At 42.1% G+C, this 144,179-nt stretch overlaps 5 protein-coding genes and 2 long non-coding RNA genes across 12 annotated transcripts in view; 1 reads left to right on the top strand and 6 right to left on the bottom strand.

The window, feature by feature from the left end:
* LOC115143871 (zinc finger protein 646-like) overlaps window positions 1–4,109 on the top strand; it is a 19,672-nt gene extending 15,563 nt beyond the window's left edge. Inside the window, exon 4 of the mRNA XM_029684296.2 lies at window positions 1–4,109. This exon is cut by the window's left edge and continues 4,839 nt beyond it. The gene's annotated coding sequence lies outside the window, so the exon portion shown is untranslated.
* Window positions 4,110–5,473: 1,364 nt separating this feature from the next.
* Window positions 5,474–9,840, bottom strand: LOC115143872 (uncharacterized). Of its 2 annotated transcripts, none has more exons than XR_010459277.1 (3): window positions 9,752–9,840; window positions 9,580–9,632; window positions 5,474–9,402 (listed from the first exon to the last, which is right to left on the bottom strand). It is a non-coding gene; the product is annotated as an uncharacterized LOC115143872 (long non-coding RNA). The 2 variants fall into 2 exon arrangements; XR_010459278.1 differs by having other exon boundaries at window positions 9,584–9,632.
* Window positions 9,841–10,063: 223 nt separating this feature from the next.
* Window positions 10,064–19,972, bottom strand: LOC135561196 (uncharacterized). The gene is made up of 3 exons (XR_010459279.1): window positions 19,886–19,972; window positions 12,063–12,134; window positions 10,064–10,149 (listed from the first exon to the last, which is right to left on the bottom strand). It is a non-coding gene; the product is annotated as an uncharacterized LOC135561196 (long non-coding RNA).
* A 2,537-nt stretch (window positions 19,973–22,509) lies between these two features.
* Window positions 22,510–42,032, bottom strand: LOC115143873 (E3 ubiquitin-protein ligase BRE1B-like). Of its 2 annotated transcripts, none has more exons than XM_029684299.2 (20): window positions 41,951–42,032; window positions 41,174–41,329; window positions 40,903–41,070; window positions 39,116–39,329; window positions 38,689–38,886; window positions 38,409–38,530; window positions 38,066–38,212; window positions 37,684–37,758; window positions 37,414–37,533; window positions 36,925–37,104; window positions 36,193–36,328; window positions 35,735–35,856; window positions 35,201–35,460; window positions 34,935–35,052; window positions 34,619–34,768; window positions 26,258–26,470; window positions 25,862–25,987; window positions 25,512–25,652; window positions 24,612–24,713; window positions 22,510–24,455 (listed from the first exon to the last, which is right to left on the bottom strand). In XM_029684299.2, exons 2-20 carry the CDS (start codon window positions 41,312–41,314, stop codon window positions 24,279–24,281), a joined length of 2,910 nt encoding a protein of 969 aa, XP_029540159.2. In that variant the 5' UTR covers window positions 41,315–41,329; window positions 41,951–42,032; the 3' UTR covers window positions 22,510–24,278. The 2 variants fall into 2 exon arrangements, with proteins under 2 accessions (XP_029540159.2, XP_029540160.2); XM_029684300.2 differs by having other exon boundaries at window positions 41,174–41,360; window positions 41,951–42,000.
* Window positions 42,033–65,033: 23,001 nt separating this feature from the next.
* LOC115143874 (SUMO-conjugating enzyme UBC9-B-like) lies at window positions 65,034–82,997 on the bottom strand. Of its 4 annotated transcripts, none has more exons than XM_029684301.2 (8): window positions 82,862–82,997; window positions 76,711–76,764; window positions 70,437–70,515; window positions 66,955–67,038; window positions 66,578–66,650; window positions 66,319–66,428; window positions 66,147–66,226; window positions 65,034–65,854 (listed from the first exon to the last, which is right to left on the bottom strand). In XM_029684301.2, the coding sequence occupies exons 3-8, from the start codon at window positions 70,500–70,502 to the stop codon at window positions 65,791–65,793; spliced, it is 477 nt and encodes a 158-aa protein (XP_029540161.1). In that variant the 5' UTR covers window positions 70,503–70,515; window positions 76,711–76,764; window positions 82,862–82,997; the 3' UTR covers window positions 65,034–65,790. The 4 variants fall into 4 exon arrangements, with proteins under 4 accessions (XP_029540161.1, XP_029540162.1, XP_029540163.1 ...); XM_029684302.2 differs by having other exon boundaries at window positions 76,711–76,761; XM_029684303.2 differs by lacking the exon at window positions 76,711–76,764.
* Window positions 82,998–83,683: 686 nt separating this feature from the next.
* LOC115143875 (BTB/POZ domain-containing protein KCTD5-like) lies at window positions 83,684–122,078 on the bottom strand. Its single transcript, XM_029684305.2, has 6 exons — window positions 121,805–122,078; window positions 99,046–99,154; window positions 98,803–98,894; window positions 93,687–93,782; window positions 90,828–90,953; window positions 83,684–85,959 (listed from the first exon to the last, which is right to left on the bottom strand). Exons 1-6 carry the CDS (start codon window positions 122,024–122,026, stop codon window positions 85,930–85,932), a joined length of 675 nt encoding a protein of 224 aa, XP_029540165.1. The 5' UTR covers window positions 122,027–122,078; the 3' UTR covers window positions 83,684–85,929.
* A 393-nt stretch (window positions 122,079–122,471) lies between these two features.
* LOC115143876 (3-phosphoinositide-dependent protein kinase 1-like) lies at window positions 122,472–134,275 on the bottom strand. The gene is made up of 14 exons (XM_029684307.2): window positions 133,871–134,275; window positions 131,346–131,624; window positions 127,777–127,819; window positions 127,491–127,628; window positions 127,215–127,359; window positions 126,924–127,021; window positions 126,695–126,770; window positions 126,497–126,565; window positions 126,227–126,323; window positions 125,890–126,063; window positions 125,484–125,707; window positions 125,252–125,309; window positions 124,855–125,007; window positions 122,472–124,693 (listed from the first exon to the last, which is right to left on the bottom strand). The coding sequence occupies exons 1-14, from the start codon at window positions 133,892–133,894 to the stop codon at window positions 124,580–124,582; spliced, it is 1,692 nt and encodes a 563-aa protein (XP_029540167.1). The 5' UTR covers window positions 133,895–134,275; the 3' UTR covers window positions 122,472–124,579.
* Window positions 134,276–144,179: the final 9,904 nt, after the last annotated feature.

The following is a 144,179-nucleotide window of genomic DNA, read 5'->3' as shown; positions in this document are numbered from 1 at the left end:
AGGAAGAGTCTTGGTGGATTCAAACTTCTTCCATTTAAGAATTATGGAGGCCACTGTGTTCTTGGGGACCTTTAATGCTGTTTTGGTACCCTTCCCCAGATCTGTGCCTTGACACAATCCTGTCTCGGAACTCTAGCCTTTCCAAATCATGTCCAATACATTGACTCCAATCAAGTTGTAGAAACATCTCAAGGATGATCAATGGAAACAGCATGCACCTGAGCTAAATTTCAAGTCTCATAGCAAAGGGTTTGAATACTTATGTAAATAAGGTATTTCTGTTTGTAGCTTTATCATTATGGAGTATTGTGTGTAGATTGCTAAGGATTTGTATTTTTCGTTTAATCCATTTTAGAATAAGGCTGTAACGTAACAAAGTGAAAAAAGTCAAGGGATCTGAATACTTCCCGAATGCACTGTATATACAAAAGTATGTGGACAGCTTTACAAATTAGTTCATTAGGCTATTTCACCACACCCGTTATTGACCGGTGTGTAAAATCGAGCACACAGCCATGCAATCTCCATAGACAATCATTGGCTGTAGAATGGCCTTTACTGAAGAGCTCGGTGACATTCAACGTGGCACCGTCATAGGATGCCACCTTTCCAACAAGTAAATTAGTCAAATGTCTACCCTGTTAGAGCTGCCCCGGGCAACTTTAAGTGCTGTTATTCTGAAGTGAAAATATCTAGGAGCAACAACCGCTCAGCTGCGAAGTGGTAGGCCACACAAGCTCACAGAACGGGAATGCCGAGTGCTGTAGCGCATAAAAATCTCCTGTCCTCGGTTGCAACACACTACCGAGTTCCAAACTGCCTTTAGAAGCAACGTCAGCACAATAACTGTTCATCGGGAACTTCATGAAATGGGTTACCATTGCCGGGCAGTTGCACACAAGCGTAAGATTACGATACACAATGCCAAGCGTCAGCTGGAGTGGTGTAAAGCTTGCTGCCTTTGGACTCTGGAGCCAATGAATCTGGGTATAGAGGATGCCAGGAGAACGCTACCTGCTCGAGTGCATAGTGCGAACTGTACATTTTGGTGGAGGAATAATGGTCTGGGGCTGTTATTCATGGTTCTGGATAGGCCCCTTAGTTCCATTGAAGGGAAATCTTAATGCTACAGCAGACAATGATATTCTGGATGATTATGTGCTTCAAACTTTGTGGCAACAGTTTGGGGAAGGCCCTTTCCTGTTTCAATGCCCCCATGCACAAAACGAGGTCCATACAGAAATGTTTGTCGAAATTGGTGTGGAAGAACTTGACTGGCCTGCGCAGAGCCCTGACCACAACTCCATCAAACACCTTTGGGATGAATTGGAACGCCGACTGCGAGCCAGGCCTAATCGCCCAACATCAGTGCTCGTGGCTGAATGGAAGCAAGTCTCTGCAGCAATGTTTCAGCATCTAGTGGAAAGCATTCCCAGAAGAGTGGCGGCTGTTATAGCAGCAAAGAGGGGGACCAACTCCATTTGAATACTCATGACTTTGGAATGAGATGTTCAAGGAGCAGGCGTCTACATACATACATACTTTTTGGTCATGTAGTGTATTATGAACTGTAAATATTTCTGCGACCGGTAAGAGTATGCAATACCTCAGAGCCATGCCAATCCAACAACCGATATTTAAAGCTATAACAGTTTATTTAGGAAAGATCATATCAATTCAGTACTGTAATCAAACTTTTAAAGTCAGGTGCCTGTATCATAAGCATATTGTTAATAAGGCATCAGCTCCCAACACCTCAAATTCTAATTGCATGTGGGCAGTTGAGATACATGTAAGTTGTTCTGCCCAGTCTACCAATATTATAAGCAATATGTTGACATTTTAAGAAATGTTTCATGCTAATTTTGTCAGTACATGGTAGCATATTAGTAAGTGCACATCTTGATTTGAATTAGTCATTTCTGTCAGACCATTCAAACATGCTTTCCCACTGGGTCAAATTTATATTACTTCATTCAGAAGATGAAACACATTGCCATCCTGGCACAGGGAAAGTACAACTCACACAAAATAGCTCTGAATTTTAAAGGTTTACGACAGTAGCAACTACTGTACATTTAGTCTGCCATCACCATAGTAAGCTATTCTACCTAAAAAGGCTGTTTTTGACATGCATCAAATCCAATTTTATTGGATTCGCATTTAGCAGATGTTATTGCAGGTGTAGCGAAATGCTTGTGTTCCTAGCTCTAACAGTGCAGTAATACCTAATCATTTCCCAACAGTACACACATCTAAGTAAAGGAATGGAATAAATACATATATGGACGAGCAATGTCAGAGCAGCATAGACTAAAATACAGTGGAATAGAAAACAGTATATACAAATGAGATGAGTAATGCAAATTATGTAAACATTAAAGTGACTAGTGTCTTAAAAAAAATGGAAGTGGCCAGTGATTTCAAGTCTGCACATAGGCAGCGGCCTCTAATGTGCTAGTGATGGCTGTTCAACAGTCTGATGGCCTTGAGGTAGAAGCTGTTGTTCAGTCTCTTGGTCACAGCTTTGATGCATCTGTACTGACCTCGCCTTCTAGATGATAGCGAGGTGAACAGACAGTGGCTCGGGTGGTTGTTGTCCTTGATGATCTTTTTGGCCTTCCTATGACATTGGATGATGTAGGTGTACTAGAGGGCAGGTAGTTTGCCCCCAGTGATGCTTTGGGCAGACCGCACCACCCTCTGGAGAGCCCTGCGGTTGCGGGCGGTGCAGTTGCCGTACCAGGCGGTGATGCAGCCCGACCGGATGCTCTCAATTGTGCATCTGTAAAAGTTTGAGGGTTTTAAGTGACAAGTCAAATTTCTTCAGCCTCCTGAGGATGAAGAGGTGCTGTTGCACCTTCACCACACTGTCTGTGTGGGTGGACCATTTCAGTTTGTCGGTGTTGTGTATGCCGAGGAACTGGAAGCTTTCCAACTACTCCACTGTGGTCCCATCGATGTGGATTGCTGTTTCCTGAAGCCCACGATCATCTCCTTTGTTTTGTTGACGATGAATGAGGGGTTATTTTCCTGACACCACACTCCCAGAGCCCTCACCATCTCCCTGTAGGCTGTCTCGTCATCTGCAGACTTGATGATTGAGTTGGAGGCGTGCGTGGGTACGCAGTCATGGGTGAACAGGGAGTACATGAGAGGGCTGAGCATGCACCCTTGTGGGGCCCCAGTGTTGAGGATCAGCGAAGTGGTGTTTCCTACCTTCACAACCTGGGGGCGGCCCGTCAGGACGTCCAGGACCCTGTTGCACAAGGCGGGGTTCAGACCCAGAGCCTCAAGCTTAATGAGGAGTTTGGAGGGTACTATGCTGTTGAAGGCTGAGCTGTAGTCCATAAACAGCATTCTTATATAGGTATTCCTCTTGTCCAGATAGTATAGGCAGTGCGATGGCGATTGCATTGTTTGGGGAGCTATTAGGGCGGTAAGCAAATTGAAGTGGGTCTAGGGTGTCAGGTAAGGTAGAGGTGATATGATCCTTGACTAGCCTCTCAAAGTGAGTGCTACGGGACGATAGTAATTTAGTTCAGTGTGCGCGCCTCCTGAGTTGGACTAGAAGTCCACTCCGAGTACCTCTTCACAGCCGGCGATGCTTTGGGTCAGCCTCTGGAATCAGTTCAATTGCCCTGGGGGGTGTGAACAAAGGATCCAAATCGGGAAACTTGTATTGTTAGTCGTAAATGCTGATGAGTTACCGCCGCTCTGATATCCAAATGTTATTCCCGGCTGTATGTAATAACACACATTTCAGGCCTAATAATGTACGAAAATAACACGTAAAAAACAATACTGCAAAGTTGCCTGGGGGCTAGAAGCACGGCTGCCCTCTCGGCGCCATTACAGTTAAGTTCTGTAATACGGCTGGCATATCCAAATTGCAACATGTATTTTTAGAAACCATTAACATTAGCATGTAGTGTTAATGTCAGATCTCAGTTTAAACCTTGCAAGTGGCATTGTCTGATTACTATGGTTCCATCTCTTCTGGCACTTGTTAATGTACACTTAACTTTTTTTTGCCAGGATGACAACCCCTGTGTACTGTATGTGTCATGTGCATCTCCCACAGTTGTAAATAAAGGAATGAAACACTGGGTTCTCTGTACATTCATAGTAGGATTTTCCTTTACACAAGGAACTCACCGCTAAATTAGCTATAGTGTAATAAAAAGCATATACCACAAAGATGTGAATTTAGTGTTCAAAAAGTCATCTGAAATATTTTATTAATATAACCCTGTATATATTTTGTCACTTTGAAATATATATTTTTACTTCCAGGTTAGGACTATGAACTTAGCTAATTAGAACCTTAGCCAATCAGTTTGTTGAAATTAAATGACTTTAAAAAAACATTGTTGGTAATTGAGTTGTTTTCAAGGATTCCAACCTTTTATTTTGTTTAAAGTTTTATAACAAAGCATGCAGAACATGGTTCCAAACCAATCCCTTTCTCCTCCACACAGTAGTAACTGCTTCCAAACTACCATTTCCTATACCTGGTTCCAAACCACACCCTGTCTCCTCCACACAGTAGTAACTGCTTCCAAACTGTACCATTTCCTATACCTGGTTCCAAACCAATCCCTTTCTCCTCCACACAGTAGTAACTGCTTCCAAACTGTACCATTTCCTATACCTGGTTCCAAACCACACCCTGTCTCCTACACACAGCCTTTGGTTGTGTACCTGGTTGTTGCACAGTTGTTTAACAACTTAACCAAAGGCTAAGCTGTGTTTCGCTATATTTCACTTGTGATTTCATGAATATTAATATTTTCTAGTAATATTTTTTGACTGTTGCGCTATGCTATTCAGCGGTTGCTTATGACAATTCTCCCGGAGCCGGGAGGGGTAGTTCTACAAGGTTGACATCCAGAAGGCGAGGTCAGTACAGGTGCATCAAAGCTGGGACCGAGAGACAGAAGCTGTTTTTCAATCTCAAGGCCATCAGACTGTTAAACAGCCACCACTAACATTGAGTGGCTACTGCCAACACACTGACTCAACTCCAGCCACTTTAATAATGGGAATTGATGGGAGATTATGTAAAATATATCACTAGCCACTTTAAACAATGCTACCTAATATGTTTACATACCCTACATTATTCATCTCATATGTATATACTGTACTCTATATAATCTACTGCATCTTTATGTAATACATGTATAACTAGCCACTTTAACTATGCCACTTTGTTTAAATACTCATCTCATTTGTATATACTGCACTCAATACCATCTACTGTATCTTGCCTATGCCGCTCTGTACCATCACTCACTCATATCTTTATGTACATATTCTTATCCCCTTACACTTGTCTATAAGGTAGTAGTTTTGGAATTGTTAGCTAGATTACTTGTTGGTTATTACTGCATTGTCAGAACTATAAGCACAAGCATTTCGCTACATTCACATTAACATCTGCTAACCATGTGACAAATAAAATTTGATATCAAGAAATCAGCTCATTTTATTCATAACATAATACACAAAAGTCAGCCAGAGTTCACATGTAACATTGCTTATTACTACACTAACCCATGTACATACACCAAACAGACAAGAGAAGTAAATTAACTAACAACTTGTCAGTTATTGCTCAGTAACAAAAAGTTGGTCAGCTGGTGTCACTGGTTTTACAAACAACCTTGCAGGGATCCCTTTGACAGTATTTATCCAGACATTTAGCTGTTAACAAACTATAAACATTCAAAAATATAATTTGAAATAAATAATTATGTATATAAATTGCCCTTTTCTTGCTGCTGTTATCCATATCCACTTAACATTGATAAAGGTAATTTTGTCAGTAAACATGAGAGGTAATTATTCAGCCATCCACGTTCTCCTGAACGTCCACAACCCTTAAAATTGTGTTCTGACTAAGAGTGAAGCTGAGTACACAGTTATACTACGGTTATACTTGTCAATTGGGTTCAGTTTTTTCGCTAAACCGCAATGTTCCTTCCTGGGTTGAGATTCGGTGACTAATAGTGTTACAAACATTGTCACACAAGCATTGACTCATCTCCATTGTTTCAACTGAGGAAAGGGAATACTGAGTAAGTTGCACAACAATGCATTCAACCAAAATACACGACCGGTCAGAAGTTTTAGAACACCTACTCATTCAAGGGTTTTCCTTTATTTTTACTACTATAATACATTGTAGAATAATAGTGAAGACAAAACTATGAAATAACACATGGAATCATGTAATAACCAAAAAAAGTTCAATCAAAATATATTTGAGATTCTTCAAAGTAGCCACCCTTTGCCTTGACATCTTTGCACACTCTTGGCATTCTCTCAACCAGCTTCACCTGGAATGCTTTTCCAACAGTCTTGAAGGAGTTCCCACATATGCTGAGCCCTTGTTGGCTGCTCTTCCTTCACTCTGCCGTCCGACTCATCCCAAACCATCACAATTTGGTTGAGGTCGGGGGATTGTGGAGGCCATGTCATCTGATGCAGCACTCCATCACTCTCCTTCTTGGTAAAATAGCCCGTACACAGCCTGGAGGTGTGTTGTGGGTCACTGTCCTGTTGAATAACAAATGACAGGCCCACTAAGCCCAAACTAGATGGGATGGCGTATCGCTGCAGAATGCTGTGGTAGTCATGCTGGTTAAGTGTGCCTTGAATTTTAAATAAATCACAGACAGTGTCACTAGCAATGCACCCGCACACCATAACCTCCTCCATGCTTTACGATGGAAAATACACATGCTGCGATCATCTGTTCACCCACACTGCGTCTCACAAAGACACGGCGGTTTGAACCAAAAATCTCCAATTTGGACTCCAGACCAAAGGACACATTTCCACCGGTCTAATGTCCATTGCTCGTGTTTTTGGCCCAAGCAAGTCTCTTATTATTGGTGTCTTTGCAGCAAATCGACCATAAAAGCCTGATTCACACAGTCACATCTGAATAGTTGATGTTGGGCATGTGTTTTTGAAGCATTTATTTAGGCTGCAATTTCTGAGGCTGGTAACTAATGAACTTATCCTCTGCAGCAGAGGTAATTCTGGGTCTTCCTTTCCCGTGGCGGTCCTAATGAGAGCCAGTTTCATCATAGCGCTTGCGAGTGCACTTGAAGACATTTTCAGTTCTTAATTTTCCCGTATTGACTGACCATGTCTTAAAGTAATGATGGACTGTCATTTCTCTTCGCTTATTTGAGCGGTTCTTACCATAATATGGACTTGGTCTTTCACCAAATAGGGCTATCTTCTGTATACCTTGTCACAACACAACTGATTGGCTCAAACACATTAAAAAGGAAAGAAATTCCACAAATTTAGAAGGCACACCTGTTAATTGAAATGCATTCCAGGTGACAAACTCATGAAGCTGGTTGAGAGAATGCCAAGTGTGTGCAAAGCTGTCAAGGCAAAGGGTGGCTATTTGAAGAATCTCAAAAATATGTTTTATTTGTTTAACACTTTTTTGCTTACTACATGATTCCATGTGTTATTTCATCGTTTTTTTGTCTTCACTATTATTCTACAAAGTAGAAAATAGTTAAAAATAAAGAAAAACCCTTGAATGAGTAGGTGTTCTAAAATGTTGGACCAGTAGTATGTGTTCCGCATTTAACCCAACCCCTCTGAATCAAAGCACAGTGGTAAGGATTCCCTATTTGTGTCCACCTGGGAATGATTTAAATGCTTAGATATAAACTACACAAACATATTCTCACAGAATTCTGGACCACCTAGAACTTATCCATCATAACAGTTTGGGAACCTCTGTGTTATGCTACTTTATCCTGCATAGGGCACACAATACACAGTGTCTACATTTGACAGCATAATGGTAAAATGACCTGTTAAAAAATGTCCAGTATGTTTGAGCAGTTTCATAGTCACAACTTATTTTCCCATTGCCTCGTGATTGGAAGACTACAGTTCACAAATGTTAACATTCTACTCCTTTAAAAATGACTTGTTGAAACTAGTAACAGGACCCTGAAATAGTTTGGTCTGAATAGATATTTGGTTAACTATGTGCATTGACCCCTTTTTGCACTAGCTTTGACTCATCACATATACTGCTGCTACTGTCACTTTATTCCTAGTTAGATGTCCATATCTACCTCGTACCCCTGAACATCGACTCGGTACTATTACCCCTTGTATATAGCCAAGTTAGTCACTAATTGTGTATCTATTGTTACTTGTATTGTGTTTTTTAAAAATATTATTTATCTACTTTCTCTGCATTGCTGGGGGTGGGGTGGGTTCTAAGCTGACATATGATCATCTTAAAATGATTCCATGAGGTGGCTCATTTAGATATTTGATTTTGAATTTTAGGACCCCTTTAGGTATAAAAATAAATAAAAACATTTGATATAATATTGAATTTGGCCTTTACTACTATAGCCCAGAGAGATACTGAATAACAATTTCATAAATGGAAAAAAGACATTCAAAAAAATAAATAAGAAGAAACAAGGTTACGTGTTTGGCTTATATCTAGAAGATATAAGAAAGCTCAGGAAATGATATACAGTACCAGTCAAACTTTTGGGCACCGACTCATTCCAGGGTTTCTTTATTTGGACTATTTTCTACATTGTAGAATAATAGTGAAGACAAACTAGGAAATAACACTTGGAATCATGTGGTAACCCCAAAAAAGTTTCAAACAAATCAAAATATATTTTATATAATCGATCGACTGGTTGGTGACCACTCACCTAACATATCACTTGTATACTTCACCAAGAGGTTGTTATATATGACCAGCAAATATAAACCTTTTAGTCTTAGAAGTACAGCAGGTCAAACCTGGCACAGAAAGCTTGATTGTGCTGTATTCACATTCATCCTGCTTGTGGCAAGTCGAGGCAGTGTGTTTGCTGGTATTCTACCTAATAAAGCTAAATGTACAATATGTCTGACGCCAATAGGTGTTCAAGCATTGACAGTTATGGTAATAAATACAAATCATTCAAGATGTGTCTCATGTTCACTACTGTTTTTAAACCTACTTATTGTTGAACAAATGACTTATCGATAGATTGGAATATCTACACTGGCTAAAACTAGCATCACTAGTCAAAGGACATCAATACAAAAAGAGCTGTGAGAGCTACTCTTTACTAACCACACGGTCTTCCTCAGAGGACAGTCCGACTTCAGACAAGACGGGATTGACAGCGTGAGTCAACACAGTTCTATGTGAGAGCTCCGTTCTGTGACAGTCTAATGAGTGTGAGCACATCTTTACTAACTAGCAGTATAAATTCAAGATGGTCAAACTCTACTCAAATAATACCCACAGTCCATTGTACAGAAATTCTTCTGACAATTGGTCCTCAAAAGGTGTTCCCTTGGTTCTGTCACATCGATGTCAGAAGGAAGATGAAGCTGAGAAAGTAATGAGAGATTTGTTGGTTAATTCACTCAACATCCCCCATTATTTCAAAAACAATTAGTACAAAACTATTTGCATACTTAGAGGCTACTTACATACACTTAATTATGCATAATAATTGATAGCAGTTGTCAACTGTTCACACATCAACACATTTGTGGAATGCATACCTACTGAAATGTTTACGCTTGGTAAAGAGGTCCCGTTGTCTCTTCAATAGGTTCTGCAGAACAACAACAAAATGCAGAACATTTTTACTGTATTTTCACCAGAACCCAAAGAGGTCAAAATGCTACAAAAAAAAATGTGCCTCATCATGCTACAATAAGTTTCATGACTGACAATGTTAGTTTATCAGGAGATGGTAGCCGTGAGCCCTACCACGAAGGGGCCTATTGTTTGCCGTGCGTCGATGCACCATGACCCCAATGATCAATACTGCAATGAGCAGAACGACTGCCAGCACAGAGAAGCTGGAAATGGCTGCTAGTCTCCAGACATCAGATCTCTCCTCTGTAAATGTGCCTGAAAAGGGGACATATTGGTCGAAGAGGACAGCTTTAGGCATACAATAAAGGATTGGTTATGTGCAAGATTTAGGTGTTAAGTTAAATTATTAGCTAAGGAACATTCAAACTTACAAGTGTTACATGAAGGGGTCTTTGGATACTGCTTGCATGTTGAGCAGGATACACATTGGTCTATGTCTGAACTCCAGAACTCTTTACTGGTGCATAGGCCTGTGGGAAAAAAACAAACGGAGAGACTTAACGCTTAATCCTCAGACAGCATTTACCCTTTGAATGACCACAATGTGAATCATACTGTACATTTGCTCATTGGGAAAAGTTCCTCTACCTCACCAAAGCAAATTAACTACTAGAATAGAGTGCGTATATATTATTTTCCTTCAACATTGGTCAGTGTCCTGCACAGTGAGAACCATAGATCTGCTTGAAGTCTTTAGACAGCAACCTAAGTATGTAGATGTTTTTAAAACGTGCCAATAAAAAAAAAAAAGGTATGCACTCAGTCTGTGTGGTCTCTGAAAGGAATTGTTTTGGCCCAATAATAAAGAAATCGTATGACATCAAGTCTGAAGAAATTGAGAAGATCCGAGAAACTGTGAGTTTCCTCTTCTTATAAAATGAGTTGGGGAATTCCTTTGGTTTTGCACTTACACGTACATTAACATTACTCACTTGCTTTGTGTGTACAAGCATGGTGAGACAGGCAGGATGTGTGTCATCAAGACCCGCTTTGCCACATTGTTTTGGGTGTTTGACTTCTAGAGAAGTTAGTGAGACTGAAAGCATAACGGCATTGAACGTTGGTTCCTCCCTGACTGACACACGTCATAAACTAGATAAAAATGTCTACATCCCTTGAGACACTACAACCTGAAACCTTATATATCCTTTTAGAGAAGTCACAGGCAGCAGTACCAGACTTCTATACACTACATGACCATAAGTATATGGACACCAAAGGTGTTCGATGGGGTTGAGGTCAAGGCATTGTGCAGGCCAGTCGAGTTCTTCCACACCGATTGACAAACCACTTCTGTATGGACCTTGCTTTGTGAACAGGGTCAATGTCATGCTGAAACAGAGCCTTCCCCAATGTTGGAAGCACAGAACCGAACACTGAATGCTGTAGCAGTAAGATTTCCCTTCACTGGAACTAAGTGGCCTAGGCCAAACCATGAAAAACAGCCCCAGACCATAATTCCTCCTCCACCAAACTTCACAATTGGCACTAGAGGTCGACCGATTAAATTAGGGCCGATTTCAAGTTTTCATTACAATCAGAAATCGGTATTTTTGGGCGCCGATTTGCCTATTTTTTTTTAACCTTTATTTAACTAGGCAAGTCAGTTAAGAACATATTCTTATTTTCAATGACGGCCTAGGAACGGTGGGTTAACTGCCTCGTTCAGGGGCAGAACGACAGATGTTCACCGTGTCAGCTCGGGGGATCCAATCTTGCAACCTTACAGTTAACTAATCCAACGCAATAACGACCTGCCCCTCTCTCGTTGCACTCCACAAGGAGACTGCCTGTTACGCGAATGCAGTAAGCCAAGGTAAGTTGCTAGCTAGCATTAAACTTATTTTATAAAAAACAATCAATCATAATCACAAGTTAACTACACATGGTTGATATTACTAGATATTATCTTGCGTTGCATATAATCTGACTGAGCTGTGGTAGGCAGAAGCAGGCATGTAAACATGAATTCAAACAGCACTTTCTTTGCGTTTTGCCAGCAGCTCTTCATTGTGCATCAAGCATTGCGCTGTTTATGACTTCAAGCCTATCAACTCTCGAGATGAGGCTGGTGTAACCGAAGTGAAATGGCTAGCTAGTTAGCGCGGGCTAATAGCGTTTCAAACATCACTCGCTTTGAGCTTTCTAGTAGTTGTTCCCCTTGCTCTGCATGGGTAACGCTGCTTCAATGGTGGCTGTTGTCGTTGTGTTGCTGGTTCGAGCCCAGGGAGGAGCGAGGAGAGGGACGGAAGCTATACTGTTACACTGGCAATACTAAAGTGCCTATAAGAACATCCAATAGGCAAAGGTATATGAAATACAAATGGTAGAGAGGGAAATAGTCCTATAAATCCTATAATAACTACAACCTAAAACTTCTTACCTGGGAATATTGATGACTCATGTTAAAAGGAACCACCAGCTTTCATATGTTCTCATGTTCTGAGCAAGGAACCTGAAATGTTATTAAGTTAAAATAAGTGTTCATTCAGTATTGTTGTAATTGTCATTATTACAAATAAATAAAAAAAATTGTCCGATTAATCGGCATTGGCTTTTTTTTGGTACTCCAATAATCGGTATCGGTGTTGAAAAATCCTAATCGGTCGACCTCTAGTTGGCACTGTGCATTGGGACAGGTAGCGTTCTCCTGGCATCCGCCAAACCCAGATTCGTCCGTCGGACTGACGGATTTTGTTCCTTCCAGAGGCAATTTGGAACTCGTAGTGAGTGTTGCAACCGAGGACAGACCATTTTTATGTGCTTAAACACTCGGCGCTCCCGTTATGTGAGCTTGTGTTGCCTACCACTTTGCAGCTGAGCCAATATGGCTCCTAGATATTTAATTTCATTACAATAGCACTTACAGTTGACCGGGGCAGCTCTAGCAGGGCAGAAATTTGACGAACTGACTTATTGGAAAGATGGATTCCTATGACGGTGCCACATTGAAAAAGTCACTGAGCTCTACAGTAAGGCCATTCTCCTGTCAATGTTTGTCTATGGAGATTGCATGGCTGTGTGCTCGATTTTATACACCTGTCAGCAACGGGTGTGGCTGAAATTGCTGAAACCGCTAATTTGAAGGGATGTCCACATACTTTTGTATACAGTGCATTCATAAAGTATTCAGACCCCTTGACTTTTTCCAAATTGTTACATTACAGCATTATTCTAAAATTGATAAAATAAAGGTTTCCTCATTAATCTACACACAATATCCCATAATGACAAAGCAAAAACAGGTTTATAAATGTATAAAAAAACAGAAATACCATAAGTATTCAGACCCTTTGCTATGAGACTTGATATTGAGCTCAGGTGCATCCTGTTTCCATTGATCATCCTTGAGATGTTTCTACAACTTGGAGTCCACCTGTGGTAAATTCAATTGATTGGACAGGATTTGAAAAGGCACACACACCTGTCTATATAACGTCCCACAGTTGACAGTGCATGTCAGAGTAAAAACCAAGCCATGAGGTCGCAGAAATTTTCCGTAGAGCTCCAAAACAGGATTGTATCGAGGCACAGATCTGGGGAAGGGTACCAAAAAATGTCTGCAGCATTGAAGGTCCCCAAGAACACAGTGGCCTCCATTCTTAAATGGAATAAGTTTGGAACCACCAAGATTCTTCTTAGAACGGCCAAACTGAGCAGTCGGGGGAGAATGGCCTTGGTCAGGGAGGTGACCAAGAACCTGACAGAGCTCCAGAGTTCCTCTGTGGAGCTGGTAGAAAATTCCAGAAGGACAACCATCTCTTCAGAACTAGTTGAGAACAAGTTCTCATTTACAACTGCGACCTAGCCAAGATAAAGCAAAGCAGTGCGACAAACAACACAGAGTTACACATGGAATAAACAAGCGTACAGTCAACAAGACAATAGAAAAAACAGTCTATATACAGTGTGTGAAAATGGCGTGAGGAGGTAGGCAATAAATAGGCCATAGTAGCAAATTAATTACAATTTAGCAGATTAACACCGGAGTGATAAATGAGCAGACGATGATGTGCAAGTTGAGATACTGGTGTGCAAAAGAGCAGAAAAGTAAATAAAAACAATATGGGGATGAGGTAGGTAGATTGGGTGGGCTATTTACAGATGGACTATGTACAGCTGCAGCGATCGGTTAGCTGCTCAGATAGCTGATGTTTAAAGTTCGTGAGGGAAATATAAGTCTCCAGCTTCAGCGATTTTTGCAATTAGTTCCAGTCATTGGCAGCAGAGAACTGGAAGGAAAGGTGGCCAAAGGAGGTGTTGGCTTTGGGGATGACTAGTGAGATATACCTGCTGGAGCTCATGCTATGGGTGGGTGTTGTTATCGTGACCAGTGAACTGAGATAAGTCTATGCTAGGTAAAGCTCCGCCTTATAGATGACCTGGAGCCAGTGGGTCCAGCCGACTAGAGCACACAGGTCGCAGTGGTGGGTGGTATAAGGGGCTTTAGTAACTAAATGGATGGCACTGTGATAGACTGCATCGAGTTTGCTGAGTAGAGTGTTGGAAGCTATTTTGTAAATGACATCGCCGAAGTCGAGGATCGGTAGGATAGTCAGTTTTACTAGGGTAAGTTTGGCGGTGTGAGTAAAGGAGGCTGTGTTGCGAAATAGAAAGCCAATTCTAGATTTGATTTTGGATTGGAGATGTTTAATAGGAGTCTGGAAGAAGAGTTTACAGTCTAACCAGACACCTAGGTATTTGTAGTTGTCCACATATTTTAGGACAGAACCGTCCAGGGTAGGGATGCTAGTCGGGCGGGCGGGTGCGGGCAGCGAAAGGTTGAAAAGCATGCATTTGGTTTTACTAGCGTTTAAGAGCAGTTGGAGGCCACGGAAGGAGTGTTGTATGGCATTGAAGCTCGTTTGGAGGTTAGTTAACAGTGTCCAAAGAAGGGCCAGATGTATATAGAATGGTGACATCTGTGTAGAGGTAGATCAGGGAATCAGCCGCAGCAAGAGCAACATCATTGATGTATACAGAGAAGAGAGTCGTCCCGAGAATTGAACCCTGTGGCACCCCCATAGAGACTGCCAGAGGCCCTCCGATTTGACACACTGAACTCTGTCTGCGAAGTAGTTGGGGAACCAGGCTATGGAGTCTGTCGACAGAGTCGAGAGCCTTGGCCAGGTCGATGAAGACGGCTGCACAGTACTGTCTTTTATCGATGGTGGTTATGATATCGTTTAGTACCTTGAGCGGGGCTGAGGTGCACCCGTGACCAGCTCGGAAACCGGATTGCACAGCAAAGGTACGGTGGGATTCGAAATGGTCAGTGATCTGTTTATTAACTTGGCTTTCGAAGACTTTATAGAGAGGCAGAGCAGGATGGATATAGGTCTATAACAGTTTGGGTCTAGAGTGTCACCCCCTTTGAAGAGGGGGATGACCGCGGCATCTTTCCAATCTTTAACGATACGAAAGAGGTTAAACAGACTGGTAATAGGGGTTGCAACAATGGTGGCGGGTCGTTTTAGAAAGAGAGGGTCCAGATTGTCTAGCCCAGCTGATTTGTACTGGTCCAGGTTTTGCAGCTCTTTCAGAACATCTGCAATCTGGATTTAGGTGAAGGAGAAGCTGGGGAGGCTCGGGCAAGTAGCTGCGTGAGGGGCAGAGCTGTTGGCCGTGGCAGCCAGCCGTAGAGAAATGCTTATTGAAATGTTCGATTATCATGGATTTATTGGTGGTGACCGTGTTACCTAGCCTCAGTGCAGTGCGCAGCTGGGAGGAGGTGCTCTTGTTCTCCATGGACTTTACAGTGTCCGAAAACATTTGAGTTAGAGCTATAGGATGCAAATTTCTGTTTGAAGAAGCTAGCCTTTGCTTTCCTGACTGACTGCGTGTATTGGTTCCTGACTTCCCTGAACAGTTGCATATCGCAGGGACTATTCGATGCTATTGCAGTCCGCCACAGGATGTTTTTATGCTGGTCAAGGGCAGTCAGGTCTGGAGTGAACCAAGGGCTATATATGTTCTTAGTTCTACATTTTTTGAAAGGGGCATGCTTATTTAAGATGGTGAGGAAAGCACTTTTGAAGAACGACCAGGCATCCGACTGACGGGATGAGGTCAATATCTTTCCAGGATACCCGGGCCAGGTCGATTAGAAAGGTGTGCTCGCAGAAGTGTTTTAGGGAGCAATTGACAGTGATGAGGGGTGGTCGTTTGACCACGGGCCCATAGCGGATGCAGGCAATGAGGCTGATCGCTGAGATCCTGATTGAAAACAGCAGAGGTGTATTTGGAGGGCAAGTTGGTCAGGATTATATCTATGAAGGTGCCCATGTTTACAGATTTAGGGTTGTACCTGGTGGGTTCCTTGATGATTTGTGAGATTGAGGGCATCTATCCCATTTTAGGTCACCTAACAGAACAAACTCTGAAGATAGATGAGGGGCGATCAATTCACATATGGTGTCCAGGGCACAGCTGGGTGCTGAGGGGGGGTCTATAACAGGTGGCAACAGTGAGAGACTTATTTCTGGAGAGATTAATTTTTTAAATTAGAAGCTTGAACTGTTTGGGCATAGACCTGGAAAGTATGACAGAACTTTGCAAGCTAACTCCTCCCCCTTTGGCAGTTCTATCTTGACGGAAAATGTTGTAGTTGGATATGGAGATCTCAGAATTTTTGGTGGCCTTCCTAAGCCAGGATTCAGGGAGGAGGCTTCTGATGTTAACATGCATGAGACAAAGGCTTTTTCGATTACAGATGTCAACAAATGAAAGTGCTTGGGGACACGCAGGGCCTGGGTTAACCTCCACATCACCCGAGGAACAGAGGAGGAGTAGGATGAGGGAACGGCTAAAGGCTAGCAAAACTGGTCGTCTAGTGCGTTGGGGACAGAGAATAAAAGGAACAGATTTCTGGGTGTGGTAGAATAGATTCAGGGCATAATGTGCAGACAGGGGTATGGTGGGGTGCGGGTACAGTGGAGGTAAGCCCAGGCACTGAGTGATGATAAGAGAGGATGCATCTCTGGATGTGCTGGTTATACTGGGTGAGGTCACCGCATGTGTGTGTGTGGGGGGGGGGGGGTCTGAGGCATGTAGAGTGGGACTAGGGGCTCCACTGTAAACTAAAACAATGATAACTATACAAGGCATATTGACATTTGAGAGAGACATAAAGCGAGGCATAAAGCAATCGTTGATTGGGAGAGATAGCTAAGACAACAACAGCTAATTAGCTAAGAAGACAACAGGTAAAATGGAGATGAATGGGTAGAGAGGGTCCGTTAACTACACACAGGGCCTGAATTCGGGGCTAGGGCCGACAGATAATTTTATTTTTTAAAGATCAATGCCAAGCTTCTCGTCTTGAGGAAACCTGGCACCATCCCTACGGTGAAGCATGGTGGTGACAGCATCAGGCTGTGGGGATGTTTTTCAGCGGCAGGGAGTGGGAGAATAGTCAGGATCGAGGGAAAGATGAATGGAGCAAAGTACAGGGAGATCCTTGATGAAAGGTCCTGAGAGCTCTGGAGCAGGTTAAGACTGGGGCAAAGGTTCCCATTCCAACAGGATAATGAGCCTATGCACACAGCAAAGACAATGCAGGAGTGGCTTCGGGACAAGTCTCTGAATGTCCTTGAGTGGCCCAGCCAGAGCCCAGACTTGAACCACATCAAACATCTCTGTTGAGAGACCTGAAAATAGCTGTGCAGCAACACTCCCCATCCAACCAGACAGAGCTTGAGGGGATCTGCAGAGAAGAATGGGAGAAACTCCCCAAATACAGGTGTGCCAAGCTTGTAACATCATACCCAAGAAGACTCGAGGCTGTAATCATTGCCAAAGTTGCTTCAACAAAGTACTGAGTAAATGGTCTGAATACTTATGTAAATGTAATATTTCCGCTTTTTCTTTTGTTATACATTTGCAAAAATGTCTAAAACCCAGTTTTTGCTTTGTCATTGGGAAGTGTGTGTGTAGATTGACGAGGGGAATTATTACTTATTTTAAAAATCAATTTTAGAATACGGCTGTAACGTAACAAGGTAGAAAAAGTCAAGGGGTCTAAATACTTTCTGAATTAACTGTATATAGTGTAGACAAGGCACATTTAAATAAATATATGTAAGGTGATGAAGTATTGAAGGAACATGTGTGCAATGTTTAGTTAAACTCAGTAAAGAATAAAGCATGATGGTAAATTAAATGTGATCACAGCACTAAACAAACTTGTAAATGATGTAATGAAAAACCTGTTACTTCAGAGTTAATAGATCACTTTGACGTCTTCACATCAATAGATTCACTCATTGACGTGATGTAAAGATAGTTAAATAAGATGAAGACTATAGTTTGCTCTTTCTTGAGCTCAAAGGTCACACAATGGTTAAAGGTCTAGCTATCCAGTGTAATCAGGTGTTGACAATGTAATTTGTTACTTTGTAATTCAGCATGTTACCACATGGGCAATGTACTTAATTGAGAAAATGTTGACCATTTTCAACATTCACGGCAAACAGTTGGAAGGATGCATACTTTATCATGACCTACACCATTATCTCACCATTCCACATGACTATAATCATGGGTGTAATGTAGGCTATGATTGGTGTGGTGTTGATCAGTCATTCTTACAGGATTCTTCTTTTAGTTGCATTTAGCATCAGCTGCTTTGTATCTCAGTGAAATGATACCAAAAGGTCAGTACTGAGTGACACAATGATGTAAGACAAAAGGTGTGAGATAAGAGTGCAGGAAATTGGAGACAAGTCAGCGCTTGCATTAAATCTACAGTATCAAACAGTCAGCCTGGGTTTCCATGGTAAGATACTATTTGTGAAGATAGCAGAAGATGCATGTTATAAGGAAGTGTTTTATTTTTCAAGGGATTCTCGTCTTCGTCTGTCTTCCATGACTGCTAATGTTAGAATTGACGTGTGCTAGCTGTTCGGCCTTCATATTCTGCATGATAAAGTGTCACTTGAAAAGAGGGGGAGAGCAACTAGATTTATATTTGATAAATAATCATATGAAATCAACACTGGTTGCCTAGTGTCAGCCCCACCACCTGCACAATTCACCCGTGGGTCGAGGGTGCAAGCTACATCTCAGAATACTCTACACGGCATTCTGCCTTCTCCCTACAGTTCTCAACCAGTAATTTATGCCTAAACTGTGTTTTATAGTTTCGAAACGTCAATAATCATCGCTTGCGACACGGCTTTCGAAACATATGGCCCTTATTTCATCAGCGAGAAAGAATCCTTCAAATAACACACTTACTGTAGCAGTTTGGTACAGCTCAATACGGGCCCTCCATCTGACGCAACTACACTTCCCATGTTACGCCTACGTTCAGGTGCTTGATACTTAGTGCAGGTGGTCGCCTCATGTCTTCCGTAAACAATCGCTGTAATATGGAGATATGGCCTTGGGGAACACTAACAAGGTGTGTATAAATGTAACATTTATTTTTTAATTTATCACTGATATGAAAGATCAGGTCCTTATGCTTCCAAACCCGAGCGACACTTGTTTATGTTCAGATTGATCTTCGGGAAATCATAACAAAACTCCCCCCTTACAGAAGACGCCTTCATCCAATGACTCGTGTAATATAATGGAACAGAGTCACGCTCAAGGGCAAGCCTATTTCAGCATTTTCTACATTGTTGACCTGGTCTGGTCAACTAAACAGGTTAAACAGTCTCACATGCATGTAATAAATAATACAAGTTGTCATAAGTCCCACTCATAACTGAGAGCCACCCTAGGAAAATAAAGGCATTTTTAATGTGCTGGGAATGGGAAAACATTTTTTCTCAAGTTCAATGTCACCAATTATGCTAATCATTTATACATCCTCAAGAAAGTAAAGAAGTTATATTTTTTCTGTTGTCAACTACAAGTAGGCTACACCATTCAATTAGGTATGTCCTCACCCATTGGCATGGATGGAGTGAAATAAAGTGATTAGAATGCGGAACCGGTGAGAAGGCAGCTGGTAGAAACTCGATAAGCAACCCTTTTATCAGACTCAATTTGAGAGGCCATGCGATGATTCCATGCTCTTAAATAAAACACGAATTCCCATGCGATTAAAAGTGAGAGAAAATAAAGTTTTTGCATTTCAAATAAAACATTGCTTACAAGTGTTTTTTTTTTACTTGCCCTTACATAAACATGTTAACTTACTTCGTACAATTACATTTTTAGCACATCCATAAAAGTTTAAGAAAAATTATGACTTACTTTGCCCATTCACTCCGTTTAGTTTCACTATAGTCGCAATGATCAGTCCACAAAGCGCACAGAGAATGTATGAAGCCATCGTTCTTGTATAAACGCAATTCCCGAAAGTTCATCTGATGAACAGCCCGTGTTGGTTTTCACCATTGAAAGCTAGCCTCGCACTGAGTCATCCCGAGTAGTCTGAGCCTTGTTTAAATAGAGTACACACCCACGCTAACAGTTCAACTCCTATGAGTCATTTCCTATGTACTGTACTCAAATTCTCAGTGTATTGCGCATGAAGCAAAGCGGTCCGGACAGGCAGGAAACTTAATGATACTACAATAAACGAAACTGAAATGGCGTAAAGAGAGAAATGTCAATGGATCATCCACAATGTGTATTTTGAACCAGCAGCGCTAAATACCATTACCGCACCCGTTCTGATTTGCTCTGTAGACAATTTGGAGTGAAAACTGTGTATAGTCTGGAATTAGTGTTCTCATTGTCATTACCACGCCTGTTGTATACGTCATTCACTGAGCACTGCCAAAAGTATATTGCATACGTCTGGATCAAGCAGCGGGGAAAATAACTTAAAACGGGGTTTGAATACGTTTAGGGTTGTGTAAAACCTCAGAGGAACTTTTGTGATGCAAAGTTGTACTTTTCTAAGAAACACTACAGAGATGACATATTAGAGAAAATAATCATTATCTTGATTTACATTATTAGATTGTGCAACTGTTGCAGTGTTCGATATCACGTTTTTTTTGTCAAAGGGGCTTGTCTCCATTCTCATTAAGTAGCAACATCAGTAAAAAAATAAATATATATATATATATATTTTTTAAACTCTTCCTTTCAGGGTTTCCTTAATGAAAATGTGGCACTGGACACTTGACCTGCAGCATCTTAATTGACCCTACCAGGGGGTGGTAAATCATACACATCACCTGAAATAAATTGACAAACGGAAGATAACAATTGTGTAACCTTTTCTGATGCTACAGAGAGACAGTTACCCCAAATGCTGAACCAGGATCTGCTTGTAGGATAGAGGTCTGGGCTATATCAGATAGGCCTACTTTCCTTTCTTTGCATGGGAAAAACACATTTCATGCAATTCTATTACATGACTGGAGACATATGCAGATTTCTTTTTAAATAATACAAATTACAGGGTTGTCCAATCAAATGTCCACTCAATTGAAGCAACATCTCAAGACATCAGTCAGGAAGTTAGAGCTTAGTCGCAAATAGTTCTTCCAAATGGACAATGACCCCAAGCATACTTCCAAAGTTGTCGCAAAATGGCTTAAGGACAACAAAGTCAAGGATTGGAGTGGCCATCACAAAGCCCTGACCTCACCCCTATAGAAAATATGTGGGCAGAACTGAAAAAGTGTGTGCGAGCAAAGAGGCCTACACACCTGACTCAGTTACACCAGCTCGGTCAGGAGGAATGGGCCAAAATTCACCCAACTTATTGTGGGAAGCTTGTGGAAGGCTACCTGAAACGTTTGACCCAAGTTAAGCAATTTAAAGGCAAAGCCACCAAATACTAATTGATTGTATGTAAACTTCTGACCCACTGGAAATCACAATTATTCTGACATTCCACATTCTTAAAATAAAGTGCTGCTCCTAACTGACCTAAAACAGGGAATTTTTACTAGGATTACATGTCAGACAGTGTGAAAAACTGAGTTTAAATGTATTTGGCTAAGGTGTTTGTGAACTTCCGACTTCAACTGTAAATGTAATATCAGTTTGGTATATTTATGAAATGTGCAAAAAAATCTAAAAAAATAATCCTGATTTTGCTTTGTCATTATGGGGTATTGTGTAGATTGATGAGGAAAATAAACAATTGAATCAATTTTAGAGGCTGTAACGTAACAAAACGTGTAAAAAGTCAAGGGGTCTGAATACTTTCCGAATGCACTGTATGTCAATTTACTATCCCCCATGGTAGAAACGTTGATCTATTCCATTGGTCAGCTTGTCCAAACAGACTCTTGGACAGTTGTGGGACGATAGATCCCAAATTCATACAACCAGTAGGCCTAAAAACATGAATCTGATGCAACAGATCAGAACATTTAGCTTAAAATGTCCTGAAACTATTATTTCTCAACATTATTAGCGCAGCAATGTGCACACGGCAGTAGGCTAAGGGCAAAAGTGTGTTTGGATACCAGACAATTGAAGAAAGTTCAAAACAAAAAAAACATGAGAGAAATACTTAACAATTGAACAATGGCATATGGAATCTTTATAAAATAATTGCCTCCACGGATATGGTAAGATTTTGCCAAGGCTACTTTGAAGCTCAAGCCTGCCTTCCATTGCCAATGCATTTGAATGGCGAGTGGGAAGTGCGCTTCAATTACCAGTTCAGAAAAAAACTAAATTGGCTAATTTTAATCATGGCCACAACTATTAACACACAATTACATTTAGAATTGTTGCGCAATTATTGGGATTATAAAGCACAGACTGGCAGATTTTCCACCAAAAGGCCTTGTATCTGTATGCATGTTATAAATAAGATGCATTACCCTAAATTATGCAAATCAACCCATATACCGATAAGCATGACCAGTCGAATGTATTTCCATCAATGAATAGGCTAAAAAGCATTATTTTGCAATTGGATTTTAATTCCCTTCTGGACAATTTGCCGGTGCAAATTTGATTTAAAAATCGGCTTTACTGTTTATTTTTTATTAGTAAAAGCCTGCTATTACCACTCACATCACTTTGTTTTAGCAAGATCAAATGTTTTCCCATTGTTCAACTCCCAGGTCAGAAAACCCCATAATGAGTATTCAACAGTCAACTCAAGTCTTTGTTTTTACTAGGAAAACTCACAAAATCTACTCTGTGAAATACAAAATGATCACTATGTTCTGAATGAGAACTGCTTCTTTGTCTATAGCATGTATGTTCATAACACAGAGCCCACACTATCCACTTATTAATACCAATCCAAATATCCCGAGTCACAAAACTCAAACATTTCATCAAAACATTCTAGAAGTCTTATTTTGAACAGATGCATGATGTTTTTTTTGCCATTGACTTTAGATCACAAGAGTCTCACGGTGGTATTTTGAGGCCAGTTATGATTTTGTTTCTCACAGGTGCTATAACGTCAAACACATCACCAAGCTCTCATTAAATGGCTGGCATCATCAGAACTGAGGAAAAGGGGGTTCAGAGATTCCATTAAGGCAGAATATGGTTGTAAGATATATGGAGAGACTGTATATGTGACAATTCAACAACAGACCGTCTCTAGTTGTCAAATTGACTGGGGCCAGCAAATCTCATTGTCCAATTGACTGGAGCCAGCAAATCTTATTGTCCAATTGACTGGAGCTGAGTGATTTCTACATGTTTGACGCTTGCCCTTTGATGGCCCGGTCAAGAAGTCTGTACCATTAGAATGGAATTTTGTGTGGGGCCAAAAATTGTTTTAGTGAAAAAATATAGTGAAACTATCATTCCATTATTACTGTAGATATATTAAGGACATTTTCTGAAATTACAATGCAAATTATTACATATAGCTCCTTTAATGTTCCAGTAATCTTTAAGTTGTCTTGAAAGAGCTGGATGGGATGGCCCACTTAATGACACTCGTGAGCTGACTCTTCCACTGAAATGTCATCAGTAACGAGGCACTAAAACCTGCAGATGTTGTGTGTGACTGAGGCGCTCGATCTGCTAGCCACAGGCAAAGTCAAACTAAACTGCCAACTAAGTTGAATGATTCCTAGGTATCGACAATAGTATTATCCGGTGAAATCTCTGCACAGGTGCATAACGTGATTGTTACGACAATGAAAGGAACTCATTTTCAACTGAATGGAGTCGTAATGTACACAACTCAACATAGCAACTGAACTACATACGTGTCCAGTAATGGAATCTCAGTTCTTGAGAATGGTCGTCTTTTCTTTGAATATCCAAAACAAGCACATACAGGTATTCTAAAGGATGATTCTGGGTAAGTCCGTCTCCAAATCATACAGCACCACGACAACTTCCCAGTTCACTTTTACAAGGTGATTAACAGTTTAAAAATGGGCTCAGTTAAATGTTAAGAATTCCACATGGGCAAGATCTGACAGACTAAGATTGGCCAGAAAAACAGAAGTAGTAATACCTTTGCACATCTGTTCTTATTACCACCTACCGTACATCGCAATCACTGACAATGCTCTGTTTGGTCACTAGCACCAACCGGCAATGATGCAATTTAAGAAAGTCTTTCCAAAAGGAGCGATTAAAACCGAGAAAAAAACAAAACTCCCCAGACACCTCTCCAACCACACCATTTCCCCCCTTCCTCTCCTTTAGGCTCTGTTCACCGCTGTCTTCTCCTCCTCTCCGTGTAACGGAGTTAGGTGATGTAGATGCGGTGGAAGTCGTTGGCCCCGAAGGCACAGTTACATTTGGGGCACTTCCTCTGTCGGGTGTCGTAGCGCGTCTTCAGACACTCGTAGCAGAACACGTGGAAGCACTTGGTGAGCACGGTCTCCTTGTCGCGGGTGTTGCAGCACGGACAACGCAGCTTCGCCTGAAAGGAGTGGATGAGAGAAAATATAGGGTCCATTTGGATAGAAAGTGTACCACAATAGACAATATGTGAACCTTCTCACATGTACCATCACATGCAATTGATAAAACCAAAGCAAGGCTAGTCCATCAAGATACGCAAAGTTCATTTTTTCACCTTGTACTGGTTAATCTCCTCCTGCAGGATCTCATCAGCATCAGTGTACACCTCCACTTTCTTCTGCTTCTCCAGCTTTCGTCGTAGCCTGGACAGGTCCTCCTAGAAGTTAGACAGTCAAATCAAAATGTTATGACACATTCGCCAAATTGCTTACTACAAGCCCTTAACCAATAATGGAGTTGTAAGAAAAATAAGAGTTGAGAAAATATTTACTAAATAAACGAAAGGAAAAAAATTAAGGAGTAACAATAAAATAACGAGGCTATATACAGGGAGTGCCAAGACAATGTGCGGGGGTACAGTTTAGTCAAGGTAATTTAGGTAATATGTACATAGGAGTAGCAGCAAATAGTCCAGGTAGCCATATTATTAGTTGTTCAGCAGTCTTATGGTTTGGGGGTAGAAGCTGTTATAAAAACGTTTGGACCTAGACTTAGTGCCGCTAGTAGAGAAAACAGTCTGACTGGGGTGGCTGGAGTTTGTCAATTGTCAGGGCCTTCCTCTGACACCGCCTGGTATAGAGGTCTCGGATGGCAGGAAGCTTGGCCCCAGTAATGTACTGGGGCGTACGCACTACCCTCTGTAGTGCCATACCAGGCGGGGATGCTCTCGATGGTGCAACTGCATAACTTTTTGAGGATCTGAGGACCCATGCCAAATCTTCTGTCTTCTGAGGGGGAATAGTCGTCGTCGTGCCCTCTTCACGACCATATTAAACCTACTGTTAACATTCACACGCTCTAATTTTCTCTCCCACTGTATTCGCTGAAGACTTTTAGGGGTTTGACAAATTAACATATCAGGGCTCCCTCGAAAAATATATGCTCATCTCAATGGGACTGGTTAAATAAAGGATACATATCTAGAAAGGACAGACTTGTCAATAGTTGTGTGTACCTGTGCTCTTTTGAGGTTGCCCAACTCCCTCTCTCTGGCGGTGCGGTTCTCGGACACAGAAACCTGGATCTCTCTCAGCTTGGACTGGGTGTGTTCCAGCTGCACCTTCAGGTCTTCAGCCAGCTGGGCTGCCTCCACCGCCTGGGGACATGGCGGGGCAAGAAACACTCAGAGATACTCCCAACAGAACGTTACAAGAAGAGTGACCAGCAATACAGTTGCTCGTATTGTCGTATTAGTAACCATGGTATTACAGCATAAATAGTCAAAGCAGTAGTATTGGTAAGGTAACTGTGGAAGGAGAGTTTAAAAGTATCTTAGTAGTAGTAGTAGAGGTATTGTTTTCCTACCTTCCTCTTGTTTAGTTCAAGTGCTTGTGTGCGGACTCCTAACTCTTTCTCCAGAGTGGCCAGTGAGCTCTGGAGGATGCCCTCCTTCTCCTCCAGCTTCTGTACAACCAATAGCTGAGCTTCCACCTGTGACAGACAGCAAAGGGAACCAATCAGACCTCTTCCTCATTGGCTCAGAAACACAAGTATTATCCGGACTACTATCAAATGTGTATTTTTATTTCATTTAATTTCAATAGCCAATATGGCCCGAGATATTTTTTGGGCCAAGGTTTTGTAAAAAAAAAAAAAAAGTTTCCCTTGCCAAATAAGTTGAGCACCTGTTATAAATCTGCTTTGCAAGTTGCACTGGAAATAAACACACGAAGCGAGTTCATCCTCCACAGTCCCGCTCACCTGGGTCTTGAAGGTTAGCACCTGGTCAGCCAGCTCCTCCTTCTCCTCCCTCAGCAGCTTGTAGATCTGGTTGGACTTGATGCGTTCCGACATCAGCTTGAAGTTGGCGTCATCCTTCTCCCTCAGCTGCTGCATCAGCCGGCTGTTCTGCTCCTGCATGTCCTCAAAGGCCTGGCCCGTCACGTCCATCTCACTCAGTAGGGCCTCCTCCTCCTGGACACAATGGAGAGGCACGGGGGGTGGGAGGTTGGAATAGAGTTGGCATTTGTTTTTTAATTTAACTGTTAGATATGTAGTTTCATGTCATTGAGGTTAAATCTCCTTAATAGAGAGAGACAGACACCTGTTACCATATGCCAGATGAAAACACATTAGATCAGTGTTATTTACAGTGCATTCGGGAACATATTCAGACCCCTTGACTTGTTCCACATTTTGTTACGTCACAGCCTTATTCTATAATGGATTAAATCATTTCTACCCTCAATCTACATACAATAACCCATAATGACAAAGCAAAAACTGTCTTTTAGAATTTGTTGCAAAGTCTCCTGAGACGGAATAGGCATTGTTGTGCCCTCTTCACGACTGTCTTGGTGTGTTTGGGCCATGATAGTTTGTTGGTGGACACCAAGGAAATTGAAGCTCTGAACCTGCTCCATTACAGCCCTGTCGATGAGAATGGGGGCATGCTCGGCCCTACTTCACGTTGAGGGAGCGGATCTGTCTCTGACCTCCTCCCTATAGGCTGTCTCATCGTTGTCGGTGATCAGGCCTACCACTGTTGTGTTGTTTGCAAACTTAATGATGGTGTTACAGGAGGGGTGAGCACGCACCCCTGAGGGGCCCCCATGTTGAGGATCAACGTGGCAGATGTTTTGTTACCTACCCTTACCAGCTGGGGGTCGGCCCATCAGGAAGTCCAGGATCCAGTTGCAGAGGAAGGTGTTTAGTTCTAGGGTCCTTAACTTAGTGATGAGCTTTGAGGGCACTATAGTGTTGAACACTATTCTCACGATGTGTTGATTTTGTCCAGGTGGGAAAGGGCAGTGTGGAGTGCAATAGCGATTGCATCATCTGTGGATCTGTTGGGGCGTTATGCGAATTGGAGTGGGTCTAGGGTTTTCAGGATGATGGTGTTGATGTGCGCCATGACAAGCCATTCAAAGCACTTCATGGCTACCGACGTGAGTGCTACGGGGCAGTAGTCATTTAGGCAGGTTACCTTTGCTTTCTTGGGCACAGGGATTATGGTGGTCTGCTTGAAATATGTAGGTATTACAGACTCGGTCAGGGAGAGGTTGAAAATGTCAGTGAAGACACCTGCCAGTTGGTCAGCGCATGCTCTGAGTACACGTCCTGGTTATCCGTCTGGGCCTGCGACCTTGTGAATGTTGACCTGTTTAAAGGTCTTACTCACATCGGCTGCAGAGAGCGTGATCACACAGTAGTACGGAACAGCTGGTGCTCTCATGCATTCAGTGTTGCTTGCCTCGAAGAGCGCATAGAGGTAAATGAGCTTGTCTGGTAGGCTCGTGCCACGTGGTTGTGCTTCCCTTTGTAATCCGTAATAGTTTGCAAGCCCTGCAACATCCGATGAGTGTCGTAGCCGGTGTAGTAGGATTCTATCTTAGTCCTGTATTGACGCTTTGCCTGTTTGATGGTTCGTCGGAGAGCAAAGCGGGATTTCTTATAAGCGTCCGGGTTAGTCTCTTGCTCCTTGAAAGCGGCAGCCAAACCCTTTAGCTCAGTACGGATGAAGCCAGTGACTGATGTGGTGTACTCCTCAATGCCATTGGAAGAATCGCAGAACATATTCCAGTTTGTGCTAGCAAAAAGTCCTGTAGCTTCATCATCTGACCACTTCCCTATTGAGTGAGTCACTGGTACTTCCTGCTTTAGTTCTTGCTTGTAAGCAGGAATCAGGAGGATAGAGTTATGTTCAGATTTGCCAAATGGAGGGCGAGGGAAAGCTTTGCACGCTTCTGTGTGTGGCGTAAAGCTGGTCTAGAGTTTTTTTCCCCTCTAGTTGCACATATAACATGCTGGTAGAAATGAGGTAAAACAGATTTAAGTTTCCCTGAATTATTTTTATTTGATTTAACTAGGCAAATCAGTTAAGAACAAACGCTCTAACCACTAGGCTACCTGCCGCCCCATTAAAGTCCCCGGCCACTAGCAGCACCGCCTCTGGCTGAGCATTTTCTCGTTTACTTATGGCCTTATACAGCTCGTTGAGTGCGGTCTTAGTTTCAGCATTGGTTTGTGGTGGAAAATTGACAGCTACGAAAAATATAGATGAAACCTATGTTGACAAATAGACAGACAGCCACCCCTCGTCTTACCGGAGGCAGCTGTTCTCTTGCCGATGCATGGAAAACACAGCCAGCTGTATGTTACCCATGTTCAGCCACGACTCGGTAAAACATAAGATATTAGAGTTAACGTCCCGTTGCTAGGAGAGTCTTCATCGTAGCTCATCGAGTTTATCGTCCAATGATTGCACGTTGGTTAATAGTACTGAAGGTGGAGGCGGGTTACCCACTCGCCGTCGGATTCTTACAAGGCACACCGACCCACGTCCCCTATATCTCTGTCTCTTATTCATGTGAATGCCAGGGATTTGGTCCTTGTCAGGTGTCTGAAGAAAATCCTTCGCGTCCGACTCGTTAAAGGAAATAATCTTTGTCCAGTAAGAGGCGAGTGATTGCTGTTCTGATATTCAGAAGCTCTTTTTTGGTCATAAGAGATGGTGGTATAAACATTATGTACATAATAAGTTACAAATAACGCAAACACACAATCCGTTAGGAGCCCGTAAAACGGCTGCCAGCTCCTCTGGCACCATTAGTCTTACTAATATCACAATTACATAGTTGTTCAGACCCTTTAATCAGTACTTTATTGAAGCACCTTTAGCAGAGATTAGAGCCTCAAGTGTTCTTGGATATGACCCTACAAGCTTGGCACACCTGTATTTGGGGAGTTTCTTCCATTCTTCTCTGCAGATCCTCTCAAGCTCTGTCAGGTTGGATGGGGAGAGTCCGCTGCACAGATATTTTCAGGTCTCTCCAGAGATGTTCGATCGGGTTCAAATCCAGGCTCTGGCTGGACCACTCGAGGACATTCAGAGATTTGTCCCGAAGCCACTGCTGCATTGTCTTGGCCGTTTGCTTTAGGGTCGTTGTCTTTTTGGAAGGTGAACTGGTGGAGTGCTGCAGAGATGGTTGTACTTCTGAAAGGTTCTTCCATCTCCACAGAGGAACTCTGGAGCTCTGTCAGTGACCATCGGGTTCTTAGGTCACCTCCCTGACCAAGGCCCTTCTCCCCGAATTGCTCAGTTTGGCCGGGCGGCCAAAGAGTCTTGGTGGTTCCAAACTTCTTCCATTTAAGAATGATGGAAACCACTGTGTTCTTGGGGACCTTCAATGCTGCAGAATTGTTTTGGTACCCTTTCCCAGATCTGTGCCTCGACATGATCATGTCTCGGAGCTCTATGTAAAATTCCTTCGACCTCGTGGCTTGGTTTTTGCTCTGACATGCACTGTCAACTGTTGGACATTATATAGACAGGTGTGCGTCTTTACAAATCATGTCCAATCAATTGCATTTACCACTGGTGGACTCCAATAAAGTTGTAGAAACATCAAGGATGATCAATGGAAACAGGATGCACCGGAGCTCAATTTCGAGTCTCATAGCAAAGGGTCTGAATACTTATGTAAATATGGTATTTAAAACTTTTAATACATTTGCAAACATTTCTAAAAACCTGTTTTTGCTTTGTCATTATGGGGTATTGTGTGTAGATTGATGAAAATAAATAACATTTTATTACAATTTTAGAATAAGGTTGTAAAATGTAGCAACATTTGGAAAAAGTCAAGGGGCCTGAATACTTTCCGAATGCACTGTATCTTGCAATGTACCCGAACGTATCTCACACAATGTCATTTTAACTACACTGAACAAAAATATAAAAACGCAACATGCAACCAGTTAAAGTTAAAGTTAATATAAGGAAATCAGTCAATTGAAATACATTCATTATGCCCTCGTCTATGGATTTCACATGACTGGGAATACAGATATGCATCTGTAGGTCACAGATGCCTTAAAAAAAAGGTAGGGGCGTGGATCAGAAAACCAGTCAGTATCTGGTGTGACCACCATTCGCCTCATGCAGCGCAACACATGTCCTTCGCATATAGTTGATCAGGCTATTGATTGTGGCCTGTGGAACGTTGTGCGAAGTTGCTGAACATTGGCGGGAACTGGAACACGCTGTCGTACACGTCAATCCAGAGCATCCCAAACATGCTCAATGGGTGACATGTCTGGTGAGTATGCAGGCCATGGAAGAGATATGACATTTTCAGGTTCCATGAATTGTGTACAACTCCTTGCAACATGGAGCCATGCATTATCATGCCGAAACATGAGGTGATGGCGGCAGATCACTCACATGACAATGGGCCTCAGGATCTTGTTTATTCAAATTGCCATAGATAAAATGCAATTGTGTTCATTGTCTGTAGCTTATGCCCGCCCATATAATAACCCCACTGCCACCATGGGGCACTCTTAACAACATTGACATCAGAAAACCACTCGCCCTCACGTCTGCCCGGTGAAATCCGTGAAGAACATACTTCTTCAGCGTGCCAGTGGCCATCGAAGGTGAGCCCACTGAAGTCGGTTACGTCTCCGAACTGCAGTCAGCTCAAAACCCTGGACCAGGACCTCCACATCCGGCTTCCTCACCTGCGGGATCGTCTGAGACCAGCCACCCGGACAGCTGATGAATCTGTGGGTTTGCAAAACCCACAGATTCGAATGAAGATTGTGGAGAAAGGGGAAATCAAGATTTTAAAACAATAATCCAGACAACTTTTGCGCTGCTTTGGTGCTATCCGCTCTTTCGCATTATGTTAATAGTCTAACTACTATATATATATATTCAGCTATGTCGTCCGACAAGCTTCCCCGAGATGGTTTCTGACAATTTGTGCAGAAATTATTTGGTTGTGCAAACCCACAGATTTATCAGCTGTCCGGGTAGCTGGTCTCAGACGATCCCGCAGGTGAAGAAGCCGGATGTGGAGGTCCTGGGCTGGTGTGGTTACACATGGTCTGCAGTTGTGAGGACGTTTGGACGTAATGCCAAATTCTCTAAAACGACGTTGGAGCTGGCTTATGTTAGAGAAATTAACATTCAATTCTCTGGCAACTGCTCTGAAAGGCATGTGAAATACAGAAATACTTATGATCTCAGTGGTCCGATGAGACAAATGTAACTATCTGCCCTGAACACAAAGCACTATCTCTGGAGAAAACCAGGCACTGCTCATCACACATCCCTACCATGAAGCATGGTGGTGGCAGCATCATCATCATGCTATGAGGATGCTCTTCAGCAGCAGGGACTGGTAAGGGAACCATGACTGGAGCAAAATACAGGCAAGTCCTTGATGAGAACCTACTTCAGAGTGCAAATGACCTAAAGGTTTCTGGCAAGGAACACCAGCATGTAAACCTTTTCTGCCCCAGAGTATAGAACTCAGCAGAATGATGGACTTGCAGAATATTCGGTCAGCATTTACAAGTGACTTCGGTCAGGTCTGCTGGCTCACCTTTATCATTCGGCCTAAAACCGAAGAACTGCCAAAAAGGAGAAGATGTGCTTTTCTTTCCCACCAAATCAGCCATAACTTTTTACTGATTCAGCTTAAGGCAGGCTATACTATAGTGAAATGTCACTTTCTTTTTTTTTTTTTTACAGTCAAACTGTCAGAGTCACAAATGTGCTTACCTACATGATCAACAATAGCCTACAATTGAAACGGCTATAATATATATATTTTTTTAAAGATATACTAATCCCACTGGGCACATATGTCAGTTCAACGTCTAGTTTTGATTTGACTGAGTTGTCAATTAACATTAAAACAACAAAAATCACATTGGATTTAGGTTCAAAGTTGAATTTTTGTAAATCAAATCAGTTTTCCATGTTGATTCAACGACATTGCGTAGGCTTTTGGGGTTGAAATTGTGAAAACAACATTGATTCAACCAGTTTTTACCCAGTGGGATATACACTGAGTCTACAAAACATTAAGAACATCTGCTCTTTCCATGACAGACTGACCAGGTGGTGAAAGCTATGATCCATTATTGATGTCACTTGCTAAATCCACTTCGAATCAGTGTAGATGAAGGGGAGGAGACAGGTTAAAGGATTTTTAAGCATTGAGACATGGGTTGTGTCTGTGCTATTCAGAGGGTGAAAGGGCAAGACAAAATATTTATATGCCTTTGAACGGGGTATGGTAGTAGGTGCCAGGCGCACCGGTTTGTGTGAAGAACTGCAACACTGCTGTGTTTTTCACACTCAACAATTTCCCGTGTGTAACAAGAATGATCCAAAACCCAAATGACATCCATCCAACCAACTTGACACAACAGTGGGAAGCATTGGAGTCAACATGGGCCAGCATCCCTGTGGAACGCTTTCGAGTCCATACCCTGACGATTTGAGACTGTTCTGAGGGCAAAAAGGGGTGCAACTGAATATTAGGAATGTATTCTTAAATGTTTGGTATACTCACTAACTGATGAGTATATAAACACAGCAAAAAAAAGAAACAGCCCTTTTTCAGGGCCCTGTCTTTCAAAGATTATTTGGATTTTTACGAATTCCTTCACAGATTTTCATTGTAAATGGTTTCCCATGCTTGTTCAATGATCATGCCCCTGTGGAACGGTCGTTAAGACACTAACAGCTTACAGATGGTGGTCAATAAAGGTCACAGTTATGAAAACGTAGGACACTAAAGAGGCCTTTCTACTGACTCTGAAAAACACCAAAAGAAAGATGCTCAGGGTCCCTGCTCATCTGCGTGAATGTGCCTTAGGCAAGCTGCAAGGAGGCAAGAGGACTGCAGATGTGGCCAGGGCCGTACTGGGAGACGCCTAAGACAGAGCTACAGAGAGACAGGACGGACAGCTGATCATCCTCGCAGTGGCAGACCACGTGTAACAACACCTGAACAGGATCGGTACATCCGAACATAACACCTGCGGGACAGGTACAGGATGGCAACAACTGCCCGAGTTACACCAGGAATGCACAATCCCTCCATCCGTACTCAGACTGTTCGCAATAGGCTGAGAGAGGCTGGACTGAGGGCTTGTAGGCCTGTTGTAAGGCAGGTCCTCACCAGCAACAACGTCGCCCATGGGCACAAACCCACCGTCACTGGACCAGACAAGACTGGCAAAAAGTGCTCTTTACTGACGAGTTACGGTTTAGTCTTGGTCGGATGGTCGGATTCGCGTTTATCGTCGAAGGAATGAGCGTTACACCGAGGCCTGTACTCTGGAGCGGGATCGATTTGGAGGTGGAGAATCCGTCATGGTCTGGGGCGGTGTGTCACAGCATCATCGGACTGAGCTTGTTGTCTTTGCAGGCAATCTCAACGCTGTACGTTACAGGGAAGACATCCTCCTCCCTCATGTGGTACCCTTCCTGCGGGCTCATCCTGACATGACCCTCCAGCATGACACTGCCACCAGCCATACTGCTCGTTCTGTGTGTGATTTCCTGCAAGACAGGAATGTCAGTGTTCTGCCATGGCCAGTGAAGAGCCCGGATCTCAATCCCATTGAGCAGGTCTGGGACCTGTTGCATCGGCGGGTGAAGGCTAGGGCCATTCCCCTCAGAAATGTCCAGGAACTTGCAGGTGCCTTGGTGGAAGAGTGGGACAACATCTCACAGCAAGAACGGGCAAATCTGGTGCAGTCCATGAGGAGGAGATGCACTGCAGTGCTTAATGTAGCTGATGGCCACACCAGATACTGACTGTTATTTTTTGATTTTGACCCCCCCCTTTGTTCAGGGATACATTATTCAATTTCTGTTAGTCACATGTCTGTGGAACTTGTTCAGTGTATGTCTCAGTTGTTGAAACATGTTATGTTCATACAAATATTTACACATGTTAAGTTTGCTGAAAATAAATGCATTTTACAGTGAGAGGACATTTCTTTTTTTTTGCTGAGTTTATTTGTTTTATTACTTTTTACCCATTTTTCATGATATCCAAATTGGTAGTTACAGTCTTGTCCCATCGCCGCAACTCTCGTCGAGAGGTCGAGAGCACAACCCCGCCAAGCACACTGCTTGCATAACCCTACCAATTTTAAACCCCGTCCTCCCCTATTGCGATACCTCACTTATTCCATTGAAATCCCCGGTCAAAAGAAACAAAGAAATGACAAAGCAAACCCACCGCAATTGTGATAGAGCATATTCAGCACCTCTGCAGAAGGTTTGAATGTGTAGTAGAAATACAGTACCTGTTTGGTGGCCGTGAGCTTCTTCTGTAGGTGATCGATCGTCTCCTCTGCCACGCGTATCTTCCTGAGAGCGTCCTCATCAGCCAGCTTCTTGCTCTCCTTCCTCTCCCTCTCCTCCAGCTCTCGAACCCGCACCCGCAACTCATCCACCTGGGACAGAGGGTGGATTTAGGTATAACACACGGACTGAGACACTACTTCAGCTTGTAGTGGGGGAAGATTCAGATAACACTAACCATCTCATGAATTGACTTTCAATGATAACCTACAGTTCAGGTTGGAATTTGAAGAAGTCAAAGAGCATAGTTGGACAAACCTCGGCTTTAGACTTGCGCTCTGCTGCCATAAGCTGCACTTTGTCTCGCTGCTCTTTGGGAGCCGATTTATACATGTCCAAAAGTAGCTTCATCTCCTTCTGAGACTCCTGGGCTTTCCTGAGGGGAAAGAAGAATGAACCGTAGAAGGGTTAGCACTACCTAACTCCAGAATATGACAATGAGTTAAGTCCTCTACTATATGACAGTACCCTTAATTCTATATAAAATATGAGTTGTGTGTTCTGTGACCAAAAACTAAACATACTTAAGTTCAGCCCTCAGCATCTTCAGTGTGTCCGAATCTTTTCTCTTCAACTCTTCGCTGCGCTGTCTTTCCCTTTCTCGCTCCCTCTCTCGCTCCCTCTCGGCCTCCCTCTCTCTCTCCCGGGACCGCTGTCTCTCCAGCTCCCTCCTCCTCTCCTCTTCCTCTTCTTGGTCTTCATCCTCTTCTTTCTTCACCTCCAGGCTGTCGCTCACCGGCTCCTCCAACGACAGAAGCCCAGCGTCACCACTCTGGCACCGCAACTGACAAAGGGACAGGAAATGGTCTTGGGACATCGATCGCATTTATCACATTGCCGTACCAAATATCATGATTCAAGTGTCATGTTTATCCTGAATCTCAAGTTTTGTTGAACCATGACCTAACCACCTCACCAGGGCAAACTCCAGGCTGTAGTTAACCTATAATAAGGGTCCAGAGTTTGACCCGGTCAGGTCCTATGGCTCTATCTATGAACTACGCATATTGATGAAATATTCTCAGAGAGCAGAAGAAAGTGCAGGATCAGTTGCCTACCTTATTAATCTCCATCTGTGTTTCTCGGAGCTTCCGCTTGTAACGCTGCATGTCACCTTTCAGCTGGTGGTTGTGGTTCTGGAGGCTGCTGATGAGGTGTCGCATCTCTCTGTTGATTGGGCCTGAGGGAAAGATCAAAAGGGACAGAGGTGTCGATGAGATAATGACCATGGGTTTTCAGTCAGCGCCGTCGCACTGTTTTGTCCAACTATTGTCTGGTGCGCTAAACTTGTGAGCAATATGGATAGGATACATTCCTCCCAAACACACAGTCAACATCCTTGGTTACAGAAAATGATTGAATAATCAAGACACGCATATATTACTAAGTACATAAGATCACTGAAAATAGTTCATTCAAAACATCTCACAGAAAAACATTGGCTTTTTTATGAGAAACCTTCAGTGATAGAAACAAGTCTAGGGAGTGGGAGGTGTTGTGGACATGAGACGTTTACCTGCTTGCTCGTTGGCCGCCAGGTTCTGCTCAAATTCGATACGCAGCATTTCATACTCCTTGCGCACCTGCGCCAGCGTGTCTTCCAGCTGGATGACCTCGGTGCGGAGCTTCTTCTGTAGTGACAGCTCGTCACTCTGAAAAGATGACGAAGGACACCAACTTTTGTTGACGGCTGTCGAACAGCGACATCACACCAATCTCTGACATCATGACTACTAGTGTTGGCCATGTTTTTATCATTTGTGATGTAATCCACTTTCACGGTTGCCACGGCATTACCTTTCCAACCACATATATTCCTTTTTGTATTCATGATATACGTGCCAGACCTGGGTTCAAGTAGTATTAGTTCTCTATCAAATACTTTAGATGTGCCAGGCAAGCTCAATCAAGCACAATGTAACCAATGGAATAGTCCCAAAAGGTCAAAACCCATCCATCTGGTACCCCAGACAGGCTCAATCAAGCACAATGTAACCAATGGAATAGTCCCAAAAGGTCAAAACCCATCCATCTGGTACCCCAGACAGGCTCAATCAAAGCATATATATAAAAAATCAGGTCTTATATGCTGAAATGTTGATTTTAAATCAGTGGCTCCCTCCTACACTTAAGTCATTTGTCAGTTTATCTTATCCAAAGCGACAACCAGTGCATTGAACTAAGGGAGGTACAACCAAGTTCACCATGACTGCAAGTAAAACCTATCTGCTAAATTAGTGCTTCTGACCTCCATATGCTCTATCTGTCTGAGGTGGGCATTCTTGGCGGTGAGGAGCAGGGCCCGGGCCTCGTCCAGCTGGGTCTTCACCCCGAGAGACTCGTTGTAGAGCAGTGAGAACTGGGACTGCAGGCACTTGTAGTCAGCGGTCTCCTTCACCACATCCTCTGGAATATTTTTCAGGTCCAACTGAAAAGGAGTTAAGTGAGTGAGTTACCCCCCTCATACACTGTAAGATGACTTGGGACCTGCTGAAAAACTATATAAAATGCAATCAATTTGGGATAGAGCAAACAGAAAAGTAAATGCATTCAATGATATTACATACAGAGTATAGATTCAATGATCATAATGACAAACACAAGTTATTGTGTTTATACATTCTACAATGATTGTCTTCCTTGACTTGACACCTGACTCATCATATCCTTTGCTAAGCAGACAGAGTATTGCGGTGAGTTTAGTCTTGTATTCCCTCAGAGGAGACGATTTCTGTACCTTGAGCTTCTCACTCTCCCTCACAGCCTCTTGGAGCTCCTGCTGTAGTTTCTCCAGTTCCGCCATGCGGTTGTTGGCCAGCTCCTGGTTTTGCTCCAACTCTGCATTCAGGCTCTCAAACTAACAGACATAATAATGATAATTATTATCACTTTTGGCACCAATTCAACTCCATACGACTGGGTTGGAATACAACAATGTATCAAAACAAGACTGAAGGGAAGCTCAAGAACATGGCTGGACAAAAAAAAGTGACAAGCCTGCACTCACCTTCTGTATATTGAGAGTGATCTGGCCTCCGGGTAGCCCCCCTGAGCTGCCAGTGGTGTAGTAGCCCGAGTTCAACTGGACAGAATAATCATAAGAGGTGTTTAGCGAACTTGGCCCATACATTAGTTCAGACAATAATATTACAATAGTAATATCAATGTGGTTACAGTCTTCATTTAGACTATACAATATCAAAACATGATTTTACCCATACAGCAGGACATAGATAAACACACACAGCTGTGATTCAATGGCTGGCATGCTCTGGTGCCTTATCGCTGGCCATAGATGCATAATGGAGAGTGCCATCAGCAATGATGAGATACAGGGCTATACACACACAAAGTATACACACCCACCCACGCACACAAATTAAACAAACCTGCTCAAGTGCTTCAGCGAGATGCTTGTTGAGCTTCTGTTCCCTTTTACGGAGCTTCTCGATGTCCCACTGCAGATCCTCCACAGCAGTCTCCATCTCAGACACCTTGGTCTCCGAGCTCGTCACCTTATCCACAAGCTCATTGTACTGAACAAGCGAAGTACAGATGAGAGAACATTTGAGTAAGAAATTGACTGGATGAATTTACACAATTGCCATTTATTACCACCGATGAGAAATGGCAGACATTCAATTTGAGGATACAAAAGCGTGAGAGGACACACCATGGAGATGTGGGCATTCCCAATCCACCAACACTACATTATAAGGTGAGGCAAAGTACCTCCATAGACATCTTGTGGTGTCTGCCCTGCAGGGAGGAAGCCAGGTCTTGCAGTCTGCTATTCTCCTCCAGCAGAGTGCGATTCAGACGGAGCAGCTCTTCCTGGCTGTCGTCCTCACACACTGACAAAGACAACACAGTTACTAGGGTTACTCAACTGTGAATGTCACAGTAGGGAAATCCTCAAAATGTTTATGCCACATTTAGAACCCAAATGATTCTACAACAACAAAGTGAAAAAAAATATTGTCCCTAGTCATGAGTGAGTCTGAATAGTTACCTGCGGACTGGATCTGGGTGCATAGGCTGTCGATGCGGCTGTGCAACCTGTCGAAGACGCAGACCATGCAAGCAGCGGCCTCTTTGCTAAACTGCATCCTGTCCTGCAGCTGCAGGCTGAGCTCCTCCTCACTGCTGTTGTCCAGAATGGAGAGGAAGGCTTTGGCACTCTCACTGAGGGAAGTAGTGGGCGGAGGTGCTACAGATCATGGTGATAAGTAAAAATGGACAGGAGGACTTAGGATGTGGTTGAAAATATAAATGTGGCATAAGTGCTAGAAAGGTGTACTGCTTTGTTACGTTTCCATACCTCACATCAGTTATTACAGGTGGCAAAGCAATGGACTTGGAGGTATCATTACTGCAGATCAGAGCTAGATATGCATAGAGAAAGGTTGAGCGAGCGAGAGAGCAGGGATCATCTTTACCCGTTGTAGAGTCCTGCTGTGGTTCAGGAGCTTTCTCCATAACATCAGGTGGGGGAGGCTGTGTCTCCTCGTGTTCTGTTGCTGGAGGAGGGGGTGGTGGAATCATCATACCATCCTCTTCTAGTGGGGTAGGGGCAGAGACCGGCATAGCATGCGGTGCTGGGACCACCGTGGGGTCAATGCGGAGGCGCAGGACGTGAACATTTTCTTCCAACTGGAAGTCAAAGAAAGGGTCATTCAGTATGGGTGGGGGTTACATTTTAGGTTAAGCATACAGCACAAGTCAAAAGTTTGGACACACCTACTCATTCAAGGGTTTTTTAAATTTATTTTTTTAAATAATAGTGAAGACATCAAAACTGAAGTAACACACATGGAATCATGTAGCAACCAAAAAAGTGTTAAACAAATCAAAATATATTTTAGATTCTTCAAAGTAGCCACCCTTTGCACACTCTTGGCATTCTGTCAACCAGCTTCATGAGTTAGTCACCTGGAATACATTTCAACTAACAGGTGTGCCTTGTTAAAAGTACATTTGTGGAATTTCCTTCCTTCTTAATGTGTTTGAGCCAATCAGTTGTGTTGTGACAAGGTAGGGGTGGTATACAGAAGATAGCCCTACTTGGTAAAATACCAAGTCCATATTATGGCAAGAACAGCTCAAATAAGCAAAGCAAAATGACAGTCCATCATTACTTTAAGACATGGTCAGTCAATCCAGAAGATTTCAAGAACTGAATGTTTCTTCAAATGCCATCGCAAAAACCATCAAGCGCTAGGAAAGGAAGACCCAGAATTACTTCTGCTGCAAAGGATAAGTTCATTAGAGTTGGCCTCAGAAATTGCAGCCAAAATAAATGTTTCACAGAGTTCAAGTAACAGACATCTCAACATCAAGTGTTCAGAGGAGACTGCATTAATCAGGCCTCCATGGTCGATTTGCTGCAAAGAAACCACTACTAAAGTTCACCAATAAGAAGAAGAGACTTGCTGGGGCCAAGAAACAAGAGCAATGGACATTAGACCAGTGGAAATCTGTCCTTTGGTCTGAATGAGTCCAAATTTGAGATTTTTGGTTCCAACCGCCGTGTCTTTGTGAGACGCAGAGTAGGTGAATGGATGATCTCCGTATGATGTGGTTCCCACTGTGAAGCATGGAGGAGGTGGTGTGATGGTGCTTTGCCGGTGACACTGTTGGTGATTTATTTAGAATTCAAGGCACACTTAACCAGCATGGCTACCACATCATTCTGCAGCGATACGCCATCCCATCTGGTTTGGGCTTAGTGGTTACTATCATTTGTTTTTCAACAGGACAATGACCCAATACATCTCCAGGCTGTGTAAAATGATTTTTGACCAAGAAGGAGAGTGATGAAATGCTGCATCACATAACATGGCCTCCAATCACTCGACCTAAACCCAATTGAGATGGTTTGGGATGAGTTGGACCACAGAGTGAAGGAAAAGCAGCCAACAACTGCTCAGCATATGCGGGAACTCCATCAAAACGGTTGGAAAAGCATTCCAGGTGAATCTGGTTGAGAGACTGCCAAGAGTGTGCAAAGATGTCAAGGCAAAGGGTTGTTACTTTGAAGAATTTGTTTTAACACTTTTTTTGGTTACTGTGTTATTTCATAGTTTATGTCTTCACTATTATTATACAATGTACAAAATAGTCAAATCAAGAAAAACCCTTGAATGAGTAGTTGTGTCCAAACTTTTGACTGGTACTGTATGTCTATGATCCTTCAAGGCAGCAAACGATTGTGGAATGTACGTACCTGGGACCAGTAACGATTCACAATGAGCAGTGTGGTATCATCAGTGGCTTGTCGCTTTTCCAGCTTCTCGATCTTCTCTCGCAACTCGTCCTCCATGGTCTGCCTCTGCTCCAGACGCTCACTCAGCTTCTTATTCTTAAACTGGATCACTTTCATGTCCATTTCCTCCTGCAGATGTGAAATACATGATAATGAAGATAACCATGTAGGAGGGATAATATACTTCATTATAGACAAGACCAAGATGCGGAGGCCAAAAATAGTGACTAACCGTAGAGGACACTCCCCCAATGCGTATTGGCTCAATGAGAGTGGTGGTGGTCTTCTCCTCTTTTTTACTCTTTTTCTCAGGTGGACCAGGGGGGCTGTCCCCACCTGAGGCTCGCTTCCCTCCCCCGGGGCCAGACATCATTGCTGCTTATGCAACCTAAGTGTGACAGCTGTTTTAGGACACAAAACTGATAAAAAAAAATTTACATTTCGTTAACATAATTCATCAGCTGACGATGTACTCTGTGATGGCAAAAGAGACATTTAGCAATATAGACACTAGGGTTTTGTCAGTGTCACCAACTCTTGAGGTTAAATTTAGCCAACGTTACTGAAGCTAACGACTATCTGGTATCTAACTACAAATCATTTGTGTTGATTTCTTACAAATTGTTGGCGAATAAATGTAGATTTGTAAATGTCAATTAAATTAAGGCCAGAATGTCCCGCTAGCTAACTTGCAAGCTATCCAGTTTCCGATGTTAGAATTATGTGCACCTAAACTTGCAAAGTGGCCATCAAAAACTTGGCATGCGTATCTACGTTAGCTATCTAAATAGCGGTAGTTGAGTCTTAGCTATATTTTACTACCTAGTGTAGCTTTTGCAAGAATCTATCTAGCTAACAAGCTAATGCTGCTGTAAAGAATGCTAGCAGATTAGCAACTGTGAGTACAATACGGCGTATTTTTTCGAATCAGTTTTAAAAGTAATCATATATAGGGTAGTATTAATTAATTCACGTTTTTATTTCCCGATCACTAAGAAATATGACAAACCTTTCAGAAAGACACCTCGTACAACATTACCACTAACCGGAGATGACGACAGTAGCTATTTCCTGTATAGCACGGTAAGTGTACAACTGCTTCATCATCATCTTTTTCTTCTTTGAGGTTTAACGGCAGTTGGCATCCAATTTATTGCATTACCGCCACCTACTAGACTGGAGTACAACTCCCTCACACTTTGCTTGTTAGATAAAATGTAATAAATACCCTACCATCTAACACTACACTCACTAATTTCAAAATGATATGAAATACAATGAACACCACCCTACTTCACTAATTAAATGTATTTATTCCTACCTCATGTAGGAAAGGATGGGACATCACCAATAACACATCCGGTAACTCTCTGATGTCTAGTCTCGCACACCAAAATACCACCATGCAGCTACCACCACAATCTCAATTTTCTGCGACTTCCATTCCATTCCTGCCGTACAGTTGATAACCACTGCTATAAATGCTAAACGTCCAGTCTTACTGAACTTTATATCACTTTTTTGGCTTATCCCACTGTACTGGTATATCTCTACTACTCTCACTACTCATGCCCTTCTGCACACTTCTCACACCTTGGACCCTCCCTCCTACACGCTGCTGCCACATGTCCATAAGCTTGACATCTGTAATATGGTAATGTATTCGGCACATACGCCCGTACAGGATTACATACAGTTGAAGTCGGAAGTTTACATACACTTAGGTTGGGGTCATTAAAACTCGTTTTTCAACCACTCCACAAATTTCTTGTTAACAAACTATAGTTAGTGGCAAATCGGCTAGGACATCTACTTTGTGCATGACAGAAGTAATTTTTCCAACAATTGTTTACAGACAGATTATTTCACTGTATCACAATTCCAGTGGGTCAGAAGTTTACATACACTAAGTTGACTGTGCCTTTAAACAGTTGGAAAATTCCCGAAAATAATGTCAATGGCTTTGTGCACAGGTGCATTGTCAGGAAAGGGCCTTGCCCAAACCACAAAGTTGGTAGCACAGAATCATCTAGAATTGAATTGTATCCTGTAGCGTTAAGATTTCCCTTCACTGGAACTAAGGGGCCTAGCCCAAACCATGAAAAACAGCTCCAGACCATTATTCCTCCTCTATCAAACTTTACAGGTGGGACTCTGCATTGGGGAGTTTCCAACGCTCCAGAGTCCAATGGCGGTAAGCTTTACAACACCCCAGCCGATGCTTGGCATTGCACATGGTGAACTTAGGCTTGTGGGTGGCCATGGAAACCCATTTCATGAAGCTCCTGACAGTTATTGTGCTGATGTTGGTTCCAGAGGCCGTTTGGAACTCTGTAATGAGTGTCACAACCGAGGACAGATGATTTTTACGCGCTTCAGCCCCCGGCAGTACCGTTCTGTGAGCTTGTGTGGCCTACCCCTTTGTGGCTGAGCCGTTGTTGCTCCTAGACGTTTCCACATTTCTGCCCTGCTAGAGCTTGAGCTGGGGCAGCTCTAGCAGGGCATAAATTTGACTTACTGACTTGTTGGAAAGGTGGCATCATATTACGGTGCCATGTTGAAAGTCACTGAGCTCTTCAGTAAGGCCATTCTACTGCCAATGTTTGTCTATATAGATTGCATGGCTGTGTGCTCGATTTTATACAACTGTTATCAACGGGTGTGGCTGAAAAAGCCGAATCCACTAATTTGAAGGGGGTGTCCACATACATTATACTGTATATACAAAAGTGAGTTAGCCTGCTCCAGAGGAGATTAGTTCCGAATCATTCGTTGCCATAGAAATGTACCTGGTTAAAAGGTGAGCAATTTTCGTATAACCGGTTATCTCAAATTGAACTTAGAGTTGACCAAAGTTACCTCGCTAACTCCTCAAATCTGCTTCGTAGGATACCCCTCTGTTCATCAATAACTATTCCCTGAGCATCCTGCCAGATGTGGCTCATGCAGACTAGTTCTCTTATTGACTGGGCTTTGAGGTCACCATTTACTGGACAGGATTTGACGGGTGAGACCCCCACCATTTCATATTGCTGAAATTTGTGTACATTCAAAAAATGTATTAGTAAAGGGGTTCAACCTTTTTTGGTTACTGTACTCCCAATCTATCCCCTACCACATTTGCTCTGCCTGTAGTACCGCCTAAGTAACCCCTCATGTGAATTTTACCAGTAGGTGTATGTTCTTATGAGTCTTCCCATATACCCCAGGTTGAGAATCACTGTGTTAGTACACAGTACATATCGAGGCAATGTGTACAATATATTTCAGAACTTTTAATTGATTCCTGCTTATTTTTTTTCCTGCTCACTTCTATTCATTACAGTGTGAAGTATGTGTGTGCTGAGGATAACAGAAGGCTATTACTCCTGTAATTGGACATACAGTGGGGGGGAACAAGTATTTGATACACTGCCGATTCTGCAGGTTTTCCTACTTACAAAGCATGTAGAGGTCTGTAATTTTTTTATCATAGGTACACTTCAACTGTGAGAGACGGAATCTAAAACAAACATCCAGAAAATCACATTGTTTGATTTGCATTTTATTGCATGACATAAGTATTTGATACATCAGAAAAGCATAACTTAATATTTGGTACAGAAACCTTTGTTTGCAATTACAGAGATTATACGTTTCCTGTAGTTCTTGACCAGGTTTGCACACACTGCAGCAGGGACTTTGGCCCACTCCTCCATACAGACCTTCTCCAGATCCTTCAGGTTTCGGGGCTGTCGCTGGGCAATACGGACTTTCAGCTCCCTCCAAAGATTTTCTATCGGGTTCAGGTCTGGAGACGGGCTAGGCCACTCCAGGACCTTGAGATGCTTCTTACGGAGCCACTCCTTAGTTACCCTGGCTGTGTTTCAGGTCGTTGTCATGCTGGAAGACCCAGCCACGACCCATCTTCAATGCTCTTACTGAGGGAAGGAGGTTGTTGGCCAAGATCACGCCCTGATACCCAAAGGAGTGGTTCAACAATAAAAAGAGGGCCCTTAAAGCTTCCCGTTCTTCATTTCAGCATATACCATGGATATTCATACAACATACCAGGCCTCCGATACGTCATGGGGGCCAGACCCTAAGGACTCTATGCCTCGCAGCCCACCATTCTACTCCACCCAGGCAAGACCCACGACACCCCCTACATGTACACATCTTGAGGACGTGTTTAATGGGGTGGTCAGTACTATCTTTGTGAACACCATCAAGTCCTCTGTAGCCACACTTTTAGACAGTGTGATTGGAGAGTATATAAGAGAAAAATGCATCGGTTGTGAGATCAATCACCCCAGCCAGCTCAGGCATCCATGCCTATACGACCCCCCAAGATACTACTTCTTCAATCATTTTGAGGAGCTGGTGAAAAGACTGTGGTCCTGCAGGTTCATACCTCCGCTGGTCAGAGTCCTGGAGTCAATGGGTCTTGTGCCGTCTATCCCCAGAGTTTACGGGGTAACCGAGGCTTTCCTACATGAACTGAAGGAGGCGATCTACATCCACGAGAAACTCAAAGAAATCCGACACACCCTGGTGGATGACAACACATACAGGGAAGCTGTGGTGGCTGATGTGATGACTTTCTGGCTCAATAAACCCCAAGAGACCGAGTGACAATACATATGTTATTATTTAGATGTAAAGCAATTGGCAACTATATGCATACGATGTTAGAGAGAATAAATACATTTGTTATGCATCAAATGATTGAATATAAAGTGAACAATGTATCATTCTACACAACACACAATGCCTGGGCTAATGTAGAGCGTGTGCTGAAAATGGAGCAAATCATGAACGACATACGGGCGAGAGTCTACAATGGACACAACTGGTATCCCGTCTTGTGGATGATTCTGAAGAACTAGAAACAACTTTGTCTAAGATTTTACTTTATTTGTTTGAAACGCCATTTAATTGTAACATGTATCATATTTGTTGTTTATATACTTATATAGCGGATGTGTGTGTTTAAAAAAATTCAGCGACACAAGCTTGTAAATCTAAACCAAATATACAGGGTGTTGCATGCTGGGATCGTTGAGAAAGCGGGAACAAGTATCCTGCAACAAATTCTGAATTGTCTGTATACATAATACCTGATGTTTGCAAAAAATAAAAATGCAAAAATAAATGAAATGTTGTCGTTATTTGAAAGTGGCTCATTAACGTTATTGTACCTCAGAGAGGCAAGAAGGATGGCGGAGAAGATGTTGAAAAACATTTATTATACCCCCTCTAACCCCGGGTCTTATGGGGGTAAGGAGCGTTTACAGAGAGCTATAGCCGAAGAAACAGGTAGCCGGTTAAGCGCTGCTAAAGTGAATGAGTGGTTATCAGAGCAGGATGCTCATACTCTACATAAACCTGTTCGAAAACAATTTCCAATAAATAGTTTTTTCTATTCATCCCTTGTCCCAATTTCAGGCTGATCTATGTGACATGCAGGCCCTTGCAGATAAAAATTATGGAAATCGCTACATGCTAACGGTTATAGATTTTTTTCTCTAAAATAGCATTTGTAAGTGTCTTAAAAAATAAGAGTGGTGCAGAGGTGACCCGGGCCTTTGACTCTATCTTGAAGGAAGGAGGAGCCCCCAAGAAAGTGCAGACTGATGGCGGAAAATAATTTTTTAATAATACTTTTCAGAAACTCATGAAGAAGCACAGTATAGTACATTTTGCTACAGGCTCGGATTTGAAAGCTTCAGTTGTTGAACGCTTTATTAACAGAACTCTGTAGGAGCAGATGTGGAGATATTTTACAGCTCACAACACGCATAGATATATCGATATAGTTCAAGATTTAGTAAAGGGGTACAACAACAGCTACCATAAGAGTATACGGATGAAGCCCTCCGAGGTCTCTTCTGAAAACTCTTTTCAAGTCATTAAAAATCTGTATTTAAAATTAAAATAAAATATTTTAAAATTCATAGTGGGGGACTTGGTGCGTATATCCAAGTTGAGGGGTGTTTTCGACAAAAAATGAGCAAGGTTACAGAGATGAGGTGTTCACCGTTACCGAATGTCTACCGCACATACCCCCTGTCTACAAGTTAAAAGATTGAGACGGGGAGCTTATAGAGGGATCTTTTTATGAGAAGGAATTACAGAAGGTACAGTTGGGTAAAGATAAAGTCTTTCACATGGAGGAGATTCTAGATCAAAAGAGAGAAAAGGGTAAAAATTGGGTGCTGGTCCGCTGGAAAAACTGTCCCCAAAAGTTCAACAGTTGGGTATTAGAGCAGGATGTGGTGGAGGCATCGGGGGTTAATTTAAACCCTCATGCATGATAAAATACACCATCATTCGCGTGTACACAGGAGTGCATCATGGAACACAGCGGCTTCTACCTGACTCTCCCCAGTAATGCGTCTGCACATATCGTAATAACCAAAGTTCAAATTATACAACCAATTTTCCAAAGCCTATAGAGTTATCAGAGGCCTGGGAAGTAGGTCTCAGCGAGATTACATACCCCCATAGCTGGTATAATATCAAAGATAAGGACCATGATTTTTATTGCAAAAAGTTATCGGAACCTGCGAAACTTATTAAGGTTAAAAAAGGGTTCTATAGAACCGTCGACAGGATCGTCTCAGAGTTGAATGAACTCCTAACCCAGAACAATATGGAAATACTCGATCTACAACCCTATACATAAACGTGTACAAATCTCAGGGGATGCTGATGGGGGTATAAAGACCAGTGGTAAGTTAGCCTACATGTTGGGGATGGGTCCCAATAAATGGACGTATGTGAAAGATAAATTGTTTCCATTCCCGCGGATATACATGCAGGATTTTACAACATATTTGTGTATACCGACATCATATCCTATCAAAGGGTCGGAGATAGTTGTGTGCCCCTCCTGAGAACAGTTCATATAGACTGAAAGGATGGCAATATAGACACTGACAACTACGACAAGCCACACTAAGTACCTATAAGCAAGAAATATATTGAAAACATTCTGGTTGAGCTTAAAACGGATCATAACGAAAACATTGAATTTACTTATGGTAAAACGATTTGTAAAACCCCACTTTAGACCCACCAAAACATAATACAAATAATTTAAAAGGGTTATGGACCACCAACATCTCGACCCTAACCGCTATGTCTCATACTGCTCAAGTGGGTAATGGGTTACCAGGCTATCATGGATCCCCGACCATGTACGGGGTGGGGATAGGAGGTATATTTCGTATTCTCTTTAGGATGGTTTTACGTTTATGAAGAGAGGCCTCAGCATAGCCAAACCACATTTAAAATCAGCGGCTAAAAATATAGTAAGTGAGGTTGCAGCCAATGTTATGACCAGAAGGGCGTCACCAGATGCCGAGCATCAAGAAGCCTCGGGGCTTATGATGTTGTCTCGAAGACCAAAAAAGAGACCTCCGGGTGTAAGGCGCAGGCCTGCCCCTAAAAAGCGGAGGTTAACCATTAAAAGAAACTCAGTAAGTCAAAGATGTGGTAAAGTGAAGAGGTCTGGACCAAAAACGACAAAAATAATTCTCGGAAGTATTTTCTAAAAGAACAAGCACCATGGCTCTTTTACACTGCATGTCCTCTGAAGCTATAAAGACAGAGCTCGATCTTTTCACGGCCCCCTTAACCCAACATTCAATAGAGAAGTCCAGTTATGTGGAGATGGAGCTCCACTCTCTGCCATTACAGACAACAGTCCCATAGAATTTTTCATACCGGGCCACGGTGACAACTATCTGGACCTCAACAACACCTTGGTGCATTTACATCTAAAAGTGACCAAAAGAGATGGTGCTAATATTGCACACGATGCTAAAGTGAGTCTCATTAATTACCCAGTGGCCACCATCTTCTCCCAAGTGGATGTGACTTTGGGTGAATGCCTAATCAGTCAGTGCCACATACCGTTATAGGACCATCATGGAGTGTTTACTCAACTACTCCGAAGACACTCTCAAGACACAATTCAGCGCCGGGCTGTTTAGCAAGGATACTTCAGGAGTCTCTATGGAATCGACAGACCCTTCCACCGGTGCAAACAAAGGACTGGAGGCACGTGCTCGCTACTGTGCCGAATCTCGAGAGTTTCATCTGCAAGGGCCTATACACTCTGACATTTTCTTTCAAGAATGTTTACTCTTAAATTCGGGTTGATTTAAGACTAAAATTAACCAGGGCCAAGGATGAGTTTTGCCTGATGTCTGCCCAGGACGGGGACTTTAGTTTAAAAGTGTTGGGGGCATCGCTTTTTATTTCAAAAGTGTCTATCTCCGGCAGTTCATCTGGGTCACTCACAGGCTTTGATGAAAGGAAATGCCCTTTACCCTCTCCAAAGAATTACCATGAAAACCTTTAGCATACCTGTGGGCAGTAGAATCTGCAGTCAAGAAAACCTTTTTCTAAACCTTTTTTTCTTTCTTTACCCCAATACATTGTTATAGGTATTGATTGATCATGCCTCTAATACGGGCAGCTTACATAAAAACCCATTTAATTTTCAACACTTCAATGCAGAGTATGTAGCTCTGTGTCAGGACTGACGTCAGGTCCCTGCTAAGGTTTTCCAACCGCAATTTAATAACAACATATCTGTGCGAGAATTTTACAATCTATTCCTGGCTACCGGGAGGCATCTAAAAGATCTCTGTTTACCTATTGACAGAAATGATTTTGCAGAGGGTTACACATTGTATGCTTTCAATTTATCACCTGATGATGACACCTCAGGAAATCTGTCTGTTGTGTCCCAAGGTAACCTCAGGCTGGAAATGCGTTTCCGTACACCTTTAGCCTGTACAGTTAGCATGATTGTTTATGCCTGCTCTGATTCAATCTTGGAAGTGAATGCCCGAAGACAGGTCTTAGTGGATTATTATTAAGGATTGTTGAGCAAAGACATGAATACCCAAGAGTTGGAAGTGCTCATGAGCCGATTGATTGGAATACAATTTTGTTGAGTGTTGAGAAATGGCCGGAGCGGCCGGCCATGATTATTGTCAATACCCATCCCAAACACGTGCCGGGTGAACATTGGCTAGCTGTGACATTAGAAGACGAAGGAGGAAGAAAAATCTAAACTTTTTTTGATCCCTACGGCTTTCCCTCCAGTTTTTCACATTTCCCCAAATCTATTAAATACTTTTTGACCAAAAACAGATCAAATATATACTACAACATCAAACAAGTGCAAGATAACCTTTCCACACATGCCGTCACCACTGTGTATTCTACCTTTGCCAAAGAGCCCGGGGAGTTTCTTTTGAAGATGTTATCTCTTTATAATGATAATTTAAGAAGTAATGATAACGTTGTAACTTGTTTTGTTAGAAAATATCAAAAAAGATTTCAAATATGTGTCCTTTAAGACTGTGTAATCAAGACGTATGCTCATGTCAAATGTTTCAAGAATGCCACAAATGTTAAATTGCTTAATTTTTCAAATAAAATATATTGAATTTAATCACAGTCATTCAAAAGTCTAACCACCCTGAGAGATCGGGATTAGGAAAAGGCCCGGAGACGTTCAGGGGGGTAAATGAGTTATCATCATCCCTTTCATAGGGGGGAGGGGTTGTTGGGACATCTTTAGGGGTGCTGTAGCTCGTTGAAGGTTTTTGTTTTAAAGCTTGAATCTGTTGACGAAGCTTATAGTTGGGTACCCCCAAGAGGGGAATGTTGAGGATTGCCAGGACCTTAAGAAACTGACGCCACCCGGGAGGTCTTCTGTCATCAGCAACCTTGTGGGCAGCCATGGTACTTTTTAAGCAAATCAAGCATATGTGAACCCCCGACAACAGAAGGATAAAGGATAAACTCTCCTTTGTCATTCCAAGTAGCGGTCCCCTTTGAGTCTATTATCTTGTTCATAATGTATCTAACATTTATCCTGTTACATGCCGGAACATGTGTCAACATGTCATGCATAACTTTATCTTCAACAGACATTTTGATCTTCAGCCGATAAGATCGCAGGTACAGGCATTACAGGGCCTTGGCTCTTGCTAGGCTCGTCATCTTTTAAAGGGTCAGGTATGGAAAGCGTTAAATGGTTGGTCTCTCTCTCACTGTGTTTTACCAAGGCCAAATACCTTTGCAAGAGGTTTGTGTATTTTTGGAGCTTATCATAGGGATTCAATCCTTTTCGGTTCAAAATATCCTTCATGGCCATATCCAAATCATTTCCCGCTGTTTGTCTGATGTTGTCAGGACCCTGCATTTGTTTTTTAAAGTATATTCAACTCTTGTTGTGGCACCAAGTACATTTTGTTGGCCATCACCCTCTGTGTTCAACCCCCACCTCTGGCATCAATAAGGCTGGTGATAAAGGGCACGGCTATACTTAGTAAAGGTAGAAGAAAACCCCCAGACTGTTGTATGCTCTGTCTTTTCTTTTAAAGACTGGTCCTTTTATTGGCAAAGAGTTTGATCGTGGTCTTTAGTCTCTTTAATTTTTTCAATTGGGTCAGGGTGAGTGGAATGCGTCCTTTGAGAAGATTCAAAGCAATCTCACATAGGGATAATATGAGATCTGAAGAACAGTGACCCAAGGTGGCCTTCTGTTCTTTAGCTGTAGCCCCAACTAGGCTTCTCAAGAGGGGCAAGTTTCTTTTTAAACGCAGAGACATAGCTGTTACTTTTTATGAATGTACGCAGCCGGCGACTCCCATGGTAACAGACCGGTTCGTAGCCTCAGGTGTTCTGGAGTATTTGCTTTTAAAATCCACGATTAAATAAGAAAATAGTGCTTTGGTAGCATCCTCATAGCTCTCCATTAAGTAGGATTTCCTTCCCGGGTACATCTGCTGAGCTAGTGTTAATTTGTAGTTTGTCTTTTTGAACAAAACCATGTAATTGGCGTTCAAACTAATGGTACGACTATTTTTACCTTGGTGAAACACATTCTGCACCAAGTAAAGCACGGACAGGTTTCTATGATGAGTATATTGGGTAAAAGCTTGTGCAATTTCGGGATGTTCGCTACCTGCAAATAGCATATTGTCCAAAACCAGCAGATTGTTTTTATGAGGAGGGATAAGTTCCTCATCAGACAGGGATTCAGGTATTCCTTCAACCAACTTGATTTTTATTTTCTTCAACAATTCATCATACAAAGGTTGACAACACGAATAACACCACACAATATTATCAGGCTTTTGAGATATCACATGTTCAGAATTTTCTAAAATACTTTTTACAAAACAAGTTTTACCACTATTGGATGGGCCTGCGATTAAGGCCGAAAATGGTAGTTGCAACCGGGGGTCAAAACCTTCTACAGCAGTCATTATATCTTAAGCTTTAAGACACACTGGAACTTGTAGCATAAGTCCGTAGCCAAAGGGCAATGTGGTCCCGTCAGGCAAAAGCAGTCTCTTGTCATAGACTACCCGGAATCTTTTAGTAAGTGGGGCATTCCTTAGATGGAAGCACTTTTTATCCCTAACAATCTTTTTGTAGGAGCTCAATCTCCAAGTCACTATTCCGGTCGTTTATGAACCCCTTGACCAATCGTGTGATTGATTCCAAGTTTACATGCGGGGCATTTTCATAGTTTTGAGTCACGCCTTTGGCTTTCAACACCACGTGATTGTCTTTAGTCCTAAAAGCATAGCTTTTGAGACCACAGGAGGACCATTCTGTGACATGGTCACCATCTTCGAGTTCACTCGTTAAACCATCCAGATAGTTGCTAAGTGGGGGGTTCCAATCACCCTGTTTGCTTATATAGACCACAGAGTCTGTGTCGTGGTAAAGAACCTGCCTCTGAAGCTGCTCCATGAGGGTGTCAGTCGGCCATAGGCCGTGGTAAATGCTGCAAGAAACATTTACATTACCTGGGGGTAGGACCCACTTCTTGTTACGCCTCCATTGCACCAGGGCAATGTCTTGACTCAAGAATGAAAAATGTGAAATTTTGAATTGGTCCGAAAAAACTAATTCCAAAAATTATTTGGGGTCTTTAATGATCGACGTTGTTAGCATATTGCATAATCTGCGAAAGCTTGCCCCAAAATGAGTTCAAGTACAATTTACACATTTTTTTTGGTTTTGTTGACCTCTATTCTGTCAGGGTCAAGAAGTATGCCTTCTCTGTCGTGATAGTCTTGAATGTACCCGTCTTTGCTCTCTTGATCTGTGACCGATGCAAGATAGCCTGAAGCCATTTGCTTGCATCTCAAGAAGGTCTTGATGTACTCTTTATTAAAAAGAGTGTCTGATTTCCTGGAAAAGTTCCACACTTCAAAGATTTTGGCCACACGATACCCCATCTCTAGAGCCTTAGAGAATTCAACTGTGACCCATACACCTGTCAGGGCTCTTTCTTGATCCGAGTGATCACAAGGGTTTCCTGGTTGTTGTTTTCACTGCAGGTGCGACAAAGGGGAAAGAAAAGTGTTCCTTGAGGTCCCTTGTAAGGCAACACTGGTATAAACAAACCCCCAGGAGGGTAGACAGTTGATTTGATCAGACCAAAATAGTTTTGGGGTAAGTGAAAGTCGCAGTGAATAATTTCAGGATGCCCCATAGGATAGCATGAGGAACTCATTACATGAGGATAAATGTCAAATCTACATATCCTATTTTCTCGTCGGGTTGCGCTACATACCTCAATGTCAAAGCATTGGTACGGCCTCCATACAAGGTCTGTCGTGGTTCCAAGGGTTCTGGTGTGTCAAAGCTGGAAAGGAAGGCTTGAACATGAGGATCAGACTTTTTGAGTGCGGTCCACTCATGCTCCCATATCACATTCACTTTTAACCCGTAAGTAGCCTGTAAAGAATCCAATTGGTCTTGAGACTCTCTGTACATTTCCCCAAAATTATTTTGGGTTAGGACACATGGCCTGGGGCACAAAGCAAGATTTACAACCATGGAAGAAACAACCGTTGTACTCAAACACGGTCTCAACCCCGTCAATCTGTGTGTATCCATCTACATGATAAGACACACACGCCTTCTCATCCCTATTCAAAGCATGTTGAATAAAAATGTCTCCATCCTGGGCCAAGTACTCCAACCATTGAATGGACCCACTAGAGTATGACTTGAATTGGCGTCGGTAGTTGTCAGGCGAGGGGATAGCTATAGATGCTGTAGGTAGAAAGTGTGTACGATAGGTTTTCATGCATGCCGATGCAATAGTTGTACAACTCCAGGGGTCAATGCCTGCATCTTTGACTACCTCTTCTCTAAATATGAGGCATCCTTCACGAAGTTTAACCACATCATTGTCACAGTATGATTCCATCTCTTTATGGAAATCAAGGGTGCTATGTCTTACTGTCTCGTACCACGTCATGAATCTCTCACGCTCTTTGGGAGACATTTGATCACACCCGTACATTTCGGGGCTGGGATAAGATACAATATAATGTAGATTCTCCTCAGATGTGAAGAAGTGGGAAAACCAACCTTTCACAGAGTTTTCAAAACCCAAGGCCTCTGGCATTTGAGCCAATCTCATGGGTAAGAAGCTTAAACTGTCAATGTATCTCTGGTTGAAGGCTGGGTCTACAAAACACAAGATTTTACTACCTTGAGCTATGACACTGGGTGCAACGCCTTGCTGTATCAAGGGGTTCAGAAGAAGGTAGGAGTCATAGGCTCTAGAATTGTGCGCTATAAACGTGAAGTTTCTGTACTGGGGTTTTCTAAAGTGTTTTAGAAAGAGCAGTGTACAATTGGGGCCCTCTGCCGACCACTTATCACCCTTGAAAGTCATGGTAGATACAAAAATTGGCAAATGAACCCGATTGCTGATTTGTCTCAAAATCATAGAACACATATTTCTCTGAATGTTCATCTTCAGCCAAGGGCTGAATATAACACTTGTGTGGCACTTCTTGAACCACATCAGCGTCTCTGTTTCTCAAAGGCCCTTTACAGTGTGGGCAATGTATGATTCCACACACGAGGTTTAGGGCTGTCTATTTTACAGTTGTAATTGCAATGGCATGTTGGACATTTCTTGTTAACGGGATTGATATGACAACAGCCAGTGAAAGTGCAGAGCGCCAAATTCAAACAGAAATCTCATAATTAAAATTCCTCAAACATATATGTATTTTATACCATTTTAAATGTAATCTTGTTGTTAATCCCACCAAAGTGTCCGATTTCAAATAGGCTTTACATAGAAAACACCACAAACGATTATGTTAGGTCAGAGCCAAGCCACAGAAAAACACAGCCATTTTTCCAGCCAAAGAAAGGAGTCACAAAAAGCACAAAGAGAAAATGAATCACTAACCTTTGATGATCTTCATCAGATGACACTCATAGGACTTCATGTTACACAATACATGTATGTTTTGTTCGATAAAGTGCATATTTATATATTTTTTTAAATCTCAGTATACATTGGCGCGTTATGTTCACTAGTTCCAAAAACATCTGGTGATATTGCAGAGAGCCACATAATTTTACAGAAATACTCATAAATGTCGATGAAACTACAATTGTTAGACATGGAAATATAGATACACTTCTTAATTCAATCGCTGTGTCAGAATTCAAAAAAGCTTTCCCAGAAAAAGCAAACCATGCAATAATTTGAGTACAGCTTTCAGACAACAAAGCAGCTAAAATGTGAAATGCGAGTGACCAGCGCGTGACTGCTGGCAGACCTAAACTCATTCCTCTCTCATTCGGTCCCACGTCACAGTAGAATCCTCAAACAAGTTTCTAAAGACGGTTGACATCTAGTGGAAGCCTTAGGAAGTGCAACATAACCAATATCCCACTGTGTATTCAATAGGGGCTGGGTTGAAAATCGACCAACCTCAGATTTCCCACTTCCTGTTTGGATTTCTTCTCAGGTTTTTGCCTGCCATATGAGTTTTGTTATAGTCACAGACATCATTCAAATAGTTTTAGAAACTTTAGAGTGTTTTCTATCCAATACTAATAATAATATGCATATATTAGCAACTGGGACTGAGGAGCAGGCAGTTTACTCTAGGCACCTTTCATCCAAGCTACTCAATACTGCCCCTGCAGCCATAAGAAGTTAATGTCACAACTGCTTACAGATTTACAGGCCTTGGGGTGCCATGTTTCAATTTTGTGTTTTTCGTAACAGTAGGCCGTACGACATTTGCGGCGACAATCCTAACAGGGTGTCAGGTTTAAGGGCTGCATCGGACAATTTTCATCCAGACATACTGAACAGCTTTAACGGCACGAGTGCCCCCCCCTTTCGGGTGTAGCCGGTATGGCGCCTAAAAACGCTGTGATGTTAGTAATAGCATAATAGTGGGCGTTTTGCACATAAAAGTACAGAATCTGAGGATGAGGTTGGGGGTTGTTTTGGAATTTCAAGAGAGCTGCATTAGCTCTACTGTGGTACAAAACCACAATCTTGATGTTCAGAAGGTTTTCAAACTTGACTATGTCCGAGAAAGCCACAGCATCCTGTATACCTTGACCCACGGCCGTTTGGAGCTCTCTAGCCTTGTGTAACGGCGCTAGATCTGTACACCCAGGGTTGAGTAAATGTGCTAGGCCTATTGCAAAGCATAGCTTTTTACCAGGATTGTGAACGTTTATGAGATACGCCCTTTTATTGCTTATGATTTCTGATTGCATTAGGCTATCAAGCTTCCTTCTCTGACCACCCAGGGGTTGCCGTATTATTTGCACTACAAGCTCGAGGGTCCTATCGGCTATGACGGATACATTTGACTGAACAAGTCGTTCCAGCAGGGCTATAAATTGTTCACGGTCTGCTTCGCCATTGGGTAAAATAAGAGATACCGTGTTATGCAGGCTATCTCCACAAATGTCCAACTGTAAGACATCACGAGGTTCCCCATAATCTCTTGCCCTGTCTAACAGTTCGTTCAGAGTATCCAGTATCATCACATAAAACACTGCAGTATCATCACATAAAACACTGCATAGTCAAGATTCTGATTCACCCATGTGAAATTGAAAAATGGTCGAATCTCTGTATTGCGGAATTTATTTCGGTACACAACCCCGGACACTTCTATCAATACCATCTCCCTCCTGATTTATTAGACAAATTTTCAATTTCTCAAAAACATTGTATTGCGTTTCAGACTCTTTCGGACATGGGCGTTAATGGCGGGGTCTGTGTGGGTCCGGTGTAGAAGATCTTATGCTCTCATTCATCTGGTTAATTGACGATATGAGAGTTTTAGGAATCTGGGATAACAGTTTTTCATCGGTCGTCTCTGACTCATTCATACAATTAATTATTTATATGAGTTCGGGGGTATTGGGGATAATATGTTTTCATCTATCGGTATTATGTATGTTACCCAAGCCTCATTCATCTGGTTAATTATAGCTTGGGATAACAGGGTTTCAACTGTCTCAATTATGTCTGTTGGCTCAGCCATTTGGATAATTAATGATGTGTGTTCTTGTGGTATTCTGGAAGGATACATGTTACAAATATGTTTCTAGCGCCTGTATTTGCGTTTTTTAAATCGGTTTTGCTGTTTAACAAACGTGGCATTGTTCTATGCCAGAAGGTATTGTTGCTCGAGTAAAGCCCCCATTCGTTTGTGGAGCAAAACCTTTCGGGATTTTAGAGCCCTGGAAAAGGCTGTGAAAAACCTAGCCTGTTCTATTTCAGGTTCGAGTGTTTCCACCAAAGAATTGGCTGAATCAAGAAGGTTGGCCGCCTCCCATAATAGCAGGTCGTCTACCTCTGAAATGTCATTTAAAACGATGAAATCCTCTGGTTTCGTTGTTTCATTGTGAACGTCTGGTGAGCCGAAATCCTCTGCGTGCTCTAGGTGTGTGAGGTCTTCTGTGCCGTTATACGAAGGGGAGGAGTCTGAAAGAAAATAATACATACAAAATACGTTATTAAACATAAAATATGTTAGATATAAAAAAAGTCATACATTTCAGGTATAATACTATATATTAACAATACATCATTAAATTACCTCAGCTTTTTTTGACGATGGCTGTTCTGACGGATCGCGGAAACCGGGGGCTCTTTCACCAGGTATTCCAGATTCTGCTGGGCATGTCTCGTTGGAGTCTGAAAAAACATTATTTGTCATTGTTTTAACATATTGAATCATCAAAAAATTTAAAAAATAATAAAATATGTATAACTAATAATATATATATATATATATAATTATCATCGGAAATCGTTCAGGGTCCATAAGGAGGCCCTTATCCTTCTTGGTGGTATGTCAGCTGTAAACACAAAAATAGCTTTTAATATAGGGTGCACACTTTTTGTTTTTATTGTATAAATATTCTTATGCATTTTATTCTTGGATTTACGTCTACAATAATGTGATGGGGACTGGCTGCATGCGTTTTGCTCCTCTGAACCCCCTTCTAACGAAGGCTGTTCCAGATCATTTATTCCCCTGAGCAACTGTGTAAAGGATGGATACCCTACAAACGTTAGATAATATTAACATATATTTATCCGATATATATATACATTTTAAATGATAAGAATACGTGCATTTGACATATTACCTAAACAATCATTGCCCCCCGTTTAAAAAAACATATCACGCCGGTTTAATATTACAATAATATCAATAACATTCCCCGCCTCCAAATCGAATATATTATTTTCACTAACTCACCTTCAGAAAGCTCCATTAGGACGGATTCGCTGATGATCTTTGAGCTGTTCTGGGCTGTTGGCCGTTCGTACAGAGGGGATAGTATCTGTTTCACTAGCCCTCGCTCCGTAGTCTTGGCTCAAAGGAGAGATGTTCTGTAATGATTTTACAGCGCGGGGGTGATGTTTTTTCGGGCGGCAGGACCTCTGAATGTTCAGAGAACCCAAAACCACAGGTGGTTGTCTCGACATATTATGTCTGCCAGTATTTCCTTTTTCATTTCCTACAACATCATGGGTAGCAGCGTGGGGGGTGTCCGTTATACATTTATAGACCTGGGGGGGGGGGGGGGGGCGTTTGTATATACACTGATTACAAATAACATATGTTTTAAACCGTATGTTGTCTAGACCAGATATATTCTGCCGGGGTTGTTTGACTTTTTAGCCCCCCACGTCCTTGGGGGTGAGATAAATACATACATACACATAGGCATGTGTGGTAAATGAATCGAAAGTGCCCATTTGAAGAGTCACACAAACACAGCCCCCATACAACCCCACACACTTTTTTGATTGGGGGTAACCAGATATCTTGACAGAAAGAGAGAGATAGAGCCTTGAGTGCAAATTCCATGGCATTGTTGAACACACACCCCTCTCCTTTGTTTTTGAAACACACACCTACACTAGCACGCACACGTCTTTCCGGAAAGCCTTTTTTCTCAGGGACAGATTGGGAGAGAGGGCGCGTGATATTCCTTTCGTTAAACGGTGAGATAACATTTAGTTAATTCATAATATTTAGTACAGACCTTTTTAAAACAATTTTACTGCGCAATATAAAAACATGCACATATGTTTTATTTATAAACAGTGGTTGTACAACATTTACACATCATTACCAGACAGTACTAAACTTTTATTAACCTTTAATGTTTATAACATAACTTTGTAGGAAAGACTGTATTCGTATAAAATAAGACATTGCATTTCTCAGCGACAGACCGGGGCGAGAGAGAAAAGACAGCTTCCCCATTCGTTAAGGGTTGAGATATAGCATGAATCCCCTTTAAATCTAAATCTTTAGTACATACAGTTTAAAACATGTTATAATTAATTTAAAAAAATTACTATTAATTTATTACAGATAAAGGGCCTGGTTAGCCCTGACCCCCATCCGTCTCCAATTCACCCGCGTCAAGACAGGCTCTCTTGCTCGCAGGATATCCCACACACGCTCTGTCAAGGCTCCATAAGTTTTCACTCCAGGGATAGATCAAACGTCTGGCATGTCGATCCTGGGTATGTCTTAAGGATAGACGCGGCCAGCGCAGTAATTGTTCATGATTTTGGAAAAGACTGTCCAGCTTATTCATCAGGGTTATGAATATAGGGTAATCAATCCATTTAAAGCTGAACACTGGCATAAAAAAAGTTTACATCCTTGCAGGCTTTGGAAAATACATATGAACTGACAGACTTCGTCGCATTTGTACTATCAAATTGTTCCCATGCTAAAATTGTCACTTTGGAGTCGGGGCTATACGTCATTGAAGCGATTCATTAGGGCCTTCAAATCACTGCGACGCACACAAGTTCTTCCATTGCATATCCTGGCAGGGTTGTACCACTCAGGGCCTGTTCAATTTGACAGAGCGCTAGCCTTATCTTAAGCCATTCTCTCATACGCAGCACACGAGAAAAACTCCCGGGTTTTGCATGATAAAGGGGTTTGGGTCCGCTGTCTGTAAATATCTTAACAGTAGAATCCTCAGGTTGGAATATGTCAGACATATGTCCTTCACTCGTATCCAAAACTCATTTAAAACATTCAGGGGCCTCACCCAAAACGTCCTCGATGCTTTTATCATTGGGTTCGTGACAAGGGACGCATAGCACCCCGAGGATTGGCCTAGGAGACTTGGCCTCTGTTTGGGTTCGTGACAAGGGACGCATAGCACCCCGAGGATTGGCCTAGGAGACTTGGCCTCTGTTTGGCCTCTGTTTAACGTTCTGGGTTTTATTTTTAAAATCTTGTTTAGTGTTCTGGGGCCGCATGTGTTGTTCTGGGCTTTATTTATAATGCGTCTGCCGCCAACACAATCCCCCCTGGACATTCCTGCTTCATAGACAACAACCCTAAGGGCAATAAAATAAAAAAATAGGGTGGATGTGGGGTTATCCTCTTGGAAATGTTCAAACACCCCCCCCAGTTCAACCAGGTCCCTACACATCAATCATCATGACAACTTCAAAGGAATAGATGCAATATAGATATAAAATAACACACCCTCTAACACGTGACAACAGGAACAGGATATCCTGGCCGGGTGCCCATATTTGGGCATGAACGAGTCATCCGGACATAGGGTCATAAATCAGATGTTTGACCCACGCCATCTACTTTATTCTCTCTATTGTAATTACAGCAAAAATAATGAGTAATTACAATACTTTGTACACAGTAATTACAGCAATCATTACAAAGTAACAAGGGCACTGTAAAGTAAAGTGTAACAGGAAGCTTTTATTTTTGAGGACATCAGTTCCATGCCGGATCTTTGACACCAAAGTGTCTTTCTCTCCCCAGTCAAACCCAATAAACCATTCAATCTCACTGTCACCAGGATGTCAAGTCAATACGACAAATATTTACCTAACAATCTTCTGATTGACAACCCAAAGTACCAACTTGTACTACATAAGTGGCCACCAAGGCAAGGTAAGATACTCAAATCCTGCTAAAAATGTTTTAAAAATAAAGCCAGTGAATAAATCTATTTCCTCAAATATTTTTCCTCCAGTTTGCCGAGGCTCGCCACTCAACATCTCAGTGAACAATGAAAATTTTGAGCAAGACACAGTAAAAGTGAGGTCCATCCCCAACAAACATCCCTTTCAAGGCCAGTAGAGTGAATGGGCATCAGAGGTTCATGGGAGGACTGAAGCCGTACAACAAGGTATGGTTTGGTCAAGACATTTGGAACTTTACCAGAAACATTTGAGCCCAATGTTCCTTGTCCCCTCAGTTGCAGAATTTCCAATGAACACAACATTTTGTGCCAGTTCCAGTGCTGCTAATTCTGTGCTTACATTCCAATTGTAAGGTTAGTTTGGATGACCTTATCTTTAATGACAACATCTACTGTGTGAGGTAGAAGAGATCATGTCATTCTTGGACTGTGGAAAATTAAGGTTACCTAATATAATCACAGTTCTTTGATAACATGAAAGGTCTCTCACTTTTGGGTAACGTCCTGTTAGGGGCAGAGTCTAGGAAGATCCAATCACACAACGTCTGTCGTAGACAGACAGGAGCAACGGCCAATAGTGGACCTATCCACTTCCCATATAAGGGGAAGTTGTCCGCTCCCATCTTCACTTCTAAGTACATCTTCCTTACGCACACCTTGAAGGGTAACACGGTGAGATCTGACTCGTAAGGTCATAGAACTGGGGCTACATTAGGTAGCTTTAAGTTCTATTTCAATGACCTGTTCGGTCTCTCACTTTGGGGAAATAGACAACTCCCGTAGCGCTTGTATACTATCCGAAGCCAAGTCTAGACCAATGACTGTATATACAGTTGAAGTCGGAAGTTTACATACACTTAGGTTGGAGTCATTAAAACTCGTTTTTCAACTACTAAATTTCTTGTTAACAAACTATAGTTTTGGCAAGTCGGTTAGGACATCCACTTTGTGCATAACAGAAGTAATTTTTCCAACAATTGTTTACAGAAGGATTATTTCACTTAATTCACTGTATCACAATTCCAGTGGGTCAGAAGTGTACATACACTAAGTTGACTGTGCCTTTAAACAGCTTGGAAAATTCAATTTTAAAAGGTTCAGAGAGGCTAATTGACATCATTTGAGTCAAGTCATTTGAGTTGTGGATGTATTTCAAGGCCTACCTTCAAACTCAGTGACTCTTTGCTTGACATCATGGGAAAATCAAAAGAAATTAGGCAAGAACTTAGAAACATTTATTGTAGACCTCCACATTTCAGGTTGGGAGCAATTTCCAAACGCCTGAAGGTACCATGTTCATCTGTACAAACAATAGAACGCAAGTATAAACACCATGGGTCCACGCAGCCGTCATACCGCTCAGGAAGGAGACGTGTTCTGTCCCCTAGTGATGAACGTACTCTGGTGCGAAAAGTGCAACTCAATCCCAGAACAGCAAAGGACCTTGTGAAGATGCTGGAGGAAACTGGTACAAAAGTATCTCTATCCACAGTAAAACGAGTCCTATATCGACATAACCTGAAAGGCCACTCAGCAAGGAAGAAGCCATTGCTCCAAAACCTCCATAAAAAAGCCAGACTACGGTTTGCAACTGCACATGGGGACAAAGCTAGTACTTTTTGGATAAATGTCCTCTGGTCACATGAAACAAAAATAGAACTGTTTGGCCACAATGACCATCGTTATGTTTGGAGGAAAAAGGGGGATGTTTGCAAGCCGAAGAACACCATTCCAACCGTGAAGCACGGGGGTGGCAGCATCATGTTGTGGGGGTGCTTTGCTGAAGGAGGGACTGGTGCACTTCACAAAATAGATGGCATCATGAGGGGGTTAAATTATGTGGATATATTGAAGCAACAGCTCAAGACATCAGTCAGGAAGCTAAGGCTTGGTCGCAAATGGGTCTTCCAAATGGACAATGACCCCAAACATACTTCCAAAGTTGCAAAATGGCTTACGGCCAATAAAGTCAAGCTATTGGAGTGGCCATCACAATGCCCTGACCTCAATCCCATAGAACATTTGTAGGCAAAACTGAAAAAGCGTGTGTGAGCAAGGAGGCCTGCAAACCTGACTCGGTTACACCAACTCTGTCAGGAGGAATGGGCCACAATTCACCCAACTTATTGTGGGAAGCTTGTGGAAGGCTACCCGAAACGTTTGACCCAAGTTAAACAATTTAAAGGTAAACTTCTGACCCACTGGGAATGTGGTGTAAGAAATAAAAGCTGAAAAATCAATCATTCTCTCAACTATTATTCTGACATTTCATTCTTAAAATAAAGTGGTGATCCTAACTGACGTAAAACAGGGAATTTGTACTATGATTAAATGTCAGGAATTGTGAAAAACTGAGTTAAAATGTATTTAGCTAAGGTGTATGTAAACTTCCGACTTCAACTGTACATACACACAGAGATTATTTATAAAGCCAGGCACAGTTAATAGTTAGGCTATTGATTATAGACCTAATAAAGTTGGTTTCCCTTCTCCTCACAATTAAAGTTAAGGGCCGTTTGTCATCTTGTTCTCAACACCAATTTGCTGGTTAACTTTGCTATTAGGTACATAGCAACATTGGCTAGGAAAAGGTGCCAATTCAACAGCGCACTGATGTGTTTCAGAACTGCCGACAGCGACCACTACCCAACGTGTCGTCGGTTCTGAAACACACCAGTGCGCTGTTGAACTGGCACCTTTTCCTAGCCAATGTTGCTATGTGCATAATAGCAAAGTTAACCAGCAAATTGGTGTTGAGAACAAGATGACAAACGGCCCTTACCTTAATTGTCTTAAGGAACAATCTGCACACAATGAGTCCCTGACCACCTCCTGAAGTTGTCAGCCAGATCTGAACACAATCCAACCACAATGCAACTTCTGTGTCTAGATCGGTCTTTTCAATGCGATCTTCACAGTTTGATAGCAGAAGTCGCACGTGACACGGTAGACATTTGAAATGTAGGTTTATTTTCATGACGTGTCCGCAATTTCATGATCAGAATACAAAAGCTGCATGAACTGTCAAGTCTAGACACTGCCTCAGACACACTCTCCGGTGGGCCATCTGTGAGCCAGGAGCAGTGCCCCAGAAACGAGGCATAAGAAATTCCCAGGACAAGTGCATCAGATGCTGGGTTAGACAGGTCGTCTTTGGGGCCATCCTGGATCATGTGTACAGTGCAGTCGGAAAGTATTCAGACCTCGACTTTTTCCACACTTGTTACGTTACAGCCGTATTCTAAAATGTATAAAACAATTTCCTCAATCGACACATAACACCCCAAAATGACAAAGTAAAAACTGATTTAGAATTTTTGTCCCCTAGAATGGATAGGCATATTGTGCCCGACTTCCATTCTAACATATGAGGCTGGAAAACGTATTGTAAATTATCCGCATTTGCGCTTCATCTACAGAAAAAGTTATTAATTCCTACTCATATGGAATAATATCCTTAAATTGGTTTTAAATATATATATTTTTTTGTAAATAAGGGGCAAATATCCTTTATTATGACCATTGTTTTTCTTCTTCACTCTCAAAAGATGGAACTCAAATGTCTTGCCAGTTGATAAAGCGAGCGGTCTTACTCTGTATCATGGTGTGCAAACAAACATGTTTTAATATACTATTTGTACAAAATATGGTATATAGAAAGTGTCTTAAATAGAGTTTCATGGGGGCAGGGGTGTGTCAGCTATAGCTATTATAACATTTCTATGCCAACATTTGTTAACCACTAGTTTTACTGCTCGAGACAGTAACAATGGCTTTATAGAAACAGTTTATTTACTCTAACACATACATGAACAAAGCACCATATAAACATAAAGACTGATACAGACGTAAGCCTACCTGCCTTGCGAGTCAATGTGGCCATTTTCTTTTTTCATAGCAAACACTCCAAATAACAAAAAGACAGCAGACTTTCTTATATTACAGCATGCTGAATAGAAAACCTGCATAAGAGAATCAGACAGAGCAAACTAGAGACAAATGTGAGATGACAGTATAAAAGTGCCATTCATTATACAGCAGTTGAAATACTGACAATTAAGTAATTAGCACATTTTACATAATTAAAATCACGGAAATATGAGAGGGGAGGGGTTTAAGGAATAGACCATATTTGAGAGCAAAAACAAACAAAAATAAACCTAAAGACAACTAAGACGTTCTCTTCCTCTAAAGAGGATGAAGATCGGATTATTTTTGAGTCGATGGTGAAACCGGTACTTTGCTGTGTCCCTCGCACCATAAGACAAGTAATACAGCTAAAAGGAAGCGGCCGGGGTGCTACGGCACCCATTTCCTCCTTGCACCCGCCACACACCGGCCCAGCAGTTTAACAAAAAGAGGGGGGGGTTGGTCAGAGTAGAAGATGGCACAGAATGCCTGTCAAGAGTTTTAAATAGAAGTCCTTATAAGCGAGTCCCGATGTGAGAGGGGCACATTCATAGAGAAATAGGGGCGGTGATCCACGTTTGATCCATTCCTTCTGCCGAAGCCGAACTATCTTCACCCTTATGAAGGGGAGAATTTTTTGGCCTGTGCTCGAACTCTTTTTTCATATTCTACTCTGTTTTGGCTGGGGAAAAAAAGAGGGGTTTAGTAAAACAACTGAATGATCGAAATATAGTGTTACATCCACCATATCCCTATCCAAAAACAAGACTGCAAACTGGAAGAAACTCCCTCGATTTTACTGCTGTGCTTTAATTAATTGTTACTTTTATTTCTTATTATTTGTTGGGGTATTTAAAAAAAAAAAACTACATTGTTGGTTAGGGCTTGTAAGTAAGCATTTCACTGTAAAGGTCTACCTGTTGTATTCGGCACATGTGACAAATAAAATTAGATTTGATACTAGCAGGACTCACCAGTAAATTGTGTATGCCTCTGCTTGGGCTGGATCCTGGATATTGGGCTCATTTAAGAGTTCCTGTATTCCTAATAGGATCTGTAAGATATGACAATACATAAGGATCACGTTAGTTGGACATAGCCATTTGGTGCCCATAGTTTGTAAGTCAATCACCAGGATATCCTAACCTGCTTGATGGTGATGGCTGGTCGCCAGTCCTTGTCTTCCTCTAGAATGGATAGGCATACTGTGCCTGACGGATATACGTTAGGATGGAAGAGTGGAGGCTCAAATTTACCTACAAAAATAGAAAAACAAGAGGGAATCATTATGGGGAAAATAGGTGATGAGATAAGTTCTAAGTCCTGTTCCAACACATCTTTCCTACCTTTGTGATCACCAATTTCACCTGAAATTCCGAGGGGGAGAGAAAAAAAACCAACGTACACTTTGGGGGCGAGGAAGGATAGTCATCCTTGAACAGCATCCGCAGTTTGAACAAGCCTCCTTCCCATGGGGTCTGGGGATGAGTCATAAGCGTTTAAAATGTTTATTTATTTAACTAGGCAAGTCAGTTAAGAATACATTCTTATTTAATAATGGATCACAAACACTTGCGAACTATGTGAGGGTCAAGGATGACCCATCCTAACAATCTTTGGTTTCATACAAGATATCCACTTTTCAGTGTTGGTGTATGAAACTGCCACATATGCAGGTGCAAAACATTTACTCTCAATGATCTACTACCAACTATGCACATATGGAGTGCTATAAACAATGACTATTTTTAACTGCATGTGTAGAGAATTGGCTGTACCTACCCCCTTCTTCCCAGGAATAGCACATTCCCAGTTCATCAAGTTCATCGTTCCATCTGGGTTTTTTGTCGGCACAGCCACAAAGCCCTGAGAAAGAGGTGCATCAATCAGTAAAATGCTGAAACATGGAGGTGACGGCAGTGGATAAATGCCACAACAAGGGGCCTCAGGATCACATCACAGTATCTCTGTGCATTCAAAAGTTCAATAAGATGCAATTGTGTTCGTTGTCCGTAGCTTATGCCTGCCCATACCATAACTCCACCACGGGGCACTCTGTTTACAACATTGACGTCAGCAAACTGCTGACCCACACGACGCCGGTTGGACATAGGGCTGTTTTACCCGCCACACCAGCGGTCAGGAGTCATGACCACAGTCAAATTCCACGTGAACATTTAGTCATGGTAACCCTTTGGCCACAAAAGGCATGGATTTTTTTTAGGGGGCATTACGGCCACACAAGGGGGATGTCGCCGGGAAATTAGAGGCCTGGTGAGAATATTATCAACTGCTTGTCAAAATGTGAATGAGAGACTGATGAAGTGTGTGCAGCCTGCACAAGAAACAAAGCAGAGCTCATGCCTTTCATGCAACTTTTTTCAAATCATTAGTCGCATCATGCAGCCTTAAAATTGATTTGATTATAAAAAAAATAAAATGTAATCTAAAAATAGGGCCTCCCGAGTGGCACAGCAATCTAAGGCACTGCATTCCTCAGTACGAAATCCTCATCGACCCACTGTACTGTCAGACTCAGCATGCTCATGGGACTGACGTCGCTGGTCCAAATGTCAGTCGTGAAGCTAATAGCAGTGACGCCCATAGCAAGTAGCTCATGGATGTGCATTTCAACAATACTGTGTAACTCCGGTAGGGCAACATCTGAAAAATAGCGCCTACTTGGTAGTGTGTACTAGTGCTTGACCACTCAGCGAAAGCCAACATCATCCACGACAGAGAATGATTGATTGTGAAGGGCAATGAATTCCAATACCTTGGCATTAATGGATTTCGCCTTTGAGTTGTCTTACTGAAAATGTCATACTCTTTCAAATGACTGCTCGACTTGAACTTGTTTAGTTGGAAGTGCGCTTAGTGTTCTTCTGCTTTTGTTCTGTGTAGTGCTGTATTTTTCATGGCATCACCTGCAAACGTTATATTGGTATGCACGTCAGCTTTGACATCGGAGTTAAACTAGACATTGGGCCGATGCTGATGTTGGCATTTTTTAGCTAATATCGGCCAATTACGATATGATCACCGATATATTGTGAATCCCTAGTTACATCCTTCTTCTAAAATGTATTAAATAGCCCCCCCCCCCCCAAATCTACACACAAAATACCCCATGACAACAGTTTTTTTTTTGCAAAATATTAATAGAACTGAAATATCACATTTACATAAGTATTCAGACAATTTACTCAGTCAGTTGTTGAAGCACCTTTGGCAGCAATAACAGCCTCAAGTCTTCTTGGATATGACGCTACAAGCTCGGCACACCTCTATTTGGAGAGTTTCTCCCAATCTTTTCTGCAGATCCTCTCAAGCTCTGTCAGGTTGGATGTCGCTGAAGCTATTTTCAGGTCTCTCCAGAGATGTTTGATCGGGTTCAAGTTCAAGTTCAGTGGTTGGGCCACTCAAGGACATTCAGAGACTTGTTCCGAGGCCACTCCTGCTTTGTCTCGGCTGTGTGCGTAGGATCGTTGTCCTGTTGGAAGGTGAACCTTCGCCCAAGTCTGGTCCTGAGCACTCTGGAGCAGTTTTTCATCACGGATCTCTGTACTTTGCGCCATTCATCTTTCCCTCGACCCTGACTAGTGTCCCAGTCCCTGCTGCAGAAAAACATCCCCACAGCATAATGCTCCCACCACCACGCTTCACCGTAGGGATGGTGCCAGGTTTCCTCCAGATGTGGTGCTTGGTCTTCAGGCCAAAGAGTTCTAGCTTGGTTTCATCAGACCAGAGAATCTTGTTTCGACTGGTCTGAGAGTCTTTTGGCAAACTCCAAGCGTGCTGTCATATGAGGAGTGGCTTCCGTCTGGCCACTCTACCATAAAGGCCTGATTGGTAGAGTGCTGAGAGGTGGTTGTCTTTCTGGAAGGTTCTCCCATTTCCAGAGAGGAACTCTAGAGCTATTTCAGAGTGACCATTGGGTTCTTGGTCACATCCTTGACCAAGGCCCTTCTCCCCCGATTGCTCAGTTTGGCCGGGGCGGCCAGCTCTAGGAAGAGTCTTGGTGGTTCCAAACTTGTTTAATTTAAGAATGATGGAGGACCTTCAATGCTGTAGAAATGTTTTGGTACTCTTCCCCAGGTCTGTGCCTCAACACAATCCTGTCTCGGAGCTCTATGGATAATTAATTCAACCTCATGGCTTGGTTTTTGCTGACATGCACTGTCAACTGTGGGACCTTATCTAGAAAGATGTGTGCCTTTCCAAATCATTTCCAATCAACTTCATTTCCCACAGGTGGACAATCAAGTTGTAGAAACATTGAGGATGATCAATGGAAACAGGATGGACCTGAGCTCAATTTAGAGTTTCATAGCAAAGGGACTGAATACTTATGTAAATAAGGATTTTCAGTTTTTAATTTTTAATATGTTTGCTCAAATTTGAAAGAACTGTTTTTTTTCTCACTTTGTCATAAAATAAAATGCAAATTAATTAGTTAAAAAATCAATGTGATTTTCTGGATTTTTGTTTTAGATTCTGTCTCTCACAGTTGAAGTGTACCTATGATATGAAATTACAGACCTCTACATGCTTTGTAAGTAGGAAACACTGCCGATTTTGCAGGTTATCAAATACTTGTTCTCCCCACTGTATGTTTGGATGTATGCACGCACACAGAGTGTAAAAAAACATTAGGAACACCTGCTTTTTCCATGACATACTTACCAGGTGAAAACTATGATCCCTATTTGATGTCACTTGCTAAATCCATTTTAAACAGTGTAGATGAAGGGGCAGAGACAGGTTAAAGGGTTTTTAAGCCTTGAGACATGGGTTGTGTATGTGTGCCATTCAGAGGGTGAATGGGCAAGACAACATATTTAAGTGCCTTTGAACGAGGTATGGTAGTAGGTGCCAGGCAAGAACTGCAATGGGCTGGGTTTTTCCATGCTCAACAGTTTCCCGTGTGCATCAAAAATGGTCCACCACCCAAAGGACATCCAGCTAACTTGATAACTGTGGAAAACATTGGAGTCAACATGGGCAGCATCCCTGTGGAATGGTTGACACCTTGCAGATTCCAGTCCCGACAAATTGAAGCTATTCGAGGGCAAAGGGGGTGAAACTCAATATTAGGAAGGTGGTCTTAATGTTTTATACACTCACTGTATATATATTTTTTACTCAAACCACCCATGGACCGGATTGGACCCCCTTGGTGCTGGATGTGGGCTGTATGTTCGACACCCCTGTTCCAGAACTACACACTGAAAATGTGACGCTTGACTGGCATAAATACTCACGAAAGGGTGGTCTTTTCGCCACGCTTTGCGCTCCTGAGCAAGCCGGCTCAATGCAATGCCAGACATGACTGGTGGGCTCCTGAAACAGCAGAAGTAACAAACAAGTGTGCTTTCAAAGACATGTAAATACAAAATCTAAGAAATGAGGTTAAATGTATCATTTTGTCAACCTACACAAAATACTCCAATGCCAAAGTGGAAGAAAACGTTAAATGTTTTAAAGATAAAAAATAAAACACCTTGATAAGATAAGTATTCACCTTGAATCAATACATGTTAGAAACACCTTTGGCAGCGATTACAGCTGTCAGTTCATGGGTAAGTCTAAAGGCGGCAGCATGCTTCAGTTCGGACGGAGCCTAACCGAGAACCGAACAAATGTGCTTTTATACTCCCTTAAGACCTTCGGGGGAAAAAAGCGCCAACTGTACGGTTTGTCCACTTTGAGACGCCATAGCCAGTATATGCTAACAACATTTTTTAATAAAAAAATACTAAGATAACTCAAGAAATCTGTCATTAATTGACATTTTTGCCGAGTTCTTAGTCGCCTAATTTGACATCTAACCAATATGTTGGAACAAAAATGTAGTCATAATATATGCACAAACTCTCCCAAACTGTTTCGGCTGGGAAGCATGCAAACACCTTAACCAAAATATGCCACAACGTAGAATTGCCTTGTGTATCCCACAAAAAAGGTTCACTGTTATAAGCGAACTTATTTTTTAATTAATTTGAGGACAATGCCTCAATTCCCAGCCTTAACATCCCATGGAAAGTTTCCGAAAAAAATGAGGAAAGTTTCCGACCTTTTGCAACTCTATTGGCCATATATCACAAACCTCCGAGGTACCTTATTGTTATTATAATCGTAATTAGTGCAGTCAATTCATGGTGTCATACCTGTGGTATATACGGTCTGATATACCATGGCTGTCAGCCAATCATCATTCAGGGCTCGAACCACCCAGTTTATAATTACAAACAATTTGTAGACTGCAAATTTATTGCAAAACACCAAGCAGATATTTTTGACTAAAACATAATCATTACAAACCTTGCTTACATTTGTATGCGATCACATCTCTCTCTGTGTGGGAATGGTTGGGAATAAAAGCTAACATTACCAAGAACACAGTGAATGTTCCTGAAAAGTGCTTGAACAATTTTGAAAAGAATCCAGGTGTGCAAAGCTCTTAATTATAGCTGCTGTCCCCGTACAGGGACCAACATCAGGGGAAATTTCAGAGTGACAACTAAAAATACAATTTCGTAACATTAAACATTCTTGAAAATGCAAGTGTCTTACACCCTTCAAAATATTAGAATCTTGGGTAATCAAACTATGTTTTCCAATTTAAAATAGCTATTACAGAGAACAAATCCAATGCTTTTGTTTGAGAAGAGCAATCAAGAACAGAAACATTTTCCGCCATGACAGGTTTTAGACTTTCACATCTGAAGGTAAAATTATGACTTACTACATTCTGATATTTTGCTCTTATTTCTCTTCCTGAGTATCCCATTGATCAAATGAAGTGCCGTTTTCTTTGATAAAATCAATTTTTATAGCCTAAATCTAAAACATTTTGTAAACTATTTGTCCCGGGAATTCCATCTCTATCATTTTTTTACGGAGCATTCGGCGTGATTCGCCCATGTAAACAATCGTTTATCTAGTCATGGTGGGTGTCAGTGCATTCCTCTGGATGCAACACAGTCAAACAACGTTGTTTTTTTTGCGGGGAGAATTGACCGAAGTGAGCTGATTTGAAGACAACGATAAATGACTACCTGACGCACCAATAATTTTAGCGAAGCTTCATTGATTGACTATATTTCTGCCCAATGACCACTGATCTTCTTTAAATCTAGCTGGGTAGATAGCCAATGAGCTGAGGTAAACGCCAGTATGTAATGGTTTGGGGTTGGACCACAATTCCTTGGTTGTAATCGCACGGAACTCCATTTTCGCCTTGACGATCAGAGCAGTTGCTGTAAGGCTTTTTACGCGCAGCTGTATTTCAGAAAGTTGTAGTTTCAACGATTTCATTGAAGATATCCTGGCGAATTACATCATGTAAAGCGAAGTCAAACTCTAAAGTAAAAGTGAAAGTGAGACAGATTTTTTGTTTGAGGAATCTTGGAGTGTTATGATTCAAACGAACAGAGGAGCTGTTTCTGCAAGGACAGGACGTACTTCTGGACGGGTAAGTGCTAATGTCGTTTTATGAAATATAAATATATATATATATATAAAAAAAAAAAAATGTTTTTCTTTTTTTTTGCATTGAAATGTGTAGTTTGTTTTTGTGTGTGTGTGTTGGTTTGTTTGGGTGTGTGTGTGTATATATATAACAATGGCCGGAGTTGAATGGAACACCTTAGTGACTGTGCCCTCTGCTCTATACAATCAATACATATCTGTTTATTTTATGTGATGATAAAAGGCTCATACAATACAAACATTTTTTAAATGTTTTCTTTCACAGTGATAGCAACTCCGACTGGGAGGCCCCGGTGCCAAGCTGCCCGCTCTACCTGTGCCCCTAGTGGTGTTCATATGCCACAGTTCATTACTGCAGGCATGACTGTGCCTCAGGACCAAAAGGGCACAGCATGGAGGCGTCGTTGTGTTCTGTGTCGCATGAAATGCACCACCTGTTCAGTTTGCCTCTGCTTTACATCAGAAAGAGACTGCTATGGGACATGGCACAGGCAGCAAAATACTGTGACGAGGATTTCCAAGGGGTGTACTGTTTATTTTTTTCTATATTTATTTTCTAATATAAAAAATAAAAAATGTTTTGTGTGTGTGTGTTAGAATTGCTTTTTGATGTGTTGTATATAGTTATTTGCACTGCTGTATATAGTTATAGGTCATTTCACCAATTCGGCCACTTGGGTACATTTGGGCAACTTGTGTGGGACACCTGGGTGACTTCATGCTAAATGTCATGTAGCTCACCCATTCCTGAAGTTATCAGTCTCAAACTTTGCACACCTACAGTTGCCCTCTTGTGTTATCCATCAAAATTATCTCCAGCATCCTATCTGACTGTGTGGCTATTTTAGCACATGCGAAAGATGATACTACAACAATAAAAAACAGAAAACGTATGCTCTTTCTTTCTCTTTTCTTCCACCAGATCTACTGTGTTATATTCTCCTACATTCAATTAACATTTCCACAAACTTCAGAATGTTTCCATTCAAATGATACCAAGAATATGCATATCCTTGCCTCTGGGGCTGAGCTACAGGCAGTTAAATTTGGGTATGTCTTCAGGCGGAAATTGAGAAAAAAGGGATGCAGCCATAACAGGTTTTAAACTATCCCCAATTCAATGGAATTGCAACCTGCATGCAGTGCATTCTTCCATCACATGTGCAGCAGAGTTGAATGAGCCTTTTATCATCACATAAAATAAACAGATATGTATTGATTGTATAGAGCAGAGGGCAGTCACTAAGGTGTTCCATTCAACTCCGGCCAAGGTTAATTTCATGTAGCCTAGGCCTACTGGTTGTATGAATTTGGGACTCATCATCCCACAACTGTCCCAGAGTGTTTGGAATAGGCTATTTCTTTTTCGACAAGCTGATCAATAGAATAGGTAGCCTAAACTATTCTACTAAAGTAGATTGACATAGGGCTAGTGATTTTGTTGTTTGTTACTCGTGTTGTTGGCTGAGGAAAAGTAAGAAGAAGACAGTGAATGTTCCTGAGTAGCCAAGTTAAAGTTGACTTAAATCTGCTCGAAAATCTATGGCAAGACTTGAAAATTGGCATCTAGCAATGTACCCCAACAGAGCTTGAATAATTAAGAAAAAAAAGGCAAACATTGCACAATCCAGGCGTGCAAAGCTCTTAGACTTACCCATAAGACTTGACTATAATCGACGCCATAGCTGTTTCTAACATGCATTAGTATTCCGCTCCCTGAGTCAATACAACTATTAAAAAAATAAACTCAAATTTTACTTCTACTTTGCCAAAGTATTTTGTGTAGATTGTTGACCAAGAACTTACAATTACATTTATTGTAATCCCACAGGGACAGATGAAGGGTTAGTCATTCAAAAATCATGTCAACCCATATAATTTCACAGAGTGAGTCCATCTATCGTAAGTGACTTCCGCTAAATACTCCTAAACTAATTTAGGCATGGTTCACATCAGGTAATGTTTCTTGTGAATAGCAAACTCATATTTTGTGAGTGTTTTTATGGGACAGGGCAGCTCTAACCAACATCTCCAATCTCGTCTCATTGATTGGACTCCAGGTTGGCTGACTCCTGACTGCAATTAGCTTTCAGAAAAGCCATTAGCCTAGGGGTTGACATACTTTTTCCAACCTACACTGTGAATGTTTAAATTATGTAATCAATACAGACAGGAAAAATACAATAATTTGTGTGATATTAGTTTAAGCACACTATGTTTGTCTATTGTTGTGACTTAGATGACGATCTGATCAAATTTGATGACCAATTTATACAGAAATCCAGGTCATTCAAAAGGGTTCACCATACAGTGGCAAGAAAACGTATGCATGCATGCAAGCACACTACTGTTCAAAAGTTTGGGTTCACTTAGAAATGTACTTGTTTTCTTTAGAAAAGCAGCAAAAAAAATTGTCCATTAAAATATCAAATTGATCAGATAATGGGCCTCTGTACGCCTATGTAGATATTCCATAAATCAGCCATTTCCAGCTACAATAGTCATTTACAACATTAACAATGTCTACAATGTATTTCTGATTAATTTTATTGGACAAAAATGTTTGCTTTTCTTTCAAAAACAAGGACACTTCTAAGTGACCCCAAACTTTTGAGCGATAGTGTATATATATACACACACACACACACAATGCCATCGGAAAGTATTCAGACCCCTTAACTTTTTCCACATTGATAAAATGTGGTTCAGAACTTCTGATTTTTTATATTTTTTATATATAACACATTTACACAAGTATTCAGACCATTTACTCAGTACTTTGTTGAAGCACCTTAAGCAGCGATTACAGCCTGGAGTCTTCTTGGGTATGACGCTACAAGTTTGGAACACCTGCTTTTGGGGAGTTTCTGCCATTCTTCTCTGCAGATCCTCTCAAGCTCTCTCTGGTTGGATGGGGAGCGTTGCTTCACAGCTATTTTCAGGTCTCTCCAGAGATGTTTGATCGGGTTCAAGTCCGGGCTCTGGCTGGGCCACTCAAGGACATTCAGAGACTTGACCCGAAGCCACTCCTGCGTTGTCTTGGCTGTTTTCTTAAGGTCGTTGTCCTGTTGGAAGGTGAACCTTCACCCTAGTCTGAGGTCCTGAGCGCCCTGGAGCAGGTTTTCATCAAAGAACTCTGTGTACTTCACTCCTTCCATCTTTGCCTCAATTCTGACGAGTCTCCCAGTCCCTGCCGCTGAAAAACATCCCCACAGCATGATGCTACCACCATGCTTCACTGTAGGGATGATGCCAGGTTTCCTCCAGACATGACCCTTGCCATTCAGGCCAAAGAGTTCAATCTTGGTTTCATCAGACCAGACAATCTTGTTTCTCATGGTCTGAGAGTCTGTAAGCGTCTTGACAAACTCCAAGTGTGCCGTCATGTGCCTTGTACTGAGGAGTGGTTTCTGTCTGGCCACTCTACCATAAAGGCCAGATTGATGGAGTGCTGCAGAGGTGGTTGTCCTTCTGGAAGGTTCTCCCATCTCCACAGTTGAATTCTGGAGCTCAGTCAGTGTGACCATTGGGTTCTTGGTCACCTCCCTGACCAAGGCCCTTCTCCCCCGATTGCTCAGTTTGGCCAGGCGGCCAGCTCTACTCTTGGTGGTTCCAAACTTCTTCCATTTAAGAATGATTGAGGCCACTGCATTCTTGGGGACCTTCAATGCTGCAGAAACATTTTGGTACCTTTCCCCAGATCGGTGCCTCTGACACAATCCTGTCTCGGAGCTCCAAGGACAATTCCTTCGACCTCACACATTGGTTTTTGCTGACATGCACTGTCAACTGTGGGACCTTATATGGACAGTTGTGTGCCTTTCCAAATCATGTCCAATCAATTGAATTTACCACATCTGGACTCCAATGAAGTTGTAGAAACATCTCAATGGTGATTCATGGAAACAGGATGCACCCAAGCTCAATTTTGAGTCTCATATCAAAGTGTCTGAATACTTATGTAAATAAGGCATCTTAAAAAAAATAAAAAAAATAAAATGTCTAAAAACCTGTTTTATATATATCAGATCAGCGATTACTCACCTTGAACTGGACGAAGACTTTTTCTTTAATGAGTCCGACGCGAAGGATATACTGCTTCTCCGAGACCAGGCAAAAATCCCCGTTGTTCGCGTGAAGAAAAGATGGAAATACAGGGGGCGGAGATCGGGGTGACTTGTTAGAATTCTTCGTCGAGTGGGTAACCCGCCTTTACCATCCGTTCTATTGGCCAACGTGCAATCACGGGGGGAAAAAATTATGATGTCCGTTCAAGACTATCCTACCAAAGGAACATTAAAAACTGTAATATCTTGTTTCACCGAGTTGTGGATGAACGACGACACAGACAATATACATTTGGCTGGGTTTTCCTTGCAACGGCAGGACAGAACAACCACGTCTGGTAAGACGAGGGGTGGGGGGTGTGTCCAGTTGTCAATAACAGCTGGTAAGCAATGTCTAATATTGCTCACCTGAGGTAGAGTACCTGATGATAAACTATAGACCACAGTGTCTATATTTTTCGTACCGTTTATTTACCACCAAAAACTGATGCTGGCACTAAGACCGCACTCAACGAGCAGCATAAGGCCATAAGCAGGCAAGAAAATGCTCATCTAGAAGCAGAACTGCTAGTGGCCTGGGGACTTTAATGCAGGCAAATCCATTTGACCTAATTTCTACCAACGTCACATGTGCAATCAGAAAAAAAAAACTCTAGACCACCTTTACTCCACACACAGAGACACATACAAATAATTATATCCTCCTGATTCCTGCTAACAAGCAAAAACTAAAGCAAGAAGTACCAGTGACTCGCTCAATAGGGAAGTGGTTAGATGACGCGGATGCTACAGGACTGTTTTGCTAGCACAGACTGGAATATGTACCGGGATTCATGCAATGGCATTGAGGGGTATACCACCTAAGTCATCGGCTTCATCAATAAGTGCTCCCACGCTGAGGTCTGTCCAACGCTGGTCCAATACGCTGATTCGGTGTCCGAGTTCATTAGAACGTGCGTTGAAGATGTCGTTCCCATAGCAACGATTAAAACATTCCCAAACCAGAAACCGTGGATTGATGGCAGCATTTGCGTGAAACTGAAAGCGCGAACCACTGCTTTTAATCAGGGCAAGTTGACTGGTAACATGACCGAATACAAACAGTGCAGCTATTCCCTCCACAAGGCTATCAAACAAGCTAAGCGTCAGTATAGAGACAAAGTAGAATCTCAATTCAACGGCTCAGACACAAGAGGTATGTGGCAGGGTCTACAGTCAATCACGGACTACAAGAAGAAAACCAGCACAGTCACGGACCAGGATGTCTTGCTCCCAGGCAGACTAAATAACTTTTTTGCCCGCTTTGAGGACAATACAGTGCCACTGACACGGCCTGCAACGAAAACATGCGGACTCTCCTTCACTGCAGCCGAGGTGAGTAAAACATTTAAACGTGTTAACCCTCGCAAGGCTGCAGGCCCAGACGGCATCCCCAGCCGCGCCCTCAGAGCATGCGCAGACCAGCTGGCTGGTGTGTTTACGGACATATTCAATCAATCCCTATACCAGTCTGCTGTTCCCACATGCTTCAAGAGGGCCACCATTGTTCCTGTTCCCAAGAAAGCTAAGGTAACTGAGCTAAACGACTACCGCCCCGTGGCACTCACTTCCGTCATCATGAAGTGCTTTGAGAGACTAGTCAAGGACCATATCACCTCCACCCTACCTGACACCCTAGACCCACTCCAATATGCTTTACCGCCCAAATAGGTCCACAGACGATGCAATCTCAACCACACTGCCCTAACCCATCTGGACAAGAGGAATACCTATGTGAGAATGCTGTTCATCGACTACAGCTCGGCATTTAACACCATAGTACCCTCCAAGCTCGTCATCAAGCTCGAGACCCTGGGTCTCGACCCCACCCTGTGCAACTGGGTACTGGACTTCCTGACGGGCCGCCCCCAGGTGGTGAGGGTAGGCAACAACATCTCCACCCCACAAAACTAAGGAGATGATTGTGGACTTCAGGAAAAAGCAGAGGGTACACCCCCCTATCCACATCGATGGAACAGTAGTGGAGAGGGTAGTAAGTTTTAAGTTCCTCGGCATACACATCACAGACAAACTGAATTGGTCCACTCACACAGACAGCATCGTGAAGAAGGCGCAGCAGCGCCTCTTCAACCTCAGGAGGCTGAAGAAATTCGGCTTGTCACCAAAAGCACTCACAAACTTCTACAGATGCACAATCGAGAGCATCCTGGCGGGCTGTATCACCGCCTGGTACGGCAACTGCTCCGCCCACAACCGTAAGGCTCTCCAGAGGGTAGTGAGGTCTGCACAACGCATCACCGGGGGCAAACTACCTGCCCTCCAGGACACCTATACCACCCGATGTTACAGGAAGGCCATAAAGATCATCAAGGACAACAACCACCTGAGCCACTGCCTGTTCACCCCGCTATCATCCAGAAGGCGAGGTCAGTACAGGTGCATCAAAGCTGGGACCGAGAGACTGAAAAACAGCTTCTATCTCAAGGCCATCAGACTGTTGAACAGCCACCACTAACATTGAGTGGCTGCTGCCAACACACTGACACTGACTCAACTCCAGCCACTTTAATAATGGGAATTGATGGGAAATGATGTAAAATATATCACTAGCCACTTTAAACAATGCTACCTAATATAATGTTTACATACCCTACATTATTCATCTCATATGTATACGTATATACTGTACTCTATATCATCTACTGCATCTTTATGTAATACATGTATCACTAGCCACTTTAACTATGCCACTTTGTTTACATACTCATCTCATATGTATATACTGTACTCGATACCATGTACTGTATCTTGCCTATGCTGCTCTGTACCATCACTCATTCATATATCTTTATGTACATATTCTTTATCCCCTTACACTTGTGTATAAGACAGTAGTTTTGGACTTGTTGGTTATTACTGCATTGTCGGAACTAGAAGCACAAGCATTTCGCTACACTTGCATTAACATCTGCTAACCATGTGTATGTGACAAATACAATTTGATTTGATTTGATTTAAGTGCATCGACGTCGTCGTCCCCACAGTGACCGTACGTACATATCCCAACCAGAAGCCATGGATTATAAGCAACATCCACACCGAGCTAAAGGCTACATCTGCAGCTTTCAAGGAGTGGGACACTAATCCGGACGCTTATAAGAAATCCAGCTATGCCCTCAGATGAACTATCAAACAAGCAAAGCATCAATACAGGACTAATATTGAATCCTACTACACCAGTTCTGACACTGATGTGTACCTACCAGACGAGCTAAATTCCCTTCATGCTCACTTCGAGGCAAGCAACACTGACGCATGCATGAGAGCACCAGCTGTTCGGGAAGACTGTGTGATCACGCTCTCCATAGCCAATGTGAGTAAGACCTTTAAACATTTACAAGACCGCTGGGCCAGACGGATTACCAGGACATGTACTCAGAGCACGCGCGGACCAACTGGCAAGTGTATTCCCTGACATTTCAACCTCTCCCTGACCGAGTCTGTAATACCTACATGTTTCAAGCAGACCACCATAGTACCTGTGCCCGAGAAAGCAAAAAGGTAACCTGCCTAAATGACTACTGCCCCGTAGCACTCACATCAGTAGCCATGAAGTGCTTTGAAAGGCTGGTCATGGCTTACATCAACACCATCATCCCGGAAACCCTAGACCCACTCCAATTTGCATGGTATCCCAACAGATCCACCGATGACGCGGTTGAGAATTTGTCACCTATGTGAGAATGCTGTTCATTGCCTACAGCAGTGTTCAACACCATACTGCCCACAAAGCTCATCACTAAACTAAGGACCCTGGGACTAAACACCTCCCTCTGCAACTGGATCCTGGACTTCCTGACAGGCTTCCTCTAGGTGCTAAGGGTAGGCAACAACGCATCTTCCATGTTGATCCTGAACACGGGGGGCCCTCAGGGGTGCGTGCTTAGTCCCCTCCTGTACTCCCTGTTCAGCCACGACTGCGTGGACAAGCACGACTCCGTGGACAAGCACGACTCCAACTACATTAAGTTTGCTGTAGACACAATAGTGGATGTCTGATCACTGACAAGACAGCCTATAGGGAGGTCAGAGACCTGGCAGTGTGGTGCCAGGACAACAAACTCTCCTCTAACGTGAGCAAGACAACAGAGCTGATAGTGGACTACAGGAAAAGAAGGGCTGAATACGGCCCCATTCACAAGGCTGTAGTGGGGCGGGTTGAGAGTTAAGTTCCTTGGTGTTCACATCACCAACAAACTATCATGGGCCAAACACACCAAGACAGTCGTGAAGAAGGCACGACAACACCCTTCCTCCCTTAGGAGACTGGAAAAGATTTGGCATCGGTGCCCAGATCCTCAAAGTTCTACAGCTGCACCATCGAGAGCATCCTGATCAGTTCAGGTCCAGGTCCAAAAGGCTCCTTAACAGGTTCTACCCCCCAAGCCATAAGACTGCTGAACAATTAATCAAATGGTCACCGGACTATTTGCATTCACCCCCCCCCCCCCCCCTTTGTTTTTACACCGCTGCTACTCGCTGTTTATTACCTATGCAGAGTCACTTTACTACATTCATGTACAAATTATCTTGACTAACCTGTACTGCCGCATATTGACTCGGTACCCTCTGTACATAGCGGTAAATATTTTCGTAACTATTTTTCTTTAACTGCATTGTTGGTTAAGGGCTGTAAGTAAGCATTTCACAGTAACGTCTACACTTGTTGTATTACACACATGTGACAAATATCATTTTATTTGATCCTGTACACCGGGATAAATACTTGGTTTACAAAGTCTAGCCTATATTAGTCAAAAGACAAAAACATGTATAAGCAGTGGCCCTCAAAGATTAGAGTTTTACATTCATAGATAGCAACTTCTATTAATGATATCTACCATGTTGACTTCCCTAGAAAGGTCCTGGTGTGTACTGTAGGTTATGTATCCAAAAATTTAGGGTGTCCACCAACTCTGCCTAGAGTGGGTAAAAACGCGCTATGGTGATGAAATATAACTTCCTTATGTTATTAAAAAATACATTTTACCAAGACAAATATGATTTTTCATGTTCTGAAACGTTCAGTGGTCTCCAACATATCAAGATTATATCAAAAAAGTGTTATTTCGTAACCTAATACATCCATAATAAGCACCTAACTCTGTTGACATATCGGTGCAGGTTTCTCATAACTTTTGATAATTTTACATTTTGTGGTCATTGTCTTCAAAAGTGGTTTTCGCGGATCGCAAAAAGCTAAATTATCATGACACGAGCTGAATTCAAATGTAAAGGCTTTGAAAATAAAAAGCTTGGTATAGACTCATTTCTCCGTTGACATTTCAGAGATTTTTTGAGAAAGCTAACAAAAATAACGGATTTTGAATTAATATGAAAATCGTATATTAAAATATCGCAAACTCGATATCCCTCTAACCTCTATTTTGCTTTATTCGAGAAGATGAGTCAGTCAGGTAGCCAGCAGACTTAATTATTGCACAGAATCCAGCCAAATTGACGCGATTTTCCAGATAATTTGCCACTTTTGTGGTTTGCCACTGATATTGTCATGACTGAGCACACCGCAACAATCATAGCTAGCTCGCATCATAACATCGGGCTGTTAATCTGTGCCAGAAACTCTCAACATTTTTGCGCAAAATGCTGGTCTACTGTCTGCTCGTTAGCTGGTTGTAGCTATGCCAGTGACAATACAAATTACGTACGAAAGAAATTACTCATGGTGCAAATTCCAGGTCAGAAACTGGCCAACAACATGTTCGACTACCCTGGCCATATGTGGAGCGCGGTTGGCGAACGGAATCTGCTTGAGCACTTGTCGTTGTTTTTTCGCATATTGTTGTGGCAACGAGACTCGTTCTTATCATCTGAAGCCCATAAATAGGTGATGCTATGTTTGCCCGCTTTCTTTAGTTTACAACAGAAACTCACAAATGTGCAATAATATCACCCATGACTGAGCAGGACAAAGGACCGAGGGCTTCCCAAACTGGCGCACATTTACGCATCAACCAACTAACGAAAATGGCGCAAACTCAGGCAGATTATATAACCTCGTATTACATAAATACATAATTGTAAGGACACGGGCGACATTCTCTTACCTTTCAATATGGCTATAATGACTCGTATTATTTTAACTGGATGAATTAGTCGTGTTTAAATCGGGATAAAGCCCGGTGAAGTTTCCCTCCTGAAAAAACACCCGTTCCTGCCCAAGCCAAATAACAGGACCAGTAACATAGGCAATCTCCCAACCGCCTGAAAATAATTCTAAATGAAGTGGGGGTTCTGCAGGGATCGATGTACCATAATCACGTTACTAGTTTGTGTTAATTGAAATAACTAACAATTAAGTGGTACAACGTTCATAATGTGGTCTGCATTGACTTGGGCACAATTTGCATTCATAAGTGACAGCTAATGAAGATGGCCTTATTACTATGTTATGCAATATGTGCATATCAATTAGATAATTTTAGACTTAGTCCCAAAAATTCAATAACAAATAAGCTTAAACCGGCAATTTTGTAGACCACTAAAGATTTAAAGGTGCAGTACGAGCATGTTTTAATAAATAACACTAGAGGGCGCTATTTGTTTACGTTTATCAGTTCCATAAATTGACGCTTGATAAAACAAAATGTTCTTTCGAATCCATTGCTTATGCTTAGTCTACCACACAGGGTGCTATGAAGTTTGTAGGTTACCTTGTTTCCTTCTCCATTTAAGACAGTCTTTTGTCACGAGTGAGTGTCTTTTTTATACCTCATCTAATATTCAACGGTGTATCTTTAAGTTACAATTGATCATTTTATTGAAGAATTGATGTCTGCTGATGTGTAATTCAGACAATCGAACAACAAAAAAATCTCCTGAGTGCACTGCTACAAACTGCATTAAAATACACACACACATACCAAATGTGAAAGACAAACCATTTTATTGGACTTACCCTATGCAAGACCATAAATCTATCCCAGTAACATTAGTTATTTTAAACATTGCATAAAACATGGTATTAGTCAGAAGTGACTGATGACATGCTAATCTTTGATATCAACAGCATCATCATTCTGATTAAGGAATAATAGACCTAAATATGACCATCTTCAATCATGCATTGCAGTATTCTGTGATGAAGTAACCAGCTGACTCATAATATACTGGGAACTTGACTGGATACTTTGGTGCACAAAATATAATTGTTATTTCTCCATGGCATGTAGTCTAGCAGTGAGGAGAAGGATGCTGCTGAGGAAGTAGTGCAGCCAGCTTATACAGGCCAGACCAAAGTACACAGACTGCTAAGGTTAAGATGGAACCAAGTAAACTAAACCAAAGAAGAATCTCACTGCAACAAAACTCTTTAGACCAAAACCAGTCTCATCGAGCTGCCTGAACGTGTCACCATTCCACTTAGAATCACGATCACAAAAAAAGTCTCAAATTAAAAATCTCACATAATTTGGGCAGTACCATTTAAGTTTACATAGTCCTCAAGAGATTGCTTGCACTTTGAAATGTATATGATACGTAAACATAAATTAACAGTAACTATCAACATGTGTTTAAAATTAATCTGGAGTGGGGAGTGCTTGTTTTCTTTGTGCCAGTCAAAACAAGTCAGGATCTGTTAAGGTATGTGAGGGTGTGCAAGATCTCTGGAAGGCTTCAGAACACTATAGCAAATGTAAACATAGCCAAGCGCCGGCAAAAACACCCGCTCTTATTTGATTGGAAATTATGAAATCTGCAAAGAAGTTCACTTTATAAGCCCTTGTGTGTATAAAAAAAAAACATGCATCCATCCAATAACCTTTAATTATATAGAATTATTACGTGAAAAGAGAGTGTGTGTGTGTGTGAGAAAGGAGTTGTGTCTGTGTCCTGCTGCAGTGTGCCTGCAGCCAGAAATGTTGTTTTCTTATCTCGACACTAAAAGTTAATGTAAGCTGCACAGAAGACATTGTATTTGGTCATCACTGCATGGGAAAAGGCAACGCTATCAAAAGTTAGAAGTTAATGAAATATCGAACAGCGCAATGCCACATCTCAGGCCAGAAACAACTCAGTGTGTGTGTATATATATATATTTAAAAAAATAAAAAGTCCTGCAGTATTTCCCCTTAACAGTGTTGCAGGATAAGGAAAGCATTGTGCACAGTGTTCCTCCTATTGTAGAGCTTGAAATGCTGTGTATGAAGTCTCCACAATACAAAATGCCTCAAAGGTGTAGATTTCCAAGACAAATACATCTTTGTACAACTTAACAGTCAACGTCTGAGCCAAGGTATATCTCCTCTTATTGGATATCAAAAGACGTTCCAGGTGTGTTCTAACTAAAGCAGATATTGAGCATCAACAATTGAAATCCTGATTTACAAATCTTAATATGCAGAGACCTCTGTACAAACGTCGCAAAACTCGAGTCAACATCATTTAATTGTCAAGACTTTCTAGCCTGTAAGATCCAGTACAACAACGTACATTTGTAGTTGTGTTTAACTATACAGTGTACAAAACGTGCAGTTCGAGTTAAATATGAATATTGGAATTTTTAGATTATGTACATCAAAAAACCTAAGGATATTAAAAGATATTCCTTCACCGTTAGTCCCCAAAAAATATTAGCACACCCCAACCTTTCCCTAAAATATCTTACCCCCAAATAGACTTTATTAAACAAAATGTACCCTCTAAAAATACAAAGGATAAACCAGTTAAGGAAGTATTAAACGGGTTTGAAACCTAAATGAATTTCTCTAAAAAATATTTTAATCTACTGACAGTAGAGGTTTAAGCTTGATAATATAGATAGACCATGATCCCTTACAAGATTCCCTTGAGTTAGAAGGTGTAAGAAACTCAAAAGTAGCCCCTGAGTGAATCATTGGCCGTGTATGACCATGTTTTATAGCATAAAATATTTAAATGATTATAATTCATAATTTGTTGGAAAACTTGTCACTAATTTTAAAAAAATCCAGTTTAACTGTACAGGCACAAAAAGTCTGTAAACAGACTTATTTACATAATAAAATATAAAATGGAGTAAAAACAAAACAAATGTAAGTCCCTCTCGACTAATGTCTTCTCTGTTGAGTGAAAGGTTCTTCTTCGTCAATGATATGTTTGCATCGTTATACCTGGAGCTCGTAATACTGACCCGTCACATTCGGGATCCCCTCTCCTGAAGAATCTGCAAAGGCAAAAGGCATTCAAATCAGTTAATGTTCAAATAAAATGTTATTCCTGCAATTACCTAACTGTAAATTAGAAACTATACTACAGCAGGCTCATATCTAAATATGTCGGGCATACAGTATGTTAGAAGTAATGAGTGTGATCATTAAGTCTGGTATCTGCGAATGGGTCACACACACACAGGAGTAGAGGGAAAGTATATGTTTAGGGGTTTTCTAAGATAACCACACCATCCAGGCCAGCAATATAAAGCAAATACACTGAGTGTACAAAACATTAAGGATACCTGCTCTTTCCATGACTGACCAGGTGAAAGCTATGATCCCTTATTTATGTCACTTGTTAAATCCACTTCAAATCAAAGTAGTTGAAGGGGAGTAAAAGACAAGGTAAAGAAGGATTTTTAAGACTGGAGACATGGATTGTGTGCCATACAGAGGGTGACAAAAGATTTAAGTGCCTCTGAACTGGGTATGGTAGTATGTGCCAGGTGCACCGGTTTGTGTCAAGAACGGCAACGCTGCTGGATTTCACACTCAACAGTTTCCTGTGTGTCTCAAGAATAGTCCACCACCCAAAGGACATCCAGCCAACTTGACACAACTGTGGGAAGCATTGGAGTCAACACGGGCCAGCATCCCTGTGGAACACTTTAGACACCTTGTAGAGTCAATGCCCCGACGAATTGAGGCCGTTCTGAGGGCAAAAAGGGCTGCAACTCAATATTAGGAATGTGGTCCTAACGTTCGGTATGATCAGTGTATTTGCACATGCTAAATGAAAAGCTTGACAGGTGTAGTCAACCTTGGTCCTAAAGAGTGTGTTGAACCAGATGATGTCAGAGGAAGGCCCTAAAAATTGTCAAGACTACAGCCACCCTAGTCATAGACTGTTCTCTCTGCTACCGCACGGCAAGCGGTACCGGAGTGCCAAGTCGAGGTCCAAGAGGCTTCTAAACAGGTTCTACCCCCAAGCGATAAGACTCCTGAACAGCTAATGAAATGGCTACCCAGACTATTTGCATTGCCCCCCCCCCCCCTTCTACTCTGTTATTATCTATGCATAGTCACTTTAATAGCTCTACCTACATGTACATATTACCTCGACACCAGTGCCCCCACACATAGACTCTGTACCCCCTGTATATAGCCCTGCTATTGTTATTTACTACTGCTCTTTAATTATTTGCAATTCTTCTTACTTTTTTTGTTGCTATTTTCTTAACTGCATTGTTGGATAAGGGCTTGTAAGTAAACATTTCACTGTAAGGTTGTTGTATTCGGAGCAGGTGACAAATAACATTTGATTTGAAAGACCAAGTGACTGAAAGCCTGACAGGACCAAAATCCCAGACACAATCCTCTCATGGACCAGGGTTACAAGCACCAGGGCGAAGACACATGGTGGAGTTATGGAAAGAAAAAGGTACGAATATGAGAGTCGAAAGAAAGGAGGGGCAGGAGTTAGGAGGGCAGCAGAGCTGAGCTCTCACCGTTGAGTCATAAGTGCTCAACCCTAATCAGAGTCATTCATTTCATAATCCGTCTCTTCATCTTCACTCTGAGCAACATGCAGCATGCAAATGGCACAGGAAGAAGACAAGTCTTTACAAGAATGAAAATGAATGGGGAGAAAATGTCAAGGGTAAAGTGGGGTGGGGGGGGGACAACATATGGGGTTGTGTAAATGTTACAAAAAACATTCACCTTCCAACTAACTAACATCAGTCCAATGAAGACTCTCCGACTGGGGATGCATCACTAACCAGGTTTCCATCCAACCATTCCATACAAATGAATTACCTGATGCATAAAAACTCACAACAGGACTGATGGAAACAGCAGATGTGTGTAAAAATGTCCCATTGCCGACAAAACATTATAGACAAAGTGGGATAATTGTTTGGTCGGTGAATTTTTTTGTGACAATTCGATGGAAACTCCTTTATGCGCAAATATTGATATAAACTAAACCATCGTGTATAAGTAAACTTGGAGTCACGCAATGATATGTTAGGTTGTACTACCAATACCACATGGAAAAGCATTAAGAGTTCATATGCAGATTAAATAAGGTTTGATGAACTTCATGGTGGTTAAGTGATGGACAATGATGAGGTTGATGCAAATGTTCTAATAAATATTGGAGGGTATTATTTGAATGCTGGTGACATGATCTGTTTGGCTGCCAATTACAAATGATACTGCTCTTATCCATCCCTCATCATATAACCTATCCTGTCCACTTTATCAGTTGAACTGTTGTCAAGAGCGCATACACCAATGTTTTTATGCAAATTTTAGAAAACTTGCACTAAAATCTGTCACGAATTGGATAGAAACCTAGCTGACTACTATTACACCTCTTGGACTTGATTCTCAAAAGTTCTAGCCTCAAACACTCTACTCAACAAATTGGATGCAGTCTATCGCAGTGCCATCCGTTTTGTCACCAAAGCCCCATACACTACCCACCACTGCGACATGTACGCTCTCGTTGGTTGGCCCTCGCTTCATACTCGTCGCTAAACCCACTGGCTTCAGGTTATCTACAAGTCTCTGCTAGGTAAAGCCCCGCCTTATCTCAGCTCACTGGTCACCATAGCAGCACCCACTCGTAGCACGCGCTCCAGAAGGTGTATCTCACCTGGGCACCCCCAAAGCCAATTCCCCCTTTGGTCGCCTTTTCTTCCAGTTCTCTGCTGCCAATGACTGGAACGAACTGCAAAAATCACTGAAGCTGGAGACTCATGTCTCCCTCACCAGCTTTAAGCACCAGCTGTCAGAGCATCTCACAGATCACTGCACCTGTGTATAGCCCATCTGTAAACAGCCCATCTATCTACCTCATCCCCATACTGTATTTATTTATCTATCTTGCTCCTTTGCACCCCAGTATCTCTACTTGCACATTCATCTTCTGCACATCTACCATTCCAGTGTTTAATTGCTATATTGTAATTACTTCGCCACCATGGCCTATTTATTTCCTTAACTCCCTTATCTTACCTCATTTGCACACACTGTATATAGACTTTATTTTATTTTTTTCTACTGTATTAATGACTGTATGTTTTGTTTATTCCATGTGTAACTCTGTGTTGGTGTGTGTCGAATTGCTATGCTTCATCTTGGTCAGGTCGCAGTTGCAAATAAGAACTTGTTCTCAACTAGCCTACATGGTTAAATAAAGGTGAAATAAAAACTTAGCAAATATATTTTAAAAAAAATTAAAAAAAAATTTTTTTTACATTTAAAAATATATGTTTTAATTGCAACATTTGGACATTGACGGGTCGGAGGGAAGGCTACTTTCACATCTAGTAAGATTCACTTGCAATCGAGCTGATATGCCCTCTCTTAAGCGGTCTCTGTGATTGCTTTGCTCTGTACCAAAGTGACATTTAAATCTGATTTAATCTAAGACTTCTTGGGGTGCTTTCACACCAAATTGTTTTGGAGCAATTTCCCCCTTAGTTTGGTTCGTTTGGACCGGTGTGAACACTATCCGGAGCGCACTAAACAATGCACCGTGGTTCATGCAAAAATGGCGGTCTTGGTCAGATGCCATTTGCACCATGGTACGGTTAGCTGCAGGTGTGAATGCAGTCCGGACCAAACAGAGGAAAATAACCAGAGGCGTGCAGTAGGCCGATTATTGGTTGTTTGACTGTAAGCTTTTGATGAAATGCAAGCAGAAGCATATCATAACTTAATATTTCTGAAACATTGTAAGTAGCACTGCATTTATGGGCGCATCTGATGCAGATTAGGGAAGACTGCAAGTGAATCTTACTTGAAGGCTATAGCTCCAATCAAGCCGATATGCCTTCTTTCATTGCCTGCCTGCCCACCTCCCCACCCTCCATTTACCTCAGAGGCTATTGTGCCATTATCTCCCAAAGCGAAAGACATATGAAGTTTGGGACACACAAGTTATGCTTCTTGATAGTCAGATGGATTTAACGTTAGAATTTTTCTCCAATAAACAAATTACTTGCATGAACACGTGTTTTTTGGTGGGGCATTTTAGTTTGTTTGACATTTAGCAATATGAAACCAAACGAACCAAAATTTAAAAAATACAACACAACAAATAATCCAACTGATTCAAACTATAGCTCAAAACTGTGTGTGAAAACACCCTTAAATCGCAGCCTATTTGCAACAATTCAATAGAATGACCAAATCTGGGACTAGAAGGAGCCTGATGAAAATAAGTGAGTGAAGCATGCCCTGGAGGACTGGGCACCTGCAGATGGGACTAGTAATTCCCACAGCTAGGCCTGCTAATTTGATCCAAAAGCCCTCAGAGAATGAACTTCCCCACTAATAGTCCCAGTAATCCTCAAGCCCATGTTCAAGGTCCTACAAACATGGATATTTTTTTTTTGGGGGGGGTTCGGTCTAAGGTCAAATCTAACATTGCATCAATCTTGTAATACTGTAAAAATGCACTTAGGCCTGAATGTAGTCTGACTGATAGCTTTACACTAACAGAACTGTCCTTTTGATTTAGACACCAAATTGTTGAAAGTAAATGTTAACTGCTATGAAAATGGACTTGACTTGATTCAATGAAGGCTAATTCAATCGCTAACCTAACTAATTGACCAATGTTTTATACTTTTCAGAAAATACAAAATTCCCATTATCAATTAATTACTCTGTGCAGCAGTCCAAACCCATCTTCTTTAAAATTGACTCCTCTGAGCGTTTACGTCAGCAAACCAGGGCCATTTATCACTGTCCCATAAAAGCAAGGTTAGTAAATGTGGTACATTTAGACATCCAGAACAAGCCACTATTCAGACAAGCTTGTCATGGAATTCTCACTTGCCTGACTGCCGGTGTTCACACTCACCTTGGCTTTCTCACTGGGCTCACTGTTTGTGCCGTATGATTGGTTGTGCAGCTCCTTGGAGACCACACAAAGGAACTCAGATTGGTCTTCATTTCCGTAGTTATAAGAGGAGCCAATGCTGACCAGCTGGGGGGGTGAGAGGAGAGAGAGAGAGAGCGAGCACAGAAATAATTAGCTTCAGAGACAAAATGAGGACAGAAAGTGGGTTACAGTATACTTAGATAACAGAAATGTGATGAGTTTGAACAGTAATAAAAGCATTAGATAATAGGTAGAAAACATGAGAGCTTGAAACAGTTCAGAACACAATGTGAAATGGCTATAGGCGTCGGTAATATACCGTACACCGGGGTATTTGAAATTAGCCACTAGATGGTTTTCCAATACCGTCAAAATTATTACGTTTATTTATAATAATAAAAGTTCATATTTATAGCTACATTCAAGTAAATACCTGCTTGTGCGATACGTAAGGAGATAAAGATTGAGTTCTTCATTTCACCAGTCACAACTTTTCATTATGAAGCTTACTGGTAGTCCCCAAACACACAGAGTTTGTTTACAAGCACACCACGACGAGACCAGAGCCTTGTGAGTCACTCACTGCTGTGCAGCCAGGTGATCTAGTTACAGTATGGAATGCACAACTAAAATGTCAGAGTGCACCCATCAGACCAACTCATCACCTAATTTATTTACTATTAAGTGAGAGTACTGTATTTATACCTGGAATATCATTTTTCAACAGGAAACGTTCACAAATAGCTGGAGTGGGTCTTTAAAGGGTTAACTTTTTAAGGACAAATAAAACAACTTAGACAGGGATAACAGATTGTTAAACATGCAGACGGTGAGGTGATGTTATGCAAATCAACGCGGAGTACTTCGGCCTACAAAATACATATGACAATGTCAGACAAACACCTGTTCCTCCTCTTAGTCGAATGCGTTTAACTTGTGTTCAGCAAGTCAGTATGTGTACAGTACAGTGTACTCTTGTGGGTGTGCATGTCTCGACATGCCCGGCCTCATTAGCCACTTCTGCAGGAGCCGTGTTGTTCCCAAGAGATGTCTCACACAGGAGGCAAGAGTATTACGCTACTCTATATTGATGCTAAATGTTATAGCTACCAGCTACTGTACCAAGTACAACCAGTGTCAGTTCTCACCCATCGTGATACCCATTCAAGTCCAACGATATGGTCAAAACCTCAACTGAAACCAAATGGGTCTTAAAGTGCAGTCAACTTGCAGATCATTTGTTTTCTGAGGTAACTCTGAATAAGCATTCATAGACCACAGACCGCTGCACCACTCGGCAGCCTAAGGCACTGTATCTCAGTACTAGAGGCGTCATTACAGATCCTGGTTCGACTACAGGCGGAATTGCAACTGGCCGTGATTGGGAGTCTCATAGGGCGGCACACAATTGGCCCAGCGTCGTTCGGGTATGCTCGGGGTAGGCAGTCATTGTAAATAATCCTTTGTTCTTAACCGACTTGCCTAGTTAAATAAAATAAAAAAGTACATTAAAATTTTTAAAAACGTGATTCAAGAACCTTTCTCAACCAATCTAGCATTGATGATCCGTGGACATAGAAAGAGTATTTAGAAACCTGAAGGCAGCCCAGGATCGGGTTCAGTAGCACAAATTGAAGAAAAATATCAGGAAAAGGGTGTGAAACTGGGCGGTACTCTGAACTTCTCCAATAAAAAAAACCATCTACATTTTCTGTTGGAAAACATTCCCTAATGAACAACCCAGGACTGAGTGGCTCTGAATGAGGAGTAATTGGTTACATATCCCCAGACGACTAGGCTCACTGCTGCTGAGCCTTAAGCTTAGGTCAAGTATGTGTTTTAAGGTGTTTCCCGTCTGACCCTTGTAAGACTTTTAGTGACATTCCAGCTGTCTGGGAGATCCAGTGATCCTCTCCCCACAGAGACAGTGGGGTCAGGGGAGACTCAATACTCTTGGGATCTGCAATGCAGCAGAAATGTTTTGATGAATTTACCACAGGTGGACTCCAATCAAGTTGTAGAAACATCAAGGATGATCAATGGAAATAGGATTCACCTGAGCTCAATTTCAAGTCTCATAGGAAAGTTTTTGAATACTCAGGTAAATAAGGTATGTCCATTTTTTTATGAATAAAAAAAACATTTTGCTTTGTCATTATGGGGTATTGTGTGTAGATTGAGGATTTATTATGAATTTATTTTTACTTACTCCATTTTAGAATACGGCTGTAACGTAACAAAATGTGGACAAAAATCAAGGGGTCTGAATACTTTGAATGCACTGTATGTTAAAGATTAAACATGGTCCCAAAAATGTCCTCTTAAGACAATACATTGTCAAGAAAAACATGTAAATAACAAGGAGTATTACCAGAAAACTGACAACATAGTCAAACGGACACAAAGGGTGCCGTGTTCATTTGGGTCTTTGTTGGACAAACAGTACACATCTTAAAATCAACTCAAAATGGCCACCATGTGTGCATAAAGCTGGGATACACAGAGGCCAAAAGGGTTGTGAATGGGTACATAGGAGACATGCAGTCACCAGCCCAAGGACAGAACATTGTGGGACACACTTTTCCACTGTGGTTTGGGAAAGTAGACTCCTCTCCTTTCACAATTCAGCAGAAACGGACTTCTGGGCCCACCCATAACCTATACTGACAAGCTGCAACAACCAATCAGAGCAGAGGGATGCCCAGATTACATATAAGACACTGATTTATTTTTATTGAAGACCATTTCAAATGAATGGATTGTATTGGTTTGGGTGATCGGGTGAGGGAAGTACAAATAAAATAACATTTTTCTCCTTGTGGTGGGAATCAGCATTACCTGCTCAAACTTCCAGCCGTCTGACATTGTGGACACCATCTGGGTGAGCTCCTCCTCTTGGCACTGCAGCACCCGGTACACATGCTTCACTGGAGCCTGGGGAGAGAGTGAGAGCTTTACCCGACCCATATGCATTGGGTGTATAACCCATTAGGACGTCCACTCACGTTGCTCAAAATGACAAAAGAAACATTTAGATAATGCATCGAAACAGAACATGCGACTTAAGTAACGAAGCAGCCAATAAAAAGTTATATTAGAAAATTTGCCAACATGCACCTCGACACTGGTGCCCCTTCACATTGACTCTGACCGGGTACCCCCTGCTTTTGACTGGCACACACACTGGTGCCCCTTCACATTGACTCTGACCGGGTACCCCCTGCTATTGTTATTTACTGCTGCTCTTTAATTATTTGTTATTCTTATCGCTTACTCTTTTTTTTCTCTTTTTGTTCAGTGCATGTGACAAATAACATTTGATTTTGATTTGAAAACACCATTCTAAACAGGCAACTGGATATCGGTTCCATATGCAACAACTAGGATGGGTTGCTAATATGACTAGGATTGTGCCTTTGGCTTCTGGACAATGAAATAAAGTTGATATGAAAACCAATAGAACAGGATATAAATGGCATAGCGGTGAGTCCAATAGGGAAGTAAAGGTATATCTGTCTACACAGAAATAGAATCATTCAAAATACTTAAAACAGAAAGCATGACTGCCACAAAAAAAATACTGTGGATTGTTTCAAATCACAATAGACCTAGCTGATTATTCAGTTGCAGCTGTCAGTGAAAAGCATCTAAGATATGTCTTGATTCTAATTTAAAGTGTTGAGAGAAAAAGGGGAGGGGTGTGTGGCGAAGATATAGACGAGGCTCTCTCCAGAGTGGGTCAGCTGTCTCCCAACAATTCATGCACATTCATTGGGCGACTCCTATACCCTTGGATGATTTGCCATTTTTGGAGTGAAAACATTATTTGCAGAGTTCACAACCTGCTACACTTGAGAGAAACAAGTTTTGGTTTAGTTCATAACCATTTACCAGATTTGTCTTTTGTTTGTGAGCAATGAGAATGTCTGCTTTCTATGTCCTGATGATATTGAGGGAGCATGCGTGCCTGAGCACGCATAGAAGTACCTGGCCTACTACGCGGAAATGTAGGAAAGTGTTTTTTTAACATCCATTGCGAACGATATCTAAAAAATATATAGTCCCTGGGCCTCCCAAGTGGCACAGCGGTCTAAGGCACTGCATCGCAGTGCTAGATTCGTTACTTCATTCCCAGGCGGTGCCACAACGGGCCATGGCTGGGAGTCCCATAGGACGGCACACAATTGGCCCAGTGTCGTCCGGGTTAAGGGAGGGTTTGGCCGGGGGTGCTTTACTTGGCTCATCGCTCCCTAGCAACTCCTTGTGATGGGCCGGGTGCCTGCATGCTGAACGGTGTTTCCTCCGACACATTGGTGCGGCTGGCTTCCGGGTTAAGCTGGTGGCTGTTAAGGAGTGTGGTTAGGCGGACGCATGACTCCAACTTCGCCTCTCCTGAGCCCGTTGGGGAGTTGCAGCGATCAGACAAGATCGAGAAAAAGGGTGGTAAAATACAATTACACACAGTCAAAAGTCTGGACACCTACTCATTAAAAGGTTTCAATTTATTTCCACTATTTTCTACAATGTAGAATAATAGTGAAGACATCAACACTATGAAATAACACATTTGGAATTGTACTAAACAAAACAAGTGCTCTTCAAAGTAACCACCCTTTGCCTTGACAACTTTGCACACTCTTGGCACTCTCAACCAGCTTCACCTGGAATGCTTTTCCAACGGTCTTGAAGGAGTTCCAACATATGTAAAGCACTTGTTGGCTACATTTCCTTCACTCTGCAGTCCAACTCATCCCAAACCATCTCAATTGGTTTGAGATTAGGTGATTGTGGCGGCCAGGTCATCTGATGCAGCACTCCATCACTCTTCTTGGTCAAATAGCCCGTACACAGCCTGGAGGTGTGTTGGCTCAATGTCCTTTTAGAAATAATTGATTGTCCCACTAAGCGCAAACCAGATGGGATGGCGTATCGCTGCAGAATGCTGTGGTAGCGATGCTGGTTAAGTGTGCCTTGAATTCTAAACAAATCCCTGGCAGGGTCACTAGCAAAGCACCGCCACACCTCCTCCTCCATGCTTCATGGTGGGAACCACACTTGGAGATAATCCGTTCACCTACTCTGCGTTACATAGACACGGCGGTTGGAACCAAAAATCTCAAATTTGGACTCATCAGACCAAAAGGACAGATTTCCACCGGTCTATTGTCCATTGCTCATGTTTCTTGGCCCAAGCAAGTCTCCTCTTCTTATTAGTGTCCACAAATTGACTTAACAAGGCACTCCTAATTGAAGTTAGGTTAATGGAAATGCATTTTAGGTGACTAAATCATGAAGCTGGTTGAGAGAATGGCAAGTGTGCAATGCTGTCATCAAGGCAAAGGGTGTCTACTTTGAAGAATCTAAAATATATTTTGATTTGTTTTAACACCTTATTGGTGACTGCATGATTCCATGTGTTATTTCATAGTTTTGATGTCTTCACTACTATTCTTCAATGTAGAAAATAGTAAAAATAAAGAAAAACCCTTGAATGAGTAGGCCTGTCCAAACTTTTGACTGGCACACACACACTTGAAGTCGGCAGTTTACATACACTTAGGTTGGAGTCATTAAAACTTGTTTTTCAACTACTACAAATTTCTTGTTAATAACAAACTATCATTTTGGCAAGTTGGTTAGGACATCTACTTTGTGCATGACACAAGTCATGTTTTTTATCTCAAAAAAGAAAATCAGCCAAAACTGCAGAAAAAAATGTGTAGACCTCCACAAGTCTGGTTCATCCTTGGGAGTAATTTCCAAATGCCTGAAGGCACCACGTTCATCTGTACAAACAATAGTACGCAAGTATAAACACCATGGGACCACGCAGCCATCATACCCCTCAGGAAGGAGATGTGTTCTGTCTCCTAGAGATGAACGTACTTGTGCGAAAAGTGCAAATCAATCCCAAAAATAGAACTGTTTGGCCATAATGACCATCGTTATGTTTGGAGGAAAAAGGCGGAGGCTTGCAAGCCGAAAAACACCATCCCAACTGTGAAGCACACGGGTGGCAGCATCATGTTGTGGGGGTGCTTTGCTACAGGAGGGACTGGTGCACTTCACAAAATAGATGGCATCATGCGGTAGGAAAATTATGTGAATATATTGAAGCAACATCAAGACATCAGTCAGGAAGTGAAAGCTTGGTCGCAAATGGGTCTTCCAAATGGACAATGACCACAAGCATACTTCCAAGGTTGTGGCAAAATGGCTTAAGGACAACAAAATCAAGGTATTGGAGTGGCCATCACAAAGCCCCGACCTCAATCCCATAGAAAATTTGTGGGCAGAACTGAAACAGCGTGTGCGAGCAAGGAGGCCTACAAACCTGACTCAGTTACACCAGCTCTGTCAGGAGGAATGGGCCAAAATTCACCCAACTTATTGTGGGAAGCTTGTAGAAGGCTACCCGAAACCTTTGACCCAAATTAAACAATTTAAAGGCAATGCTACCAAATACTAATTGAGTGTATGTAAACTTCTGACCCACTGGGAATGTGGTGAAATAAATAAAAGCTGAAATAAATCAAATCTCTACTATTATTCTGACATTTCACATTCTTAAAATAAAGCGGTGATCCTAACTGACCTAAGACAAGGAATTTTCACTAGGAAAAATCTGTTTAAATGTATTTGGCTAAGGTGTATGTAAACTTCCGACTTCAACTGTATAGGTCTTTATTTTAGTTTGAAAAATCTGTCCAACAATCTCCACCTTGATAATCACCAGTCCTCAGTGTGAAAGAGCAATGATAGTTATAGGCCTACTACTGCATTGGCCTACAGTCTGAGTTCCTTGCGCTCATTTCTTTAGCCACCAATGGATCAGTGTATCAATGTTAACTGAGCTTTTTGTCGTTTTAATTCTGATTTCTATGATGACAATGAACCACCAGGCTGACATGACAATGAATTTGCGAAACGAAAACGTTATTGAAATGAAACTGTTCCACGAAACTGACACACATAACGGTAGGATAAATTGTAAGCTTCCCCAAACTTGAAACTCATGAGCCGCCTATGAAGTTTTTGCCTATAGGCTACTCATAATATGAAATAAAACATTCAGGTCTAAGTATTTTTCAAAACGCACACTGCCTCCAACTCACATTGTAAAGTGGTGGGTGACACGATGGTAGGCTGCTTCCTGCAATTGAATGGGAGGCGCGCTTCAATTACCAGTTGAGAATTAAAAACAGTAGCTCTTCTTAATCACGCACCAAAACCTTTAACACACGATTTCATTTAAAAATTGTTGCGCAATGAATGTGCTTATAAAAGAACGCGTTTTACTCCAGCAGCAACCAGCTGAGGCACTGCAGGAGAAATCCTGCTCAAAATAGGAACAGTATGCTGTGCGGGTGTGACAGTTGTGTTGGATAAATAAGGTACACACGAAAATACACAGGTCAAATTCATTCAACTAATGATGCAAATGAACCTATAAACCAATAAGCATGATGGTCAAATGTATTTCCATCGACTGGTATTGCCATCAATTCATAAAAAGCATTATTTAGCAATGGGATTTATTTTCTCCCGGCCCTTTTGGCCAACAGTTTGATTTGTCGGCTTTTTTGTTGTTGCTAGCAATTGAAAGTCAACGGAAAGTCAACAGACAGACAGAGGCACACAGACAGAGGCACACAGACAGAGGCATACTGAAGCATGGGATAGAGCAGGTGCATTTACTCTAACAGTGGACTCAGCCAAGGCCAGGAACCCCCAAAGTGATAAAAATCACAAGATGGCGCCGAAAGATAGGAGCTAGAAGCAGAACTGCCCTAAGCAACTTTGCAAGATTTTGTTTTTTTGTGCACAAGCATTTCACTACACCCGCAAAACATTTGCTAAACATGTGTATGTGACAAATAAAATTGATACGGGTTTAAAATAAATGAAAATAAAATCAATAGAGCACAATGTGTCAATTGAGAAGTTCACCTACCTGTAATGTTTTGCAGTCACGTTCCCTGATCTTGTCCTTGAGGAGCTTTATTAAGGATGTGATATTGTAGAATTCAGCTTCCTCCAAGACACCTTCAAAAACACACATTTAGAATCCATCCTGGCAAGAATGATCAACATACTGAATGGACTGCTACAGAGAATACTTGAAAGCTGACATTGGAAACCAACTGCTTCACTGTGCACCGTGGCAGTAATATGCAGATCACATGCCCAGTCTTACCTTCCTCAGCCAGGTCCCTGTTGAGCACCAGCTTGCCATGCCTCAGGTAGTTCAGCACCGGCCCAAAGTATGTGGGGTCTCGGTCTATAAGATATGCACCAGTGTCATCCTGAAAATAGAACAGAAAGAAAATAAAATGTAGTTAAGACTCACAATTCACCGTTGTTGGACGATGAAGACCAAGTTGAGTAAAGAAAGGAAATCCACTGGCCAGCTGTTAATAGAATACATAAAACCACACCAAGTATATCAGGAAACAGAAGCTCTAACATCAGCCCATATAAATGAAGAAAGCGTCTGGGATCATAATCCCTGCATGGGTTGAACTTGTCACAAACGCTGTGGCCTTCCACAGTCGATTCTAGCCTATATTCCCACAAGGACTTGGGGTTTGAGCCTCATGCGCTCAAACAGCGAGCAATCCCATATTCCTGTAAGTACTGTGATTAGAACAGCATTATCTCCTTGGGGAATAGGAGGTTAAAACAATTAGAGCAGAACAGAATGAGATTTGGAACAGGAGGCCGAATCCAGAGGGGACCAAGAGGAAAATACTACTGCACCCTCTTCAATGCAAAACAATTAAGACTGCAGAATGCAACACAATCTTACATACTGTAGGCCTACAAGACGTAACAAATTACACAACCACCCTCTTCATCCATTAAAACACAGAAGTCATTGAGACAGTTTGTCAGCAACCTGCAAGTAACACCTGTCCCCTGAGAAGAGAATAAAAATATCATTCAAGTAAGGATTAAATGGAAATGGTGTGTGGATGTCATTTACAACAACAACAAAAAACTTGTGGATGGGGGGTGGGTGAAACAAAACAAATGTTGTGCAAATCCACTTAATACAACAGGATGTGTGAGTTTGCATGAAGTTGAGTATTTGACTTCAGGAGTGATCTAGACAAATTGTCTGAGGCACTAGAACACACGCTTCATTTTCATACTTTCCAGGCCTTGGTCACAGCCTAACAAACCTAGGCAAACTCCAACGGACACACATACATCTATTCACAGCTACCTTCACCAGATAGACGGTCACCAAATGTTGTGAAACCCAATTAGTCTTTCCTATAATGAGAAACTGTCTCAAAGCATTCTCTATAGTGCTGAACCGGAACCTTTTTGGCTGACTGGCCTCCTTTCCATGGCAAAAATACCCCAGTGGAGCCCATGGGTTATGAACTAGCCTAAATGCTCAGAGTCAGTTTCTTACTCTTCTGCAGACACTAAAGTTTAACCACAGGTACACTACCGTTCAAAAGTTAGGTGTCACTTAGAAATGTCCTCATTTTTGAAAGCAATAAAACTGGCCTTCTTAAGACTAGCCTTCACTTCTCAGAAGAATAGACTGCCGAGTTTCAGAAGAAAGTGCTTAGTTTCTGGCCATTTTGAGCCTGTAATCGAACCTGCTGATGCTCCAGACACTCAACTAGTCTAAAGGCCAGTTTTATTGCTTCTTTAAATCAGCACAACAGTGTTCAGATGTGCTAACATAATTGCAAAAGGGTTTTGTAATGATCAATTAGCCTTTTTAAAATGATAAACTTGGATTAGCTAACACAACGTGCCATTGGAACACAGGAGTGATGGTTGCTGATAATGGGCCTCTGTAGATATTCCATAAATCAGCCATTTCCAGCTACAATAGTCATTTACAACATTAACAATGTCTACACTGCATTTCTGATCAATTTGATGTTATTTTAAATGGACAAGAAATGTAGTGTTGTTTTCTTTAAGTTAAAAAAGGGACTTTTGTAAATGACCAAACTTATTAATGGTAGTGTATATGTGGAGAGTACAGGAGAACAGAAATAGGTCAGCTAAGACTTCCGTCTTCTGGTGTAGCGGCACCTCTACAACACTTACTGACTAAAGTGCTGAGCCAGGTCCATAGTGAATACATCTATTGCCATGTTTGTACTTCGTCAACGTTCAACAATGAGGGGCCATATAAAGTTTCAGTAGACATGCCACCTAGATGTAGAAGCATGCCTCAGTGATGCCATATCTGTACATTGTCTCTTGTCGGTGTGTCAGCTCTAAGCTGCACATCTGCAAATGAGGTGAGCTCCACAGTCCTCTTTCTGTCTAATCCTTTGCCGGGGCACCCTTGAGTTGGTTCATTTGGGCTGGGATCTCTGGGTGCTCATGGCCTTGTGGTTGAGTCCCCAATTGAAGTAACCCTGTTTTTGGGAGAGTGGTGATGAGAGGAGCAGTGGCTCATGATTGATGTGGACCAACACACAAAGGGCACAGTGTTTTAATGAAAAACAAGAGCCTCCCTCTGGGGGAGCACCGGTCGACAAAACACAGGGAAGTGGACGAAAGGACAAGGGAGAAAACCATAGGGAAATCGAGAAAAGGAGTAACAGAGTAGACAAGTAGTGATGTAGAATGGGATAGGAGAGTAAGAAAGGGGAAAAAATTGAATCAGCTAAATTAAGTGATCACAAGTGGAGGTTGTTGTAAGACTAAGATGCTGATGGGGCGCATCCAAGAATGTTCGGGAGTGATACCATAAAAGTCACTTATGATATTTGAATGAGCTCAGGTGGAAGACACACAAGGATATTCAAAGAAAGACTGACAAGTCTAATGAATAATGCAACATGCCATTGTGGGAGAAACTTAAAACTCCCAACAAACCTTCTTGAAGGACAGAAAACATTATTAATTTATGCCCAGTCCATTTGAGGTCCCCAATGGCTGCACTGTCATCTAAGGCCAGATATAAAGCTAGAACCACAGGGATAGCTAGGTAAAGACTAGGTAAAGCCTAGAGCAGCTAGATCAGCTAAGTGAACATACTGTGGTTGTAACGATATGCGCTGAGAGTCGGGAAGCAAGTGTTTTAATAAAATAAACAATCCAAAGCAAGAAACACAGACAGGAAACTGAAACAATAATGCCTGGGGAAGAAAACAAAAGGGAGTGACATATAAGGACGGTAATCAAGGAGGTGATTGAGTCCAGGTGAGTCTGACGCGGCACAGCTGCGCGTAACGATGGTGACAGGTGTGCACCATAACGAGCAGCCTGGTGACCTAGAGGCCGGAGAGGGAGCACACATGACAGTGGTGAATATAAATCGACAGTGGATGGAAAATGCCAAACCCTACACCTAAGACGGAAAAATTGCTCTTAGTTCATGAGCAAGATATTGGCAGCCAGATATACGGTCTGTTGCCAGATACATTAGCTGGGGCTGTGGCAGCCGGTTATTGTCATAAAAAGGACTGCCAGTCTCACAGTAAGTGACCGTTAATTAACAAACTCATTTAGAATCTTCAGGCCTCCACACATACAAGCCTCTGATGTGTGCCTTTGAAACATCTACATTTAAAAAATAAAAAAAATGAATACATTGGATTTAATATATTGTACACTATCACAGTAAATCCATTAGTCATGTCTAAAGAAACATTGAAATGAAGAACATTTCAGAAGAACAGAATGAGCTGGCCTATGTTATAGGCTTGTTAATTTAGCTGACAAGATATGCCATGTGTCCCTTGACATTTAGTAGTAGGTAGAATTGAACTTGTCAGCTTGAATAAAAGGATATTTGTCCCCATTAGGCCTACTGTGCAAGTGAGCATATTAAGTGGCTATTTTGAGCTTATATATGTGAACATTAAAACAACAATAAAATCGATAAAAACTGGTCCTATATGCTAGTTTTAGGAGTTATTTGGCAACTTTAGATGTGACGATACAAATCTCATCTTAACAAATATCCAAACATGAGCAGCATGGTGCGACTACAGGCTATTGATAAGAGAAAGTAGAGAGAAAAAAGCTTGGGCTCTGTTCCTTGCCTCAGGCTGCATTCTCATCAGTGATCATATTTTCACCCATCATACTATTCTCTTTCCTGAATATGTACTATTTGTTAAGATTTAGAATGGACCATTATCAAATGGGCAGGAACAGAGGCGGGGTGGGGGGGGTGGATATACATGACATCTGGAGGCCATGCGTTCCCAGCCTGTCCGTTTTGTAGGCTACTTCGGGTTTATAGCAGAGCATGTGCTTAATGATCAGCTGAGAAATAAACATGACACCTATTTCTCTCCACAGATCAACCACTGTTTGAGATGCATGCTCTTGCTGCCAGACACGTGATATTCCGCCCAAACTCTGAACTCCATGGGCTCTCAAACCTTGTTCCTGCAGCTACCCCGTGCTTACATTTGGGAACCAAGTGAAATCTGTTCGGGAACATCGATAGTAACATGTATTCGCAACTAAACATATTTCACTAAACTGTTGACAGCCTTTCTGCGTGCTCGAGAAAGTTCTAAAAGAGAGATGGAAACACAAGGTGTGGAAATATTCTGTAGAACTGAAGGTAATATATCACCCAATTATTTATGAAAATATAAATCCTATTATTATGCCATTCAAAATAAAAATCACTAAATGTAGGCTAATTGTAAGCCTCCCTGCAAAACAACCAACAGCATTGCCCAGGCTATACGTTCTCTCCCAGACTCATGGATATACATTTTGGAGCATAGCATAAGGTAACCAGTCCATCCAGTATGCATAATAATAAAGTCCACGCTCAAAGGCGATTGCTCAAATTTAAATTAATGTTGGAGTAAAGGCTTGTTCAATTATGTACCAAAATAAATCTTGAAATCAGTTTTGTTTTAGGTTTTTCCTGCCATGGGTAATAATTCGTTTTTATTTCCCCCCCCACACAGGTTTGGGCTAATAGGTCTACACACATAAGACCTATGGGTCTTAGAGGGACAAGAGCCCCGAGTACCAGTCCATTAGGACCTTATGGTAGTTGGGTACTACCAACGCATGTCCAGAGTAGAGGTCGACCAATTAAATCGGAATGACTGATTAATTAGGGCTGATTTCAAGTTATAACAATCGGTAATCGTAATGGCTACCTGTTATGCGAGTGCAGCAAGGAGCAAAGGTAAGGTGCTAGCTAGCATTAAACGTATCTTATTTAAAAAAAACTAGCAATCATAATTACTAAACATGGTTGATGATATTGCTAGTTTATCTAGCTTGTCCTGCGTTGCGTATAAATCGATGCAGTGCCTGTTAATTTATCATTGAATCACAGCCTACTTCGCCAAACGGGTGATTTTTTAAACCTGCATATTTAGTTAATATTGTCTGCTAACATGAATTTCTTTTAACTAGGGAAATTGTGTCACTTCTCTTGCATTCTGGGCAAGAGTCAGGGTCTATGCAGCAGTTTGGGCCGCCTGGCTCGTTGCGAACTGTATGAAGACCATTTCTTCATAACAATTACAGCAAACTCACCAAACGAGGGATGATTTAACAAAAGCCCATTTGCGAAAGAAGCACAATCGTTGCACGAATGTACGTAACCATAAACATCAATGTCTTTCTTAAAATCAATACATTGAGGTATTTTTTTAACCTGCATATTTAGTTAAGAAATTCATGTTAGCAGGCAATATTAAACTAGGGAAATTGTGTCACTTCTCTTGCGTTCATTGCACGCAGAGTCAGGGTATATGCAACATTTTGGGCTGCCTGGCTCGTTGAGAACTAATTTGCCAGATTTTTACATAATTATGACATAACATTGAAGGTTGTGCAATGTAACAACAATATTTAGACTTATGGATGCCACCCGTTAGCTAAAATACCAAACGGTTCCGTATTTCACTGAAAGAATAAATGTTTTGTTTTCGAAATGATATGGTCAAATCCGGAAACTATTAATGACCTAAGGCTCTTATTTCTGTGTGTTATTATATTATAATTAAGTCTATGATTTGATAGAGCAGTCTGACTGAGCGGTGGTAGGCAGCAGCAGGCTCGTAAGCATTCATTCAAACAGCACTTTCCTGCATTTGCCAGCAGCTCTTCGTAATGCTTCAAGCATTGCGCTGTTTATGACTTCAAGCCTATCAACTCCAAGATTAGGCTGGCAATACTATAGTGCCTATAAGAACAGCCAATAGTCAAAAGGTATATGAAATACAAATGGTATAGAGAAATAGTCCTATAATAACTACAACCTAAAACTTCCTACCAGGGAATACTGAAGACTCATGTTAAAAGGAACTAGCAACTTTCATATGTTCTCATGTTCTGAGCAAGGAACTTAAACATTAGCTTTTTTACATGGCAAATTTTTTACTTTCAACACTTTTTGCATTATTTAAAACAAATTGAACACATTTAATTATTTATTTGAGACTAAATAGATTTTATTGATGTATTATATTAAAATAAGTGTTCATTGTTCATTCAGTATAATTGTAATTGTCATTAATATACACACACATGTATAAATAAAAATAGTCTGATTAATCGGTATTGCTTTTTTTTTTGGTCCTCCAATAATGGGTATCGGTGTTGAAAAATCATAATCGGTCAACCTCTAGTTCAGAGTGCATAAAAGCAGATTAGTGGCTCAGTCAAGTAGAATTTTACTGCGGTCATGACTCACGGCTGCCGGTGTGGCGGTAATATAGTCACCGCAACAGACCTACCCATAGAACTATACGGCCAAGCACTGAAAGTCTCTTCAACAACTGTTGGACCAACTTCCATTGCATCATAGAGTGGATGAACTATATTGAACAAAAATATAAAAACGCAACATGTAAAAGTGTTGGTCCCATGTTTCATGAGCTAAAAAAAAAAATCCCAGAAATGTTCCATAAGCACATGAAGCTTATTTCTCTAAAATGTTGTGCACAAACTTGTTTACACCCCTGATAGTGAGCATTTCTCCTTTTCCAGATAATCCATCCACCTGACATGTGTATAATATCAAGAAGCTGATTAAACAGCAGGATCATTACACAGGGGGACCTTGTGCTGGGGACACACACAAAAAGACTACTACAATGTGCAGTTGTCACAACACAATGCCACAGATGTCTTAAGTTGAGGGAGCATGCATTTGACATGTCGACTGCATGAATGTCCACCAGAGCTGTTGCCAGAGGATTGAATGTTCAGTTCTACCGTAAGCCACATCCAACGTTGTTCTAGAGAATTTGTCAGTAAGCTCAACCGGCCTCAACTGAAGACCACATGTAACCACACCAGCCCAGGACCTCCACATCCAGCTTCTTCACCTGCATAACCATCTGAGACCAGCCACCCCTCGCACATCTGCTGAAACTGGGTTTGCACACCCAAAGAATTTTCACACAAACTGTCAGAAAGTCTCGGGGAAGCTCATCTGGGTGCTTGTCGTCCTCACCAGGGTCTTGGCCTGACTGCAGTTCGCCGTCATAACTGACTTCAGTGGGAAAATGCCCACCTTCAATGGCCACTGGCACACTGGAGAAGTGTGCTTGTCACGGATAAATCCCAGTTTTAAAACTTAACCGAGCAGGTGACTGACAGTGTATGGAGTCGTGTGGGTGAGCGGTTTGCTGATGTCAACATAACTAACACAATCGCATTTCATCAATGGCAATTTGAATGCACAGAGATAACGGGACGAGATCCTGGAGGCACATTATCGCACTATTCATCCACCGCCATCACCTCCTGTTTCATCGTGATAATGTCATAAGGTTCTGTAGACAATTCCTGGAAGCTAAAAATGTCCCAGTTCTTCCATGGCCTACATACTCAGCATACCTGTCATCCATTGAGCATGTTAGGGATGCTCTGGATCAACGTGTACGAGAAATAGTGTTCCAGTTCCCTCCAATATCTAGAAACTTCGCACAGCCATTAAAGGAGTGGGACAAAATTCCACAATCAACAGCATGATCAACTCTATGCGAAGATGTATAGCACTGCATGAGGCAAATAGTGGTCACACTGGTTTTCTGATCCATGCCTCTACTTTAAAAAAAGGTTCTGTGACCAACAGGTGCATATCTATATTCCCAGTCATGTGAAATCCATAGATTAGTGCCTAATTAATGTATTTCCTTATATTAACTGTAACGCAGTAAAATGTTTTAAAACTGTTGCATTTATAATTTTGTTCTGTGTAGTAGACCAAAGTGCTTAACAAAAACCCAAAGACATGAGGGTAAACAAGGTGTAATTAGAAGGGAGGATACACATCTGAGGGGAAAGCCTTAAAAGCGTTCCCTAATCGTTCTCCCATACACAATAGAAATCCTCCTGCAGGAAATACCACGGTGGCCCACCCTTCAACGACATGGAAGTCAAACGTTTGCTGGAGCTTGAAAATGCCTAGCACTTGAAAGCTTAAAGTAGAGGTTCAAATTTCACTCCAACATTTTAAGCATCAGTTGTATAAAAATAAAAAAATAAAATTTTTTTTTTTTTTTTTTTTAAGGGTAGCTAGGGAACTTGAATCTGAGTAAGCAGCTACAGATAACAGAATTGAACAGAGGAATAGACCTTCCAGAAGTCACAAGACTGAAACTAGCACTTATAGTGGAAGTCTGATCATTGTAGGGTTGGAGCAGATGCCCCTTAGGTGTACAACTAAGAACTCACTGTCAAATATAACTGCTAAATAATCCACACCCATCTTATTTTTGTTTTACTACATTGATATTGATCAAAGCATCATTGGGTTTAGAGCTTGCAAGAAAGACTTCACTGTACTTGTGCAAGTGACATTAAAACTATGTGGATCTCAATTTTCAAAAACATTAAACTGTGTCGTTTCCCCCCCCTCTGCTTTCCTTGACCATTTTCAAGGTACAGATAGATCATTCACCAGGTTCACAGCCGGTGCATTTAGCTGAACAAATTATGACAGATAAATGTTTCAAATTAACAGCTCCTTTTAGAAGCCCCTGAAAGCTTTCCCATCATAAGAGGCCGTTAGAGTTTCATCACTGCTGGGCTGGCAAAGGGGAAATCACTGCTGTCCAGAGCACTCTAGGTGGGGAAGAGTACTGTATCGGGGAAGAGAAAGCAGCACAATGTAAAATATTTACCATCAGTCGACAGGGAGACGGTAACAGCTGACACTGCTTCTCTATCACGTGACCAGCTGAGCTGGATAACTTTTGGAGCGTTACATCACCGGGCCAACATGGCATGTTCAGTTATCCATAATTATCCTTTTTTTTGTAAATTGCCAGTGTGACATCACCACAGAAGTGGTGCTGACTTTTAACTCGTTCTGTCAGTGACAGCAGCACTGTGGCATTGTGTTGAGCGGTGGCAGTTTGAAGGCAGAAGTGGAGGAACAGGGAGATGACAATGTTAAATATTCACCCTGCTTCCCTCACGCAGTGTGCTCAGGTGTGGAAAAAGCATGAACCCAGCACTAAATGCACACCATGCTTCTCACACACTGTGGCGAGGGCCTTCTCAGCCAGCAAATGGAGAGGAATATGAAAATAATTAGATGTGAAAAGAACAATAATTTTATGCCATGTAGTTCTTTAAATATTGATGTTGCGATCAAAACCAGAGAACTGGAATTTAATTTGAGTGGTCCTGCATTTGGTTGAGAGGAGTAATGTTCTTACATTAACAAAGGCAGAAGTGATAAGGTCCTGTAAGCTTGTTATGGTTCTAAAGTCATTAGATAGCAGACCATCCACAACTCAGGTGCACAAATCTCAAGAGATGTATTTAGGTGTAATTACATTAATTTCAGAGAAATAAAGGAATAAATGTCACACAAATAATAAATAGCATATATTACACGCAAATATTTGGCCCCTTTCTGCATATTTTTTTATATACTGAATGTTATCGGCTCTTCAACCAAAACCTAAATATTAGATGAAGGAAACAGAGTTTTCAAAAATTTAAAAGAATGCTTATTTAATTAACAAAGTTATGCAACACCCAATTCCCCTGTGTGAAAAAGTAATTGCCCCCTTAAACTGAATAATTGGTTGTGCCACCTTTAGCTGCAATGAGGTGGAAGGTATTCTTGTGGGCCGGCTAACGAGTATTGGTGTCCGAGGGGTCTTTGGCCTGGTTTGCTAACTACCCCTCTCAAAGAGTGCAGTGCATACAGTCAGGAAATCTGCTGTCTCAGCCACTGCCTGTCACTAAGGGAGTGCCCCAAGGCTTAATCCTAGCTCCCACGCTCTACTTGATTTACATCAACAACATAGCTCAGGCAGTAGGAAGCCCTCTCATCCATTTATATGCAAATGATACAGTCTTATACTCAGCTGGCACCTCACTGGATTTTGAGTGAAATGCTCTACAACAAAGCTTTCTTAGTGTCCAACAAGCTTTCTCTACCCTTAACCTTGTTCTGAACACCTCCAAAACAAAGGGTCATGTGGTTTGGTAAGAAGAATGCCCCTCTCCCCACAGATGTGATTACTACCTCGGCGGGTTTAGAGCTTGAGGTAGTCACCTCATACAAGTACTTGGGAGTATGGCTAGACGGTACACTGTCCTTCTCTCAGCACATATCAAAGCAGCGGGCTAAAGTTAGAGGAAACCAATGCTAGATTTATCGTAGTCGCTCCTCTTTCACCCCAGCTGCCAAACTAACCCTGATTCAGGTGACCATCCTACCCATGCTAGATTACTCTCGAGCAACTAGATGTTCTTTACCAGTCGGCCATCAGATTTGCCACCAATGCTCCTTATAGGATACATCACTGCACTAAATACTACTCTGTAAACTGGCCATCTCTATACACCAGTCGCAAGACCCACGGGTTGATGCTTATTTATAAAAACCCTCTTAGGCCTCACTCCCCACTATCTGAGATATCTACTGCAGCCCTCATCCTCCACATACAACACCCGTTCTGCCAGTCACATTCTGTTAAAGGTCCCCAAAGCACACACATCCCTGGGTTGCTCCTCTTTTCAGTTCGCTGCAGGTAGCGACTGGAACGAGCTGCAACAAACACTCAAACTGGACCGTTTTATCTCCATCTCTTCATTCAAAGACTCAATCATGGACACTCTTACTGTCAGCTGTGGCTGCTTTGTATGATTATTGTTGTCTCTACCTTCTTGACCTTTGCACCATGTTTTTGTACTGTTACCATGTTGTGTTGCTACTATGTTGACGTGTTGCTACCATGCTGTGTTGTCATGTTTTGCTGTTGTAGTCTTAGATCTCTCTTTATGTAGTGTTGGGCCTCTCGTTGTGATGTGTGTTCTGTCCTATATTTATATTGCATTTATTTTTAAATCCCGACCCCCGCAGGAGGCCTTTTGGTAGACCGTCATTGTAAATAAGAATTTGTTAACTAACTTACCTAGTAAATAAAAGGTTAAATAAATAAATACTGCAACCAAATGCTTCCTGTAGTCTCTCACGTCGCGGTGGAGGAATTTTGGCTCACTAATGTATGCAGAACTATTTTAACGGAGCGACATTTGTGGGGTTTTAAGCATGAACTGCTCATTTCAAGTCACAACATCTCAATTGAGATTATTTCTGGACTTTGACCAGGCCATCTGGGAATTTGACTTGGTCTGCCAAGAGTGTGCAAAGCTGTCATCAAGGCAGAGGTGGCTATTTGAAGAAGGTAAAATATATTTTGATTTGTTTAAAACTTTTTGGTTTCTACATGATTCAATGTGTGTCATTTCATAGTTGTGACATCGTCACTATTATTCTACAATGTAGAAAATAGTAAAAATAAAGAAAAACCCTTGAATGAGTCAGTGTCCAAACTTTTGACTGGTACTGTAACACACACTTTGCTGGCTCAATCCCTCTGGAAACAAACATTTGGGAGTAGCTGTCAGTTGTCCTGACTGCATGAGTGTACAACTCCCCCCTCCAAGCAATCTGTCCCTGGTTTACCCCAATGTGCAAAACAGTCTAGCCAACAACATGAATAATGCAGATCTCATCCTGAAGCAAGTGAGCCTGCGTGACTGAAGACCAAGCAACTCATTTCCTGAGGTGGGAAACTACTGCGTCGGCCAAAAACCAGAGCACTTGAATTAGCCATCAATCTTTGGCACTTCCTATTCAGGGTTGGGTTGTATAACGTGACAGAAACACATGCCTCACACTAATTCACGTATTAACATTTTTAAAAAGGTGTTGGCTATAGGCTGACTATGGTTGTCCAGAATATATATTTTTATATCAAAGGCGACTATTAGTCAAACCTGCCCCCAGACAGATATCTAGAGCATTAGCGTAAGAGCCCAATCTGCATTTAGGCAGGGGATTGGGCTTGGCAGCTCCCTTTATGATCAGCTGTTCACGTTTGGGTAAACCACACCGATTTAGGCTATTGAGAGATTAGGAGATTTGGATGAATACCTATAAATATGAAAGGAACTGAGACAACAGCAAATCCAGGGAATGTAGGGTAATGATAGAGATGAACAGTGCTAGTAGGCTAGATGAGAGCAGTGGACTGTGATGGAGCAGTAAGAGAAACACACAAGGATGCTTTTAAAACAGACGAAGCAGTGCGGGAGAAGTGAAACACACATGGTAAAAGGCTGGAACACTAAGCCAGCAGGACTAAGCCTGTTTTTACAGGCTGCTCCTTACAGACCAGACAAGGCCAGAGGGTAAAAGGGACTGAGGATGGTGGTAATTGTATACGTTTGTGTGCGTACGAGAGCTAACGTGGTAGAAAGGATAAAAGACAGTCACATAGATATGGTGGCCCAGTGCAGGCAAAATACACAATTTTCCTGTGATTTCCCTCCCCCACTACTGTGAAAATTAATGCCCTTTTAGTGTACCTGCCGTTTGAAAAGACTGAAATTTCAGCCTGTTTTGGTGGGATGGAGTTTTGGCCTGCTGACTGGTGACGTTAATAGACAAATAATTTAGAGAACAGCTAGTTTTCCCCTCCCCACTCAGACAGACCAACAGAAGCAGTTTCTTTTTGACCACGTTAATTGAAAACTATCACAGCAGGGTACTAATTGTTACCAGGAAATGATTTGATTGAGATAAAAATAGCGGCATTGGACATTTAACTCAAGTTAACCTCGAAAAACAGTTAATCGTCATCATAAGTAGCATCACACTAACTGATGCTGCCCATGTACACACAATGCCCAACAGATTAATAGGAAATACGCCACACTTGCCCAGAAGTTTCATTCATGTAAGCTCTCAAACTAAAGTCTATCAACGGGTTGGCTGACAAGGTCATCGAAAATGATGCACACTCGATGAGGCAGATGGCCTTATAGCGTTATGATTCTGAACGGTCAGATAGAGGCAATAAAAAGGTAAATGGAACTCAACCAACAACTGAAACAAGATGCTGTGGCCCAGCAAAATTAGCCTATATTTAGGCTGTTGTTTTTATGTTGAGACAAAAATGGGAGTGTAATGCTTGTATGGATGTCAACCCCAATACATGTTCGTGCCATCATCACCAATCAACAGCAGTTAAAACGACTGACTACTAACACAGATTTCTGTACGCTAGCTATGCTGGAAGGAATTGCAAAAATCGCTGAAGTTGGAGACTTTTATCTCCCTCACCAACTTCAAACATCTGCTATCTGAGCAGCTAACTGATCGCTGCAGCTGTACATAGTCTATCGGTAAATAGTCCACCCAATTTTACCTACCTCTTCCCCATACTGTTTATATTTATTTACTTTTCTGCTCTTTTGCACAACAATACCTCTACCTGTACATGACCGTCTGATCATTTATCACTCCAGTGTTAATCTGCTAAATTGTAATTATTCGCCTACCTCATGCCTTTTGCACACAATGTATATAGACTCCTTTTTTTCCTACTGTGTTATTGACTTGTTAATTGTTTACTCCATGTGTAAATCTGTGTTGTCTGTTCACACTGCTATGCTTTATCTTGGCCAGGTCGCAGTTGCAAATGAGAACTTGTTCTCAACTAGCCTACCTGGTTAAATAAAGGTGAAATAAAAAAATAAAAAAACGACATGGAAGGTGCACTCCACGAGCCACTAGCGGAGTGGAACTAACCTTCCACTGAGTTGCATTATTTTTCAGAGAACGCAGAGCCCCGAGTTGATTATCCCTTTCATGCCATGACTATAATTTAACACATTTGCCAATGGAAATGTGTTCAACGCCCACTGAAGTAGCGAGCACGTTTACTAGATCACTACAGTAGTAGTAGTATGAACGCTCCAGATCAAAACTCTAAACCTACAACCTAATTTTGACAAAAATTGACCAGCGAGATTGTGGCCATGGTTCTTTTTCCAAGCTATACGGAGGGTGCTCTAGCAAACAAACAGACTTGAGGACACCATGCAACTGAGTGAGTAGTGTTTGGTCTCATGCTATTTTGGAAGCCGAGAAGAAAAATAAAGTACATTACAATTATATATTTTAAATGGGGACTGAATGCGGAGTTAAGGCTCCCAGGCTTGCAAGGACAGGCAAAATACAAATTAAATTAGCAAAGGTGTGAAGTAAACAGTGTTGAGGCCTTTGGGCCCAACAAGTGGCAGGAGGTTGAAGCATCCTCTGAAGCCCCCTCCTGCTGTTCAAAGACCATTCACTGGCATTTTCTACAAGAAATCTGTCTCCAGAAATAAAAGTTTCTCCCAAGTGGGTGTGACGCCTAGTCCCGTTGCCTGCTGCAGTGCTGCTTGGATTACACCTGGCGATCTGTTCACCATCTGCCCTGGCCTGTCTCGTACAGGTAACCCCACCACACTCGCCCCTCTCTCCCAGGCTTTCGCTCACCTCCAGAACTCAGGCACTGTTGGGGCGAGTGACTCTGAACTTACAATGGCTAGCCCCAAGTCGGAATATATTTTTCTTGTGCATTTTGCCTCATGACTCCTACTTAGTTGACTATGAACTTTCTTTACCCAACCATGGGACAGACTTTTCACAGTCGGGACTCTATTGGTTAGACTTATGGCCTCCCGTCCTAAAAAACTCTCACAGGCTATGTATTCAAATCAAATGTTATTAGTCACATGCGGCAAATACAACAGGTGTCGACCTTACAGTGAAATTCTTACAGTGAGCCCCTAACCAACAATGCAGTTTCAAAAAACTACAGATAAGAATGAGAGAGAAAAGTAACAAGTAATTAAAGAGCAGCAGTAAAAAAAAGACATGTACAGGGGGTGCTGGTACAGGGTCAATGTGCGGGGGCACCGGTTAGTTGAGGTAGTATGTACATGTAGGTAGAGTTAATTAAAGTGACTATGCATTAGAGGTCGACGGATTAATTAGGGCCGATTTCAAGTTTGTCTGTATTTTTGGGCGCCGATTTAACCTTCTTTTTTTTTTTTAAAGGATATACCTTTATTTAACTAGGCAAGTCAGTTAAGAACACATTCTTATTTTCAATGACTGCCTAGGAACGGTGGGTTAACTAACTGCCTTGTTCAGGGGCAGAACGACAGATTTTCACCTTGTCAGCTCGGGGGATCCAATCTTGCAACCTTACAGTTAACTAGTCCAACGCAATAAGGACCTGCCTCTCTCTTGTTGCACTCCACAAGGAGACTGCCTGTTACGCATTATGCAGTAAGCCAAGGTAAGTTGCTAGCTAGCATTAAACTTATCTTATAAAAAACAATCAATCATAATCACTAGTTAACTACACATGGTTGATGATATTACTAGATATTATCTAGCGTTGCATATAATCTGACTGACCATACAAGCATCTAAGTATTATATATAATTCCTTTCCTTTCCCCCTTCTGATGACCAGGTGGCGAATCGCATCTCTGCATGTCTGGCAGACATATCAGTGTGGATGACGGATCACCACCTCAAGCTGAACCTCGGCAAGACGGAGCTGCTCTTCCTCCCGGGGAAGGACTGCCCGTTCCATGATCTCGCCATCACGGTTGACAACTCCATTGTGTCCTCCTCCCAGAGCGCTAAGAACCTTGGCGTGATCCTGGACAACACCCTGTCGTTCTCAACTAACATCAAGGCGGTGGCCCGTTCTTGTAGGTTCATGCTCTACAACATCCACAGAGTACGACCCTGCCTCACACAGGAAGCAGCGCAGGTCCTAATCCAGGCACTTGTCATCTCCCGTCTGGATTACTGCAACTCGCTGTTGGCTGGACTCCCTGCCTGTGCCATTAAACCCCTACAACTCATCCAGAACGCCGCAGCCCGTCTGGTGTTCAACCTTCCCAAGTTCTCTCACGTCACCCCGCTCCTCCACTCTCTCCACTGGCTTCCAGTTGAAGCTCGCATCCGCTACAAGACCATGGTGCTTGTCTACGGAGCTGTGAGGGGAACGGCACCTCAGTACCTCCAGGCTCTGATCAGGCCCTACACCCAAACAAGGGCACTGCGTTCATCCACCTCTGGCCTGCTCGCCTCCCTACCACTGAGGAAGTACAGTTCCCGCGCAGCCCAGTCAAAACTGTTCGCTGCTCTGGCCCCCCAATGGTGGAACAAACTCCCTCACGACGCCAGGACAGCGGAGTCAATCACCACCTTCAGGAGACACCGGAAACCCCACCTCTTTCAGGAATACCTAGGATAGGATAAAGTAATCCTTCTCACCCCCCCCCTTAAAAGATTTAGATGCACTATTGTAAAGTGGCTGTTCCACTGGATGTCTTAAGGTGAACGCACCAATTTGTAAGTCGCTCTGGATAAGAGCGTCTGCTAAATGACTTAAATGTAAATGTAAATATCTGACTGAGCGGTGGTAGGCAGAAGCAGGCCGTAAACATTCATTCAAACAGCACTTTCTTTGCATTTTGCCTGCAACTCTTCATTGTGCTCAGCATGGGTAACGCTGCTTCAAGGGTGGCTGTTGTCGTTGTGTTCCTGGTTCGAACCCAGGGAGGAGCGAGGATAGGGACGGAATCTATACTGTGACACTGGCAATACTAAAGTGCCTATAAGAACATCCAATAGTCAAAGGTTAATGAAATACAAATGGTATAGAGAGAAATAGTCATATAATAACTACAACCTAAAACTTCTTACCTGGGAATATTGAAGATTCGTGTTAAAAGGAACCACCAGCTTTCATATGTTCTCATGTTCTGAGCAAGGAACCTGAAACGTTACCTTTCTTACATAGCACATATTGCACTTTTACTTTCTTCCAACACTTTGTTTTTGCATTATTTAAACCAAATTGAACACGTTTCATTATTTACTTAGGCTAAATTGATTTTATTGAGGTATTATATTAAGTTAAAATAAGTGTTCATTCAGTATTGTTGTAATTGTCATTATTACAAATAAATAAAAACCGTCCGATTAATCGGTATCGGCTTTTTTGTCCTCCGAAAATCGGCATCGGCGTTGAAAAAAATCATAAATCGGTCGACCTCTACTATGCATAGATGACAGAGTGTGGCAGTGGTGAGGGGGGCAATGCAAATAGTCTGGGAAGCCATTTCACTAGATGTTCAGGAGTCTTATGGCTTGGGGTTAGAAGCGGTTTAGAAGTCTCTTGGATCTAGACTTGGTACCGCTTGCCGTGTGGTAGCAGAGCGAACAGTCTATGACTAGGGTGGCTGGGGTCTTTTTAGGGCCTTCCTCTGACACCGCCTGGTATAGAGGTCCTGGATGGCAGGAAGCTTGGCCCCAGTGATGTACTGGGCCGTTTGCACTACCCTCTGTAGCGCCTTGCGGTCAGAGGCAGAGCATTTGCCATAACAGCCCGTCAGGATGCTCTCGATGGTGCAGCTGTAGAACATTGAGGATCTGAGGACCCATGCCAAATCTTTTCAGTCTCCTGAGGGGGAATAGGTTTTGTTGTGCCTGCTTCACAACTGTCATGGTGTGCTTGGACCATGTTAGTTTGATGGTGATCTGGATACCAAGGAGCTTGAAGCGCTCAACCTCCTCCACAGTAGCCCCGTCGATGAGGGGGGGGTCGGTCCTCTCTTTCCTGTAGTCCACAGTCATCTCCTTTGTCTTGGTCACATTGAGGGAGAGTTTGTTGTCTTGGCACCACACGGCCAGGTCTCTGACCTCCTCCCTATAGGCAGTCTCATCATTGTTGGTGTCATCGGCAAATTTAATGATGGTGTTGGAGTCGTGCAGTCATGAGTGAACAGGGAGTACAGGAGGGGGCTGAGCACACACCCCTGAGGGGCCCCTGTGTTGAGGATCAGCGTGGCGGATGTGTTGTTACCTACCCTTACCACCTGGGGGCCGGCCCATCAGGAAGTCCAGGATCCAGTTGCAGAGGGAGGTGTTTAGTCCCCAGGGTCCTTAGCTTATTAATGAGCTTTGAGGGCATTATGGTGTTGAATGCTGAGCTGAAGTCAATAAATCGCATTGTCACATAGGTGTTCCTTTTGTCCAGGTGGGAAAGGGCAGTGTGGAGTGCAAGAGAGACTGCATCATCTGTGGATCTGTTGGGGCGGAATTCAAATTGGAGCGGGTTTAGGGTTTCTGGGATGATGGTGTTGATGTGAGCCATGACCAGCCTTTCAAAGCACTTCATGGCTACAGACATGAGTGCTACAAGTCGGTAGTCATTTAGGCAGGTTACCTTAGTGTTCTTGGGCACAGGCACTATGGTGGTCTGCTTAAAACATGTTGGTATTACAGACTGACGGAGAGGTTGAAAATGTTACTGAAGACACTTGCTAGTTGGTCAGCGCATGCTCGCAGTACACGTCCTGGTAATCCGGCTGGCCCTCTGGCCTTGTGAATGTCGACCTGTCTAAAGGTCTTACATCGGCTGCGGAGAGTGTGATCACGCAATCATCCGGTACAGCTGGTACCCTCATGCATGTTTCAGTGTTATTTGCCTCGAAGCAAGCATAGATGTAGTTTAGCTCGTCTGGTAGGCTCGTGTCACTGGGCAGCGCTTGCCTGTGCTTCCCTTTGTAGTCTGCAATGGTTTCCAGGCCCTGCCACATCAGAGCCGGTGTAGTATGACTCGATCTTAGTCCTGTATTGACACTTTGCCTGTTCGATGGTTTGTTGGAGGGCATAGCGGGATTTCTTATAAGCTTCCGGGTTAGAGTCCCGCTGCTTGAAAGCAGCAGCTCTACCCTTTAGCTAAGTGCGAATGTTGCCTGTAATCCATGGCTTCTAGTTGGGGTATGTACGTATAGTCACTGTGGGGACGACATCGTCAATGCACTTATTGATGAAGCCAATGACAGATTTGGTTTACTCCTCAATGCCATTGGAGGAATCCCGAACATATTCTAGTCGGTGCTAGCAAAACAGTCCTGTAGCTTAGCATCTGCTTCATCTGACCACTTTATTGATCTAGTCACTGGTGCTTCCTGCTTTAATTTGCGCTTGTAAGCAGGAGGATGGAATTATGGTCAGATTTGCCAATGTATGCATCTCTGTGTGGAGTATAGGTGGTCCGGAGTTCTTTTCCCTCTGGTTGTACATTTAACATGCTGACATCCATGTTACCTGATGAAATTGCTGTACAATATGATCTTGTTGCCATCTGATGCACATTCAGATGTCAAATCAGCACTGCAGAACTCTCCCTGTCCTATGCTGTGCCTTGATTGTATTACTGTTAATGATATCTGGAAATGTGCATGTACACCCTGGCCCATCTACTGTTGCTAGACCCAATTCATCCGTTCATCCTTTACTTAAAGGGGGAGATCAAGCTAATCCTAACTTTTATCGGGCTATTTCAATTTTGCCCCGTTTATCAAAAGTGTTGGAAAACTTGTCAATAATAAACTGACTGGCTTTCTTGATGTCTATAGTATTCTCTCTGGTATGCAATCTGGTTTCCGCTCAGGTTATGGATGTGTCAGTGCAACCTTAAAGGTTCTCAATGTCACCATTGCTCATGATTCTAAGCAATATTGTGCTGCTATTTTTGACTTGGCCAAAGCTTTCGATGCAGTAGACCATTCCATTCTTGTGGGCCGGAAAAGGAGTATTGGTGTCTGAGGGATCTTTGGCCTAGTTTGCTAACTACCCCTCTCAAAGAGTGCAGTGTATAAAGTCAGGAAATCTGCTGTCTCAGCCACTGCCTGTCACGAAGGGAGTGCCCCAAGACTTAATCCTAGCCCCCACGCTCTTCTCGATTTACATCAACAACATAGCTCAGGCAGTAGGAAGCCCTCTCATCCATTTATATGCAGATGATACAGTCTTATACTCAGCTGGCCCCTCCCTGGATTTTGTGTTAAATGCCCTACAACAAAGCTTTCTTAGTGTCCAACAAGCTTTCGCTACCCTTAACCTTGTTCTGAACACCTCCAAAACAAAGGTCATGTGGTTTGGTAAGAAGAATGCCCCTCTCCCCACAGGTGTGATTACTACCTTGGCGGGTTTAGAGCTTGAAGTAGTCACCTCATACAAGTACTTGGGAGTATGGCTAGACGGTACACTGTCCTTCTCTCAGCACATATCAAAGCAGCAGGCTAAAGTTATATCGTAATCACTCCTCTTTCACCCCAGCTGCCAAACTAACCCTGATTCAGATGACCATCCTACCCATGCTAGATTACTCTCGAGCAGCTAGATGTTCTTTACCAGTCGGCCATCAGATTTGCCACCAATGCTCCTTATAGGATACATCACTGCACTCTATACTACTCTGTAAACTGGTCATCTCTGTACACCTGTCGCAAGACCCACGGGTTGATGCTTATTTATAAAACACTCTTATGTCTCACTCCCCCCTATCTGAGATATCTACTGCTGCCCTCATCCTCCACCCATCCTGCCAGTCACATTCTGTTAAAGGTCCCCAAAGCACACACATCCCTGGGTCGCTCCTCTTTTCAGGTCGCTGCAGCTAGCGACTGGAATGAACAGCAACAAACTCAAACCGGACCATTTTATCTCAATCTCTTCATTCAAAGAATCAATCACTGACAGTTGTGGCTGCTTTGTATGACGTATTGTTGTGTCTACCTTCTTGCCCTTTGTGCAGTTGTTTGTACCATGTTTTGTGCTGCTACCGTGTTGTTATGCATTGTTGTCATGCGTTGCTATGTTGTCGTCGGTCTCTCTTTATGTAGTGTTGCCTCTCGTTGTGATGTGTTTTGTCCTATATTTATTTGTATTTATTTTTAGTCCCAGGCCCCTCGTCCCCACAGGAGGCCTTTTGGTAGGCCGTTAAGTTGTTAACTGGCTTGCCTAGCTAAATCAAATAAATAAAAGTAGATGCCTTTGTAACCAAACAAACAGACTTGCTAATTTAGCTAATCATCAGTCCAAGCTTGCTTGCCATTATGAAAATCGAAATCAACAATGCCAATAATATTTTCAATTCAAAAGCAGCTCAATAGAAAATATATTTTAGACACTTATGATAATACCGTGTGTTATTTAGCAATATTTTTTTTAAATATAACTGGGCAAGTCAGTTAAGAACAAATTCTTAATTACAATGACTGCCTACACCGGCCAAACACGGACGACGCGGAGCCAATTGTGCGCCGCCCTATGGAACTCCCAATCACGGCTGGTTGTGACACAGCCTGGAATTGAACCAGGGAGTCTGTAATCGTCAAGATGCAATGCCTTAGCCCGCTGCGCCACTTGGGAGCACCGTATAGGGCCAATATACCACAGCTAAGGGCTGTTCTTATATGACACATCAAAGAGTGCCTGGATACAGCCTTCAGCAGTGGTCAATTGGCAATATGCCACAAACCCAGAGGTGCCTTATTGTTATTATAAACTGATTACCAATGTAATTAGACCAGTAACAATAACTTGTCATACGTGCAGTATACGGTCTGATATACCACACCTTTCAGCCAATCCGCAGTCGGGGCTTAAACCACCCCGTTTATAAAGGGAAATAATGCACTTCAATCAAATCAGAAACAAGTATTCAACAAAGCCGTGGTACTCAGAACGCACACTGGACGCTCTAGCCGAGAAGTAGGGTTTATCCGAGCGTTCTGACCTCACAACTGCAGTCAAGCACTCAAGCTAACTGGCTAACATTGGCTAGCTACTTCCAGACAAAATGAGAACACCCCTAGCAGAGCTGATTAGGCTGTTTTCATATTATCCAGAGCGTTGGTGACTGACTAACTGTGCTGCTGGCAACAATTATATTACGCTATTTTTGCCGACGTTTACTGACACCCGCCATATTCAACGAGTGTTGAGCCTTCATAAATTAATCAGTTATTCTGCGCTCTGACACTCAGACGAGAGTGTTCTGAAATCGGAGCAGTTAGCCAGAGCGAATTTACATACTCACCAATGTAAAAGTGTATTACTTGGCAGCGTTTGCCGGTATAACTAGCTTACATAAAACGATTTAGAAAACATTAGCAAGAATTGACATTGCCAGCAAACGGAGAATGTGTTCAGCAGACATAAATATACACAATATGTAAAAAACAGTTCCTCGAAAGGTCGATCTCAAACTAAAGCAGAGATAGGTGGTGGGCCATAGCAAGCTATTACCAGACTTGGTCTGAATCCCCCAGTATCCCCAATACAAAACTGATCATGGTCACAGAGAAAAAAGGGACACATTTAATTTTGCCACTGAAAATACATAGTTTAAGAAGTTTACGTTATTTACCTATTTGGAGTTGAAAATGTGATATTTACGTTTCCCTGTGAGCTACGTCGTCTATCTGCACTAGCTAGCTAACGTAGCCAACCGTACTTACTAGTGGACCGGGGTATCTGGGCCTGGTTACCCAGAAACATATTACGGGTAAGATCTTAGCTTTAAAATGCTTTTGTGTAAACGGGCCCAGATCTGTTGCTGGTTACCTAACAGGCTACTACAGTAACTAGCTAGCAGTACGTCGTTTGACATCTGTCGTGTCGGCATCGGGGATTAGTAAACTAGCAGTTTTATAGTTGTTCTTAAAATATAACTTTTTATCGCATAATATAGCTACTTACATTAGCTTTGAATACACCCTATCCGAACCCACACTGACATTCACACACGAGACCAGGAGAAGGCTAGCACGGCTAACATTAACTTAGCTACCTTATCAGAGTCGAGTTCGGGGTCAGCCTGGCTCAGTCGGTACAGAAATGATTTCGGATCTCGGCACAGCGTCTGTCGTGTTGTTAAGAAATAGGTTCCCCCCACGTTCAAGCGAACCCATTTGGAAGCCCCGTTACTGGGTGACTGGGGTTTTTCCCAGGGAGAATGAGTCAAACAGCTCCGATAAACGGAACCACAAGTATCGGCGCTGTTTTCTGCCATCCCCTCTTCTCTGCCCTCCGGTATGACTGAGGCTGTTGACAGGAAGCCTCTCCTCTCCTCTCCAGTTAAGTAGGCTGTCTCCACTCCATCCACAGGCGATACCACTCCTTTCCCTCCACCTACCACTCCACTTTATCAACAATAACAGAATATGCATTGGGCCAAAAGCAGAATTATTTCAGAAATATAAAATATGACAACGCATAAAATCCCTATCATATTTATATTGTTAAAAAAATATGTTTACACATTAAAATCAGGTGGATACAGTATAACTTGTTATGATTGACCAGCTAGCCCTGTTGGAATGGTAATGTACGCTTTCTTACAAGCCTTTTATATTGTATAAATGTAACACTATGCAGAAAACTGATGGAAATATACATTTGTAATGTTTCAGCAGTCATGTATTACGTCAGGTTGTAACAGAAGACATGAGGCATGGTATTATTGTATGCCTAAATCCCTACATGCTTTAATTACTGGACTACCAAGCATTACGTGGAAAATTCATCATTCAACAACTACTGACCTAGCGCACAAACAATCAGAGAGAATGAACAGAATCATTAAATTATCAGAAATATGATTAAATCACTGAGCAAATAGAAAATGTATATGATATAGTAAGAAAAAAGCTGTAAAATATTATAGTTTACAATAATTATTCACATTCAAAGGCTTTACATCTCAATACATACACAACATGGCCCCTGAACATGACTTCAATCCAAATATGATTCATATATTAGAATTTAAATAACACAGAATGAACTAGAGGCTAAACAATAGCCATCAAATAACCTTATACAAGAATAAAAATACAAAAACTGTATCCTAATATCATTGCATTACTTGCTTCAGATTTCAATAATACATCGTCTGTACATCACAGTTCTAGTCGGTTACAAACCAGGTAGAGTATTACATACACAATGTAACCGACTTGCCGCCCAACTTGATTTAAAAAAAAATTCTAACAAGAGAAGCAAACACTTTCTATAGTGTTTCCTTACTTTAGAGACAGATACAGCAATTTCATCTTATTTGGATCAGATACCCTTTAGTTGATGTTCAAGCAAGTTCAGCCAAGCCAGAGGCTATTATTCACCTGCTTCAGTCGCACACACAGACTAAGAGCTGGAGGAATATCTCTCGAGAGGACCTTAACGTAATGTCAGAATTTAAAGTATTACTATTATACATCTCTAAAAAAAAAAAAAAAAGAGCAAAAGTCAAATCGATCGATACATATTGGGCCAGGTGTCATGTTGTAAAAAAATGACAGGGACATTCCTAATGAACCTTGATAACACAACGAGGCAAAGCTGACAACTTTCCCTGGGACTACAGCTGTACTATGATTGCTTCCAAGAAATGATAGTATTGTGGATGTAACACTTGAAGCTTTCATTATCACCAAAGATGTTCATAATGGGGTGGTCAGCATTCTGTTGTTTTAAACAGGACACACTGAAGATTAACCATCAATCCAACCAAATAAAACAAAAATGATTCAAACCACAAAGAAATAGCCAGTGAATGGTAAATTACAGCCAAATAATTCAATATTATTATCTATAGTTGCCAATGCAATCAAAATACCCACCTTAGCTTTAATAAAACTATATCTCCAGTGCCCTGGGAGAGAAGCAGACAATGCTATGCTAAAAAATGTCCGTGCAGGAAAGCTAAGCGAGTCTTGTGATAAGAGTACACGCTAGTGGCATGTTCACCCCCCCCCCCCTATTTGCAATGTAATGGTTTACTATTAGGGACTGTCCTCACAGTCTCAGTGTATGGAGAACCACGCTGAAGCAATTGAGTGCTATTCATATCTATGCCTCACTTTGGGGACCAGCGCTCTGCCCTGAAAAATTAACATACAGACCCAAACCGGACTGCAAACAGTAAGTACCAAGAGCGTTGAGAACCAATTCATATATACACTATGTGGACAATGGGGGTCTGACAAAAATATACTTTATTGGGTAAGCGCCTAGTTGCAGTGTGATACTGAACCAGGCACTAGTCTATAGTACGTGTGTCGAGTTCAGGTAAAATTACAGAGGGATACAATGTTGGATTAGGATCTGGATTTGAGTATCATACTGTATTGGGATAAACTCTAGTGTACGAGCAATGCTGGATTGTGTTTTGTTATTGTTGAAGAAGGAAACCAGCCCTTGCAATGAAATGGTCTTAAAATGGTACCTACACCAGTGACATTCTACAAAGCCTATCCTCTCTCTTACCCCTGCAGAATGTATAAAATGCCGATGTGCATGGAAGCAGTAATCATCCACATGAAAAAAAAAATCATTAAAAGCCACACAGAGCACAAAGAACAAGCAAAGCAACCCTGAATCCCATGGTCTTTTTTTTCCTATTGGTTCTGCTCATTTCAGAAAAGGAAAATAAACAAGGTCTAGATGCCAGCGTCTCTAAAAGAGTTTGTTTACATTGCGGTGATGAAGGGCCCTAAAGAGGATGTTACTCTGCGATTGGCCTCAGAGCTTGGAGGAAGGAGTGGCCGCAGGAGTAACTGCTCTCCTATAGGCCAGGATTCTGGTGCTTGTGGTAGATCTTTCTCCACACTTCCTGGATTTTCTTACACCACTTGTCAGCGTTTCCACTGGGATCCATCAGATAGTATGTTCGATTGGGCTGTAAACAAATCACAAAACAAAAATGAAATAAAAACATCCAAAGCTGAGACAAAGTCAATATTGTTTGACAAGAAACCTGAGGTTATGTAATAATGTTAGTTTGAAATATGATTCAGCCATTAGTGTCATCAAAAAGCATTAATTGCAGTTCACAATTACCGTGTGGACAAAGAAGGTCTTGAAGTTCTTGGCCTCTGGGCGCAGCTCGGGGGACCAGGGGATCTCCCCCTTCAGGACTTTGTTGACAGGGTCCACGTAGTACAGGTGTGGCCCTTCAGTAAGGAGCAGCTGCCTCCGCCGAGCAAACAGACCCTGCAATGGAGTCATGAGACGTGGCATGAGATGAGCACCAGAGGGAGCTAGTGCCAGGCGTAATGTTCCACACCAGAGGTAGAATTAGCTGCTGACCTAGGATCAGCTTTCTTCAACTCTAACAAGTGAAACTATATACAAACATTGCTCCGAAAAAGACTACTTTTATGAACTGATTTACTTTGAGTTAAAAACTAAAATGTGGTGTAAAATATTCAATACCACTGGTTTGCCTTCCACTCACCTTCCTTTTATCCACTGGGCCCATTTTCAGGATCAAATTATTCTCAACAAACTGGTGCCTGTGTAAGTCAGTGTAAGGGTTACGAGCAAGTACTTCCAAGCAAATAAAAGCAAAGTGATGTAAACAAAGTGATTTTTACAAAATGCTCAAAATACCAATTCAACATCAAATTCTCATTGTCAATGCAAATGAAACAAACGTGAATAGGAGAGTGTTTCAGAGTGGGGCTTACCAAGGGTTCCTACTGGTCTGTTTTTCCAGCAGCAGCTGCTTCTCCTCCTCAGAGAACAGCAGGTCCAGCTCAAACGAGTTGTTGTCCAGGTCATGGATGTACTGCTCGATGTTGCTGCTGGACCTCTGTGGTGCTGGGGGAATGGTATCGGGCGTGGAGAGTGAGTGGGACGAGCTGGACTGGGCCACCTGCATGCTGCTAAACTGGCTCAGGAGGTCATCGTACTGGGGAAAGACAGGAGATGTGGGCAGAAGGTAGTAAAGTTGGTTTAAAGCATGGGCTTTTGCATGGCACAAAGATATTGATCCCTTGATGAACAGCATTCTTGAAAAATCATCACAAACCACAATGACATGGAGGCCCGTTTCATTTTGCCATGTTCAATGCATGTGTGGAAGTGTCTCACGTTTCCATAGCAGTCCTCGTCATCCTCGGACATGGCTGGCAGGTATGGAGTGAGCTTGGGGGGCGTCTGCACATGGAGGTCTCCCCAAGAGATGGTCTCGAAGAACGGGTGTCCCCTCAGGGGTTCGTACCCTCCCATATCCTCGCAACCAATTCTCTTGGAGGGGTCCAGCGACTGAGAAACAGAATCACGTTCACTGACCCAAAGCCCTCAACTCTTACTACAACTAACTAAACCAGTGTGTGGATGATTTAGAGATACACCATAATATGTATCCTCGTCTGCAGTGCTGATATTACAGAATTACACTGAGTTTATTGATGAAAACATGACCTACCAAAAGCTGTTCAACGAGATCCTTAGCTTTGGGAAAGAACTTCTCAGGGAATTCATACTCCAGCTTGATTATCTTCTGGAATATTAGGTACTCGTTTCTGGTCCAAAGTAAGCACAGAAGTCATGAGGGGGGGAAGGAATCCAGAGAAAGGACAGTGAGTGAAGTGGAGGTAAGAGCTACCCCATAAAACATAATATCCAGATAAGCCTATCACAGAAGCTAAAACAAAAAGGTGAAAGAGGCCAAGAGCAGCCATCGTGCTCTACTTACCCAGCTCTGAAGGGTGGTAGCCCAGCCACTAGCTGATAAATTATGCATCCCAATGCCCAGAGGTCAGAGCTGAAACACACAACCAGTTGATATCAATATAATATCCTATCAGAGAACGACAGACATTCACTAAGTGCATGGGCAAATAATGCATTGGCACAACACTCAAAAGGTTCTCAATTGTAGAGTCCCAGTTACCTCTTGCAGGCCGATTTCTCTGTCAGCAGCTCTGGAGACACGTACTGCGCAGTTCCTACAAAGGAGTTTGCTCTTGCTGCAAAACAAAAAGAAGGGTATTAACATGACGACACACTCAACTTGAGACTGATCAAATGTGTGTATTAAAAGTAAGAACATCATAGAATTGTGGAATGTTCAGGTAGAAATAAATCGCAATGAATGCTTCATGTTGATAAAAGTCAAGTACCTTGTTTGCCATCTGAAGATAACTGCTTTGCTGTTCCAAAGTCTGTTATTTGGATGTGCATGTCTTCGCTCAGTAAAATATTCTCAGGTTTAAGGTCTCTGAAAAACAAAAAAAGGAATGTAGTCAACCTACATTTTCAAAAAGGGATAATTTGTGTAAAAAGTGGCAGCAAGTTTAAGTCACTTTATTTATACAAATGTACATTTATAAAAATTGATAATCAGTATATAAATTCAACTATGATAACTTGTAACATATCATTACAGATATACCGGTTCTGACATTACTTACCTGTGAATTATTCCCTTCTCGTGCAAATATTCTAGTGCACAAACAATTTCAGCCGAGTAGAATCTAGTGCAGGTCTCATCAAAAGAACCAATTTTGCGAATATATTTCAAAAGCTCTCCATTCTTAGCATAGCTAAGGCCAAAATCTAATAGCAAGTTAAGGAAAACTACTCATCTCAAAGGAATTAATAAACAAGAAAACATGTTCACCATAAAACTAAACAAGTTGGTGATGGAGTCAGGCTCCAAGTCATCATGGTCTGTTTTTAAAGGATACACAACTTTTCATCATCTTGAAATGTAAAGTACAGTTTGACGAAGAACGGATGATCTAGGTTCGACATCACATCCCGTTCTCTTTTCACGTACTGCGCCTTGTTCTCCTTCATAATATACCGCTTCTCCAAAATTTTTACTGGAAGAGAAAAATTACAAGTAAAGTTGAGGGTAAATACCGCACAAAACACAAAGGGATCAACAGCAACTTCACACTTATGACAATCCGTAAAAACAAGTATGACACATGGAAGCCAAGTTCTTTTAATAGCGAAATTACAACTTACTTGCATATTCTTTTGCCGTTGCACGTTCTCTTGCAAGGACAACCTATAAAACATGTTTTTTAATAGACTTCATTCAGAAAGTATACAGACCTTGAATTTCCCCACATTTTGTTATGTTACAGCTGTACTGTAAAATCGATTCAAATGCCCCCCCCCCCCCCCCAATCTATACACAATAACCCATAAAGACAAAGCAACAACAAGTTTAGAAGTCTTTGCAAATGTATAACAAAAAAACAAACAGAAATATGACATTTACATAAGTATTCAGACCGTTTACTCAGTACTTTGTTGAAGCACCTTAGGCAGCGATTACAGCCGAGTCTTCTTAGGTATTTTTTATTTTACCTTTATTTAACCAGGTAGGCTAGTTGAGAACAAGTTCTCATTTGCAACTGCGACCTGGCCAAGATAAAGCATAGCAGTGTGAACAGACAACACAGAGTTACACATGGAGTAAACAATTAACAAGTCAATAACACAGTAGAGAAAAAAAAAGGGGTAGTCTATATACAATGTGTGTAAAAGGCATGAGGTAGGCAAATAATACAATTTTGCAGATTAACACTGGAGTGATAAATGATCAGATGGTCATGTACAGGTAGAGATATTGGTGTGCAAAAGAGCAGAAAAGTAAATAAAAAAAATAAAAAAAACAGTATAAAAACAGTATGGGAATGAGGTAGGTGAAAATGGGTGGGCTATTTACCAATAGACTATGTACAGCTGCAGCGATCGGTTAGCTGCTCGGATAGCTGATGTTTGAAGTTGGTGAGGGAGATAAAAGTCTCCAACTTCAGCGATTTTTGCAGTTCGTTCCAGTCGCAGGCAGCAGAGTACTGGAACGAAAGGCGGCCAAATGAGGTGTTGGCTTTAGGGATGATCAGTGAGATACACCTGCTGGAGCGCGTGCTACGGATGGGTGTTGCCATCGTGACCAGTGAACTGAGATAAGGCGGAGCTTTACCTAGCATGGACTTGTAGATGACCTGGAGCCAGTGGGTCTGGCGACGAATATGTAGCGAGGGCCAGCCGACTAGAGCATACAAGTCGCAGTGGTGGGTGGTATAAGGTGCTTTAGTGACAAAACGGATGGCACTGTGATAAACTGCATCCAGTTTGCTGAGTAGAGTGTTGGAAGCCATTTTGTAGATGACATCGCCGAAGTCGAGGATCGGCAGGATAGTCAGTTTTACTAGGGTAAGCTTGGCGGCGTGGGTGAAGGAGGCTTTGTTGCGGAATAGAAAGCCGACTCTTGATTTGATTTTCGATTGGAGATGTTTGATGTGAGTCTGGAAGGAGAGTTTGCAGTCTAGCCAGACACCTAGGTACTTATAGATGTCCACATATTCAAGGTCGGAACCATCCAGGGTGGTGATGCTAGTCGGGCATGCGGGTGCAGGCAGCGATCGGTTGAAAAGCATGCATTTGGTTTTACTCGCGTTTAAGAGCAGTTGGAGGCCACGGAAGGAGTGCTGTATGGCATTGAAGCTCGTTTGGAGGTTAGATAGCACAGTGTCCAATGACGGGCCGAAAGTATATAGAATGGTGTCGTCTTTGTCAACATCATTGATATATACAGCGAAAAGAGTCGGCCCGAGAATTGAACCCTGTGGCACCCCCATAGAGACTGCCAGAGGACCGGACAGCATGCCCTCCGATTTGACACACTGAACTCTGTCTGCAAAGTAATTGGTGAACCAGGCAAGGCAGTCATCCGAGAAACCGAGGCTATTGAGTCTGCCGATAAGAACATGGTGATTGACAGAGTCGAAAGCCTTGGCGAGGTCGATGAAGACGGCTGCACAGTACTGTCTTTTATCGATGGCGGTTATGATATCGTTTAATACCTTGAGCGTGGCTGAGGTGCACCCGTGACCGGCTCGGAAACCAGATTGCACAGCGGAGAAGGTACGGTGGGATTCGAGATGGTCAGTGACCTGTTTGTTGACTTGGCTTTCGAAGACCTTAGATAGACCTATATCCATCCTGCCCTGCCTATAGCAGTTTGGGTCCAGGGTGTCTCCCCCTTTGAAGAGGGGGATGACTGCGGCAGCTTTCCAATCCTTGGGGATCTCAGACGATATGAAAGAGAGGTTGAACAGGCTGGTTGAAGGTTGAAGAGGTATGACGCTACAAGCTTGGCACAACTGTATTTGGGGAGTTCCTTCCATTCTTCTCAAGCGCTGTCAGGTTGGATGGGCAGCGTCGCTGCACAGCTATTTTCAGGTCTCTCCAGAGATGTTCGATCGGGTTCAAGTCCGGGCTCTGGCTGGCCAGTCAAGGACATTGAGACTTGCATTGTCTTGGCTGTTGGCTTAGGGTCATTGTCCTGTTGGAAGATGAACCTTCACCCCAGTCTGAGGTCCGGAGCAGGTTTTCAACAAGGATCTCTCTGTACTTTGCACCGTTTATCTTTCCCTTGATCCTGGCTAGTCTCCCAGTCCTTCCACTGAAAAACATCCCCACAGCATGATGCTGCCACCACCATGCTTCACTGTGGGGATTGTGGCAGGTTTCCTCCAGATGTGATGCTTGGTTTCATTGGGCCAGAGAATCTTTCTCATGGTCAGAGTCCTTTTGGCAAACTCCAAGCAGGCTGTCATGCACCTTTTACTGAGGAGTGGCTTCCGTCTGGCCACTAACATAAAGGCCTGAAAGGTGGAGTGCTGCAGAGATGGTTGTCCTTCTGGAAGGTACTCCCATCTCCACAGAGGAACTCTAGAGCTTTATCAGATTGACCATTGGGTTCTTGGTCCCCTCCATGACCAAGGCCCTTCTCCTCCGATTGCTCAGTTTGGCCGGGCGGCCAGCTCTAGGAAGAGTCTTGGTGGTTCCAAACTTCTTCAACTTAAGAATTATGGAGGCCACTGTGTTCTTGGGGACCTTCAATGTTGCATAAATGTTTTTGTACCCTTCCCCAGATCTGTGCCTCGTCACAATCCTGTATCGGCGCTCTCCGGACAATTCCTTCGAGCTCATGGCTTGGTTTTTGCTCTGACATGCACGTTCAACTGTGGGACCTTATATAGAAAGGTGTGTGCCTTTCCAAATCATATACAATCAATTGAATTTACCGCAGGTGGACTCTAATCAAGTTGAAGAAACATCTCAAGGATTATCAATTGAAACAGGATGCACCTGAGCTCAATTTCATGTCTCATAGCAAAGGGTGCGAATAGGTATGTAAATAAAGCATTTTTATTAAATTATACATTTGCAAAAATTCCAAAATGTCTATTGTGTGTAGATTGATGATATTTTAAGTCAATTATAGAATTAGGCTGTAACAAAATGTGGAAAAAGTCAAGGGGTCTGACTACTTTCAAATGCACTGTACATTGTTATTAGAAAATATATTTCTACAACTCACTCAGTAGACCACTTCAACCCCAGAGTAAATGATGTGCCAGGTTAACTTAAATTCCATTGAAACTACTCAGTCATTCCTGATCAACTAGCAAGAATTGAAGATGAGTCACTGGAGTATATGACCACAAGAATGCTTACATGTAACAACACCTATCTAGGGCTAATTCATAACTGAAATGGAATACTGGTCTGCTTACGGTTGAGAAGGAGCCCTCTCCCAGTATCTTCCCGAATTTGAAGTCCTCTGGCCTCTTCTTGCGCGGCTGAGGGGCCTGCTGTGCCCGGAGCTCGGCGCCCAGGCTGGCAGGTTTTCCCGGAGCCCGGGACTCTGAGGTGGGGCCCTCCATGCTGGTACAGTGGCTGCTACTTGCGCCTGGGATGGCACGTGGCGAGCAGGAGTCAGGCTGATTTCTTACCATTGGTGGATGTGGACAGGAACAGATGACCACGCTGGATTGAATGGGCACAACATCATACTGTATGGGAGAGGTGGGGGGCATTAGGTGACATTACTACTAAAAGATGAGGGTGAACATGAGGAACGTACTGGGCATAATTGTCTAGTCTTGTCTTCATTTAACATTAGGTTGTCATTCTGGCATTACCCTGTCCCTAAACTCTGGGTACTTTGAAAAAACATTGAGGAAACATCTAGGCTTATGCCATGTTCAGTCACAGACAGTCCTTTAAGAATGTAGGTGTGAACAAAAAGTTCAAGCTCTGCTCTCTGGAGGGACTGAGGGCCCCATGAGGAGGCAGGCTAACTCAAGCTACACATGTGCAGGAAATGCAGAACACATTTTGTTTGAATGCATTCAGTTGTGTAACTGACTAGGTATCCCCTTTCCCCCCTACCAAACCGTCAACATGTGCATGAGGGAATATAATAAAGACATGTTCTCTCGCATAGAGTCTAAACTACTTTAATCCCCACTGCCAGGGGATACAATTCCCATAGCACCTTTGAGTCATCCTTCATGTTGTTTCCAATTTTATGTCTGGTAGGTGTTTGAAAACAAATCACTGCCTCTCTCTTGCCAATAACTGGCAGGACTCCCAGCCCAAGTAAGAGCAGCACATGTTTGGAGAATTCAGATGGGAAGTTGAGGTAAAAGAATAGTTGTGGGGGGCTTGGGCATATCTTTAAGCTGACTGAATATTATATTCTATGTACGACCTATGGAATGTTCCACTCCAGACAATATATGCTTAGTTGAGGATGAGGCAAAACGTCAAAGTATTAATTTAACGATGTGGACATTCAGCCTAGAAACTAGCTATTTAAGTTCAATCATGACCAGTAAGTGAACTCATACCCTATGTTCACTATTGAGCAATTTAACAACTCAGTGTGGCGATGATTCTTGTGGACAAAAAAAACGTGAAGTAGATTTTTCTGCAGAACCCAAACCTTTCCCTGGATGAAAAATCCAATTTAAATCCTCCAATCAGACACCAAATACTCAAGTTTGACGATGCATTTTTTTAAATAAATTAAAGACAATATTAACAAAGTTGATTGACTGGTAAGCAAAAATAAAATATTATGTGGTGCATTTTCGCTAGCAAGTAACGACATCGTTAACTAACTAATGTTAAAAACTTGTGAACGTGAGTAAGGACGCCAACGCAAAATAGGTGGTTTCTTTTAGTGAGCAGCAAGCGTCACCAATTGTTAGCAAGCCAGTCCCTCTTAAAAATGACATTAAAACATACAAGTACGATTTAAAACACCAACCATCGGCCAAAGGAAACGCTTTCAATTCTGAATCCACTGCCAAAATATTAAACTGAGTTAGTTAACTAACGTTAGCTGGCTACCGTCATAGGCCTGGGAAATTAGAAGCTAGGTAGCTACCTAGCGTAGGTCTGTAGCTAGCCAGTTTGGGAAACGGGATTGCTTGTCAAACAAGGTCAGGTGAAATCTCGAGTTAGCCAAAGGTAGTCATCCACGAGTAATTGTTATCGGTAAACTAGCTAATGTTAGCTTGCTTACGTTACATCATGTTGATTAGGACATGTAGCTAGCTGGGGATGCAACTTCACGGGAAAGTATCAGCAGTCTGCTAGCAACTAACGTTGTCTTGTTAGCATCCTCGGCTAATTATATAGCTGAAGCGTCAGGTACTGTATTATTAAACAAGTTAGCTTGCTAAAGTAGCTAATGATGATTGTAAGTTAGCTGTGTTAATTAGCTGTCCTAATAGTAGTAATTTAGTGCAATAGACAAGTACTAACAGTACCTACCTAGATATGAAGTTACTAGCCAAATACCTAGATAGTGTATAATGTAAATAACTAATGAATACATTAATTTGTTCGCAATCCATTATCACAGGGTAGCGACGAATATTATTAGCTAGTTAACGTAACGTCGACGCTAGCTAGAAACTTTAACTACGTTAGGAGTAACCGCCAAGTTGGCTTGCTGGCTAGCCAGTTGACGTTACATTAGCTAGTTAACGTTAATGAATTACCAGGAATTTCAACTCACGTTAGCGAGTTAGCATTTTACCTGGTTGCTAGATGACTTAATCGACAGACTTTGCGCGTTGCTAACGTTAAGCTAGGTAGCAAATGCGTTAGTCAGAGGTCCTCTTACCGCTGTTTGGAAATGAGGGCCCAACAGTAACACATCTCAAATGTTGTCTAACTGCCGCCATACAATACATATTGGGCAACAGCTTCACATTGACATTTGGATGAACGTTGCAATACTCACAATTTGACTTGTGGCCCTTGCCATGGAAGTTTCCCTCGATTATTTATTTGGAATACAATAATTACTGAACCTCCAATAATGGCTGCCTCTGCGCCTTCATTTTCCAACTGTGACGTCGTTCCACAACAATGTTACCAAAGACGGTCCAGTATGAAGATATGCAGAAACTGCTTCTCCAATAGAAATCCCTCATCAAACGTGTAGGCGATGTCATTGCGACATTAGCTAGCATAGCTCATGCGCAATAAAACGTCATCGGGGCTAACGGTCGTGTCGCGCCTAACTGCGCGGATATAAAGTGTATTTTTCGTGAATAATTAAAACGTGTCAGTTTGTTACTTTCACGAGGTTGTAGTGATGAAAGGTTTAAGAGATTTTCTCTAATCTAGGTTTTGCCTTTAGAATTTGAGAACAACTTTTCACTTCTCCCTTTGCATTGCAAAAACCCGAGTCTGGTCTGTTGAGTCTGCTTCCCGACGCGTTACTGTAAATATCGCGATGTTTCGCCTGAGTTTGAAAAGTATGTGACGTTCCTCAAGATGTTTATAACTAATCCCGCAAAGAAGGGAGAGGATCGGAGAGGTCGGTTGTCCTCAAAACCGCTAACAGAGGGACAGAGATAGAAATTGGGTTGGACGGAGAGCGAGGACACCTCAGCGGAAATGGAGTCCCTAGAGAAAGCAGAACAAGATGGTTGTCAGGAGTAGTACAGTATTATCATAAGAACATGTATATGAGTCTAATAAAAAATAGTGGGGGAAAAGAGTTAAAGAAGAATGGTAGAAAGTGTAAGCAGAGGGAGATGAAGACAGGAGGAGAAATGGAAGTGACTGAGGGGAAAGTATCGGAGATCGAGGTATGCACAGAGGGTCAGGATAAAGATGAGTCTATGACAGTAGAAGTGAAGTTAATAGAAAAAGTGGACTCTTGCCTTTGTCTGATCCATTTGTGGTTTCAAGGTGGGTGAAAATAGAGTTGGGTAATGGGGATTCGGTGAAGGTAACCAGAAGGGGTCTAGTGATAATTGTTTGTGTTTCTGTTGGTCAGAGGGAGAATGCGCTTGGAGTAAAACAAATGGGGTAAGAAAAGTGTATTGTTTCACTCTCAAGAAAAAGGCACCAATGAAAGGAGTGAAAACTGGGGTAGCAGTAAATATAAAAGTTGACCAGCTGAGGGGAAAGATTCCCGGTGTATGTGATGCTCGTCGCATCATGCAGACAGGGTGGCGAGAGTGGAGAAACAGAAGAGTCATTGTCTGTTATTTTGAGTTTTGAAGTTGAGTCTTTGCCCGACAAAGTGAAGTTAGGTTATATAAGTTATCCTGTAAGAGCATATGTGCCGAATACATTATGATGTTACAGGTGTCAAGCTTATGGGCATGTGGCAGCAGGGTGGGAGGGTCCAAGGTGTGAGAAGTGTGCAGAAGGGCATGAGACAAAGAAATGTGTAGTATTGGGGAAAGTAGCGGAATGTGTTAATTGTAGGGGTGCCCATGGGGCTGGGGATCAGAAATGTCCTGTGCGAGAGAGGCAGGTTGAGGTTTCCAGGGTTAGAGTAGTGCAGAAGTTGTCATATGCTGAGGCAGTGAAGAAAGTAGAGGAAGATGGGTTAAGGGGGATGAGTGGTGAGAGTAGTTGTGCTATACCAGTATAGAGGGATAAGCCAAAAAGTTATGTAAGTTTCAGTAAGATTGGATTTTTTGCATTTATAGCAACGGTTATCAGCTGCACTGCAGGGATGGAACGGAAGTCGCAAAAAATTGAGATTGTGGTCGTAGCTGCAGGGAGGTATTTGGGTGTGCGAGATTAGACATCAGAAGAGTTACAGGGTGTGTCAAGTGGTGATGTCCCATCCTTTCAGGATGATGGCATGAGGTAGGAATAAATACATTTAATTAGATGGTAGGGTATTTATTTAGTACATTTTTATTTTTCAAGCAAAGTGTGAGGGAGTTGTACTCCAGTCTAGTAGTTGGTGGTAAATGCAGCAAATTGGATGCCAACTGCTGTTAAACCACCGAAGAAGGAGAGGGTCTACTTCGTGTATCCACCCTTTGCGTCTCAACAGAACTTTATAAAAATGTAGACCGTGACGGTCGTTTTAGGAAAGGTCATCAATGTCGTACAAACCCTGTTTCAAGGTGCCTTTGCATTGCATCACTTTTATTTTGTCCTGTGCCATGATTGCGTCTTAATTGCAGTTCCATGTCGGCAGGCAACAGTATACCAAACATTAGGACCACCTTCCTAATATTGAATTGCACCCAAACTTTTGACCTCAGAACAGCCTCAAGTCATCGTGTCTTGGAGTCTACAAGGTGTCGAAAGTGTTCCACAGGGATTCTAGCCCATGTTGACTCCAATGTTTTCCACAGTTGTGTTAAGTTGGCTGGATGTCCTTTGGGTGGTGGACCATTCTTGATACACACAGGAAACTGTTGAGTGTGGAAAAACCCAGCAGTGTTGCAGTTCTTGACAAACCGGTGCTTCTGACACCTACTGTCATACCCTGTTCAAAGGCACTTCAATCTTTTTTCTTGCCCATCGCCCTCAGAATGCCACACACACATACACAATCCATGACGCAATGGTCTCAAGGCGGTCTCCTTCCTTTCATCTGCACTGGTTTAAGTGGATTTAACAAGTAACATCAATAAGGGATCATAGCTTTCACCTGGATTCATGTGGTCAGTCTGTCATGGAAAGAGCAGGTGTCCTTAGCGTTTTCTACACTCAGTGTACATTCATTATCATTGAGTATCAGCAGGATACAAAAACACTTTGTTTCAAGAATAATAGGCCAATACTGTATACTATTCACACTGTACATACTCCATGTCATGATCTTCTCTTTCAAATGTTTACCTTAAAAGGGATGACATTTTAGCAATGAAGTATTTTTTGCAACTTACTCGGAGTCAGATGAATTCATGGATACCATTTCTGTGTGCAGTTTGAAGGGAGCTTCTGGAGCCATTGCTAAGTAGCGTTATGACTGGAAGTCTACTGGAGTAGCTAGCGTGCAATCTAAAACTATCCCTTTAATAAGTAGGTCAAAGCATGTTCAAATATATTTTCTACCATCCACACACAATTTTCATACTAAATCTCTTCTTTTTGCTCTTGATGCCTGTCATTCATTTTTTTATTTAATGAGGCAAGTCAGTTAAGAACAAATTCTTATTTACAATAACGGCTTACCAAAAGGCCTCCAAATTATAATTATTGATAAATACAACTTACAGGATGATGACACCGCTAGCGTTGCAAAATAAATGTGGAAATCTATATCATTCAATTATTGCACCCACGCTGCTCGCTCGCACCAATGAGCATCTGCGTTGCCAAGGGCTAAAATAGAAGTCAGTTCTATTTCTGACGCAGATCGCGCTGCAAGTCCTGCCTCTCCCATCTCTTCATTGGTTTATAGAAGCAGGTACCCACGTGCCATCTCATTGGTTATACACACGTGGGTGACTGAAAGACGAACGAGGTCGGTGGTGGTAATGCACCTAATTTATGAAAGTTGCCAATCGCAATGTAAAGTTAAGAGAAGAAAAAGCCTAGTAGGAGGAGAGATGACTTGAAACGGTTCGGTTGACCATTTTATATGTGGATTAATTGTCGGAGTAGAGGACCTTGTGCATTTCAGATAAAATAACAACTCAATGTTTATATCTCAGGACAAATTAGCTAGCAACAGCAAGCTAGCTAAATAGGACAAATTAGCTAGCAAGTGCAAGCTAGCTTGCTAAATTGCCATAAACATTTAATGCTTTTCGACCTATCCCCAAATTAATGTAATTGGTTCAGAGTTTGTTTTGATATTTTAACCTGCGTGTCGTGATCGCGTTTGGTGTGGGGGGACAAAATAAATGTATGCACGATGGCGCACGCGCACAGCCAGTTTGGGTTCCTTGTTAGCCAAATACATTTAAACTCAGTTTCTCACAATTACTGACATTTCATTTGATTAAAAATTCCCAGTCTTAGGTCAGTTAGGATCACCACTTTATTTTAAGAATGTGAAATGTCAGAATAATAGTAGAGTGATTTATTTCAGCTTTTATTTCTTTCATCACATTCCCAGTGGGTCAGAAGTTTACATACACTCAATTAGTGTTTGGTAGCATTGCCTTTAAATTGTTTAATTTGGGTCAAAGGTTTTGGGTAGCCTTCCACAAGCTTCCCACAGTTTGGGTGAATTTTGGCCCATTCCTCCTGACAGAGCTGGTGTAACTGAGTTAGGTTTGTAGGCCTCCTTGCTCTCACACGCTTTTTCAGTTCTGCCCACAAATTTACTATGGGATTGAGGTCATGGCTTTGTGATGGCCACTCCAATACCTTGACTTTGTTGTCCTTAAGCCATTTTGCCACAACTTTGGAAGTATGCTTGGGGTTATTGTCCATTTGGAAGACCCATTTGCAACCAAGCTTTAAGTTCCTGACTGATGTCTTCAGATGTTGCTTCAATATATCCACAGAATTTTCCTAAGTCATGATGCCATCTATTTTGTGAACTGCACCAGTCCCTCCTGCCGCAAAGCACCCCCACAAAATGATGCTGCCACCCCAGCGCTTCACGGTTGGGATGGTGTTCTTCGGCTTGCAAGCCTCCCCCCTTTTCCTCCAAACATAACAATGGTCATTATGGCCAAACAGTTCTATTTTTGTTTCATCAGACCAGAGGACATTTCTCCAAAAAGTACAATCTTTGTCCCAATGTGCAGTTGCAAACCGTAGTCAGGCTTTTTTATGGCGGTTTTGGAGCAGTCGCTTCTTCCTTGCTGAGCGGCCTTTCAGGTTATGTTGATATAGGACTCGTTTTCCTGTGGATAGAGATACTTTTGTACCAGATTCCTCCAGCATCTTCACAAGGTCCTTTGCTGTTGTTCTGGGATTGATTTACACTTTTTACACCAAGCTGTTTAAAGTCAACTTTAAAGTCAACTTAGTGTATGTAAACTTCTGACCCACTGGAATTGCGATACAGTGAATTATAAGTAAAATAATTGTTGGAAAATTGGAAAAATTACTTGTGTCATGCACAAAGTTGATCTCCTAACCGACTTGCCAAAACTATAGTTTGTTAACAAGAAATTTGTGGAGTGGTTGAAAAACAAGTTTTAATGACTCCAACCTAAGTGTATGTAAACTTCCGACTTCAACTGTATATTATCCATCCCAAATTTAGAATGACATTCCTTAGTGCTTCACATTGGTTCTATCAATTTAAGACCCTCCCTTTTCTCATCACTTGTGGTAATGACCGATTGTTATCTCAATGCATTCTCAATCTAAATTCCTATACACTTTGCAGTGCAGACCTCCACAATCAGCTTGATACCCCCAAAATAAACCATTTTGGACAAGCCTAAATCAATTACGGGCATGGTTGACCACCCCCCGTTCGCGGCACTCATTCTTCCTTTCCTGGCGTTTCTTCGTGTTCTTCTTCAGATGGTGTTTCAGTTCGTCCTTTTAATGGCACATGTTCAAAGTGTATGGCCCTTGATAATGTCTCAGTCCATTATGTCTTTGTCCATTTTCCTACCAGTACACCAGCAGCATGAGAGCAGTTTGGACTGTGCTCACTCCACATGCACCCATGTCGCACTCCTGAGAGAAAAAGCATGAGAGAAAAGGAAGTTGATAGCTTCTGGATGCAGTGTACAGATTACATTTACATTTAAGTCATTTAGCAGACGCTCTTATCCAGAGCGACTTACAAATTGGTGCGTTCACCTTAAGACATCCAGTGGAACAGCCACTTTACAATAGTGCATCTAAATCTTTTAAGGGGGAGGTGAGAAGGATTACTTTATCCTATCCTAGGTATTCCTGAAAGAGGTGGGGTTTCAGGTGTCTCCGGAAGGTGGTGATTGACTCCGCTGTCCTGGCGTCGTGAGGGAGTTTGTTCCACCATTGGGGGGCCAGAGCAGCGAACAGTTTTGACTGGGCTGCGCGGGAACTGTACTTCCTCAGTGGTAGGGAGGCGAGCAGGCCAGAGGTGGATGAACGCAGTGCCCTTGTTTGGGTGTATATATAGATTATAGATTAGATTAGATGTAGATATAGATATGTAGATTACTGGCTTGGACTCAGGTCTCACGGTAGAAGTGGTAAAGGACCATACTGAATGTCATTCAAACGGTTAAAGGGGGTGTTGAGGTTCACACTGTTCATCGGCCAAATTATCTTCCATGCATCTAGATACCACCTTCGCCATAACCTCAAGAGAGCACTGACCAGAACAACAGTTTAGTTTAGAATAACAACACACATTTGAAACCATTTCCCCACCCCAATTAGCTTATACTCCCCTATCATCTTGGCGATCTCACTGTGGCGTTACAGGTCAGGGAGTTTGCATATTTACCAAAGGGCCCCAGGGGAACAATAATTCCCCTTTGGACACATGACTCACATCGTGATTCATGCATCCTAAAAAAAACAGTGCCTGTTAAATCAAAAATAAACAAATTAGAATAAATCAAATCGAATTATCTATTGATAACCCCATAAGGAAATAATTGTATCCTGTCAGGTAATGGAAAAATAGACGAGAGACAGCTCTCTCTTTCTGTCCTTCTCATGGTCCGAATCACACAAGTATACACTTCTTAATTAGTAAGGGTGATCAGGCCTCACCAGGAAGTCAGAACAGAGGTCAGAGGTCTGTCAGCCCTTTTAAGTGAGTGTGTTTTTTATTTATCCTTTTTAACTAGGCAAGTCAGTTAAGAACAAATTCTTATTTCAAATTACGACCTACCCCAGCCAAACCCGGAAGACGCTCAATTGTGTGCCGCCCTATGGGACTCCTAATCACGGCTGGATGTGATACAGCCTGTATTCAAACCAGGGACTGTAGTGACGCCTCTTGCACTGAGATGCAGTGTCTTAGACCGCTGTGCCACCCTATTTACTAATAGCCTATAGACGGGTTAGCTGACATCACAAAACAATGTGCATGCTTCAATGGGGCAGAAGTCTGTTGTTTGTGATTCTTCATGGCTAGCTATTAACAATGACAAGAAGCTGCCATGTGGGGAATCGTACTGTAGGTGGCTCGTTTCAGCTAGTTTTATCTTGTTAGGTGCTTTGACTGATGTCAAGTCTATGCTAATATTGCTAAAATTCACTACGTAGCTAACCAACAACTGTAACAATGTATTTGAGAGACAAGTGCTCATTGTGAAAATGTATTTATGTTTTCAATAAACATTGGACACTAAATATACTGTAGTTTACATGTTGTCAACAATCTAAGCAAACCATGTCTGTTTTGCCACAGCTGTGCACGCATTGGTTTTGTTGGCATTCCCTCAATCAGCTTCATGTGGTAGTTTCCTGGAATGCATTTCAATTAACAGGTGTGCCTTCTTAAAAGTTCATTTGTGGAATTTCTTTCCTTCTTAATGCATTTGAGCCAATCAGTTGTGTTGTGACAAGGTAGGGGGGTATACAGAAGATAGCCCTGTTTGGTAAAAGACCAAGTCCATATTATGGCAAGAACATCTCAAATAGGGGCGGCAAGGTAGCCTAGTGGTTAGAGCGTTGGACTAGTTCCAACCCTCGAGCTGACAAGGTACAAATCTGTCGTTCTGCCCCTGAACAGGCAGTTAACCCACTGTTCCTAGGCCATCATTGAAAATAAGAATTTGTTCTTAACTGACTTGCCTAGTTAAATAAAGGTTTAAAAAAAATAGGCAAAGAGAAATGACAGTCCATCATTACTTTAAGTCAGTCAATACGGAACATTTCAAGAACTTTTAAAGTTTCTTCAAGTGCAATCGCAAAAGCCATCAAAAAAAGCTACGATGAAACTGGCTCTCATGAGGACCACCACAGGAATGGAAGACCCAGAGTTACCTCTGCTGCAGAGGATAAGTTCATTAACTTCATATGGCTGCAGGGGCAGTATTGAGTAGCTTGGATGAAAAGGTGCCCATTGTAAACGGCCAGCTCCTCAGTCTCAGTTGCTAATATATGCATATTATTATTAGTATTGGATAGAAAACACTCTAAAGTTTCCAAAACTGTCAAAATATTGTCTGTGAGTATAACAGAACTGATATTGCAGGCGAAACACTGAGAAAAATCAAAGCAGGAAGTTGCTTCTATTTTGAAAACTCCATGTTCCATAGCCTCCCTTTGCTCCATTTAAAGGGAAATTAACCAGATTCCTTTTCCTATCGCTTCCTCAAGGTGTCAACAGTCTTCAGACATAGTTTCAGGCTTTTATTTTGAAAAATGAGCCAGAACGATAACATCGCGTCAAGTGGTTACATGAGTTTTGCTTGCGCAACAGAATTTGGATAGGCATTGTTTCCCCCTCTCCTACTGTGAAAGACATTTGCGGTTGATATATTATCGATTATATATTTTAAAAACAACCTGAGGATTGATTATAAAAACGTTTGACATGTTTCTGTGGACATAATGGAAACTATTTGGAATTTTCGTCTGCGTTGTCGTGACCCCTCTTTCCTGTGGATTGCTGAACATAACGCGACAAACAAACAGGTATTTTGGATATAAAAATCATCTTTATGGAACAAACAGAACATTTGTTGTGTAACTGGGAGTCTCGTGAGTGAAAACATCCGAAGATCAAAGGTAAACTATTAATATGATTGCTTTTCTGATTTTCATGACCGAGCTACCTGATGCTAAGTGTACTTAATGTTTTATCGTGCGATCGCTAAATTTATAGAAACGCTTGGATTGCTTTCGCTGTAAAGCATCATTTCAAAATCTGACAAGACAGGTGGATTAACAAAAGGCTAAGTTGTGTTTTCCTATATTGCACTTGTGATTTCATGAATATAATGGATGAGAGCGCGTTCTTTATTGTTTATCTCCGGTAAAGACAAAAACGATTCTCTGTCTTAAATTTTATCATTTACATATTAGGGTACCTGAGGTTTGATTATGAACGTTGTTTGACTTGTTTGGAGAAGTTTATTGGTAACGTTTGGGATTAATTTTGTATGCATTTTGAAGGAGGGAAACCGGTGGATTATTGAATGAAGCACGCCAGCTAAACTGAGTTTTTATGGTTATAAAGAAGGACTTTATCGAACCAGAGGACCATTTGTGATGTAACTGGGACCTTTTGGAGTGCCAACAGAAGAAGATCTTCAAAGGTAAGGCTTTTATTATATCTTTATTTCTGACTTTCGTGGCACACCTGCCTGGTTGAAAAATGTTTTTCGTGCTTTTGTATGCGGGGTGCTGTCCTCAGCTAATCGCATGGTGTGCTTTCGCCATAAATCCTTTTTGAAATCTGACACAGCAGCTGGATTAACAAGTAGTTAAGCTTTATTTTGATGTATGACACTTGCATTTTCATGAATGTTAAAAATGTATATTTCTGTCATTTGAATTTCGCGCTCTGCAGTTTCATCGGATGTTGTCGAGGTGGGTCGCTAGCGGAAAGCCTGCGCCAGAAAGGTTAAACTTATGAGCCTCAGAAATTACAGCCCAAATAAATGCTTCACAGAGTTCAAGTAACAGACATATCTCAACATCAACTGTTAAGAGGAGACTGTGTAAATCAGGCCTTTATGGTCGAATTGCTGCAAAGAAACCACTACTAAAGGACACCAATAAGAAGAGACTTGCTTGGGCCAAGAAACACGGGCAAAGGATTGGTGGAAATTTGTCCTTTGGTCTGGAGTCCAAATTTTTGGTTCCAACCACCGTGTCTTTGTGAGACACGGTGTGGATGAACGGATGATCTCCGCATGTGTGGTTCCCAACATAAAGCATGGAGGAGGAGGTGTTATTGTGTGGGGGTGCTTTGCTGGTGACACTCTATGTGATTTATTTGGAATTCAATGCACGCTTTACCAGCATTGCTCCCACAGCATTCTGCAGCGATACGCCATCTCATCTGGTTTGGGCTTAGTGGGACTATAATTTGTTTTTTAACAGGACAATGACCCAACACACCTCCAGGCTGTGTAAGGGCTATTTTATCAAGAAGGAGAGTGATGGAGTGCTGCATCAAATGACCTGGCTTTCCCAATCCCCTGACCTCAACCAATTTGAGATGGTTTGCGATGAGTTTGACAGCAGAGTGAAAAAAAAGCTGTCAACAAGTGCTCAGCATATGTGGGAACTCCTTCAAGACTGTTGGAAAAGCATTCCAGGTGAAGCTGGTTGAGAGAATGCCAAGAGTGTGCAAAGCTGTCATCAAGGCAAAGGGTGGCTATTTGAAGAATCTCAAATATAACATCTATTTTGATTTAACACTTTTTTGGTTACTAAATATTTCCATATTTGTTATTTCATAGTTTTGATGT

Source organism: Oncorhynchus nerka, linkage group LG16, assembly GCF_034236695.1.
Source record: "Oncorhynchus nerka isolate Pitt River linkage group LG16, Oner_Uvic_2.0, whole genome shotgun sequence".
Taxonomy (NCBI): Eukaryota; Metazoa; Chordata; class Actinopteri; order Salmoniformes; family Salmonidae; genus Oncorhynchus; species Oncorhynchus nerka.
Note: the sequence above shows the minus strand (reverse complement) of the source record. Positions and strands in the feature narration are given on the sequence as shown.

Bases quoted from the DNA above. Each gene is read 5' to 3' on its own strand.
- LOC115143876 (XM_029684307.2), bottom strand. From the start codon at position 133,894: ATGGCAAGGGCCACAAGTCAAATT. The intron at 127,360-127,490 runs GTATCCTTTAAA...ACTTGCTATTAG, and splicing joins TCAAGATGATGAAAAGTTGT to ATTTTGGCCTTAGCTATGCT. The intron at 125,708-125,889 runs GTGAGACACTTC...GTCTTTCCCCAG, and splicing joins ACGAGGACTGCTATGGAAAC to TACGATGACCTCCTGAGCCA.
- LOC115143875 (XM_029684305.2), bottom strand. From the start codon at position 122,026: ATGGCAGAAAACAGCGCCGATACTTGTGGTTCCGTTTATCGGAGCTGT. The intron at 98,895-99,045 runs GTAAGACTGGGC...GTGTTTTTGAAG, and splicing joins CAGGGACCTGGCTGAGGAAG to GTGTCTTGGAGGAAGCTGAA. The intron at 90,954-93,686 runs GTAATGCTGATT...TCACCCCCCCAG, and splicing joins ACGGCTGGAAGTTTGAGCAG to CTGGTCAGCATTGGCTCCTC.
- LOC115143874 (XM_029684301.2), bottom strand. From the start codon at position 70,502: ATGTCTGGCATTGCATTGAGCCGGCTTGCTCAGGAGCGCAAAGCGTGG. The intron at 66,429-66,577 runs GTACGTTGGTTT...CTATTTTTGTAG, and splicing joins TCCTTCCTCGCCCCCAAAGT to GTAAATTTGAGCCTCCACTC. The intron at 66,227-66,318 runs GTTAGGATATCC...CATATCTTACAG, and splicing joins CAGCCATCACCATCAAGCAG to ATCCTATTAGGAATACAGGA.
- LOC115143873 (XM_029684299.2), bottom strand. From the start codon at position 41,314: ATGATGTCTGGCCCCGGGGGAGGGAAGCGAGCCTCAGGTGGGGACAGC. The intron at 35,857-36,192 runs GTAAACGTCTCA...TCTTTCCCTCAG, and splicing joins GGCGGCCAACGAGCAAGCAG to GCCCAATCAACAGAGAGATG. The intron at 24,714-25,511 runs GTACACACAACT...TCTAACTTCTAG, and splicing joins GCAACCTCAAAAGAGCACAG to GAGGACCTGTCCAGGCTACG.